Source organism: Anolis carolinensis, chromosome 3 (assembly GCF_035594765.1).
Source record: "Anolis carolinensis isolate JA03-04 chromosome 3, rAnoCar3.1.pri, whole genome shotgun sequence".
Classification (NCBI taxonomy): Eukaryota; Metazoa; Chordata; class Lepidosauria; order Squamata; family Dactyloidae; genus Anolis; species Anolis carolinensis.
The window spans coordinates 278,180,361-278,302,256 of record NC_085843.1 but is presented as its reverse complement, the minus strand read 5'-3'; the positions used below and the strand labels follow the sequence as shown (position 1 = coordinate 278,302,256).

The 121,896-nt window shown below is 43.1% G+C and overlaps 2 protein-coding genes across 3 annotated transcripts in view; one reads left to right on the top strand and one right to left on the bottom strand.

Annotated features, from left to right (window-relative positions):
* Window positions 1–1,900: 1,900 nt before the first annotated feature.
* Window positions 1,901–73,243, bottom strand: chrd (chordin). Of its 2 annotated transcripts, XM_062976824.1 has the most exons (23): window positions 72,576–73,239; window positions 66,599–66,702; window positions 62,017–62,143; window positions 47,678–47,815; window positions 43,728–43,845; window positions 41,423–41,519; window positions 40,689–40,830; window positions 39,374–39,517; window positions 37,847–37,929; window positions 37,574–37,721; window positions 35,241–35,347; window positions 32,852–32,968; window positions 31,874–32,030; window positions 27,891–28,135; window positions 26,333–26,446; window positions 18,611–18,817; window positions 15,228–15,324; window positions 13,775–13,825; window positions 12,764–12,867; window positions 9,788–9,890; window positions 6,110–6,264; window positions 3,866–3,959; window positions 1,901–2,727 (listed from the first exon to the last, which is right to left on the bottom strand). In XM_062976824.1, the coding sequence occupies exons 1-23, from the start codon at window positions 72,781–72,783 to the stop codon at window positions 2,657–2,659; spliced, it is 2,931 nt and encodes a 976-aa protein (XP_062832894.1). In that variant the 5' UTR covers window positions 72,784–73,239; the 3' UTR covers window positions 1,901–2,656. The 2 variants fall into 2 exon arrangements, with proteins under 2 accessions (XP_062832894.1, XP_062832895.1); XM_062976825.1 differs by lacking the exons at window positions 1,901–2,727; window positions 3,866–3,959; window positions 6,110–6,264; window positions 9,788–9,890 and having other exon boundaries at window positions 12,763–12,867; window positions 13,775–13,820; window positions 72,576–73,243.
* A 46,574-nt stretch (window positions 73,244–119,817) lies between these two features.
* The window catches only part of thpo (thrombopoietin), a 9,677-nt gene continuing 7,598 nt past the window's right edge, over window positions 119,818–121,896 (top strand). The window contains exon 1 of the mRNA XM_008120847.3: window positions 119,818–120,382. Coding sequence (XP_008119054.2) covers window positions 120,370–120,382 — 13 coding nt within the window. The 5' untranslated portion in view covers window positions 119,818–120,369. The remainder of the gene's footprint in view (window positions 120,383–121,896) is intronic.

The following is a 121,896-nucleotide window of genomic DNA, read 5'->3' as shown; positions in this document are numbered from 1 at the left end:
AGCTCAGCGGTTTAACACACTGTGCCACCAGTGCTTGGAATAATATTGGCTTCTACGGACATCACTGCTGGACCTGGGAATATGGGCATGGCAGTAACATCAAGGATGCCCAAGGCATGCTGCGACCCGAGGCAAAGGACAAGATGATATTCCCATCCTCCACCCGTTTTATGCACAGAAGCAAATAGCTTGACAATTGACACTAGTGACAGAACCATGGGATAGTCACAACTCTGAACAAAGCCTCATTGCTGGTTCTCACCCTCAAGCATTTGCAGTGTAAGGCAACTGCTTCACTCTGCCTAGTGGTCAGATGTGTTGGGACAAGTTCTAGAATTCCCCTAGTAGCCATACAGGCTGGAGGATTCTATGAGTAGCTTTTCCAAGTTTTGTTTGTGACTAGGAAAGACAATGGGACAGGTCACATATCTGTGAGAGTTATAGGAAATTAGTATATGTACCAGGCATTTGACTAGATATTAATTTCCCGAACACAGGATTCTGTGAAGAACTTCCTTGACTGAGTCTCTCCACCCAGACTGTGCTCTTCCTCTTTTCCCACCACTTGCAAGGTTGTTGGCTTTCTCTACCAAAGAATGCTGGTGCCCCACCAAACTACAAATCCCAAGATTTCATAGCATTGGGCCATGGTAGTTAAAGTGGTGTCAAACTGCAGTAATTCTATGAGGTCAATGCACTCTCTTTAGGATGAACCATAGAACTACCACCATAAAGGATTAAACTGATGCATAGCTTACATTTCTAGTTTAGATTGGGCATCCCTTATCCCAAACAAGAAACCAGAAGTGGTTTGGCATTTGGATTTTGGAATACTATATTAAATTGCACATAGTGAGATATCATGGAGTTGCGACACACAAAATGTATGTATGTTTCATATATACAATATTTTAATAATGTTGCAAATGAAAAAAAAGTGAATGAAAGAAGTGAATGCACATCGGGGTTGTGGCACAGCTGGTTAGTAGCCAGCTGCAATAAATCACTATTGACGAGAGGCCATGAGTTCGAAACCAGTCCAGATCAGGTTGAGTGCCCAACCATTAAATAGCCTAGCTCATTGTTGACCTAAGCAACCGAAAGACAGACATCTGTCGAGTTGAAAATGTAGGTACTGCTTTATGCAGGGAGGCTAATTTAACTAGTTTAAGGTAAAGGTTTCCCCTGACATTAAGTCTAGTTTACGTCACCATAAAAATGTCCAGCAGTGTGCAGAAGAACAAGGAAGTACTCCATCAAGGACTGAGTCACAGTGGATGATGAAGCAGCAGCTCCCCCTGTGGCTGGAATTGAGCATACCCTCGTGAAGCCAGAAGCTGGAAAATGTTAAAATGCCTTTGTGTCTCTGTCTGTATGTCATATGTCTAATTGCATTGAATGTTTGCCATGTATATGTACATTGTGATCTGCCCTGAGTCCCCTTCGGGGTGAGAAGGGCGGAATATAAATACTATAAATAAATACATAAATAATACACTGACCCATGAGAAAACACACGTGTTACTATTTCAGCCATCCAGGTGAATGATTTTGTTAGAGTATTTAGGATTTCAGAATTCCAGATAAAAGATGCTCAATCTGAAATGAAATTCTGGTAATGAACCTAGCCATTATCTTGTATGGATGCAAAACATGTATCCCTACTTACATATAGCAGTCTGAATAGTGAATGCGCTGCATTCATTTTAGCAGACAAATTGAGATTTTTGGGAGAAATTAATTTGAGAGGCCACAACTCCCAGTGGTCACGTTGGCTGGATTTTGGGTTTTGCAGTCCAATAAAGTAAATGTGCAAAGCTCTAAGTGAAGAAACAGGTGGAGATGGGAAGCCTAGGTGGATTGTAAGAAACCACAAAACACTTGCCAAAGCAGCTGCAGATTGTCTTCATTTTTCTTTCTTTTAATAAATACATAATCTCCAATATCAATCCTTAAGCTTTCAGGTGAACAGGGAAGAGGACCTTGCTCTTGGGAATCATAAATTACACAACCAATTGGAACAATAAATGGCCCTCCTCAGCAGTTTTCGTTTTTTTAAAAAAAAAAATCCTGCAAAGAAACGCAACGAAGAAAGATAATTTTACACTATATTACAAGCCAGTCTTGGGGGGAAGGTGCTTACCATTTGGGTCTGTGGGCCGTATAGGCCACATCACATGGTCCTCCTTTCAAGAGGCCAAAGACATGTAAGCCTGACATCTGAGTTCACAGAACTATGCAAGCGCTCCTTCCTCTCAATGGGATAAGCAGTGTCCAAGGTTCAACCTTGCCCTCCAAGAACTGTATTGCTTTGCCTGGTATCCCCATTGCGTACTGTGCATGCCTCATCCTATAGCTTAGCTTTATATACCAACCTGTGGTTGTCCCAGTGCCCCATGGTGCCTGCACCTCTGTCTCCTTTGACAAAAGCTACAAAAATATAGATTGAAGATGGCTTGGCTTCCTGAGGAGAAAAAGGCCACTGAGCACTCTAAAGGTGAGGGCAATGGGTGCCCCAGTTGTCTTTTAAAAGTCAACAAAACATGGATAGGTTACGGGAGTCCCCACAGAGCCCCTCCAGCTGTAAACTGCTTTGCTTTGATCTTCGTCAGCAGTCTCTTTGCAACATCCAGGCTTGCAAGCTCCAGCTGGCCTGCTAGTGGACCCAGGAACCCTTGGGCTGCTCTCGAGGCTTCTCTTGGGTGTCTTCTGGAAGGTCTTCTGGTGCTGCAGCATAAAGAGCAAACAAACAAACAAAACCCCAGGTAAATGGAAGAGCACAACCCAAGGAAGAGAAAGCAGCACCCAAAGATGCTCTTTTGTGTGACAAATTCTGCATTTTCTCCAGGACTTAGCCATGCCAGAAAGGCAGACTGAATCAGAACATAGGAAAATGACTCTTTTGGAATGACAGCTCTCTCCATCAGCTTACGTGGCCAGTACCTTACTTCTCTAATCTCTTGGCTGATTCGATGCTGAATAGAAGAAAACTGGGCACATCCTCCTGGTGGCATCCAAACTGCTTAACAAGAACCGGAGCTCAATGTATAGTAAAGGTAAAAGTTTCCCCTGATGTTAAGTCCAGTCATGTCTGACCCTGGGGATTGGTGCTCATCTCCATTTCTAAGCCGAAGAGCCGGCGTTGTCCGTAGACACCTCCAAGGTCATGTGGCCAGCATGACTGCATGGAACGCTGTTACCTTCCCGCTGGAGCGGTACCTATTGATCTACCCACATTTGTATGTTTTTGAACTGCTAGGTTGGCAGAAGATGGAACTAACAGTGGGCGCTCACTCTGCTCCCCGGGTTTGAACCTGGGACCTTTCGGTCTGCAAGTTCAGCAGCTCAGTGCTTTAACACACTGAGCCACCGGATATTCAATGTATAGAACCATAGAATAGAGTTGGAGAAGACCACATGGGCCACCTAGTCCAACCCCCTGCCATGCAGGAAAAGCACAATCGAAGTACCCCAGTTTGGAGGTCTCTCAACCCCCTAATGCAGTGGTTCTCAACCTGTGGGTCCCCAGGTGTTTTGGCCTACAACTCCCAGAAATCCCAGCTAGTTTACCAGCTGTTAGGATTTCTGGGAGTTGAAGGCCAAAACATCTGGGGACTCCAGGTTGAGCACCACTGCCCTAATGGGTCAGGGTGACCTTGGGTTCTCTCATTTATAGGGTTGTCATAGGACAAAGTCACCTTGATGTCAGTCAATACTACTGTGATTTTGCTTGTTGATTCATTGCACTCTAAGTAGATGTGCCAATATGCCCGGTGTGGGATTGTGTGTGATGGGGACAGAGTGTTTGGCAGCCTTTGGGCAGGGATGTCATGGTGCCCAATGCCAGGTTTGCAGCCCTGCTTACCTTGACAGTGGGAGCAGCAGCTGTCCTCCTTTTTCTCCTCTTTGGAGCAAGATGCATGAGAGCATTCCTGGCGCCGACAGTGTGTCTCACCAGACTGAAAGGTGTGGCAGTGTGCAGGATGTGTGTGTGGAGAGAGAACAAAACAGGCAGTTACACAACAGTGTAGACATGTTGGTGCAAAATCTATAGGAAGTGTGTAGCAACTCTTCTCTCCAGGGCTAATATCCAAACTTTGGAAAACACCAAAACCTCCACACAGTATCCAAGGACTAACAAGGACTGACTCTGATTAGCTTCCATATTCAATTGGGTCTGGCTGTTTTTTGGGTAGTGTCTTGCCTCTGGTTTTCTGTTTCTGCTTATGTATCTAATCCTTAACCTGTCTATGGTCATATTCCTGGAGATGCTAGGTATGGAAGGTGGAATTACCTGCTTACAAAGTATGTGTTTTACCACTGAGGTACATTTTCTCCTTGGAACAGCACCAACTTGTAACGGAAATTGATCCTGCTACAACCTAAGGGCTCATCAAATGATAGATTTATAGCACTGTTATTGAATTTTAATTGCCATGGGTCCATCCTCAGGAAACCAGAGATTGGCAGTTTAAAGAGGAGTACTTACATTTTTCAGCCAGAGCACTCCAGTGCCTCGTGCTGTTATTGCTTTTGTGTGCTTCAAGTCATTTCTGACTTATTGTGACCCATGGCTAGATTGTTCAGAAGGAAGTTGCTATGGCCTTCTTCTGAGAATGGGACTTGCCTAAGGTCACCCAGTGAGTTTCTATGGCTGAGCACATGCTTGAACCCAGCTCTCCAGAGCTGCAATCTAATGATCAAACCACTCCACCCCACTAGCACAACTGCAAACTTTAAGATGCTAACATGGTGGTTGAAGTGGAACAGTATCACTGTCATTCTGTAGTGTATGAGCCCTATGTTCATAGCTGAGCAGCAGACACTTTGTGTGCTGCTCAGGATAAGAGCAGATAGACCCCCAAACTCCATCTTGATCTTGTCAAGGGCATCTCCTGCATGCAACACTCCTCCCTTTGACAACCTGTATCCAGTTGTGTACCTACACCAGGGATCCTCAAACTTTTTAAGTGGACATTCCCTCAGACTGTTGGGGGCTGGACTAGAATGAAATAGTCCAAAATTAGGATTGTTATTGTGTGCCTTCAAGTCGTTTCAGACTTAGGTCAACCCTAAGTCTAAAGTTTAGGACAGAGGCCAGGTCAATGACCTTGGAGGGCCTTAGTTTGGGGACCCCTGATCTAGACGATCTCATAAGACCATAGGTAAGCAAAGAGACCTCCAAAGACCATCTAGATGATCTCATAAGGCCACCAGAAGACCATTGGTAAGGAAAGGGACCTCAAAGACTATCTAGATGGTTTCATAAAACCATAGGTAAGGAAAGGGACCCTCAAAGGCCATCTGGACGGTCTCATAGGACCATAGGTAAGGAAAGTGACCTCCAAAAGCCATACAGATGGTCTCATAAGGCCGCAGCTAAGCAAAGAGACCTTCAGAGGCCATCTAGACAATCTCATAATACCATAGATAAGGAAAGTGACCTCCAAAAGCCATCTAGACGATCTCATAAGGCCATAGGTAAGCAAAGCGACCTCCAAACACCAGGTAGGCTTAGGTCAACCCTAAGTTTGAAGTTGAGGACAGGGGCCAAATGACCTTGGAGGGCCGCATCCGGCCCACGGGCCTTAGTTTGGGGACCCCTGATCTACACTGTAGAATTAATGCAGTTGAATAACACTTAATTGCCATAGCTCAATGCTACAGGATTCTGAGGTTTGATAAGGCACCAGAACACTTTCACAGAGAATTCTAAAGACCTTGTAAAAATACAACTCCCATGGTTCCATAGCACTGAAGGTGATATCAAACTGCATTAAATCTACAGTACAGATTCATCCCAGGACCAGCCCAACCAAAGAAACTGGGATGGTACAGCAATTACAAGTCACCCATTAATGTATAGTATGGCTCAGGATGCAGGCAAGCTGTCTCACTTCAGAATGATAGTCAGATTTTTCAACATCTTTTTATCAAAACAAGAAAGTTACTCCTGGGGACTACAACTTTCATCTAGCCTAGAGACCATGCTGGATGGGAGAATCTGGGAGCTATAATCCTCCAGCCATTTCCTCAGGCAATTTCCAGATCTTGCTCCCTGAAGCTTCCCATTCCTGGGGCTGATCCACCACGATGTTCCATTACTCACCAGACACCAGCAAGTGATGCATTTCATCTCTCCGAAGGGGGGTACTGTGGGGTGCCAACTGTCATTGTGCATGTACCACTGCCGCCCAAACTTGCAGGCTCGGGGCCCGTCTGCTTGCATCATGTCCGAAAGGGATGAGAGGCTCTTCTCTGAGGCTGGAAAGGAAGGCGGAGTCTATGAAATTAGCATATTTTTAAAAATATGCAATATGTTTCTCAACGCTTTTTGGGGAAAACCCCAATGCAATTCTGTTTGGGCTGTATGTACCTTTAAATTACCTGTCAACTTAGGGAAGCTCCATGGATTTCATAGGGTTTAATTAGTCAAGAGGTACTTTTGCCATTTTAGGGGCCGGGCTGTGGCGCAGCTGGTTAGTAGCCAGCTGCAATAAATCACTACTGATCGAGAGGTAATGAGTTTGAAGCCAGCCCGTGTCGGAGTGAGCACACGACCATTAAAAATAGCCCAGCTTGTTGCTGACCTAAGCAACCCAAAAGACAGTTGCATCTGTCAAGTAGGAAATTTAGGTATTGCTTATGCGGGTTAGGAGCCCCGGTGGCGAAGTGGGTAAAAGCACTGAGCTGCTGAACTTGCAGACCGAAAGGTCCCAGGTTCAAACCCCGGGAGCGGCATGAGCGGCCGCTGTTAACTCCAGCTCCTGCCAATCTAGCAGTTCGAAAACATGCCAATGCGAGTAGATCAATAGCTACCACTCCAGCGGGAAGGTAACGGCGCTCCATGCAGTCATGCCGGCCACATGACCTTGGAGGTGTCTACGGACAACGCCGGCTCTTCGGCTGAGAAATGGAGATGAGCACCAACCCCCAGAGTCAGACATGACTGGACTTAACGTCAGGGGAAACCTTTACCTTTACTTATGCAGGAAGGCTAATTTAACTAATTTACAACACCATAAAAATCATCCAGCAGCATGTGTAAAGGAATGAGGAAGTAATCCACCAAGGACTCAGTGTCACAGTGGATGATGAAGCAGCGTCTCTCCCTGTGGCCGGAATCAAGCATACCCTCATGAAAGCTTGGAAGCTGGAACATGTTAAATTGCCTCTGTGTCTCTGTCTCTGTCTGTATGTCATATGGCACTGAATGTTTGCCATGTATATGTACATTGTGATCTGCCCTGAGTCCCCTTCGGGGTGAGAAGGGCGGAATATAAATACTGTAAATAAACAAACAAACAAACAAACAAACAATTCCTTTGAAATAGAGCCCACAGCACCTGATTTTTTTTGTGGTCTTCATCTCACATCCCACCCAAATACTAACCAGTGCTGACCTTACTAGGCCTCCAAAATTTGTAGTATCTGTATGGTATTAGGCAATGCTGACTAGCTCCCCCTTATTGTCCATCGCAAAGCTACTTTCCCCTATCAAGAGCAAGCCCTGATTGGCAGACCTTGGCCTTGACTTCAGCCACAGATTTGTCTTTTCTCCAAATTGTTTGAATTTGTTTGGATAAACACAGCACTCTATGTTTTTGTACTTGTGAGACAGAAGCCAAATAATCTGGACAGTTCTCTTAAATCATGGGTGATAGAAAGGAGGAAAAAGGAAGACGCAATAAGCATGTGAACTGTAGACTGTGCATGTGTATTTACTAATACAATACTAATCCGTAATGCAAAAACATGAACTCAGTTCTGTATGGCGCCACTCGACTAGAAATAGTGCGACACTGGAGAACTTTAAAAGAGCTGTTCTTTAGCCGCATTTTCATTCTGAGAAACCAATGCGTACCAGATGCCACGGGCCCTACTTCAGAAGAAGGAACTGGCAAAACCATCTTTTGAGGATTCCTAGAAAACCCTATGAAATACATGGGGTTGCCATAAGTCGACAAGCAACTTGAAGGAGCATGTAAACACCAGATGAAGTTGGCTAAAGGACAGAGGTGTGTGCACATATGTATATATACATATGCATATGTGTGTATGTGTGTGTCCCAGAGCAGAGCTTGTACAAGAGCCTATCCACTGATAAATCAATATACTGTATATCCTTGAGTATAAGCCTAGTTTTTCAGCCCTTTTTTTAAGACTGAAAAAGCCACCCTTGGCTTATACTCGGGTGAGGGTCCTGGTTGGCTTATATTTGGGTCAGCTTATACTCAAGAATATATGGTACATTTATTATTTTTCTCTATTATTATTGGTATTATTACATTTATTATTTTTCTCTATTATTATTGGTATTACAGTAGAGTTTCACTTATCCAAGCCTCTGGATAATCCAAGCCATTTTTGTCGTCAATGTTTTCAATATATCGTGATATTTTGGTGCTAAATTCGTAAATACAGTAATTACAACATAACATTACTGCGTATTGAACTACCTTTTCTATCAAATTTGTTGTATAACATGATGTTTTGGTGCTTAATTTGTAAAATCATAACCTAATTTGATGTTTAATAGGCTTTTCCTTAATCCCTCCTTATTATCCAAGATATTCGCTTATTCTAGCTTCTGCTGGTCTGTTTAGCTTGGATAAGTGAGACTCTACTGTATTACATTTATTATTTTTCTCTATTATTATTGGTATTATTACATTTATTTTTCTCTATTATTGTTGCTACTATTACATTTATTTTACTCTATTTTTATTATTATTAATACATTTATTATTTTGCTGATCTTATTATTATTGCATTTATTATTTTACTCTATTTATTATTACATGTATTATTTTCCTATTTATTATTATTATTATGTGTATTATTTTACTCTATTATTATTAAAAGGCTACATAAACACATTTACATTGAAGAAGATGAGAATAATGATTCGATCAGAGTTGGACAGCCTTATCTTAAATTTGAGCTTTATGTAAATATTCAAAAACATTAAACCTACCGATGCCTCAATTAATGGAATTTTATTGGTATCTATTTTTATTTCTGTAATTTACCACCCTCAGCTTATACTGGAGTCAATGTTTTCCCAGTTTTTTGTGGTAAAATTAGGTGCCTCGGCTTATATTTGGGTCAGCTTATACTCAAGTATATATGGTATACTCTAGGGATGTACAGGTACTCCCTGAATTACAAACATCTGACTTACAGTTACAAACAGGGATGAGGCAACAGGAAGTGAGAGAAATCTGCTCCTAGGAAGGAACATTCACTCCTGAAAGAGTTGTCATGGGGAAAAAAGGATCTTCACTGAAGCTTTATCACCAAAGCAAACACCACAGGATGTTAGCTCTTCCTTGTGCTACCAAAAGCTAAAAATATGTTTTTTTGGCTATAGTAAAGGTAAAGGTTTCTCCTGATGTTAAGTCCATTCATGTCTGACTCAGGGGGTTGGTGCTCATCTCCATTTCTAAGCTGAAGAGCCGGCATTGTCCATAGACACCTCCAAGGTCATGTGGCCGGCATGATTGCATGGAGTGCCGTTACCTTCCCACCGGAGCGGTACCTATTGATCTACTGACATTGGCATGTTTTCGAACTGCTAGGTTGGCAGAAGCTGGAGCAGCAGTGGGCTCTCACTCTGCTCCCGGGATTTGAACCTGGGACCTTTCAGGCTGCAAGTTCAGCAGCTCAGTGCTTTAACACACTTCGCCACCGGGGCTCCGGTAGCTATAGATAAACTTAAAAAACCAAAGGCTCTGTTTAGCAGCTTCCAAGGAAGGAGCTTCCACCACACGCATGCTGTGCTCACCTGGGCATTGCTTGCAGCAGTCGGATGGCTTGGCACGGATAGGATTCCTGCAGTTCAGGGCCGGACACTGGACCTTCTCACAGTGCACTTCCCCTGTGGCTCCCTGTAGCAAGATAGGCAGGCATAGACCTGTGAGCATTAGCACATGTGGGGCCAAGGAACCATGCAAGTGTGTGCATGGATACATAGAATCACTAGCTGTGCCCGGCCACGCGTTGCTGTGGCGAAGTCTGGTGGTCTGGGAAATAAAGTATTGAGGAATTGGTGGTAGTTAAGGTCAAGGGTAAAGGTTTTCCCCAGACATTAAGTCCAGTCGTGTCTTACTCTGGAGGTTGGTGCTCATCTCCATTTCTAAGCCGAAGAGCCGGCGTTGTCCGTAGACTCCTCCAAGGTCATGTGGGATGACTGCATGGAGCGGCGTTACCTTCCCGCCGGAGCAGTACCTATTGATGCACTCACATTTGCATGTTTTTGAACTTCTGGGTTGGCAGAAGCTGGGGCTAACAGTAAAGGCTCACTCTGGTCCCCCAATTCAAACCTGCGGCCTTTCGGTCCAGAAGTTCAGCAGCTCAGCGCTTTAACACGCTGCGCCATCAGGGGATATTATTTCCCGGCCTAGGGGCCGGGCTGTGGCGCAGCTGTTGAGCAGCTGCCTTAAATCACTCTGACCATGAGGTCATGAGTTCGAGGCCAGCCCGTGGCGGGGTGAGCACCCGTCAATTAAAAATAAAAAATAGCCCCTGCTTGTTGCTGACCTAGCAACCCGAAAGATAGTTGTATCTATCAAGTAGGAGATAAGGTACCACTTATAAGTGGGGAGGCAAGATTAACTAATTTACGACCAGGAATGAGGAAGTGCCGTCAGTGTGGATGATGAAGCAGCTGCTCCCCCCTGTGGCCAGAATCGAACATCCCCTCAGAAGAAGGTTAACTTGCCTCTGCGTGTGTCTCTCAGTCTCTGTTTGATGTGTTTATGGGCATTGAATGTTTGCCCTATGTGTGTTATAATGTGATCCGCCCTGAGTCCCCTTCGGGGTGAGAAGGGCGGAATAGAAATACTGTAAATAATAAATAAAATAAATAAAGGTTGTGAATATATAATATTTCTGATTGGTTTTTTTGTTTGTTGGAGGCAAGTATGAATGCTGCAATTAGGAAAAATGATTAGGATGTAATGGCCTTGCAGCTTTAAAGCCTGGCTGTTTCCTCCCTGAGTGAATTTTTTGTGGGGAGGTGTTAGCTGGCCCTGATTGTTTCCTGTCTGGAATTCCCTTGTTTTCAGAGTGGTGTTGTTTGCGATATTTTATGTGCTTCTACTGTCTGTGGCCCTGAGAAAACAGAGGATTTGCCAGACTTTGATGATGGGAATACTTTGTTGGGAGGTGTTAGCTGGCCCTGATTTTTCTTGTCTGGAATTACCTTGTTTTCAGAGTGGTGTTGTTTGCGATATTTTATGTGCTTCTACTGTCTGTGGCCCTGAGAAAACAGAGGATTTGCCAGACTTTGATGATGGGAATACTTTGTTGGGAGGTGTTAGCTGGCCCTGATTGTTTCCTGTGTGGAATTCCCCTGTTTATTTACTGTCCTGGTTTTAGAGATTATATTGTTCTGCATTATTCTATCCCAGTAATTATTTCATATTAAAGAAGAATCTCACTTATCCAACATTCGCTTATACAATGTTCTGGATTATCCAACGCAGTCTGCCTTTTCATAATCAATGTTTTTGTAGTCAGTGTTTTAAATTCATTGTGATATTTTAGTGGTAAATTTGTAAATACAATACAGTAGAGTGTCACTTATCCAACAAAAAACGGGCCAGCAGAATGTTGGATAAGCGAATATGTTGGATAATAAGGAGGGATTAAGGATAAGCCTATTAAACATCAAATTAAGTTATGATTTCACAAATTAAGGACCAAAACATCATGTTAGACAACAAATTTGGAAGAAAAAGTAGTTCAATACACAGTAATTCTATGTAGAAATTACTGGATTTATGAATTTAGCACCAAAATATCACGATATATTGAAAGCATTGACTACAAAAATGCGTTGGATAATCCAGAACGTTGGATAAGCGAGTGTTGGATAAGTGAGACTCTACTGTAAATACTACATAGCATTACTGCGCATGGAACTACTTTTTCTGTCAAATTTGTTGTATAATATGATGTTTTGGTGCTTAATTTGTATAACGATTACCTAATTTGATGTTTAATTGGCTTTTCCTGAATCCCTTCTTATTATCCAACATATTCACTTATCCTGCCGGCCCGTTTACGTTGGATAAGTGAGACTCTACTGTATATTTCTAATCTTATATTATCTGCTCAGAACTGGATTATCTGAGGCCCCTTCTTCACAGCTGTATAAAATGCACACTGAAGTGGATTATATGGTAGTGTGGAGTCAAGATAATCCAGTGCCAAGCAGATAATATAAGATTATAAATGGGTTATATAGCTGTGTGGAAGGGCCTTGAGTCTACACTGCCATATAATCCAGTGCAAATTAGATAATCTGTGGAAGAAGTCTAAGTGAGGCCTAAATCGGCCTGTCCCCTAACTGAAACCTGGCTGTCCCTTGGCTGGTTGCTAGGCAACCAAGTGGGCAGAGATTAGCCCTCTAAACTGGCAGCAATTGGATAAAAAAAATTATTGCTCTCCCTCTAATTAGGACTTTATTTTTCTTTTCTTTTTGTTGTATCAACCTTGAGGCGTGGATGATGGGTTGTGTTGTCAAATTTTGAGGTTGAGGGGCCTGTACTTTTGTTGTTTTGTGAATTGCCGTGATGCCGTCACTCTTTTATATATATAGATAGAGCTGAAAAGAACTACAAAAGTCATCCAATCCAACCTCATTCTGCAATCAAAGTACTCCCAACAGATTGCCATCTAGCCTGTGTTTAAAAATCACTGCACTCCAAGGCAGCTTTTAAAAGCATTTCTATCAAAAGCAGGCTGAGGACCCCACCTTGCAAGTACAAACAGCACATTTTATGAGACCGAAGGGGGGGACAACAGGGTGCCAATGCGTTCCAGCTTCTCGCCATGTCTTGTCACCTTCAAAGTAACAACCTAAACCAGAAGAAGGAAAGTCAAAGTGATGCCCATAAATTCTATCCAAAACAGGATTACTCCCTCCATATCATTCCATGCATGTGTATGTGATTTTCAAAAGACGTTCTCTATCTACCATCAATGGCAGAAGTACAGGAGGCATTTGCAAAAGAGAGAGCTTTCTCCATGGCAGCAGCACAATTTTGGAATACTTACCTGATGCATATACAACTTCACTTCCTTTTCAATGCAGCAAACACACACCGATGTAGACTGGTGCTTAGAGCATAATACATTTCATAGTTTTTAAACGTGTTGCCTATTTTAAATTATGTCTTTGTTCATTTTTGCTGAACAATTTGATGTCTCTTGTTGTATAATTTTATTTGTCCTTATTAATAGTGTATGGTATTAATCTTTTCATCCTTTGTAGTCGTATGGAATTTAGCCAGCTTTGGCCATATAGATATTGATGGTTTTGCATATGATTTGAAAGAAACCCAAGTTTGAATGGTAGCACATTCAGGACTTTAAATTTATTTCACCTCGCATTTAATGCAAAAAAGATTTTTTAAAAAGTAACGTTTTTTAACAAATGAAGCTTGCTGATTGGTGCTGAATCTGTGCAAACATTTTTAATGTGTCCTCCTAAATCAAATATGATATTTATGCATAAAATTATTTCTAAATATATATATTTCAAGGGGGAGGGAAGCTCCTCCCCCCAAAATCCCAAAACAAATCAGAAGTCTGTGTGGAACATGGCCACACAGCCCGAAAGACATACAACATCCCTGTGATCCCGGCCATGAAAGCCTTTGACAACAAATCAGAAGTCTGTTTGCTTGCAAGGTAATCAAAACAGTATTCGACAGATTGGGTCCAATTTTCTGCTTGTCTCTTTGTTTTGTCCTCTCCATCTTACCTCCACTGTTGTCTTGGGCTTTCTCAGCTCCCTGTCCTTCTTCCTTCTTCTCTGTTCAAAAAGAGATGATGAGGAGACACCACACAAATACACAGAGGATACAGACGGGGGAAATATATTTGAAAGACCATGGACATTTGAGTGATAATGATAGCTCTGACTGGAGAACATGTGCGGTAGAAGGTTCAAAAAGATTTAGTGTTGTAAGTATATTGAGTCAGTACATGTAAGCTCAGCTTGCAACACATTTGTTGAGGTTACCTCGAAATATAGAGGTTTCTTCCTTCGGAGACAAGGCTCCATCCTGGCCATGCTCCCTTCGTCCCAGAGGCTTCTGATTGGCTCCTGGAGCCAGGGCAAGGGAGGGTAGGAGGGAAGGAAGGAGGCTTCAACACCCTTTCCTGCTCCTTCTGCTTCTTAAAGGTACAGGACGCATTGGGATTCTCCTCCCATTCTTATTCCTATCCTGTGCCATGAAACTTATTATTTTATACTATTATTATTACCATATTATTAGCCTCATATTCTGTTATTATATCCCATTATTATATTATCCTATTAATGTATATTATATCATTATATTCTATACTAATATTCTATTATTATTCTATTATATTATCATATTATTATTATATTATTAGCATATTCTGTTATTATTATTATATTCCATTTTATATTATCCTATTAATATATTTTATATAATTATATTATATTCTATTATTCTATTATATTATCCTATTATTATATTATTATTATGCTATTCTGTTATTATATCCCATTATTATATTATCCTATTAATACCATATTATTATCATCATATTCTGTTATTATTATATCCTATTATTATATTATCCCATTAATATATTGTATATCATTATATTATTATTTTATTATTCTATTATATTATCATATTATTATTATATTGTATTATTCATGACTACATTGAAACTAGAATAGAGAGAAATCAGCGTGGAAACCTTGTGAAACCTAAACTGCAAGAGGTACCATAGATTGTTGTACATGTAAATAATGGTAGTAACAATAAATTCTTGATAGGATTTGCAGTTTGTCTGGTTATGCTGGTTTGTGATGACAACTACTTTACAGTATATAATAAATGTTCATTTTGTTGTTCAACAATAAATGTGAGCTCTTCTTCATGGAAAAATAACACATCCTCTGAAAATAAGACCTAGTGCATCTTTGGGAGCAAAAATTAATATAAGACCCTGTCTTATTTTCAGGGAAACGGTACCTCTAGTGATATTACTGTTTGGCTGCACTAGATCTCTAAGCATCTAATGAGTTGTATTGGTTCACAGAATTGGGAAGAATATAAAAGACAAGATCTAAAACAAGTGTCTGATGCCATCTGAATGTCTACAACCCATCAACTCCACACCGTCTCCATCCCCAACCTGATGCTGCTGTGTTTCATCTTGTCTTGTCTTACCTTCATCGCAGACCGGACAACACTGGTCCCTTGGTTGCACTTGCTGGGTGCAATTGAGGGGCTGGCACAGGACAGGGTCACAGATCACAGTGCGCTTCTGTGGAGCAAGATGGGAGAAGAGAAGAAAAAGAAGAGGCGTTCCTTAGAAGCTGGACTTACAAGGTGAAGAAAAAAAATAGATTAGCCCCCACTCTTCAAGTCTTTCAGGTGAGTTTAAAAACATGGCTCTTCAGACAGGCCTTTGACCCTCTGTAATCTATGGTCAGCTCAATGATCCACCGATTATGTCGCTTCATACTTCGATAGTTACTGCAGATAGCCAGCTTTACTCACAGGTTCTACTGCATTTCAGGGAATTTTACATTTCTTTACAGTTTTACAATTTTTTTAAAAAAAATAATATTTTTATTAGTGCTTTCCAAGAAGATTATAATACACAAAAACAATATAGACACACGGTAAGACTTTACAAAAAGAAAAAACAAACAAACAGACAAAAACAAACAAACAAAACCAACAACATAGAAACACCCCCGTGAGTCCCCCAGTGAAAGAAAGAAGGGGGAGAAGAGAAGAAAAGATAGAAGAGGGAGAAGAGGGGAGCAAAACAAAATAAAAATAAAAATTAAATTAAAAAAGGGGGACAATGGAAAAGGATATACATAAAATAAGATAATATCGAATTACCTATAACATTATTCTCCCTCACAGATATGCATACACACATATTTATTAATGCATCTATGCATATATATACACATACGCACACATATATGTTGCATCATTGACAAAAACAAAATCCAAACTTCAGACCAGTTGTGTAAACATAAAAATAAAAACATGTCTTCCATCAAATGTCTGATGTCTTTATAGTTTGTACCTTCCCTAATTGATCATCTTATAATAATAGACCGGACTCATCTTCTCCCTCTATTTGGCATGAGTATCAGGTCAATTAAATCATTATCTTAACATTAGCATTGTTCAAGTACATCTTAATTTGCTCCCAATTTGTTTGTTTTATAATTTTTATAATGTTATTAGCTGGGCTTTTATGTGCATTGTTGTTTTTATACTTATGTCACTGTGTATATACTTATGTATTGTTGTTTATATGCGGCACTTGGAGTGCTTTTGTGTTTGGTGAGGCACCACCAATCTTTGGCACTGAAGGCTAAAACCATGTAAAACTACAGCTCCCATGATTCCATAGCACAGAACCATGGTGGTTCAAGTAAGGTCAACCTGCATTCATTCCACACCAATAGGGAGATGCTCGTTAGTCCCCAAGAACAGCTTGTCATGTTGCCCTCTGCTGGACACAATTGCAACAGTTCCATGCAATGCTCAAAGTGAAGATTTGGCGAGTCCTTCAATCCAGGTGCTCCAGTTAGGATGCTGCCCAGATCTAGCAAATAGTCACCAGATGTTCATGAGTCTGTGCAGAATTGGCGGGAGGGTCATTTAATGGGGTTAAAAAACAGCACTTAGTTTTCTATAGGCATTCCATACACTTTGCTTATATGACTTACTCTCCCATTCACACCAGACACACAGGATGCTTTGATAAACTAAGGGCCTCATCAGACATGCTTTATATCTACATATTTATAAATATTTTGGAGCCCCCAGTGGTTCAGTGGGTTAAACAGCAGAGCTGCTAAACTTGCTGGATGAAAGGTTGGCGGTTCGAATTCGGGGAGCGGGATGTTAGCCCCAGCTTCTGCCAACCTAGCAGTTTGAAGACATGCAAATGTGAGTAGATCAACAGGAATTGCTTCGGCGGGAAGGCAACGGCACTCCATGCAGTCATGACAGCCACATGACCTTGGAGGTGTCTACGGACAACACCGGCTCTTCCTCTTAGAAATGGAGATGAGCACCAACCCCCAGAGCCGGACACGAATAGACTTAATGTCAGGGGAAAACCTTTGCCTTCTATAAATAGTTCAAAAATGGGAGTTCAATGGAGCCCAATATACAACGCAGAACAACTTCCTCCCATTCCCTGTGGGACTACATTTTAAAAAAATATGTTTAAAGTGTGTAGAAATTGAAGTTTTGGGCCTCGGTTAGAAATTGTCTTCAGAGCTCCCCATTTGCACAGAAACAGACATAATTTATTCTTCAGGAATGGCACAATTTCTATAGATCACAACTTTGCTATGGCTATATTTCCCTCCTTCTTAGACCTAGATTTTGGACTTGGGTAATTGCAGTTTCCCTTTTAAAAAAAGAGAGAGAAGAAGAATGTAGAATGGGCAGGGACTACATTTGCCTGTGTGATAGCTCAGAATGTGGAGGATTACAATGTATATGGACAAAAGTACATTGTGCGTGAAGGGAGTGAATATGTTATCCCTTTCCCTTATAAACGGATCAATGCACTATGGTAAGAAGACGATTCCCACCGCTTCTCTGTCTCATGGGATGAGGTCCTAGGGCTGGATCTACACTGCCATATAATGAGGTTTCATAATGCAATTTAACTGCATTGAACTAGACTATATGAGATTACACTGACAATAATGGAGTTCGATGTACTGTATATACTTGAGTATAAACCTAGTTTTTCGGCCCTTTTTTTAAGACTGAAAAAGCCCCCCTTGGATTATACTTGGGTGAGGGTCCTGGTTGGCTTATATTTGGGTCAGCTTATACTCGAGAATATATGGTGCATTTATTATTTTTCTCTATTATTATTGGTATTATTACATTTATTATTTTTCTCTATTATTGTTGCTACTATTACATTTATTTTAGTCTATTTTTATTATTATTAATACATTTGTTATTTCACTCTGATATTATTATTACAGTTATTATTTTATTCTATTTATTATTACATGTATTATTTTACTCTATTAATATTAAAAAGATACATAAGCACATTTACATTGAAGAAGATGAGAATAATTATTTAATCAGAGTTGGACAGTCTTACCTTAAATTTGAGCTTTATGTAAATATTCAAAAACCTACTGATGCCTCAATTAATGTAATTTTATTGTATCTATTTTTATTTCTGAAATTGACCACTCTTGGCTTATACTTGAGTCAATGTTTTCCCACAGTTTCTTTTTGTTGTAAAATTAGGTGCCTCGGCTTATATTCGGGTCGGCTTATATGGTAATTAAACTTCATTGTGCAACTGCATTGTATGGCAGTGTAGATGGAGCCTGGCTTACATTAAGACTCTAAGGCTGGAAGGAGGCTAAGGGAGCAAGCATAAAGTGGCTACTTAGAAACCAGGTGACCAATTAAAACCCCAGTAGGGAGCTTAATGGTTTGGATTTTAAAAAACAGGAAAAAAGAAGGACATGAAAATAGACATTTTAGAGATTTCAGTACAAGAATTGATTGTGGAGACCTAATTTACTTACTTGGCAGCTACATATGGAGCATTTCTTGTCGTAGTTTGGAGCCCAGCGGGAGCCATGCGGTCGGTGCTGTCCCTCAAAGAAGCAGGAGTTGGGGTCTTTCTTCAGCTCTTCAGGCTCCTTTGGGTTCAGATCCTCCAAGACCTCCTCTTGGGGGCTGTTGGGGGATAGCCGGATGCCTCCTGCTTCACAGTGGTTAGGAATGTGCACCTAAGGAAAAGAGGGGCTATTATTTATTTATTTATTTATTTATTTATTTACAGTATTTATATTCCGCCCTTCTCACCCCGAAGGGGACTCAGGGTGGATCACATTACACATATAAGGCAAACATTCAATGCCTTTTTAACATAGAACAAAGACAAGACAAACATAGGCTCTGAGCTGGCCTCGAACTCATGACCTCTTGGTCAGAGTAATTTGTTGCAGCTGGCTGCAGCTGGCTGGCTGCTCACCAGCCTGTGCCACAGCCTGTGAAGTGGAAGGTGGTTCAAACAAATGAAGGGATCTCAGAGCAAAACAAGTCAGAAACCCAAGATAAATAAACTGAGGCTGTCATACTTTGTCCATGTCATGAGAATACATGACTCACTAGAAAAGGCAATGATTCTTGGAAAGGTAGAAGGCAACAAGGAGGAAAAAAGGAAGTACACATTCAGCCAAAAAAGCCATGAATCTCCTAAGTTTGCAAGACCTGGGCAGAGCATTTGAAAGATAGGTATTTGTAATATTTCCAAGTAAGCATCAGGCGAAATGATGCTTCGCCAGCTGGACTACATCTCCCAGTAGTCCTCACCTTTTGCTTTGCTTGCCAGGGCTAATGGAGATTACAGCCTAGCAACATCTGGTGGAGCACAGAATCCTCACCTTGTTATCACACTTCTATGTACTGCCAAGTCGGCATCCTTTTACGGCAACATCTGCCGTAAAATCCCATTTGCCTCTTGATTCAGGGCCAATCCACCTGCCTACCACCCAGAAGTGCCAAGCACCCTGCAAATTCTTTTAGAACAGAATGGCATTTAGTTCCTTTTCAATTCCTGAACAGGCACCGAGGTACAGATGGACGGACGGCACACGTGCCACAGCTTTTGCTTGATGCCAAGGCAGCTGGCAGCCTCCCAGCTGAACCCGGCTTCTGGGAAGCCATTGGTAATGTTGGCCCAAAGCCTGGCTAAGGCACGCGGCGGACGAGGGCCCGTCCTTGCATATTTCCCCTGTTATGCATTTCCCCACTTCAGGCATCAGGGGAGCGAGGACTCCGAAATGCCTGGCAAGGAAACTCCTCTCCGCTCGGCCAAGATCTAACAAGGAGGAAAACGCTGTGGCAAACCCTTCCTGGAAATATAGCTGACTTCATCTTCAAGGACACTATTATGAGCTAAGGAGTTACCTTTTGGACTATAACGCCCAGAATCTAATGGCCATGATAGTTGGGGGATTCTGGGTGTTATAGTCCCCAAAAGGAATTTTTCTCACAAACCCTGGGACATATCACCACCAACATAATCTGCTTGGAGGCGGATTCAAGTTTCCCTGGGTTTTTAGAACAAATTCTATTTAAAGACCTTCAATGAAGAATAATCTACAAACTTCTAAAACCTAATATTCCACTGACAGACAGGTCTTACCATCAGGAAGTTCTCCCTACAAATTCCAGAATCCCCCAAACTCTAAAAACTCTCTGAGCCTCTCTTAGGGAAAAAAGGAGTAAGAACTCTAATGTTAGCAGTTGCTAAGAATATAAAATACAGAAATTAAAATCTTGGCAAGCAGCAGTATCTGGCAGCTAGCCATGCGTCTACATTTTCCTGCTTGCTAAGGAACACAGAATAATTTTGGAAGCTCTCTTTCTCTCTGTGTGACCTCAGTCACTGTCAATTTACAATGGCGTTTTGACACTCCAGGCTTTCAGACCATGCCCAAAATGTCCCTGGGAGGGAGATAATATTTTGGCAAGACTACCCAGAAATCTCAACTCTGTTTCTCTCAGTGGGTCAGTGCAAGATGTTCTTGTAATTTATTTACTGCATTCCAGTTTTAGAGTTTAGATAAGAAAAGATCTGATGGCGCCTTTTTTGACAGGACCTTTCAAACCCACCCAGACAATGGCTCCAAACTGCAATGTCTGCTGCCTGTTCCTTCTGGGATGATTACAGTGATTGCTGTTTGCTCAGAAGCTAAAGAAGCAGGGGACGAGCTGTGATACAGAAGGGAAAAAATTGTTTTTGTATTACAATTTCTGTAACTCAATGACCATCTTGGCTGAGGGACTCTGGGACAGTGGTGTCACAATCAATTGCACTGGGTGACACCATCAGAGTGGAGGACACCAAGCAAGAGATGCTCCAGTCTCGCCTGCTTTTCCATTTTACTAGGCTAAAAGTTTACAAAAGTTTTCATTTCCTGGAGGTGGAAGAGAAAGGTGGTGAGGGCACTTAGAGGGAGTAGGAGAACCATAAGGAGAGTGGATCACTGGATCTTGGCCCAGTCTGAGTTGCCACATCTCTTGCCCATTCTGTTGCTTCACTATTTCTCAGGACAAGGTGCAGTCACTGCCAACTGTGCGCTCACTCTGTCCAGTGCCTCCTAGATGTCCACATAGTATCATACAGCTCGAGGAGACTACAAGGGCCACATACTCCAACCCCATTCTGCCATACAAAAACACACTCTGCTTAAAAGCCTCCGGAGAAGATGACTCCACTACACTCCCAACAACATATTCCAGGACTCACAGCTCTTACCATCAGGATGTTCTTCCAAATGTTTAAGCAGAATATCTTTTCTTGAAGCTTAAACCTATTGCTCCATTGTGCCCTAGTCTCTAGAGCACCAAAGAACAAGCTTGACCCCTTCACAATATTCAGGTATTTATACATGACTATCATGTTCCTTTGACCATTTTGTTTGCCCTGCTCTTGACAAGTTCCAGGTAGTCTGGAAAGTTCCAGGTAGTCTATCTCCTTCTTGAATTGTCCTGCCCAGAACTGGACACACAATCCAGGTGGGGCCTGAACAAAGCAGAATATAGTGCTGTTGTTACTTCCCTCAATCGAATATCATTCTATTCTGCATTGGTCAGACTCTACCTGGATGCCATGTCCAAGCAGTTCCCAAAGAAGGATGAGGCAATGTGACCTGATGTGCTGTTGGTGAGCTTTGGAGCCATTCCTTCTCCTCACCCTGCCAGATCCCTGAAGAAGAGGTACGGACCAAGTTCCCAGATGGCACCTCTTTCCTGAGAACATGGCAGGGTGAAGAGAAGCAAGAGCTCTATTGCTCCCCAACAGCAAAATTGGACTACTTGGCTGCACAAGCATGCTACACCCTTCAAGCTGACGGAGCACACATGTTCCTGGTCTCTGACTTCAAGTCCCCAGTCAGGAAAGTAGAGTTGATGGTGCAGAGCAGTGTATCCACTGCTCTGCACCATCACCTCTACCTTCCTGGCTGGGGACTTGAGGTCAGAGGCTCCTATGCTCTGGTAAGGCAACCAGGCATCTAACCACAACAGGGTTATGCTGTTTCTGGGAGCTGGATAAAATATAAAGATGAATGAACACTGAGGCATTTGGGCAACCTTTGGAGGCACCAGGGAAGGCAGAAGATATGGGTGCCTTAACATATAATTGTTCAAGCACTACTACCTTTTTTTCTTTGCCCCATGCCACCTGATTAGTTGGGTAGAAGGGTATAGGGAAGGTGTTTACCCTTTTTCATTTTCTTTTTTCCAAAGGCTAACCCTTGCTCCCAGTCATTGCTGCCAGAAATGCCATTGCGCCCATTGTGGCTACGATTCTGAATTTAACTTACACCTCAATGTGGGTAATACCATGAGTTAGTGTAGTAGATGAGACACAAAGTCTAGTGATGCCACTGCTCTGGGACTTCATAGAACTTTCCTTAGCTTGGCAAAACACAAACATGGTGTCCGTCTGTTCCTCAGCACTCAGAAAAAGACGGCTGAATTTGGCCAAGTCTGGCTCCCCTGGTCAATTTGAAAATTCCCAGTCAGACCCATCACTTTCAGAGCCAAAGAACATCTTGATAAGGCTCACAAAATGTCCTCCAGGAGGTTCTTCATGGCCGTGTGAATCTTAGCACAGCCAAAAAACACCAGGCAAAATAAGGAGTGTTGGATGATCCACCAAGGATTATTTACGGAGAGCCAAAAGGCCAGGGGAGTTTCTTGAAAAATTGAAGAGCAAGTTGGCCTTCCCTGCTTGCTGATGTTTGAGAGTGAAATTAGAGCTAACAAGAGCAGCCACATTTATGATCCAAACTCCTGTCCCATTCACCTAAAAGGAAGGGAGCTGTACATGAACGGAGCACACCAAGGACCTGCTCCTTGAACTTAGAAAATTACATTTAAGTAACTTTGCCATTTGTATGATTTGTATGATAAAGTAGGATTAACTCCAGGAAAGTTTATACCAAAATAAAACTATCATTTCTTTCAGTTTCAAAAAAGAAGTTAGTTGCCATTGTAGTAACATTATTTCATTGAATTATAAAAGAACAGGTTGAGCAGCCTTTATCCAGAATTTTGAAATCCAAAATAGCCCAAAATCTGTCCAACTGGGTGGTTGAGATAATAACACCTTTGCTTTCTAATGGCCAAAGGTACACAAACTTTGTTTCAAGCACAAAAAATATAAAATGTTGTGTATAATTTTACCTTCAGGCTATGTGTATAAGGTATATATGGAATATAAATGAATTTTATGTTTAGAATTAAGTCATATCTCCAAGACAGCTCATGATGTATGTGTATGCAAATGAAATATGTATTCAAAAATCTTATTTAAAAAAATCCAAAATCCCAAATGCTTCTGGTCTCAAGCAGTTTGGCAAAGAGATATGCAATCGGTACACAGTTCTTTGTTGAAAGAATCACACAAAGCTTTCCCTTTAGAGGGAAAAAGAGCTACTAAAATCCATAAAAATAACTTCCACAGCTGTTGACCATTTTCTCTATGGGCGTCTAGATGTCTTGAGACATTCTTTGCCAGTGAAGATGAGAAAATTTGCATCCCTAACAAATAGTGTTGCCAGGTTTCCAAAATAGTAGCATGAAACAGTCAAAATTCATGACGTTCAGGATCGACAATCAGGAAGCCGCTAATAACAAGCTTGCGTTCTATCTACATATCAAATGAAAGCACAGATTTCCTTGTCATGCATTTCTTTGTAAAATTAACATATTGTCCACATTCATAAATCACATCATGCTCACACTTCTGCCTTTTGAAGGGCTCTTATCACAAAATACAGCGTAATTTGGGATCTTGTTTGGTCTATATAACAGGAAAAGACATTTTGTTTCCCAGGCTTCTGTTTTGTTGGCGGATCTACACAAAATGTGAGCATTGTCTGACAGTGTCATCCAAACATTTGCAAACAAAACACAGGTTCTAATAATATATCAAACCATGATGTGAGCAATAAAGCAAATCATGAACAATTAGCTGACCTGAATTCATTGCCTGAGGTGGCTAGTTCATTCTAACTATATGCACAGATGTCTATAATACACAGCAAAAAAGGAAAAGTATGGTATATAATATAGTACAAGGAAAGTAATGTTCAAATTATATACTTCTATTGTATTGTAATCCTTTATACATGCAAAATGTAAAAAAAAAATTATATATTCAAAACTGTATGGGTAAGAAATTGTGGTTCTACACCCTTTCAGGTCTGAACTGGGTTTAAATAAACTCAGTGATTGACCGTAGCCCCGTCCCTGTTGTTCATCCAACAGGTAATGGTAACCTTATTTAAAGTATCAGTTCAAATAAACAACATACAATATAGTGTAGGTACCCTACTGTTATCCAAATGGATTTATACAACTCTTAACATAAAGATATACAATGTAGCATCACTCACTAATAGAAGGGAGTAATTCTATTTTTGTATCATTTATATAAAGAATTTACACAATACTTTTGATTTCATTTGAATGATTGACTTTGTACAATACTTATACAGTGCTTGAGAATATTATCAAGACGTCGGCAAGACTTTTGTTTAGTATCAACTAATCTTATTTGTTAGAACTGGATTTAAACAAGAGACTGTAACAGTTTTAATTGAATTCAAACTTGAAGTGATGTTACATTGTATATCTTTATGTTAAGAGTTGTATAAATCCATTTGGATTTACCATTTACCATTACCTGTTGGATGAACGACAGGAACGGGGCTATGGTCAATCACCGAGTTTATTTAAACCCAGTTCAGACCTGAAAGGGTGTAGAACCACTAGTTCATTCTGACCCCTAGATGCCTTCTTCCCTAATCCCAAATGGTTTGATCCCAAGAGAGGGAAAGTACTCTTTACATGCTCAAAGGATGGCATGGATTTTAAAAGATTCTATATGAGAGTTGGTGTGTTGTAGAGGATTGACATTGGTCTGTGATTCTGAATCCCTTCTTGGCCATGCAAGCCCAGAGGGTCAAGCTATGGCAACACTGTGATAGGTTGGCCCTATGCTTGCCTTAGAGCAGGGGTCCCCAAACTAAGGCCCGGGGGCCGGATGCGGCCCTCCAAGGCCATTTACCTGGCCCCCGGCCTCAGTTTTAGACTTAGGCTCGCCCAAAGTCTGAAATGACTTGAAGGCACACAACAACAACAATCCTACTTAACTTGACTATCTCATTGGCCAGAAGCAGGCCCACACTTCCCATTGAAATCCTGAAAGATTTACAGTATGTTGGTTAAAACTGTTTTTATTTTTAACTATTGTATTGTTCTTTCATTTACTAATATAGTAGAGTCTCACTTATCCAACATAAACGGGCCAGCAGAATGTTGGATAAGCAAATATGTTGGATAATAAGGAGAGATTAAGGAAAAGCCCATTAAACATCAAATTAGGTTATGATTTTACAAATTAAGCACCAAAACATCATGTTATACAACAAATTTGAGAGAAAAAGTAGTTCAATACGCAGTAATGCTCTGCAGTAATTACTGTATTTACGAATTTAGCACCAAAATATCACGATGTATTGAAAACATTGACTACAAAAGTGTGTTGGATAATCCAGAAGGTTGGATAAGTGAGTGTTGGATAAGTGAGACTTTACTGTATTATTATTATTATTATTGGCACAAAGACAGCATAACACAGCAAACGAGATATATATATGTATGCTGGATTTCGTATCACAAAATCACAAGTTGAACACTTCCCTGGTGTTTAGGACTGTGTGATGTATGATGATGATGATGATGATTAACAACATTGAGACTGGGTGGCCATCTGTCAGAGGTGCTTTGCTTGTGCTTTTGGTGCACAAAGGTAGAAGCGGGTTGGATAAGATGGCCCAAGGTGTCTCTTCCAACCCTCTTTATTATTTTTATTATGATTATGAATAACATTGAGGCTGTATTTCGTCCCGTTTGTTTGTTTTTTTACTTCAAAATAAGAGATGTGCAGTGTGCATAGGAATTTGTTTCTAGGGTTTTTTTTTCAACTATAGTCCGGCCCTCCAACGGTCTGAGGGACCGTGAACTGGCCCCCTGTTTAAAAAGTTTGGGGACCCCTGCCTTAGAGTAATCATAAATTCAAAACAATGTAATGATATTCCACAACAACAACAGATTCTTTGCAGACCCAGATCTAATCAGATCAAAGGTTTCTGTAATTACTTCAAGAATAAGGGAAGCCCCACAGAGATAGAGAGAGGAGTAGACAAGTATCCAGCACCTACCTTTCCCCGCATCTCTCCTCGAGGGTTCGCTTTGGTGCTGACTTGAAGGAAGGCTGTGCCTTGGTCCAGGTGACGGAGCAGCTCCCGGTCAAGGTCTTTCACAACCCCTTGGGCCTAGGGGCAAAAGAAGAGCACATCATTGGGGCTCTAGACAGCTGTGCCAAACATTGTGCTAACAATTTAGACCTTCTAGTAAATTGAGATAAAAGAAATGTTTTAAGCTGCACATACCTCTTCCATGGAAGCCAATTTAGATGAAAGGAAAATGAACGAATCAATGAATAAATGACCACATTCAGAGCAAACATGTTTCACTGTCAAACTGCTAAGGTCATGTATCCAAACACCAATAGTGCATTGACACGATTAAAACAATGCCCTTTAAACCTATGCAAAACCTTTCTAGAAGTATAAATACAAAAGATTTTTTTAAAGGCTTTCCGGAGTCATTTTCTAAATGATAAAAAAGTTGTATCATGTTGAGGGAAGGACAGCAAAGACGGGGTCCTCCTGGCCTCCCTAGGGAGTGGCTTCCAAAGTCTGGGAGCAGCCACTGAGAAGGCCTTGTTTACTTGTGGCACAGAATTCCTTAATTTTAGCATTTCCAAGGAAGAGGTCAGAAATGGGGGGGGGGGAGAGAGATTTTTTTTTTGAAAGATAGCAGTTTTCAGAATTCCCTACTGAGCATATTGTCTGGGTTATTCTAAGAGCTGTGTGTCACACCTAAGGATAGCTTCACCTTGCTAAAGACACCAGGCTGCACTAAGATCATAGTTTTTTGTAGTTTATTAGGAAATAAGGAAAAGATAGTTCATAATAGGTAAAAGTTCAGTTTCAAAAGATAGTTACAAAAACAAGGCTGTAAGAACAAATCCATGGAAACATTAGACATGAAGCAAGGTGCTTAAAATGAAACCAAAGTCCCAAAAACGAGGATACATCCAGGCTATAAGATAATACAGGAAAGCAGAATTGGTTCTTGATTCAGGCGAGGAAATTGCTTTGACGAAGATTTCCCTCTCAGCAGACTGTTTTAATAGCATAACATGAAGGCATTTCTTTTCCCTTTGACCTCCCTCTTATTTGCTATTCTGAGACTTCAGCACAACCCCTGAAATTCCAAACGACTAGCCCGATCTAGAGAAGCAGCCTCATCGCTTTCAAGGCCACAGGGCTCATTAGTGTTATCAGGCTGAGGCTGGGAGCTACTCTCCCTTTCTGCTTCTTGTACCTGAAAACTATCATCAGTAACAACATCATTTCTTCCCGTGGGAAAGCCTCCCTGCTCCTCACCTCCCACAGCAGAAACACTTTGCATTTGAGTCATCTTGAAACTCATCCTGAACCTGAATCCCATCATCCTGAAACTGCATCCCAAAATCCTCATCAGAGTCACACAAAGGCTGAGTCACAACACTGTGTTACAAAAAGGGTGATTTTTCCAAGCTCCAGAAAAGGCCCTGTTAGCATTTTCAATCAAGTGCCCAGAACCTGGAAAGTTACTTTTTTGAGATTCGAACTCACAAGTAGTGTTTCCAAGCTCTTCAACGTGCCTTACCTCGGTGCCATAGAAGCCCCTAAGCAGACGCCGGTGCTCCCGGAGGCTGCTCTCCCGGAGTTCGCCCAGTTCAGCAAATCCGTGCAGGTGAGCGCTGACGGTGCCATCATCTGCCCTGCCGAGGCCGGCCACCACGATCTCATAGTGTAAGTGGCAGTGGTCATCCAAAGACACCCAGGCATGCCCAGCAGACCCAGTGCTTACAGGAGGGGACACAAACTGGCCAGCTAAGGGGATGGGCACTTCTGCAAAGCAAAGGGTCACAAGTCACAAACCCAGGACTCCTCCAAAGGAGAGCGATGTAATGGGAGGTTGCCAACATAACCAAGATCAGGCAAATTGGGAAAATAGGAACTAGAATAAAGACACATCAACACTTTTAGATAGAGCAATGAGGAACAAAGGGAAACCTGTGATGCATTCTTGCTGTCTTAGTTTTCTTTCCACCTGTCTCTTAGCTCTATATAGTACTATTGTTTTGATTTTCTGCCTGCATGTAGGGGTCACTTCTCCCTTCTCCTCAAACATTAGTGTTTTATTGTCCTTTGTTTGCGAAGGTAGCATCATGAGACTTCTCTCTGCCTCAAGATGCCTTATAATCAGGCATGAGAATCAGCATTAGGGACACTTTTTCCAAAGTTAGGCAACTTTTTTTGTCTACCTACCCTTTTATCTGAGATATATTACCTACAACAAAAAAGTAATCCTTACCATAGCATCCCACATAATTTCTCTCCCATTTCCTATCTTAAGCTCATATTTGACAATGGTCACACTGCACACTGCTTTGATACCAAATATTCCTACAAATAAAACCTCATATAGTCTTTAAGAGCTTCTCTGCACTAGTGATAAAAACCCATATTCACCCCAAATCCAGCACTAGTAGTTTTCATGTCACACTGCGACTTCTAGTAAGAGTTTTGCCTTAATCTGACCTTCATCTCCATTAAACAAAGTTGGGGGGGTACTCTGGAGTTTTTCCAGGAGTTGATAGGTATTTAGGCAGCAGGATTAGGCTTAATCAATTGTCAACGGCCATATCCCCATCATCAACCCTTTCCTATATGGGGAAGGGCATTGGTCAATCACGTCTCACTGCTGTAATTCTTCTCCTGTTACTGAGATCCCTGTGGTAGTTGCATCTGTGAAGGTCAGAATGGGGCAAGAACAAGAGGGCCACTCTACCCTAACCTTAGTGATCACACAAATGCCCCTTTATGACCTCAGCAGATGCATCAGGTGACAGCCAGTGATTGCAGGAAGCTCTGTTGCTGGTGAAGAGTGGCGGTGGTGAAACATGGACAAGAAGATGGAGCTGATGCAGTTTTAGCTCATCTGGACCATCTAGACACCATGTGGCATTGATGTGAGTTCAGCCTGGGCATGATGCAGCCAGTGATTTTTCCACCCAATTGGAGCAAGACCATGTATGTATCTAATCTAATTAAAAATATCAAAAGTTCCAGACTTTTTCCTCATTCTTTCCCATTTTGTTTTGGAGAGACATGCATGTTTTGTTTATTACAGAATATTTTCTATCAACTTCTGGTAGCACAGACCATATTTATTTCATTTCTAACTCTGTGACTTGGGAACAAATCTGAGAAATACAAGGTGCCTGGTTCAAGCACCATCACAAAGTGGGCACTCAGGTGACTAGAAAGTGACAAATGCAACCCCAGACAGAAACTAGATTTCATTATGCTGTTTTTGTTTCGTTTTTTAAAAAACCTTTGGAAACATTCTAAGCCAGATCCAATAAACTGCTACAAAGAAGCCTCTCCCAAGGATGTGAATGAATGGATATGGAAGAAATAATAAACAACAAATCCTGCCAAACACCAACATGGTGAGAACTCATTTGTCTTTAGGGCAAATTGACAGAGCCTCCAGGGAGCAATTTACTTCCCAATGCCTGTGTTCAGTGGAACTAAAGCTCAGAACAGTTATTTATTGGTTTTGAATTGCAACTCCCAGAATCCTCCAACCAGCCTAACTACTACTTATGCTGGCTAGGAAAGATTCAAGGTTTCCATTCCATCTCTAAGCTCCAAACAGATTTCAGTTCAACTGTGCAGGAAATAGTTCAAAGTGCTTGTTTTTAATAAGTGGGATTTTTCTCATTACTCTTCCTAGTTATAAATACTCTTGAGATGAAAGTTGTAGCAACAACAATAATACAAAAATAAATATTATTTTAAAACTATGGTACAATATTGAATTTGCCAAGATGATTTATGCATTGTGTGCTTGTCCTAGTGAAGCTGCTGACACTGACTGTCTGGGCCAGACAGACGGCACAGAACGTTATGGCCGGAAAATGACAAAACATGGGCGGGGTGAGAGTAACAGTGTGCTTGCAGTCCAATTTGTGTGAAGAAAGGAGAAATTATCAGTTTTATTGAGATCAACATGTCACACAGCATCCGAGGTGTTGGGGATAAAAATGATATCAGATGGCATGAAGTAACGGGAAGGCCTCGTATCTTCCAACAGTACCAATTTGGCAGGGACACTCCAGATTAATTTTCTTTCATTCCATTATTCAACTTATTTTTAAATATCCCTGGTTTGTCTCATCCACTAACTTTTCACGTTGTCCTTTGACTATTTCAGTTGCTGCAAATTGTGTTCGAAGAGCAAAAGAACAGTACAATCCCTGGATCCATGAAGGATATGTTCCTGGATTTCACTTGTATATGTGAAACCATATATAATAGCAAGCTCTATTCTTTTCAAGGGGATGAACAACAGAGATACCAGGAAGATGGTGTAATTTGTATTATTTGTACAGAAGGCCTTAAGTGAACAAGTGAAATCGTGGACAACTGAAACCACATATATCACTTCTGCAGATATGGAGGTCCTACCAAAGTTAACACTACATTGTCACAGGTGTGGATTGTTATTCTCAGGGCAGGATAAAAATGCATCCATCCATCCATAGATGCACAATTTATTTGAGAATCAATTCGCACTCACCAAAGCACAAGCAGGCTTTCAATGAGTATGATCTCAATGCATTTTGTTTGAAAGTGAAAGTACACTCAGCCCTCCAAATTTGCAGGTTTAATTTTTACAAGTAGGATTACTCATGGATTTGATTAATATGTTGCAGTACAACTCTGTGATGTAGCAACATCTTAACAAATCTTATCTAGGGTTTGTTTGGGTCACTATGATTCTATGGCTAGAATTTGGTGGAAGTTTGACCACAGAATTGTGGTAGAACATTTAAGAGATTCCTACAGCATTGGACAGTAACAGCTTCCCTCTGCATGAGATCTTAGGCAGTACTGATTTATATGGGTGACTCCATATCAGGGTGCATCTACACTGTGGCGCAGGCTGGTTAGTAGCCAGCTGCAATAAATCACTATGACCAAGGTCATGAGTTTGAGGCCAGACCGTGTCGGAGTGAGCACCCAACAGTTAAAATAAAAAATAGCCCCTGCTCGTTGTTGACCTAAGCAACCTGAAAGATAGTTGCATCTATCAAGTAGGAAATTTAGGTACCAGTTATGTGGGGAGGTTAATTTAACTTATTTACGACACCATAAAAATCATCCAGCAGCGTTTGGAATGAGGAAGTAGGCATCACAGTGGATGATGAAGCAGCTGCTCCCCCTGTGGCCGGAATCGAGCATCCCCTCAGGAAGCTGGAAGCTGGAAAAGGTTAAATTGCCTCTTTGTCTCTGTCTCTATGTTCATATGACATTGAATGTTTGCCATGTATGTGTACATTGTGATCCGCCCTGAGTCCCCTTCGGGGTGAGAAGGGCGGAATATAAATACTGTAAAGTAATTAATTAATGGGTCTATCAGATTAAAAATGCGAATGTGAAGGGCCAGATGTACCTTGATAACGTTAAATTCAGGGCTTTATTCGCAGTGGAAACAGTATGAGGGGGATTGAGGAATGAAACAGAGAGCTGCGATCTAGAAATGGGGTTGCCCACCACGGGCCTTTCTGTCAGTACCTTGGTGTCGTGCCAAGAGTCCGTTGTACAACAAAGAGTTGATCTGCCCCCGCAACTCCCCATCTTCAAACTCCTCGGTGGCCACATTTAGGAAGAGCTCATTCTGGAGCAGCATGTGGGCATCCCGGCCGCTCACTTGCCTCCAGGCTCCGCTGGCCTGGACAAAAGAGGGAGAGATTGGATCAGGAATCAAAACACACAAAGGAAAAAAAATCATGAAACCAAACATGCATTGAAAATGTGACCTTTGCTGAAATTGGAATATATTGTCTATGTTTGAAGATCTTCAGTGCTGAACAGCATTAAAGTGGAAGTTAGGCTTCACAGTTAACCAAGGTATGATATCTGTGCTTCCTTTAAGCTTCCTATATCCCAGAGGGAATGTTGATTTAGCTCTTGGGACCCCAACTATAATGTGGTAAAAGATAAAGGTTTTCCCATTTCCAATCATGTCCGACTCTGGGGGTTGCGCTCATCTCAATTTCTAAGGCGAAGAGCCGGCGTTGTCCATAGACGCCTCGAAGGTCATGTGGCCTTGCAGTACCTATTGATCTACTCACATTTGCATGTTTTCAAACTGCTAGGTTGGCAGGAGCTGGAGCTAACAGCGGCCGCTCATGCCGCTCCTGGGATTTGAACCTGGGACCTTTCGGTCTGCAAGTTCAGCAGCTCAGCGCTTTAACACACTTCGCCACCGGGGCTCCTTTGTAATGTGGTACCCCTCAATTATATGTTGGCCCCCCAAAAAAACATTTTCTTAGCAACCACCTTCGTTTCAGGAGGCTACTTCTGAGCCTCCATTACTCCAAAACAGCTACACGTACATTCAGCAATTGGATAAAGTGACTATACATATCTGTTGTTTCCTACAGATACAAAAATTATGGCCAGCAATGACCTTCCATGCCCCATTGAGTGCCCACTCTTGCTTCTGTTTCAAGCTTCTTGTTGCTTCTTGTTTTCCACCACAATACTCACAACTCCATCTCTATAGCTGTGTGTCATGTCATATAGGATATTGTGTTTATTTCGTCTGCGAGGTTTGGTCTCCAGGGTCACACCAAGCACCTCGCTCCCTGTTCCTGCCACCTGGACCTGTGGGAGAAGAGAAAGGCACCAGAGTATTTGATTGTCTGAGCTACAATGAAAGAACACCTTACATCTACACTGTAGAATTAATGCAGTTTGACACCACCTTAATTGCCATGGTTCAATGATATGGAATCATGGGAGTAGTAGTTTTACAAGGTCTTTATCCTTTTCTGCCAAAGAGCACTCACTGGTCTCTCACTTCACAGGATTCAACTATAGCAGCTGAAGTGGTGTCAAATTGCATTAACTCTACAGTCTTGATCAGGAGTCCTCAAACCTTTTAAACAGAGAGCTGGTTCACAGTCCCTCAGACTGTTGAGGAGATGGACTATAGTTTGAAAAAAACACAAATTCCTATGCACACTGCACATATCTTATTTGCAGTGCAAAAAACATGAAAGAACAATAAAATATTTAAAATGAAAACCATTTTTAACTTACCCATATTTCAATGGGAAGTGTGGGCCTGTTTTTGGCTGATGAGATAGTCAAGTTAATCAGGACTGTTGTTGCTGTGTGCCTTCGAGTTGTTTCAGACTTAGGGTGGCCCTCAGTCTAAAGTTAAGGGTGAGGGTCAGATAAATGACCTTGGAGGCCCGCAGGCCTTAGTTTGGGGACCCCTGGTCTAGATGTACCCCTAAATGGAGATCACAGCTACATGGTACTGATGAAAACATGGTGGTTAAAGCATACCTTTGAACATTTCACCATGAAAAATGGGACATGCATGGCAAAACAACATCAGAGAATGGTCAAGATGGGAGTGGTTATTATTGAGGAGAGATACACCGGGCTGTGGCGCAGCTGGTTAGTAGCCAGCTGTGATAAATCATTACTGACCGAGAGGTCATGAGTTAGAAGCCAGCCTGGGTTGCAGTGAACTTTTGATCATTAATAGTCTAGCTTGCTGCCCGAAAGACAGTTGCATCTGTTGAGTAGGAAATCTCAGAAGCGCTTTATGCGGGGAGGCTAATTTAACTAATTTACGACACCATAAAACCTTCCAACAGTACAGAAGAATGAGGAAGTACTCCGTGTTTATTATTTATTTATTTATTTCCAATATTTCTACCCCGCCCTTCTCCCCGAGGGGACTCAGGGCGGCTTACACAACTGGTGTTGTCGAAGGCTTTCATGGATGGCATCACAGGGCTGTTGTATGTCTTTCGGGCTGTGTGGCCATGTTCCAGAAGTATTCTCTCCTGATGTTTTGCCCACATCTATGGCAGGCATCCTCAGAGGTTGTGAGGTATGGCTCTGAGGATGCCTGCCATAGATGTGGGCGAAACGTCAGTAGAGAATACTTCTGGAACATGGCCACACAGTCCGAAAGACATACAACAACCGAGGAAGTACTCCATCAAGTACTCGGTGTCACAAGTGGATGGTGAAGCGGCAGCTCCCCCCATGGACGGAATAGAGCACAACCTCATGAAGTCAGAAGCTGGAATGTTAAATTGCTTCTGTGTCTGTCTATATGTCATATGTCTAATGGCATTGAATGTTTGCCATGTATATGTGCATTGTGATCCGCCCTGAATCCCCTTCGGGGTGAAAAGAGTGCAATATAAATACTGTAAATAAATAAATACACAATCTAGGAGAATGTGAAGTATTTTGCTTTCACCTGATCCACCTGGGAAGGGTAGAACCCCCTCCTATCATCTCCCTCTACTACATTAACTGAGTGCAAAATGCTTTTGCACTCTGAATTCAGTTTGCAGTACCTGAAGCTGAAAGTAAAGGGGAAAAGGTGGAAAGAAGACAATATGGGGCCTTTAAAAAAACTGAAATAGTAGGATGATTGGCTTAACTAGGAGTGTCCATCATGAGAGTTGAAGAATATTGTAAAATGTTGTAGAGATGTGCAGAAGGAGGTATGTGTCACAAGAAGCTTGTACTGCTTACTTCAGGAATGAGACAAGCTTGTTTCTAGATAACCTTGGGAAATTCACACTCACTCCGAGGAAGGCAGTGGCAAACCCATTTTGAACAAATTCTCCAAGAAAGGTTCTCCTTAGGGTGCCTGTAAGTCAGAAATGGCCTGACGGCACACAGCAGCAAGGAATGGTTCTCCCCAAATTGTTGTAAGGTTTATTTTTGTAATCTGAGATGGTAGGGAACTCTCCTTCTACATGTCTTCCCTACAAGATAGTCTAAAAGCCTCCCTTCCCACCTCCTGACCATTCCTAAAACATCACTCTCTTCTTTGGGGAAACCTGTGAGTTGTAGCTGAAAGGTCCCATGTCACATTGCATTGGAAGCTCTTTCCTACCTGATACTCCAAAGTACCATTGGCATGCAGCTTGAACTTGGCAGAACCCACGGCCCCGGTCCGGGTGGGAATCAGGGCATCTCCCCCACACAGGACACTCTGTATGGCTGGAAACAAGAAAGAATAAATTTGCCAGAATCAGTGACAAATCAAATCCATACAGTGAAGTCATCAATTGTCTAGGAAACTACATATATTCAAGCATATGGGTATGGGACAACTTTCCCGCTGGGAAACCTCACCCCATAGCTTGTATCCTGGAAAGGATTGTGTGCCATTTCTGATTTACATTTGGGTCTGTTTTGACCAGATATTACAGTCAGATCTCCATATTTGCTGGAGTTAGGGGCACAGGACCCACACAAAAGCAAAAATCCAGACATTTAAAAATTGCTATATTTTTAAACACTTATCTAAGAAGCTTTAATTCTTGAGCCAGAATTTGGTAATAGAATTAGATTTGAAGACCTATTCATTTCTAGAAATAACATTTCAATAAAATCTGTGAATAATCAAATCTGCAGAAGTCAAACCCACAAATGTGGAATATTATCCGTAGTACTTTGGGATAGCTGGTGGCTTTTCTGAGGAGGAGGAACTAAACTGCCATGTTTGTTTGTTTCTTTGATATCTTGATTTTTCCTATATGGGATGAATTTTGAATTGTCATGAAGTGAAGGACAGCCAGAAAAAATAGCTGATAAAAATAGATTTGATTTGGAAAACTGGTAAGGTGCTTCAATGGCCACAAAACTGGTTAACACCTTCCGTACCTCATCTTTAATGGAGAGCCTCAGTGCAGGCAGATGTTCACTGGCTAAAGCATCCATAATGACATGACAATCACTTTATTAACCTGGGAAAAGACTCATCTAGTCAAGCACTGTACTCACAGGAAAGTTCCTCCTTATAGGTCCCCAGGTTGCTGGCACGCAAAAAGCACTCCCTATTGCTATTGCCGCCACCACCAGTTCAGAAGTAAACTGCTTCTAAACCTTTTGGTATCATGGTTAACAGTCATTGACAGATTTCTCCTCTATGAATTGGTTTGAACCTCTTTTGATACCATCAAAGCCAACAGCCAAGACTTGTGGCACTAAGTTCCAATAAGAAAAGGTGCATTGGAGAAGAATTTCCTTTTGTCCATACCTTGCATGGCCCAGGCTAACTGTGTTGAGAGACAAAGACAAATGCATTCTCAAGTACACAGTTTCTGTATTGCTTCAAGTTCACAGAGAAGAAAGACGTACTTGTTGGATTTTATACTTGATTGATATGGAAGCCCACCCAGGAAAATAAGTGGCAACCTTCCTTCAGTGTCATGGGATACTAGGGGTGCATCTACTCTGTAGAATGAATGCAGTGTGGATTACATAACTGCATTGGCTCAGTGCTATATGGGATTATGGGAGGGTTTACAGCAGGGGTCCCCAAACTAAGGCCCGGGGGTCGGATGCGGCCCTCCAAGGTCATTTACCTGGCCCCCGCCCTCAGTTTTATAATATAATCTTTTTATATCAGTTTTAATAATATAATATATTGTATATACATATAATATTGATAATAATATTATGTTATACAATATAATACTTATAATAATTCCATATAATAATATTAATTATATGTTATATATTACATATTATATAATAGTATAGTGGTATAGTTCAATATAGTAATATATAATGCTAATATTGTGCTATGCTAATAATATAATATATTGTATGTACATACAGCTGCTTTGAGCCCCCTTCTGGGTGAGAAGGGTGGGATATAAATGTAGTAAATAAATGCAGTAAATAAATAATTAATTTTAGACTTAGGCTCGGCCAAAGTCTGAAATGACTTGAAGGCACACAACAACAACAACAATCCTAATTAACTTGACTATCTCATTGGCCAGTAGCAGGCCCACACTTTCCATTGAAATCCTGATAGGTTTATGTTGGTTAAAATTGTTTTCATTTTTAAATATTGTATTGTTCTTTTGTTGTTGTTGTTGTTGCACTACAAATAAGGCATGTGCAATATGCATAGGAATTTGTTTGTATATTTTTTTTCAAATGATAATTCGGCCCCTCAACAGTCTGAAGGATAGTGGACCGGCCCTCTGCTTCAAAAGTTTGAGGACCCCTGGGTTTACAGTGCCTTTAGTCTCTCTCTGCCAAAAAGTGTCAGTGCCTCACCAAACTACACATCTCAGGATCTCATGGTATTTGGTCCATGGATGTTAAAGTGATTCTATGATTCTATGAAAGTGGTGTCAAACTCCCTTAAGTCTACAGTGTAGTTGCATCCTAGATCTCCCTTCACCACCCCAGCTCAACTCTACTCACTGTCACAGCTTCTCTTGATAGTGATGTGTCCCGCAATCTGGTGCCCAAATCTGCCCTCCACGTCTGCCATTATCCTCAGTTGGCCTTGCGCCAGCCACAGCATCTCTTGGTTGGTCAATCCCGTCAGCACTTCTGCAAAGTCAGGGTCCTAGGGAGGGGAAGAAAGAAGGCAGAGGGCAGTGGGACCATTCAGACACTTGTAGATGTGCAAGGAGAAGGAGAGAGAGATCTTAAGACCCAGATTTTAAAGGGAAAATATATATTGTGACTTGCCTGTGAAGTGACATTGGCCATGACCACTCTCAGGACTGTGTCTTCATGAAGAACCTGGACTCTCAAGGGGATCTGGGGGGATCCTGGGGAGGGAGGAGAGGAAGGAAGGAAGGAAGGAAGGAAGGAAGGAAGGAAGGAAAAAGGACATGGTTTGTTGTACTATCCCTTTGCAACCTTGAATGTTTCCATACCAGGGCATATGCAAAATTCTGAATCTGGAAATGAATCTGTTAAACTACAACTCCCGGAATCCTTCAACACACATCAGAGTTATAATCCCCAAAGGAAACTTCTCCAAACTCAGCCAAAACTGTCCTGTTTAGTTTCATAGCAGAACTGGCAAAGGTTACATTCTTGAACTAAAACTCTCAGAGTTCAGCAACTAGCCTGCCTGCAGGAGTTTTGGAGTCTGAATCCAAGGAGAGTATCACACTACCATTTAACACAGGTTACAGCTTCCTTAACTGTGAATAAAAGTGCAAATCACTGCATGACTTCTTTTTAAATTTGTTATTGGCAAAGAATAGGTTAATAGTAGTTTTATAGAACAATTGAGATCCAACTTTTGACTTCAGAACCTGTTTCTAACCAGCTCTAATAATGCATAACAAGACAGAATCACCTCTGACACTTGAGTGGGGAAAGATAGGAAGTATGTGACATTCATTGAGAGCTGATTTCGCCTTCTCAGCCAGATGCAAGGGGAAAATTGCATCTTGGACCCAAGATCAAACTGGATCTTTTCTCAACATTGTAGAAATTAATTTGGTTTTTACACCCTTTCAATTGTCTTGGCTCAATGCAAGGGACTCCTAAGAGTTGTGGTTGGGGAGACAACAGGAATTTTTGGGCAGAAGTCTAAAGACCTTTTGAAACTACAGCATTGAGTCATAGCAGTTAAAGGGATGTCAAACTGCAAACCTCAATGAAATCTGAATGATGTTTTGATTTTAGTTATATCTTTGAGCTGAAGAAAGGAGAAAGAGTTAAAATTTATTTTGTGGCGAGAAGAGGCATCATATCTTTCCTCTGTGTCTTATCAGAATTATTTCTCAACATTCCAGCTGAAAGCACCTTCATAAAGAATTTGTGTGGAAATGAGTGGGGCTAGGCAGGCATCCTCCTATTTCAGACAAGATAGATTTATCACAGGAGAACCCATTTTAGGAGATAATGTCTCTAAAGAGTTTATTATAGCACTGTATGTAATGGGACTGGAGCATCTATGGATTTTGGTATCCATGGGGTCCGGGAAACAAACCCCAGAGGATACCAAGAGCCCACTGTATGTATGTATTTGTGCACAGAGCTCTTCACAGCATTTAACCTATTTGGGGATAGGCCATATTACTCTAGATACCTCCTACATATCTTGTAAAATCCAGAGCGAATTGTCCATGCTGTTGACATGAATGACAGTAGTCACCACTGCTACACACCTAAATTTTATTCAAAAGGCCCAGCTCTCTTAATCTGGAACAAAGACGTTTCTAGCTCTCTGGGTTTCCCCCTCACTTCCCTTCTTACCTCTGTCTGTTCCAGAATCCAGAAGGCCCCTGGTTACCAGGACAAAATGTAGATTGTTCTCTGTATCACTCAAAGTAAGCATAGCGATGCCCCCCATGCCGAGGTGGGTTGGATCAACAGAGGTCAAGATAGCGCTGAATGTTTCTGAAACAAAGAAGAGAGCCCACTGCAGTTCCCTGGGCAAATCACACAAGCTGTTTGTCCAGCCTCTAGCCTCCCGCTCTTGGAGCTATCCATGGTGTTATCCATGACTTGTTTACTGGTATGTTCTCTATGCTTGACCTACCTTGCTTTTGGCATCTGCCCTTTGCTGGCCAATCTTGAGCTTGATTTTTGCTGTGCCAATGGACTTTGTCCACTGGCACTGAAGGGTTGGTCATTGATCATGTCTTTTGGCAAACCAACTCAAGCTTGACTAGACCTGGCTCACCAGACTGTGGAGCTGGACTTCTTGACTACCTCCTTGAGAACCCAGGTGCAGCAGTGTCCCCAGTTAGGCTAAAGCCCACACTCCACAGGACCCATAAGCTAAAATCATGCATCAAATGTTTTTCACAGTATGCATGGAGTCAAGCCCAGCTTTCCGTGGGAAGGCTAATATTCAAACAAATGTGCCAAATAGACTGTTACTCAATTATATTCTGACTGAGCCATTCATATGGATGGCCTTGTTATGAATTTTTTAGCTATGGGACTGATAGCCTGAAAGTAAACACTATATGAAAGTGAGAAAAGGATTTCCCCACCAAACAAGGCTTTGCCTAAAAAAAACCCCAAAACCTTTCTCACACTTCCAATTTTTTCAGACATATTTTCCCCTAAATAATGCCAAATGGCTTCCAGGAGTGGCAGTTTACCATTATTGTTGTTGTCAACTGCCAGCAAGTCAATTAAACTTATGTCCACCCCTTGAATGAGAGACTTCCAAGACATCTTTATCATCAATAGCCCTTCTTAGGTCTTGCAGACTTAGGTCATTCATGGCTGCCTTGATTGAGTCTATCCATCTGTATTGCTGGCTTCCTCTTTTCCTACTGCTTTCTACGTTAACAAGTATTACTGCCTTTTCTAGTGAGTCTTGTCTTCTCGTAATATGGCCAAAGTACAACAGTTTTGTCCTCTTTGTTTCTAGGGAGAGTTCAAGCTTGATTTGCTCTAGAACCCATTTATTTATCTTTTTAGCAGTCTGTGATATCTGCAGAACTCTTCTCCAGCACCAAATGTGTTTTCTTCCTATCTGCTTTCTCCCCTGGGCAGCTTTTGCAACCATACAGAATTAAATGAGTTAGATCTACCCGCTCCCCTTATTGGTTACCTGCAAAGAGAGCCCGGTGTTTGATGATTTTTCCTCGGATTTCGCCTGTTGGATGAGACCTGGTGACAAGGGATACATGCAGTTGGTCCACTTTCAACATCCAGATGGAGGACTTTTGCAGGTTCCGCCACATACCACAGATCTATGGGGAGGACAGCCAGGGAAAGAGGCAAGGAAGATAGTTTTGGTTAGAATTAATTTAGGGATATAATTAGTTGAGGGAATGCTGGGCCACATCAAGGAAAAAAGGGTTGGAATGCTTCTCTGATCTATATAAACAGCTGCATTATTTAGCACCAATAAAGCTTATTTTATAGCAGTAACATATCTCAGAGTCTCCGGCGATGCAGCGGGTTAAACCACTGAGCTGCTGAACTTGCTGACCAAAAGGTTGGTGGTTTGAATCCGGGGAGTGGGGTGAGCTCCCGCTGTTAGCCCCAGCTTCTGGCAACCTAGCAGTTCTAAACATGCAAATGTGAGTAGATCAATAGATACTGCTCTGGCAGGATAGTAACAGCACTCCATGCAGTCATGCCAGCTACATGATCTTGGAGGCATCTACGGACAACACTGGCTCTTCGGCTTGGAAATGGAGATGAGCACCACACCCGAGTGAGACACAACTGGACTTGATGTTGGGGAAAACCCTTACCTTTACTTTAACACACCTCAGTGATTGGCACTATTAGGGAAGCCTGGAGTTATCCAGTTTCTGGACAATAACATCCACTTACCATGCCGTCCTGAAGAGAGATGCCCTTCTGCACAGGGTGCTCAAAGAGGACACTTCCATTGGGAGATGTGAAACGGACCCGGCTTGGCTGATCCAGCCTACAAAAAGAGAAGAAATGGTTTGTGTCTGGAGAACAGAAGACTGAAAAAGTGGTCTAAAACTATCTTGCAGGGATCTCTGGAACCACAATGACCCACACTTGCTTCAGCTGGACTTTTCAGAGACTGAGTCTATGAATCTTTTGAAGACACTACTGAGCTGTGGAGTTATAGATATCTTTGGTTCAGGGAGATGTCTTGGAGGAACAGATTCATATGTGCGACAGGCTTCTGAGCATTTCCAGTTTGGAACTGAGATCAAGAAAAAAAGTTAATTTTAGAACTACAAATCTTGAAATAGATTGCCAGCAAGGTAACACCAAATAAGAATTTTTCTTGGCTTTAATTACGGACCCATTGTTTCATTGAGGAATCCCAAGACCAGCAACAGATGCATAGCAGCTCAGTGCACCATCCTCCCTCACCAGACTTGCAAAATGAAAATGTATACTTGGCCTGGTGGGAGGAATAACAGTCTTTGTGGCTGGTTTTGGGGATGTGCACATGCATGTTGACAATTAGTCACCGCCCGGCTATGCAAAGGCAGGAAGAAAGAGGAGAGCCTGCTGCACACAGTCCTGTCTTTCTCTCCCAGAGAAGGATGATTGGTAAAGACAACTTTAACAATGAGAGGAGATGGATTGACTGTAGCTTTCCGGAGTCAAGCCGGGAGGCAGAAGACCTCCCCAAGGCACCAATCCACAGCAAAGGCAGGCAGTGGGTGGGTGGGTGGGTGGGGGGGGGAGGCCTGGGAACATGAGGATGCAGCAATTGTTTGTTGGATTCATTCCCATTTGCCTCCAAATTTGTTTTTAATAAAAATAATAGTAACCATAACATGAAGAGCACTTCTGCCTGGGATGTACACGGTGCAATGAGAAAACAGGATTCAACAGTCTAATGGTTTCTCAATAATATTTGAGACAAACCAGTGCAAGATGAAGTGATGATGCCCAAGAAGCAGAAAAATCATTGGACAGGGCAGGAAGAAGAGGGGCACCGAAAGTCCTTTTTGCTTTAGGCAACAGTGGGTTATTTGTGTTTGTACAGAGCACAGTACACATTATATATGATACACAACACAGAATCAGCTGGGAGGGAACTCAGAGGTCATTTAGTCTATCTCCATGATCAGATGAAAACATGCTGACACTCCACATACTACACAGCACATAGATAGCACGTGAATTTAATACAGTCTATGGGCCACATGAGATTTGTAGGCCTCATTTTATGGTCACCAAAACTTTCACATCGGTAATGCTACAGCAAGAGTGGGCAACTGAGCAGAAGTGAGGTCATTTCTGTCAGAGTATTTGCAGCGCAGCGGTAGTTGGATGGAAGCAGTGGAGCTCATTACAAAGAGACACTCAGAGACGTTGGTAAAACTATTTACAAAGTTTTACTGTATGCAGCAGTAATCAACACAAACAAGACTTGCAGACGACAGATGAACACAGGAATGTTCTGTTCTTCAACAGAACTTGACTCGAACTCTAGGCAGACAGAACTCAACTGAACTGATGCAGTCGTAATGCACACACACTTGTGTCTGGATACTCCCTAGTTCGAGCCACATATCAAGGTCATCATAGCTTCTTGGCAATTAACTCTTTCCACATTATGGTACATTCTGGATGATGCAATCAGTTGCAATACAAGCATGGCACAAATTGCATTTAATCACTATCAATACACAAATCCCACATTAACAATTTTTTCCCCTCCCATACTTTCATAGGACCACCACATCAGTGGATCTGACAAGATCAGAATTGATGTTATGTCAGCACCAATTCAGTTTTGGATTTATTTGGGTGCAATGCTTTTGGGCAGGGATACTAAGGTTTTTGACCTAACTGGAATTTTGAAGTGCTCTGGGGCCCAAAATGACACATTTTGCTGAAGCATTGAGATATGTTTTTGGCAAATTTGGATTGAAAAATACTTTGTGAATCTGTAAAACAATCAATGGAGGCAGTAGAAATCTGTGTATCAGGTCTAAGAGGGGGACCACCATCTTGTCCTTTGCCCTGGGCATTGCACTGTCTTAAGCCTACCTTGACTCTCTCATTCAAAATCAGATCCATTGCCTGTTTTAGGGCGAATCATGACTGGGATGTAACCAAATTGCAGACAGACACATCCTTGCCTTGGACTGGTCCTATGAAGGCATCTTAGAAGGCTTAAGAAGAGGACTTCACCCACCTTTCATAGTTGATGGAGAACAGCAGATGGGAACGGAGAAGAGTGAGCCTGGCTTTGGCTACAGCGCTGGTTGCAGGCATCCGCGGCTCAAAGCCACTGGTGAGCAAGGCAACAAATTCTGGGAATCAAAATGGTAGTTTTTGTCATCCTTTCAAAGGTATAAGCAATCTACAGACCTTAGGTGAGCAAGATATAGTTTTGTTTTCTCAAAAATGTAAGTTCTTTGGAATGAGACAACGTAATTGTATACACCAGCATCACTCAGCTTTATAGCAACGTTCACCACCAACGCCCACCTTCTCACACTTCCTCTGTCCTAAATAGTTTCACATGACAGCCATCATATAACAGGCATGGGCAAACTTCGGCCCTCCGGGTGTTTTGGACTTCAGCTCCCACAATTCCTAACAGCAAAGTTTGTCCATACCTGATATAGCACAATGGTCATAATTTTTCTGCTAATTAATACATTCCCAAATTTATTACAAAAGTGGTTGGACATATTATCCAAATTTAAGGGTGTGGAAACTGGGCATGTGGGTTTTTTTTTTTTTTGGTAGATCAGGCATCCTCAAACTCCAACCCTCCAACTCCCAGAAGCCTTAGCCACTTGTTCAATGGTCAGGAATTCTGGGAGTTGGAGGCCTAAACAGCTGGAGTTCCAGAGTGTGAAGATGGCTGTTGGATTTTGGAAATGACTAACCTGAAACCTTAGGCGCCACTTTAGCCATTAAATGGAAACTGGGATTGAAATTGGCTTTTGCAAGTGCTTACTCTGCAATTCTAGGCACCACACTTGATTATTGCATGACACTTGTCCTGTACTTTACCCACTCTTTTGATCTTGTTATGGTGTTTATTCTATTAGTCCTACCTGATAGCTATACTGTAGGCCGAAGTGTGGAATTTTGGCCTAGGTTCCTTGCTATCAGTCACACTTTGCCTTGGCTTATGCCATTTTTACCATATGAGCCGGGCTGTGGCGCAGCTGGCTAGTAACCAGCTGCAATAAATCACTACTGACCGGGAGGTCATGAGTTCGAAGCCCGGGTCGGGTTAAGCCCCCGACCATTAAATAGCCCGGCTTGCTGTTGACCTATGCAGCCCCGAAAGACAGTTGCATCTGTCAATTAGGGAAATTTAGGTACGCTTTATGCGGGAGGCTAATTTAACTAATTTACAACATCATAAAACTGCCAGCAAAACACGAGGAATGGAATGAGGAAGTACAGCCACTACTGGACAGTGAAGCAACAGCTCCCCCTGTGGCCGGAATCGTGAAGCTGGAAAAAAATTTTAAATGCCTCTGTCTGTCTATATATGTTGTTTGTCTGTTGGCATTGAATGTTTGCCATATATGTGTTCATTGTAATCCGCCTTGAGTCCCCTTCGGGGTGAGAAGGGCGGAATATAAATACTGTAAATAAATAAATAAATAAATGAGTCCTACTCCGGCCATACTGCCATCTTGCCTGTTTTATATATTTTATATATTACACCCTTTCGTTGTAGAACCACTCAATGGAGTGATTTGTAATTGCTCTTACTAGGTATTATATTGTTTTAAAATGTTGGAATTTTAAACATGTTTGCCCTGGTGGCAAAGTGCGTTAAAGCACTGAGCTGCTGAACTTGCAGACCAAAAGGTCCCAGGTTCAAATCCCGGGAGCGGCGTGAGTGGCCGGTGTTAGCTCCAGCTCCTGCCAACCTAGCAGTTCGAAAACATGCCAATGTGAGTAGATCAATAGGTACAGCTCTGACAGGAAGGTAACGGCGCTCCATGCAGTCATGCTGGCCACATGACCTTGGAGGTGTCTATGGACAACGCCGGCTCTTCGGCTTAGAAATGGAGATGAGCACCAACCTCCAGAGTCAGACATGGCTGGACCTAACGTCAGGGGGAACATTTACCTTTACCTTACCTTGTTAATTACTGTTATATTGGTTTCTTGTATTTTGTATTATATATATGTATTGATTGTTTTTATTATGTGTAAACCGCTCTGAGTCCTTATTGGAGATAGAGCAGTATATAAATAAAGTGTTGTTGTTGTTGTTGTTGTTGTTGTTGTTGTTGTTGCAGGTGGATAGGCATAGATGCACAAGCATCTACAGTAGTGGTTTTCAACCTGTGGGTCCCCAGTTGTTTTGGCCTACAACTCCCAGAAATCCCATCCAATTTACCAGCTGTTAGAATTTCTGGGAGTTGAAGGACAAAACATCTGGGGACCCGCAGGTTGAGAAACCCTAATCTATGGGTTCATCTCCACAGTTTAAGGAATGCAGTTTGGCACCACTTTAACTGCCATGGCTCACTGCTGGGAGTTGTAGTTTAGTGACGTATTAGCACTTTTTTTGCAGAAAAGGCTAATGGCCTGGTAAAACTACAGTAAAACTAATTTGAACATACATGGGGAAAGGGTCTTGTGTCCTCAGGCTGCAAACATGGAAGCATTCTACAATGAAATGCTCAATTTAATGACATTTTAAACAAATAAATCTATTTCAACCCACACTGACCCAGGGTATTCATTTTTAAAAGCCATCCTTTCTAGATCATGCAACTCACAAAGGCATTACTCGAGTCCCTTGTACTCCAATTATTTCTAAAATACTGAACCACAGGTTCCCATCTTCCTCACATCAATGCATATTTGCGGTACTTCGTAATGCTCTTTGCATAACCTTCCCAAACTGATCCCAGATTTTCTTAATCAGTCCTTGTTCTGCTGGGTTTTTGATTACTCATCCATATTTGAATGAATAACATCCTTGCAGTTGTAATTATGTGTAGAACTGGCTCTACGCATAATTACAAAAATAAAAGATTGGGGTGGACAAAGGGAAGGCATCCCCAATCTTTAATTTTTGCAGCATTCAGTCCCTCCAGATTCCTCTTCTTTCCAAGCCAAATAAAAATGTTTACAAATTGCCTGTCCTGCAAGTCCCCAGGAGAGGCAATCTACCTTTAAATAGCTTGCAGGCCTCCTTAAGCTAGATCACATTTTTAAATACCTCTATGTTTCAAAATCAGAAAAGAACTTCCAGTCATTTCCAGGGATTTTGTGTGTGTGTGTGTGTGTAGAGGGGGGGTGGGTTGGGCAGAGTTTTGGCTGCCTATGAGTGAATCTACACTGTGGAGTTACTGCAGTTTGACACCACTTTAACTGCTATGGTTCAATGCTATAGAATCCTGGGATTTGTCATTCAGTGAGACACCAGCACTCTTTGGCAGAATAGGTCAAAGAACTTGTAAATCTACATCTCCCAGTATTCCATAGCATTGAGCTATGGCACTTAAAGTGGTGTCAAACTGCATTAATTCTACAATGTAGATGCATCCTGTATGGCATGTCATGGCATTGTAGGGTAGACAGTTCTGTTTTGGACTAACCACAGTTGCCTAGTCTTGATTTAGAGCACAGATGAGGAGCATGTGTCCAGATTAGGAGTGGAAATCATATTCAAAAATACTTGCTCCTAGGATGAAACGTATGTTTCCTGACTATCAGGAAAGGCTTTTGGGAGGAAACATCAGCCATGGAGAATCCTGAACTATTGTTCTGATATCTGAACATCCCAAATCGTGGATGAAAAAAACAAACAAAAACTTTCCAGCTTGGGCTGCAATGGTGCTGTTGAGAATCTGTGGACATTCTCCTAGGGTGCATCTCCATTATAGAATTAATGCAGTTTAACACCATTTTAGCTGCCATGGTCCCTTGCTATAGAATCATGGGAGTTGTGGTGTTACAATGGCTGAAAGAGAGCTGTTTCACCATATGGCAATTCCCAGGATTTCATAGTATTAACCCATAGCAATTAAACTGATCTCAAACTACTGTACACTAATTCTACAGTGCAGATGCAGTCTAGCTCCTCCAGTGATATTCTATGATGAGATTCAGGTGGAAAATGACCACAAATGGAGTCTCGAGATCTGTCCATACCTATGTGGCTGTCATCTCGGATGAAGTCCTCACTGCTGAGATAAGCACGGTCATTGTAGTTCCTATGCAAGCCTTCTTCTTTCCCCTGGAAATGCTCTGTGTTGTACATCAGCTGAGGTCTCTTCTCTGGAAAGCTGGCTGCATGATGGAAAACAGAAAGCAGATATTTTTGGCATCACAGCATCAAGAAACAACAGAAGAACATACACACTTTGACTATCCTGATGGGACATCCCACTTGTTTAGCTGCTGTACTTAAGTCCTGCTTCTTCTCTCCTACTTCCACATTTGTCCTCAGTTTACTGCAGACTGAATTCAAATTGAAAAAGGAGTTTGCACAAAATGAATCTCAACAGGGAGAAATGGACAGAAATTAGATGGGTGGCACCTGGTGTGAAAGCAATCCATGTGAAAGAGATCTAGGAGTCTTAGTAGATCAAAAGCCAAACATGAGTCAACAGTGTGATGCGGAAGCTAAAAAAAAAGCCGATGCGCTTCTAGGCTGCATTGATAGTAGTGCAGTGATGGCCAACCTATGACACGCGTGTCAGCACTGACACGTCTAGCCATTTTTGCTGACACGCTGCTGCCTGCAGATTGATTGGATGACTATGTCTTTTGTGGCCAAATTTGGTGTGGTTTGGTCCAGTGGTTTTGTTGTTTACTCCATGGAAATTATACACATTGCATTATATATATATATATATATATATATATATATATATATATATATATATATATATATGTAATTTCTATTATTATTCTATTATTATTGTAGTATATTATCATATTATTACTATTATATTATTTTTATGTTATTCATGACTCATGACTACATTGAAACTAGAATAGAGAGAAATCAGCATGGAAACTGCAAGAGGTACCATAGATTGTTGTACATGGAAATAATGATAGTAAATAGTTTTTGATTTATTGAATACAGTTATATATGACAATTATATATTTTTGTTATTTAAACTATACATATTGCGAAATTATGGGTTTTTCTCTCTCGAAGTGACACACCACCCAAGTCATGCTAGGTTTTTTGGTGAATTTTGACACACCAAGTGCAAAAGGTTGCCCATCATTGGAGTAGTGTCTCAACCAAGGGATAGAATAGTCTCTCTCTTTTCTGCTTTGGTCAGACCTTAAATGGAGTAACACTGTGTCCAGTTCTGGGCAACAAAATTCAAGAAGGATATTAACAAGTTAGAATGTATCCAGAGAAGGGTGACTAAAATGGTCAAAGGTCTGGATACCCTATGAGGAGGGGTTTAGGAGGCTGGGCATGTTTAAGGAGAAGAGAAGTTTGAGAAGGGGCATAATAACCATGCTTAAATATTTGGAAAGGTATCATACTGAGGAGGGGATAAACTTGTTTTCTGCTCCTGTAGAGACTAGGGAAATGATGGGCAACCTTTTGCGCTTGGTGTGTCAAAATTCACCAAAAAACCTAGCATGACTTGGGTGGTGTGTCACTTCGAGAAAAAAACCATAATTTCGCAATATGTATAGTTTAAATAACAAAAATATATAATTGTAATATATAACTGTATTCAATAAATCAAAAACTATTTACTACTATTATTTCCATGTACAACAATCTATGGTACCTTTTGCAGTTTCCATGAAGATATATATGTAATGTGCATAATTCCCATGGAGTAAACATCAAAACCACTGGACCAAATCACACCAAATTTGGCCACAAAAAACAGTCATCCAATCTATCTGCATGCAGCAGCATATCAGCAAAAATGGCTAGGTGTGTCAGTGCTGACACGCGTGTCATAGGTTGGCCATCACTGGACTAGGGACACAATGGAGCAATGGATTCAAACTGCAGCAAAAGAAATTCCACCTAAACCTTAGAAAAAAAATTCCTGGTGGTAAAACTGTTTGACAATGGAATATGCTGCTTTGGAGTAACTGTCATATACCTCTTTTTTGTTGCTCCCCTCCAATATCTATCCTCTAGACTGTACCACTATCTTATGACCCTGTTCCCCATGGTTTTTATTCTTATTTCTTTCTCACCCCGAGTTTTAACGTAGTGTTCATGTGGCCCGCCCTAGTTTTTATTGCTTTTCTGATTTTGTGTTGTATTATGTATATTATTATCTATTGTATTGTTTAATTGTGTTATGATGTGTTGTTTTATATTTTGTTATATTGTATTGTTCTGGGCATGGCCCCATGTAAGCCGCCCCGAGTCCCCGTTGGGGAGATGGTGGCGGGGTATAAATAAAGTTATTATTATTATTATTATTATTATTATTATTATTATTATTATTATTCTCTAGAGGGTTTTAAACAGAGGCTATATGGTCATCTGTTGGGAGTGTTTTGTTTGTGTCTTCCTGCATGGCAGAACAGGGTTGGACTGGGAGGCCCTTCCAACTCTCAGATTCTACGATTGTATAGAAGAGGCCGGTGGTGCAGTGGGTTAAACCCTTGTGCCGGCAGGATTGATGACCCGAAGTAACAAAACCCATGAAAATCTCTCTTCACCATAACAGTTAGAAGTATAGGAGCCCTCTCCAGTTTGTGGTCTAGCAAAGAAAAAGCCAAATCCCAAGGCTTTTGCCCAAGGCTGGATGAGGCCTTGAAGGTTCCATCTACACTGCCATTATAATGCAGATTGAACTGGATTATATGGCAGTGTAGATTCCTATAATCCAGTTCAATGCAGCTCAGTCTGCATTATATGAACCTACACTGGCCATATAGTACAGTTCAACTGCATTACATGCCAGTGTAGATTGAACCACAGTTATGCTGACCTTCTCCACCCCAAATGTTGCCAGATGACAAGTAACAATAGATGATAGGTTTGTTAAGACTTGTGTTTCCATCCCAGCTGTTTGATTAAACAACTAAAGAAACCTCTACATGGTAAATGATGGACACTTAAGAAAAAGATTCAGCTGACAACACCCTAGTGTGAACAACTGTAATTCTGGTTTTGTATGGGTTCTGTAAAAAATAAATAAATAAACCATATCCCAAAACGAAAGACGAAATTAAAAAAATATGATTCTGAGGACAAAGGATTTCCTCCAGATTGGTGACATGTGTCAGGAGACTGCAATATGTGTTGCTCTGGTTCTAGGGCTTTTTAGATGATCCAAATGATGTTTCTGTTGTCCCAGTTTCTCTCCTGACAACTATGGGCACCAGCTGCTACATTTTATTTCTGCCACAAGTGGGTTTCTTATTTGTTCCAAGATATATCAGAACAACATGTTCCCCTTTATTTATTTATTAAAAATTGAAAAAGATTTATGACACTACAGAGCACCAGTGAACATGATACGTTGACTCCTCAAACCTAAAACTCTAAAATATTTTTTTAAAATTTAAAACTGAGAAAATATGTCTTTTAAAACACAGGGCCATAGGTATGTAGCTACCACAAGAGGGGAAATGAAGTGCTGCCACATCAACAGAAATGGATGAAAAATGACTTTTCCCCACCTGCTTTTTGGACCCAAAATTTCTAGCATTGCAGTAACCTAAAATGTCACTGGAGTGTTTAGAGACATAGATTTGGTACCAAACACAAAAGGGAAAAGATATCAAGAGAGTGTGATCATAGCTAATAAAATAGTTTTAGATGTGAATGATGTAAATGTCTTGCTCTTTTCAATGTTTTCAGTATTAGGGGACTGAAGGAAAAGTTCAGTTTGAAGGACAGAATTCTTATTGGGTGGAGGAGGAATACTCTCATTCTCCATTGTTGGAACAACTCAACAAATCATGTGTTGTTATGTTCCTTCAAGTAATTTCTGTCTTAAGGTGACCCTATAATGGGGTTTTCCTGGCAAGATATGTTCAGAAGGAATTTACCATTGCATTCCTCTGAGGCCAAGATAGTGTGACTTGGACACAGTAACCTACTGGGTTTCCACAGAAGAATGGGTATTTGAATTTGGTCTCCTAGAATTCTGTCCAACGTATTACACTAGCTTTTACTATGCCCCAGTTTATAAAAAACCTTGAAAATGATATCCAAAAAATTAACCAAATAAAGCTATCAGAATAGAAAACAGAAATGCAATCAATCCCTTCAATGTAAATGGAGAAGATGGGATTTCAGCAGGTGTTGTTCATAACCTAATGGAAAACACCTGCTAAAAATCTCTCTTTCTAGACAATCATCAAAAAAGAGCAGCCATCACCAGTTTTCACATGGACGACTGTATAACCAAAAGGCTACCAAAGGAACACAAGTGGAGGAGGAGGAAACCAGTAAAACCTGGCAAAACCTAAAGAATTATGACCCAAAAATTCACATTTTGTTAGATCAATCTGGAGGAGTCCTAGGACCTCATCACATGAGTTGTGGGAAGCGGGGCGAATTGTCTGAAATTGTAGCATTCCATCTCAAAATGGATTGTCACATTTCAAGGCTTCCAATCATACGGATATGTTCCCCAGCCTTTACCTCGTATATCCAGTAATGGAAAACTTATTTTTAGTGATCATGGCCACAGAAATTCTTTACCTCCTCTTCAGAGTTGAAATTGAAAGACCAAAGAGGAAAAATCATATCCTTCTAATAAATTACAATAAAGAGAAGATTTTTACCAGTCAAGCAAGGAGATACTGTAATTATTAATATTAAACTGCCAGCTACAGAAAACCTTGCTGATGGGAAGGTTGGCAGCTCAAGTCGTGGGTCGGGGTGAGCTCCCACCATCAGCCCTAGCTTCCGCTTACCTAGCAGTCTGAAAACAGTAATGTGAGTAGATAAATAGGTACCACCTTGGCAGGGAGGTAAAAGGCAGAAAAACATGCTGGCAATTCGATCAGGAAGGCGTCCATGGACAACATGCTCCTCAACATGGAAAAATGGAACAACAGCACCTCCCCATGGCCAAGTCAACCATAGCCTCCAGATGCCAGAAATGAAAAAGAGGGAAGCCTTGCCTCTGTCTATGTACTGTCTAAATTTGTTGTTAACTGTATAACGAAATTGAATGTTTGCCATATATGTGTTCTGTAATCCGCTCTGATTCCCCTCGCAAAGATAGAGTGGAATACAAAATTTATTATTATTATTATACATTACATTTCTAATACATGAAAATACATTTTTTGTATTTTCAATAGTTTAAAGCGCCTAAACAAAAAGAGCACTCGTAAGTTCTATGACTAATGCAGGAAAGAAATATAAGATTGTGAGTAGTGATTGCTGAACTTTGAAATGACACCAAGAGGTTTGCATACAAAAATGAATTAGTCTCCTGTTTTTAACATTTTATGCTGCATGTTGATTTTAATGACGATTTTATTGATGCTGATGTTTTTATTGTTGGTATAATTGTGTTATTGTCCTGTTATTGTTATTATACTGTTGTATCGGGCAAGGCCCCATGTAAGCCACCCTGAGTCCCTTCGGGGAGATGGGGCGGGGTATAATAATAAAGTTGTTATTATTATTATTATTATTATGATTATTATTATTAAAAATTACAAGTTTAAAATAGCGGTATTGTGAAAGCACAGCATACCGCAGAGGAAGGAAATAGAGCGATCACAGTAATGATATATTTCTATGGTGCCATTTCTGTCAGTGACAAGACCCTTAAAAAATAAAAAAGCTCAAAACAGAGGTTCTTGGGACAAAAATCAGAACTCACCAGAAGACTGCCCTTAGGAACGCAAACATGTTTTTGTGCACTTTCTCCCATTTTCAATAGCTTCAGGTGCTCAAAAGATTACTTTTCCCTGTCTCCTCTTCTCCCCCATTTCTACACACTTCAACCACATTTCGAGGATGCAGCACTATAGATGACACCCTGGAGTCAAGAACCATTATGTGGTGGGCTCCATGGCACTTCATCCTCAAAATGGATTCAAAGTGTGCAGCAATGGGGAAAGGACTGGATCTGATGAAGTCCCTCTAGTTGACACTGAAGGATGAATCAGTTTGACTCCACTTTAACTGCCATGGCTCAGTGCCATAGAATCCTATGTCCTAAGGTTGAAGCTGGATTTCTAAACTGTCTCTGGCAAAAACACGTGGAAACGCAACCTTCCCATTTGGCTGCTCAATGTGGATTGTTATGCTACGTCTCAGATCAGTGGCGCTAGTTTGGGAGTTCGACGTGACAGAAATGTGAAAAGTTATGGCCCACATATGATTATTAATGTTGTCCAAATGTGCTGTCTTAAAAAAAATGTGCTGTCTTATTTACGATTTCCAAACATATATTTGGATGGGGATTTCGTAAACTGTTTGGTAAGTCCTGCCGCAGGCCACCAACAACTGCTTGTGCAAGGAACCACTGAGGGACAAAGCCTTGCTTTCATTGGAAACCCCTTGCATGCAAATAGGCAACATGAACGCCATGTGAAAATAGACATTTTGGGCCAACTTGTAGCAAGTTTGCTATGTATTTTTTAAAAGGAATGTAGCATCAAGCCACAAGGTCTGTTTTGCTTCCCAATCCCACTGTTGTTCCACATCATGGATTTACTTTTTCCTTCCCTTGTCCAAACCCAGAATGAGCCTGTTTGAAAGCTTGAGAAATTATTTTTAATGAACTTTGTTCTGTACTTATGAAAGCATTTAAAAAGCTGTTTGCTATTTGAGAAACAATAGCATTAATAACAAATGAAATTGCAGTGTTAAAAAAGTAATTTGATGTTTCATTTGCTGATTAATTTCTTGTTGCTTGCTGTTGTTGCTGAAAACAACACCTTTGGTATAAAACTTGAAATAATGCTCTTTTAAAAAGTAATTGGCCTGCGTATTCCCTAATGGTCTCCCCTCCAAGTACGAACCAGATTTGGCCCAGCTCAGCTTCCAAGATCATACAGCATCCAGTACCTTTAGGGGTATTTAAGCACTGGAAGTTGTCAGCACAAGTTGATCATCCCTTAACTGGAATTCCAAAATACTCCAGAATCCAGAACTGTGCATATGGCTGGCTGAGATAGCGACAGCTTTGTGTTCTGAAGGTTCACTGTGTACAAACTTTGTTTTATGCACAAAAGTATTTAAAATATAGTCTGAAATGACCTTTGGGCTGTATGTATAAGGTGTATATGAAACATTCATAAATTTTGTGTTAAAACCTGCATCCCTTTAGGTAAGGTAAAGATAAAGGTTTCCCCTGACGTTAAGTCCAGTTGTGACCGACTCTGGGGGTTGGTGCTCATCTCCATCTCTAAGCCGAAGAGCCGGCATTGTCCATAGACACCTCCAAGGTCATGTGGCCGGCATGACTGCATGGAGCACCGTTACCTTCCCGCCAGAGTGGTACCTATTGATCTACTCACATTTGCATGTTTTCGAACTGCTAGGTTGGCAGGAGCTGGGGCTAACAGCGGGTGCTCATTCCGCTCCCGGGATTTGAACCTGGCACCTTTCGGTCTGCAAGTTCAGCAGCTCAGTGCTTTAACACACTTTGCCACCAGGGATAGTGTGTTAGGTACATGTATGCAAATACAGATATGCATGCCAAAGTCTACAATCCAGGATACTTCTGACTCCAAACACTTCAGATAAGAAATACTCAACCTGTTCAAGCAGGGAATTCTGTGACTTGTGCTAAATAAACTAACTTCTCCAAATTGTGACATAAATGTCAAATCGTATCCAACAGTGATGACACATGTATGTAAATCAGACTTATGGTTTGTTACAGAAATGGTGGCAGCTACACATGTGGAAGTGATGCAGGTATATTATTCATGCATGACAAAGAACGAGGAAAATTCATGCAAGACTGTGATATAAAATATACCGTTGTGTGAGGATGCACAAATGGAAGCGTGTGTGGTTTCAGACTTTGTCTCTCTTCTTGTTCCAGCTGATCTGAAACCTAATACTCTCTTTTCTCCTTTCGCTGCATTGTTTCAAGGACTGATGGAGGGCCATGTGGCTGTTCACCCAGCAATGGCCCCTGACCCACAAGGAGGCAGGTGGGTCCCAGTTTCCCAAAGCACAGATGGGTCTTTCAAGATCAAGTCCTCCGCTGCCTTCTTCCGTGTCCAACCTGATCGACACAACAGCTAATCTAAACATTCCTTGATGGGAGCCAGAGTAGTCCCATTGAAATTAGTGGACAGCCCTTGGCCGGCCTCCAAGCGTTCCACCTTTGCGCATCAGCCAGCCCAGCTGGAAACTTTTTTTTGGCAGGGAACTTGTCTGCTTGCTACTCGGGAAAGGTTCACTACCAAAAGCTGTTATTATGTCATTCTTATTGGGACAACGTGTATTGTGTTTGTGTGGAATCACTTAGGAACGAAACAACAACAGGACAACGCCATCACCGCGGGAAGCCAAGGGTCGTGCCTGGCCCTTGGCTGCTTATGGAATGACCACTCGGTCACTTAGGCAAACTATGAGTGAATCCCAAATTCCTGAGCAAAGTATTATGCGATGCTAGTTTGCAAATCTTTGCTGCCTAACTTAGTCTATGGTGGCTGAAAAGAAACAGTGAGCTGGCTCTCAATACGAGCCAGGATTTCTGGCTCGTGATCCATTGTACTAGCCAACACAAGGAACAGATTTTCCAAGCCCATTTCCAGATCTTTCATGCCAACTTTGATGGCCCAGCCATTCCTTTGAGCAGAAAAGTTAAACATCCATCTGGATATGTTTTGATTTATATCCCACTGATGTAACAAAAAAAAGTCATCCCTTTCCATGCTATTCTGCTTTTAAAACCAGCATGACTAGATCTACTGAATCAAGTAACTGGGTTTCAACTGTAGTGTTGAGAAGTGATTTTTTTTACTAAACTTCCCAGAATATGAGATTACCTATACCAATGGGAAGCCGGCTTTGTTCTGATTTGGAAGTGACAGTTCTGATCAATAAAATGACTCAGTTTTTTTCTTCCTCCCACTCTCTCCCTTTCTTCTTATTGCTATGAACTGAATGCAAAGTGCAAAAGCAGTTTGCACTCAGCTAAGCTGAAGGGAAAAGAGAAAAATCTTGTCCTTACCAGTAGATGCAGGCAAAAGCAAACAGCTGAACATTCTCCTATCTTGTTTGTTTTTCCCCATCAATAACTTTTGCCAACTTGACCACATGTTGCTTGGCCACACATGCTCAAGTTGTTATCTATGAAATCTTGAAATTCTATATTTGCACAAAAGTGAGTGACCAAACTGAAAATAGGAGTGGGGATTACTAGAGGGAAAAGAATGATGAACTACGACTGCATCGTAGACATTCAAACCACATATTTGGGCAGGATATCGGTGTCCAGACAACATATTTGCCCCTGGATGGATCTCAAAATCAAACGCAAGTGGAACAAACTATCTTTAGAAAGTGATGGAAAACTGCCTCCTTATGGGAAGTACAGTGGTCTGTGGAATTGGTATACATGGTTTCATTTATACACTTCTGATAATATACATCTTCTATAACAACACTTAAAAGTCCAAGGCTCAAACCACAGGCTTTTGGGCGGCTGACATACTCCACTTTTTAAAGAAGCTATCCAAGATACTGAGCATTGTCTCCAAATACGGTCATTTCAGAGCCTTACATAGTTCCTTTAAAGTTCAGACTAAAAGCCAATGGCGATTCATTCCATTCCATTGGCATTGGAAGCCATCAATGGTCAGATCTTCTCACATCCAAATCATCCATCGCATTCATACATGTTGAGCATCCCTTATCCAAAATACTTGGAACCAGATGTGTTTTGGATTTTTTAGATTTTGGAATACAGTAGAGTCCACTTATCCAAGCTAAACGGGCCAGCAGAAGCTTGGATAAGCGAATATCTTGGATAATAAGGAGGGATTAAGGAAAAGCCTATTAAATATCAAATTAGGTTATGATTTTACAAATTAAGCACCAAAACATCATGTTATACAACAAATTTGACATAAAAAGTAGTTCAATATGTAGAAATGTTATGTTGTAATTACTGTATTTACGAATTTAGCACCAAAATATCACGATATATTGAAAACATTGACTACAAAAATGGCTTGGATTATCCAGAAGCTTGGATAAGCGAGGCTTGGATAAGTGAGACTCTACTGTACTTGTATCTTCATATATGTACGTAATGAGATATTTTGGAGATTAAGCCCAAGTCTAAACAAGAAATAAGGGATGCTCAACTTGTATATCACTGAGCCTCTGGTGAAACCTGGGATTTGCAGCCATCTCCCATGTAAGCATAGCTATTCAAACAAGGGCAGGCATATTCCAGCTGGGTGGCGTGATCCCAGACAAACTCCCTTCATTGCAAGTGACCCAAACAAATGGAGAAATAGACTATACAGGGGAAGCTGACACTCTCCAATGCATAAAATCAACATGTCAAATAAACAAGGCAGCACCACATGGCTGCATCCTCAGATATCCCATCCTTGTGCTTCCCATCTGAAAGCCATGAGGCACACTGCATCTTCTGAGCCCAGTAAACCTCAAATGGAAATAGCTGCAGCAGGCATAGAGGCAGGACCCACACAAAGCGGCCAACAAATGCTGGAAAAAGATGCGTTTTGTATACAAATCTGGCAGAAGGGACGCTGTGGAAAGTCAAATCTATGGGATTGGAGAAGTTCCCTGGCACCATTACTATGCTCTTAGGGGTCAAAGATATATCATTTTGCTCTAAATGGTGCCCAGAGGACACGGGGAACATTTCACAAGTTTTTTTGTCCTCCCCAGAAAATGTCCCAAGGTATAACTAACGAAATAATGCAATTGTGTGTGTGTGTGGTTTGGTGGTAAGGGTGTTTGGACAAGGACATTGGAAATCGAGGGTCTAGTCTGTGCAGAACAACAAACCCAATCAATTGTATACCAATGGTTCATATTCAGTTATGTCTATTTCATAGGGTTGTTGCAAGGATAAACTGGGGAGGGTGAGAACCAAGTGTGCTGTTTTGAGGTCAGTGGAAGAATAGGCAAAAAGGTAAATCCACAGATTTTTTTCGTGTCAGGAGCAACCCGAGTTGCTTCTGGAGTGAGAGAATTGGCCGTCTGCAAGGACGTTGCCCAGGGGATGCCTGGATGTTTTGATGTTTTACCATCCTTGTGGGAGGCTTCTCTCATGTCGGGCTGTGGCGCAGGCTGGAGAGCAGCTGCAATGAATCACTGCAATTTATTTATTTATTTCCAATATTTCTACCCCGCCCTTCTCCCCAAGGGGACTCAGGGCGGCTTACACAACTGGTAGGATCACTGAATGAATGAATCACTCTGACCAGGAGGTCATGAGTTCGAGGCCCACTCGGAGCCTATGTTTGTTTGTCTTTGTTCTATGTTAAAAGGCATTGAATGTTTGCCTATATGTGTAATATGATCCGCACTGAGTCCCCTTCGGGGTGAGAAGGGCGGAATATAAATGCTGTAAATAAATAAATAAATAAAATGTCCCCGCATGGAGCTGGAGCTGATAGAGGGAGCTCATCCATGCTCTCCCCGGGTGGGATTCGAACCTGGCAGCCTTCAGGTCAGCAACCCAACCTTCAAGTCACAAGGTTTTTATCCCCTAGGCCACCGAGGGCTCCACAATCCACAGATGTGAAGGGTTGATGGTAATGCAAAATCCACAAGTCTTAAGAAACATAGGAACTGTATTGGCTAATTTATCACAAGTTTAATCCTGATTTTCCTCAACAGCTTTCTTATTTTATGAGGAAGGTTAGAATGCGGCATGGTGACAGATCACTAATTGAGCGATCTGTCCATGGAGGAATTGAATATAGATGCCTTGCTGTGTTTCTGTCCATTACCATGCTATGGGCAGTTTACACAACACAGTGCAACTCTTACCAAGGTATTCTGTGTGAACAAGCAGATGAAGTAGAAAAGTAGACTTATGACCTCATCATACGGGCTAATTTGCCTGTCATACGTTGCTTGCTCTACTCTTTTGCCTTGGAGAGCCCATTACACGGCATACATCTACTTCTGGCAAGGCTCTGTTGCAAAAGAGGAGAGCAAGTGGCATATGTATGTTGTTGGTGTGGCCTTTGCAACTATGGGGGGAAGCCGGGCGGCGAATGCTTCTTCCTATGGGATAGGGCCAGTGGTAAGTTGGGGTATGCGGGGTGTGGGGAATGGGTTCTCCACACCCCCTGCTAGGACCCCATGGATCTGTCACAATGCATGGCGAATCCCAGCCTTAATGTGAGGAGTCTTCCTCTATTTCTACCCATTTCTACACACTTCAGAGATGGACTCCCATGGAGCCCATCAAACGATGCAGGAACATTTCTGATGGTTGCTCCTGGGACTTCTTCTCCAGAGTGTGTAGAAATGGGTGGATTTCAAAGAGGGCAGAAATCAACTCCATTCCATTCCTAGTGCATAGAAATGCTTAAAAACTGGTATCTTTCCTTGTGATAGGAAGTGGTGGATTTGTCTGATAACTTTGTGACATTTCAGTGTGGGCATTCACGTGGGATATCTGCTACTGCTACTTTTGCTTCCATTAGTGTTTTAAAGACTGTGTGGGTCCCACAGAAAAGAATTGTTTTACAAAATGTGCCTGTCTCCTTGAGTGTAAGGGCTTAATTTATTTATTTGCTACATTTATATGCCGCCCTTCTCACCCCAAAGGGAACTCAGAGCGGCTTACAAATTAAATTTCAGAAAGAAACTGAAGACCTGGCTATGTGAGCAAGTGTTTAAAGAAAAAGTTTTTGTTGCTTCAACACGGTCTGGATTAAGGTTTTTGTACAAGGTCTGGCGGATGAATGGCACAAGCATTTTGCACGGTTTTAATTTTGTTTATTGTATATTATAATACTACAGTAGAGTCTCACTTATCCAACACTCGCTTATCCAATGTTCTGGATTATCCAACGCATTTTGTAGTCAATGTTTTCAATACATCGTGATATTTTGGTGCTAAATTGGTAAATACAGTAATTACTACATAGCATTACTGCGTATTGAACTACTTTTTCTGTCAAATTTGTTGTATAACATGATGTTTTCGTGCTTAATTTGTAAGATCATAACCTAATTTGATGTTTAATAGGTTTTTCCTTAATCCCTCCTTATTATCCAACATATTCGCTTATCCAACGTTCTGCCGGCCCGTTTATGTTGGATAAGTGAGACTCTACTGTATTTAAATGTTTTAACTGTTATTTTATTGTGTATTGGCATTAATTGCCATTTTTGTAAGCCGCCCTGAGTTCCCTCGGGTGAGAAGGGTGGGGTAGAAATGACAGAAATAAATAAATGAATGAATTCACATAAAATATTATATTATTAGCATAGTACAATACTCGTAATAAATTGCTATATTGTACTGTATTGATATATTGTAATATTATTCGTAATATTACATGTAAAATATAATATATAATTAATATTCTATTGTATTATTAGTATTATATCGTATTACAATATAATATTATGAATATTATATGTATATACAATATGTTATAATTATTATATATTATTGTAAATTATATTGTGTATGTGTGTGTGTGTGTATATATATATATATATGTATATGTATATGTATATGTATATGTATATGTATATGTATATATAGTGGAGCCCCGGTGGCAAAGTGCGTTAAAGCACTGAGCTGCAGACCGAAAGGTCCCACGTTCAAGCCCTGGGAGCAGCGTGAGCAGCTGCTGTTAGCTCCAGCTCCTGCCAACCTAGCAGTTCGAAAACATGCCAATGTGAGTAAATCAATAGGTACCGCTCTGGCGGGAAGGTAACGGTGCTCCATGCAGTCATGCCGGCCACATGACCTTGGAGGTGTCTATGGACAGCGCCGGCTCTTCAGCTTAGAAATGGAGATGAGCACCAACCCCCAGAGTCAGACATGACTGGACTTGACGTCAGGGGAAAACCTTTACCTTTATGTGTGTGTGTGTACACACACACACACACACACACACACACACACACACACACACATATATATATATATATATATATATATATATATATATATATATATATATATATATGGGGCATGATCCCATGGAAAGTGGCATCTCAAAATAGAAATATCCCTATCTCCTTGATGTAAGGGACTTAAGGGGAAATGAACAATCTCAGGGAAAGTGGTGTCTCAAATCCGGCTTATTTAAAGACAGAACCCCATGAAATGCCAAGCAAAGAAGACCATTTGCCCCACTCTCCCCTTCCTTTGGGATGAAGTCACTAGAATCTTTCCTCCTGGCACACAAGCTTTCTAAACGCAGGGATTTCCCGCAGGCAGAGACTGAGCATCTCTGAGAAAATAAATTCATGATGTAAATGAAAGGCTGAACATTTCCCCATCACATCTTTCTAGGAAGGCTTGGCTCACATTTTTCAAACCACAGCCCTAGACAACCACAGGATCCCCAGCTCCGCCGGTCCTTACCCTTGGGGCAGGTTTTGCAACAGTGTCCTTGCAAGAGGATGGCGTCACTGCAAGGCGGGGTGGGACAGTCACGCTTGATGTTCTTGCAGCTGACTTTGCCCAGCGGCTTCCCATGACGGTTCTTGTGCTGCAGAAGGGAGGAAAGAAAGAACACTTGAAAGGGTTATTAGACCTCATAGTGTCATATTGTGGGCTGTTCAAAAGTCTGCACACGATGAAGTCTTTGCAGCTAACTACTCTTCTAAAGCAATGTGTGATTTTATGAACTATGGAAGAAGCAATGCTGTGCTTGTGTGAGAAATCAGAGCAAAGCATGGCTAGTATGTATGCTTCTCTGGAGGTTCTTAAGCAGAGGTTTGATGGCTATGCACAAAATACTCAAAGCCCTGGAATAAAACTATCAATTTTGCTTTCAGTTTTCTTTTAAAAAATGATTTGCAGTTATTTCAGTTCTGAATACAAAGATATTTCCATTAAAAATATATACAAGGGTTGAATGAAAAGTAATGCCTCCACCTTCATAACTCCTCAACAGATGGCAGTACTTGTATGTGGCAGGTACTGGCTTGTTCGGTAGACTCTCCTCTACAGTTCCATTTGGCGGAAAGCCTTAGCATTGAACGGTTGTGTTGTTAAGGTGTGAAGTATGTAACCCTGCACAGACAGTCAGTCAATGTGACTTAAGCAATGTGCAGTCACTGAATTCTTGACAGCAGAAGGTATCACCCCAAAGGAGATTAATCAGAGAATGCAAGCTGTTTATGGTGATTGTGTTGATGTGAATACTGTGCATCATTGGGCGAGTAAATGCATGATGGGTACTGTGAGACGCTGGTTGCAGAAGTGTTGACTTCCTCCGTGATGGCTTCAGAAAACTTGTTCATCATTGTCAGAAATGTATCCAATTGTCTGGTGATTATGTGGAAAAGTGAATAGTGGTAGTTAAAGAGCACATACTAAGGATTATTTCTGCGTTTGATTTATTCAAAATGTTCCCATCCAAACCGAAGTAACGAAGGTGGAGGCATTACATTTCATTCAACCCTCATATATTCTAAAAAAAATGGATTCGAACCAAAGTCTTGCCCTTATCTACTGCAAAGACATTGTGGTGCTTTCTTCTTGTAACCAAGACAAACAGCAATGGCAGATTTACTGCAGGAAATTGTGTTGGGACTGTATCATGCAGAGAAGTGTGTGCCAGAGCATTTTAAAATATTACAGACAGGAAAACATGTGAAGAAGTCCAAAGTACAGACATTTCCTGCAATCCAATGCAATGGCAAATGCAGGATTTATTAGACATGTATTTGAGGTCTCTCAGTCACTGTACTATTTAAAACTATTCTAACACCAGAAAAGACAGCTCACTCAAGGATCGTTATAAATCAACATGGTCAGATGCATCCATGTTCAGACATTTTCATAGTATGGACTCAATGAGACTGAAGTTAGTTGGGAACCATTAGGTTTCCCCCAATGATTTCTATGCTCTGTTCTAAGTGAGAATTCAAGCCTGTAGGCAACCAAATACTGTACAGAGAAACTAATATAACTCAGACAAAGTAAATCATTTTGAATGGTGGCTGCAATGTCATTGGAGTAGTGAATCTACTCTTTGTTATAATCCAGGGTTCAACTGCCATGGTTCAATGTTATGAAATCATGGGAGTTGTAGTTTTTGAAGGTCTTGAATTTTCTTGGCCAAAGCATGCTGGTTTTTTCTGCTTCTGAAACTAACGTATGGACGTTTGGGTTCAAATTGCAAGGAAAAGATATTCCACCTAAACATTAGGAGATGGCAGGCGATGTCAGCAGAACACTACCTCAAAAGAAAGTAGACTGTCCTTTAAAACAAAAGATTGGATGGTCACCTGTCAGGGATACATTAGCTACATGTTAGCAGGTTACATATTAGACAGTCCTAGAGCTACCTGCCATCCCTAAAATTTTGTGCTTCTGAAGGGGGATAAGGCTTCTTTCTACAAGGCATAAACTGAAGGAAAAAAGTGTAAGCTCTATATGGGGTGGGAAAGTAAGAGACAGTGCAAAACCACATTTGGATGCATCACACTACATGGACTTTTGAGCGTCTCTTGGGGAGCAACTGCGCAAGAGAGTGGGTGGTCTATGGTCAGATTTCCAGCACTTTCTTAAATTTCTGATTGCTGAAACAGACTCTCCTCTTCCCCCTTAAAGACGGAAAATGGGAGGCAAATGTTTGTCTTTCCAAAAAGATTTGTATGGAAGTATGTATGCTTCTATCTTCATGGCATCTATCAACTTAAGGTGACCCCATGAACTTCATTGGGTTTGCTTAAAGGTAAAGGTTTCCCCTGACATTAAGTCCAGTCATGTCTGACTCTGGGGGTTGGTGCTCATCTCCATTTCTAAGCCGAAAAGCCGGCGTTGTCCATAGACACCTCCAAGGCCATGTGGCTGGCATGACTGCATGGAGCGCTGTTATCTTCCCGTTGGAGAGGTACTTATTGATCTACTCACATTTGCAAGTTTTCAAACTGCTAGGTTGGCAGAAGCTGGGGCTAACAGCGGAAGCTCATACCGCTCCCTGAATTTGAACTGCTGACCTTTTGGTGCTTTTACAGTGCTTTTACACACTTCGCCACCGGGGTCTGCTTAAGCAAGGAATATTCAGAGACAATTTTGTCAGCAACTTTATCTGAAATAGGACCCATGGCACCTGGGATTCATTTATGGTCTCTCATCCAAGTAGTAATCAAGCCCAACACTGCTTCGTTTCCAAAAAGATGAGATTTGATGCCTTTAGGCAGTGTTTGGAAAATTTAAAGTCATGGCTTCTTTGACTGAGTCAACCCATCTATAATGCTGTCTTCCTTTTTCCCTGCTGTCTTCCACTTTGCAGAGTATTACTATCTTCTCCTGTAAGTCCCATCATCTACATCACCCTGTAAGTCCCATCATCTCATGAATGTCTGAAGTATGATAGCCTCAACTTAATCCCCTTGACTTCTAATGAGAATTGCTTTTAGGTATATTCATTTGTTCTATGAGCAGCTTTTACTGTTTGGTGTTAAATCAGACACTGAACAGAAATCAGACATCCTACAGCATGGGTGAGTCTGATGTTGGCATTTGATGAGGCACTTTTGCACTTGAGGGTCTCATCCAGTTCTTTCTTAACTGCCCTAGCCATCTTCCGACTTCCTGGCTCCAGTCTACAGTTTTATTAGTGACTGAATCAAAGCACAGAACATCTTGGATTGTTCTGATGACTTTGTTGCCACTTTAAGGTTACATATATCTCATAATCTCTCTACTGGGCTGCATTTCCCATTATTGTTGGCATTGTCCATGCTGGCTGGAACTAATGGGTTATGCGGCCCAGACAAAATGTCACAGGATGGCTTGTTCCTCACCCCTGTCATCCTTATCTACAGAAAACCATGGCATCCCACTTTTGCCCAGCAGAGTTCTGTCCTCTGCCAAAGTTTTCAGACAGTTCTTCATGTTCCATTTGAAACAAGATGTTTATTTCCCTCCCTGACCTGTACCCTGTTAACTCCGGTTTCACCTCCTCTTGCTCCTTCAAGTCCGAGCTTAATTCCTTTAAGCATAGATCTAAACATCAGGAAGGAGGACCTGCCAAACTTGCAATTAAGGGGCTGGAGAGAGGAAAACAGTACACATCCTGCAGCCCACCATTAGAATCAGGATCCGCATGTGTGGTTGTGCATATTGGACACACTTATGAACCATTATTTGGAGGGTAAATGTATATTTGGGCCCTGTTTGGCATGGGAAAGAAGAGAGGTCATTTTTGCAACTAAAAGATTAATTGTTTAGTCTGTGTGGTTCACTTCTATTGTAGAAGGGATCGTGCTTGACGTCTAGTTAATTTTTTGGACAGGAACTGCCCCAATGCCCTAGTTACATGAAAACCCCAAAAGTAAATTTTCCATGTCCTTGCAGGGGGCATTCTTTGTTTGTTTGTTTGTTTAGAATATGTATACTCTGCTCTTCAGCCACAAAGGCTCTCAGAGCAGTTTACAAAAAGTTAATTTGCCCTCAGGCTTACAATTCTTTGGCTTCATGGAATACATGAAAGATGTGAATTTAAATTGGACACAAAAAGAATCTCCAAAACTTTGATACTAGCGATGACCAGTTACTCCTATGTCATTGGATGTATGAGTCCGTTTTGGGTTTTAGTGTGAACTTAAAAGGGGCTATGTAAAATGTCAAACCTATTTTGGGGATAAGGTTCAGCATTTGGCCAACTTCTGTATAGTTCAGGCTAAGGTTCCACCTACACTGCCATATAATACAATTTGCTCATTTAGGACTCATATAATGCAGTTCAATGCAGTTAAACTTCATTATATGAGTATACACTGACCATAATGCAGTTTCAAATTGCATCATATGGCAGTGTAGGTCAGGCCTAAAATTCAGAGCCAATTCACCACATCAGAGAACCAACCCAGAAGATTAAAGATACTAGTCTACTGTTCCATATCAAGCTCCTTCCAGCACTTAGAAAATGAGAAGAGGGAAGAAAAAGAGGTGGAGGAAGATCAGGGATACTTAACGTGATACTTACTGGTTCGCAGGAACACACCACACAGTGCATGATGCCAAAGGGCTCCCCCAAATCAGGGTGCCAGGTGTCCTCCAAGGCGTAGAGCCTGCCTCCAAAAGAGCAGCCTGAAAGGGCAAAATGAACACTCCTGTAAACTGTCCACCACAACAAGCCCATCTGGCATAGATCTTTCCCCATTCTCCTTCCTGATATCCTTTTCAACGGAGATCAGGTATGGGCAAACTTCATCCCTCCAGGTGTTTTGGACTTCAACTCCCACAATTGTGGGAGTTGAAGTCCAAAACACCTGGAGGGCTGAAGTTTGCCCGTGCCTGATATAGATGCTATATACTAAACACAGGACCTTCTACATTGCAACCTTGACAATCTTCTAGCATCATATAATTTTGTGATGATACACAGGAAGCTGTCTTATGTTAAGTCAGACAGCACTGATCAGCAGCAGCTCTCCAGGATCTTCACAGCTGCCAGCTACCTGATCATTAAACTTGCAATTTAAAAATCCTTGGGTTTAACTAGTCAATCATCTTCATGCAGCATTTACAATTTCTTACTAGAGTTTGGCTTAGTACCATCCCCAGTCCTCTACAACCTTGTGGCATGATGTGGATAAGGTGGACCCTATGGCTTGACCACCTCATCCGCCTGCATCCCCTTCACCATATAAAACCTATTGTGAAGCAACAGCTATAACAAGAGTGTCTTTGGTCAAGTGCAGAGTGCATTCCCCCTAATGATTAAATGCATCAAGAAGTAAAATTGATTTTCTCATAAGGGACAGATTGCGCAGAGGGATCTCCCACATCTTTGTTCAGAAATAAGTATTTATTTATTTATTTATTAGCAACATTTATATCCTGCTCTTCTCACCCCGAAGGGGATTCAGGGCAGCTTACAAGTCATATGTACATACAATATATTATATTATTCGTATAGTACAGTATAAGCATTATATATTACTATATTGTACTATAACACTATATCATAATATTATTAGTAATATTACATGTAATATAAATATACCCTTATAATAGTGTATTATTATTATTACTATTATATTGCATTACATTATAATATATTATAATATTATATATTATAATATTATATATAATATATTATAATATTATAGTATTATAATACTATTACATTATAATATTATATATTATAATATATAATATTATAGTCTTGTTCAAATTACAAGAAAAGAGTCTAGCTAAACATGAAGAACTTATTGACTGTAAGAACTGCTCCACAGTGGAATAGACTTTCCAGAGAGTGGATTTAAATGCCAAGAATAACACATCAGGAATAGTTTAAAGTAAGAGCTGTTTAAGAGTGGAATAGACTGCTTTTGAGAGTGGTAGATTATCTTTCTCTGGAATTTTAAAAACCAAGTTGGATGTGCATCACTAGTATGCTAATTATGTATTCTTACATGGCAAGGGCTGGACTAGATAGCCCTTGCGGTCTCCAATCTAAGATTCTATTTTTTTTAACTAGAGTTAAAGTATACAAAACAGTTAAAGGTACCCAGGATGGTAGCCATACCCCAGCACTTCATGTTTTTTTTAAGAATAATGGTAACATAACATTGAATAAATGAATCTATGCTTGTTAGAAAGCTCAATGGGATCCAGGTCCCCATGTCATGTCAGCAGGCTCCTATATTTATGGTTATTTCCAGGGCCAACAAAGCATAGACAGAAGAAGGATGAGGCAGGTTTCTGCCTTCATCTAAAAGCGCAAGGAAAGAAAAGAAGGAGTGTGAAATGAACAGAACAAGAGAATCAAATAAAGAGAATGGGTTGCTCAGTTTTCATATCCTTCCCAACCTTTCACTTCTAAATTCATCATTAGAATATGATTTTAAAAATATGATTAAATACCTCTATATTCCCAGAGTCTTTCCCCCTAACTACTGATCCATTAGAAGCCATTATTTGGCTGTAAAGAAAGGATCATCAGGTGCTCAAAGAAGCATGCATTCCATCATTTATTCACCAGTTTCCAAAGTTAACCTAAGCTCTACATGCTTCTTGAAATGTTGCTTGTGTGGTAGTTGTCCATATGTTACTTTTCTCACTGCTTTACATTCATTTAAAAATCAACCTCTGGTACTATGGACCAGATACACAAATGCTGTCGAGGAAAGCTCACACTGTTATAAACATGTTTGTTTTTAAGGTGGCAAAGAACTCTTTTGAAATGCAACTGTGTGTCTTTGGGAAGGCAACTAAAATGAAATAATTATAAATGGCATGGGAAGAAAGTGAAGGAGAGGGCTATGCTCCTAATGCATCTCAGCAAGACATCATTTCAGTTAAGGGTCCCATAGTAGTCCAGAGTTTGGGAACACTATTTTTTGGGGGGCAACAGCTCCCAGATCTGCTGGCTGGGAAGTCTTGGAGCTAGACCAAAATAAAAGTACCTTTCCCAAACTTGCACAACTTCAAAGGTCTAGATATTTCTTTTAAAAGATAGACGAGAGACCAAAGAAATAGCTGTGGCAAACTGGGCAGGTAGGACTCTTTGCTATCAACAAATGTCCTTTGGTGTATGATTTGTCTTGGATGTCATCTGTCGCCCTCCTGCTGCAGGCTGCCATTTTTCTCTCCATTTCTCTTTTTCTCTCCATTGTATATATTTGAATTCTGTCCACAGACCATGCATGCTGTAATTTCCTTAACCTCTCCCCTGTTACATGCTGCCACTGTTGTTATATGCCTTCAAGTCAATTCTGAGCTAGCATTATTGGCAAGAAGTTTGCTATTTCCTTCTTCTAAAGCAATGGATTTCCATCGCTAAGCAGGGATTTGAACCTTGTCCAATGCTCAGACTATGACACTACACTGGCACCCTTTTCTCCTTTTCTTCTCTTTCTCATACAGATACACAAACACACATGTGAATTCCATTGATATACACCAGGCATCCCTCTGTAAGTTCCTTTCTCCTTCTCCACTTTGCATGTCCATGTCTGGCACCAAAGCAGGCAACATAAATGTGTCCCATTCATACAGCAGTCAAGAGGCTTTCCTGAGTGCTCAACATCATTCATCTTCCTGCTTCCCAAACTGACTCAGAATGGGCCAGATGTACCCAGTTAACCTATGGAACTATGCTTACATTTTATTGGTATGAATGATTTCTGCCTTTTATTATGTGTTTCAAATGTGTTATGTTTTATCTCTGTATTTTAACTATGTTGTACCTTGAGGAGAGGCAAGCAAGAAAGAAAATATGTTGTTGTTTCAAATGGAGGTGCCAAATCCACAACTATGGACCTCAGAACATGGGACAAGAATGGGATTCAAATCCACACAAAACAGGCAAGGGGGCTAAGCTATAATCTGGCAAATGGGACAGCCAAACTTCTTTGTAAATTCTGTCAATCAGAAATGTACTAAATGACTGAGCATTATAAAAAAAATCACCTTAGGACAGTGATAGGAGCTGAACCCTCTCAGGAAGAATGGAAACTGTTTGCAATGTTACTTAGGAATAAACGACATTGAATTCACTTTTTATCTATATGGTACTGCCAGGAGTCTTAAAGATGCTTAAGCAAAGTTAAGAGTAAGCTGCCTGCCAGTTGTTGAACCATCCCATTGGAGATGGCAGTGGACAGATGCAGTTGGATGTCTTCACGTCATTTTTAATTTATGATGAAGATTTTATCATAAGATTTTGTCTTTGCCTTCCTCTGAGTCTGAGAGAATGTGTCTTGGTGGAATCCTTTGTTGGGAGGTGCTAGCTAGCCCTGATTGATTCATGTCTGGAATTCTTCTGTTTTCTCAGTGGTGTCCTTTATTTACTGCCCTGATTTTAGAGTTTTTAAAATACCGATTTTAGAGTTTTTTTAATACTCCCAACAAAGGATTCCCCCAGGCAGGAAGCAGCCAGACCTTGAAACTGAAAGGCTATTCAATGCTAAACAAGCTGGCCAAATGAAACATTCACATCTGCCTCTAAAAGACAAGAGTTCTTTCTCCCACCCTGAACATTATTCCACAGATATATAAACCCCACTTGCTTAGTTTTCAACATAACTCACAAGGCAAACTGTCAGGAGAAAATGCTTCTGGAACATAGCCATACAGCCTGGAAAACTCAGAGCAACCCAGTGATTCCAGCTATGAAAGCCTTCAACCACACAATTTGGGGACTGGGTGAAAATGGTGTAGGAAGGGATCTGAATTCTTCTCTAATTGGCGCGGCCCCTACTTCTTGGGAGAGTCACACTCTCTCAGCCTCAGAGGAAGACAAAGGGAAAACCACTCTGGTCCTTCTTGTGTGAAGACTATTCAATCCCTCTGTGTGTGTGTCTTGTTGAAGTATTTTATGTGTTTTTATGACACTATTATGTGTTGTTTTGTAAGCCGCACTAAGTCCTTTTTGGAGATGGTGGCGGGATATAAATAAAGTAATAGTAGTAGTAGTAGTAGTAGTTGTTGTTCTTGTTATCATTATTATTATTATATTATTATTATTATTATTATTATTATTATTATTATTATTATTATTATTATTATTATGTAAGGGATTGGGATAATGGATAAAAATGGTACAGGAAGGGATCTGAATTCTTCTCTAATTGGCGTGACCCCTATTTCTTGGGCCACACACTCTCAGCCTCAGAGGAAGACAAAGGCAAACCCACTCTAGTTCTTCTTGTGTGAAGAATATTCAATCCCTCTCTGTGTGTCTTGTTGATGTCTTTTATGGGTTTTAGGGCACTGTTATGTGCTGTTCTGTAAACCGCCCTGAGTCCCTTTTGGGAGATGGTGGCGGGATATTAATAGTTTATTATTGTTGTCTCTCAGCCTCAGAAGAAGACAAAGGTCAACTCAATCTGATCCTTCTTTTGTGAAGAATATTCAATCTCTCTCTGTGTGTTGCACTACACAAAGAATTTGGAGACTGGGTAAAATGGTATAGGAAGGGATCTGAATTCTTCTCTAATTGGCGTAACCCATACTTCTTGGAGCAGTCACACTCTCTCAGCCTCAGAGGAAGACAAAAGCCAACCCACTCTGGTCCTTCTTTGATAATACAGTAGAGTCTCACTTATCCAACATAAACGGCCAGCAGAACGTTGGATAAGCAAATATGTTGGATAATAAAGAGAGATTAAGAAAAAGCCTATTAAACATCAAAATAGGTTATGATTTTACAAATTAAGCACCAAAACATCATGTTATACAACAAATTTGACAGAAAAAGTAGTTCATTACACATTAATGCTATGTAGTAATTACTGTATTTATGAATTTAGCACCAAAATATCATAATGCATTGAAAACATTGACTACAAAAATGCGTTGGATAATCCAGAACGTTGGATAAGTGAGACTCTATTGTACTTTATAACTTTATTATAATTCTGTTTTTGTGAAGAATATTCAGTCTCTTTCTCTCTCTGTTGTGCTAGACGAGGAATTTGGAGACTGGGTCAAAACGGTATAGGAACGGATCTGAATTCTTCTCTAATTGGCACGACCCCTATTTCTTGGGCTAGTCACACTCTCTCAACCTCAGAGGAAGACAAAGACAAACCCACTCTAGTTCTTCTTTTGTGAAGAATATTCAATCGCTCTCTGTGTTGTATTACACAAGGAAAATCATATGACAAGGGATCTGAATTCTCTAATTGGCGTGACCCCTCCTTCTTGGGCCAGTCACACTCTCTCAGCCTCAGAGGAAGACAAAGGCAAACCCACTCTGGTCCTTCTTGTGTGATGAATATTCAAACTCTCTCTCTGCATGTCCTGTAGCACTAGGAATGTGGGGACTGGGTGAACATGGCATAGGAGGGGATCTGAATTCTTCTCTAATTGGTGCGACTCTCCTTCTTGGGCAAGTCACACTCTCTCAGCCTCAGAGGAAGGCAAGGGAGAAGCTATTCTGCTCCTTCTTTTGCCCCTTCTTCCCTCCCTCCCTCCTTCCCTCGCATCTTAGGGCAGGTCCCTTTTCCTACCTGGCGCGCCTCTGGCATTGAGCAGCGGGTCCGTCGACTCGGGCTGGATGGGCAGGAGGGTCTTGGGGGCTCTGGCGAAGGACAGGCAGGGCAAGCAGAACAGCAGCAGCAGAGGAAGAGGAAGAGGAGGAAGAGGAGGAGGAGGAGGAGGTGCCCTGTGCGCCCTGGCCGTGCCCTGCAGCCGCATCAGGAGCAGCAGGAGGGTCATCTCGGCGGCGCTGGCGTCGGGAGCGGTCCTGGGAGGAGTGGTCAGTCACCGCGGCTCCCTCTGCCCCAGCCCCGCGCCCACGAGGGTTTTATAGCAGCAGGAGGAAGAGGAGGAGGTGACGGGGGCCGGAGGGGGCATCTTGGGGGGCAGGGGGGGGGGAGAAGGAGAAGAAGGAGATGAGGAGGCGGCGGCAGAGGACGGACCCAGCGGGGGGCAGGAAAGGAAGGAAGGAAGGAAAGAAGGGAAGGAGGGAAGGAGGGAGAAAGAGGTGGATCGGGTCCCCTCCGCTTGAGCTTCCAGTCCCCAGCCTTTGCCTTTGCCTTTGCCAAGGGAGCGAGCAAGCAAGCCCAAGCGGACCAGGAGCGGACCCAGGCGGACCAGGAGGAAAGCTCCGCCCTTGCATCTCCCCTTTCCTGCCTCCTGAATAACTGGGAGGGAGGAAGAGAGAGAGAGAGGCGCTTCGGGGCAACAACCCCCATCATCCCCGCACTTCTTTTTCGGGATGGTCGTCCCTCCAAAAATTGGAGACCTTTGGCTCTCCTCCTTTCGCATCCCAATCCCAGCCCGACACACGCCCGTTTCGGAAGTCTCCCGTGGGATTGCGGCGCAGAGGCGACTTGCTCTCTTGTCCCACCTCCGTCTTGATTCACCTTGCTCTAGCACACAAACTCCACAGCAGGTTTGAGTCTTTATAGTTTATTAAAGATAGATGGTAAAAAGTTCTTCAAAAAGCAAAAGTAAAGCACCAAAAGTCAGTTACAAATATAGTCTTGAGATACAAGTCCAGAGCTTACAAACCATAAACAACTTCCAAAGAGAGCATGACAAATTCCAAGGAACATGGATACATGGGCTGCAATATAATCCAGCTTTGGAAGATGAAGAACAGAGAGTGCACCTCAGCCTTGATTCACCTTGCTCTAGCACACAAACTCCACAGCAGGTTTGAGTCTTTATAGTTTATTAAAGATAGATGGTAAAAAGTTCTTCAAAAAGCAAAAGTAAAACACCAAAAGTCAATTACAAATATAGTCTTGAGATACAAGTCCAGAGCTTACAAACCATAAACAACTTCCAAAGAGAGCATGACAAATTCCAAGGAACATGGATACATGGGCTGCAATATAATCCAGCTTTGGAAGATGAAGAACAGAGAGTGCACCTCAGCCTTGATTCACCTTGCTCTAGCACACAAACTCCACAGCAGGTTTGAGTCTTTTTAGTTTATTAAAGATAGATGGTAAAAAGTTCTTCAAAAAGCAAAAGTAAATCACCAAAAGTCAGTTACAAATATAGTCTTGAGATATAAGTCCAGAGCTTACAAGCCATAAACAACATCCAAGGAGAGCATGACAAATTCCAAGAAACATGGATACAAGGGCTGCAATATAATCCAAAGCACAGCAGGAAAACTGGAGCTTGCTTCTCCGGTAGCGAGAAAGTTGCTTTGACAACAGCTTTTCTCGAACGCACCCCTTTTAACACTCTTTGCAAAACATGAAAGCATTTCTCTGCCCTCTCACCTCCCCTGCCTGTTTGCAGTTCTTACACTATGCCGTACCCTCAATTCCAAATGCTCAGCTCTATCTAAGGAGTCCATCCCATCAAGGTCAGCTTGCTCGTTATTTTGCTGAGACTCATTATTAAGCTGGGCGCCTTCTATCCTCCCTTTCTCCATTCCCACATCAGTGTGCACCTGGCTGGCTTCAGTAGTTTCAGGGTCATCAACTCCAACCCTCCCTGTGGGAAACTGAACCTGCATTCTCTGTTCCTAATCTTCCAAAGCTACAGACCTTTCGGGGAGATTCTGAACCTGAATCCCTCTTTCCTCATCAAAATCAATCCTAGATTCAAGCTGAGTCACAACATCTCTGTTCAATTCTTCCATTTGGTTTTCCCAAAGCCCTGACGTGCACGAAGGGCTTCCAATGCAGACACGCACACCAGTTTCCATGCAGGACTCGCTCCAGGTTCTGGTAGCAACGAACCAGCGCATAGAGTCATAGAATCCTAGAGTTGGAAGAGACCTGGAAGGACAGTTCACACGTATTGACAACAGGAGAAACCTGGCCAAAGGGTGTGGAGTGGAGGGGAAAGCTGAAGTGTGGAAGACTGCCCATCTAGAAGAGGAGAACAGCTCAAGTTGGTCTTTCAGGGCGCATCTATAATGTAGACTTCATGCAGTTTGACATCACTTTAACTGCCATGGCTCAATGACATGGAGTCCTGGGAGCTGTAGTCTTACAAGGCCTTTAGGTTCCTCTGCCAAAGAATGCTGGTGCATCACAAAACTACAAATCTCATGATCCCATGGCATTGAGCTATGTCAGATGAAGGTGTAGTTGTGTAGTAATTTGAGCTGTGACTTCTGAGAACGAAGTTGGATTCCACAGGCAGCTATAAAAGCCACTCTCAGAATTCACACACTCTCAGCCTCAGAGGACAGCCAACAAAACCCTGTGATAGGGTTTCTTTGGCTTTTGGGTGGCCAGAAATCAGAAATCAGTTCAAGGCACGCAACAACCAATCTAGTCTCAAAGGTGTGATTGGATACCTTCATATCTATTACAATTAACCTCACAACCTCTGAGGATGCCTGCCATAGATGTGGGCGAAACGTCAGGAGAGAAAGCTTCTGGAACATGGCCATACAGCCTGGAAAACTCACAACAACTCAGTGATTCCAACCATGAAAGCCTTCAACAACACATATTACAATTAATATTGACTTGTTGGTCTGGATGGGTGGGTGGGTGGGGGAACTAATTTCCAAGGTCTAAATTCCACTAAGAGTCCCAAATAGAAAAATCTCATCAACAGATGGGATTTACATGGAGTATCATTAGTACCCGGTGGTTAAAGCGCTGAGCTGCTGAACTTGCAGACCAAAAGGTCCCAGGTTCAAATCCCGGGAGCGGAATGAGCGCTTGCTGTTAGCCCCAGCTCCTGCCAACCTAGCAGTTCGAAAACATGGCAATGTGAGTAGATCAATAGGTACCGCTCCGGTGGGAAGGTAACGGTGCTCCATGCAGTCATGTCGGCCACATGACCTGGAGATGCCTATGGACAACGCCGGCTCTTTGGCTTAGAAATGGAGATGAGCACCAACCCCCAGAGTCAGTCACGACTGGACTTAACGTCAGGGGAAACCTTTACCTTTACCTTTTTACCATTAGGCAATGGGTTGAGTGAGTCTTTCAGCCCAAAGACATGTTACACTTCTTCCGCCTCTTATGCCCTAAGATCCACACCGCTTTTCTTTCCAATCCATCATCTCCTCTAATGGCTACTTCTGCTTCCTGAACTTTGTGTGCCTTCCATGAATTGCCACTCTTGGGAGCTAACGTTTGCCATGTGACCCACCTGTAGTTGTATACCCCACAAACTCAAAAAAGATTTTGTGGTGTTTAAAAGATTCAGTTAGAAGGATACACTTGCTGGCGAGGAAGTGCTATTGATATCTGGAAGGTCCAATAGCACCCTCAAAGTTCTAGCAAGAGAAGACTTCGGGATGGCAACACTGTCCAGAACATCCTAACAAGAGAAGAGGTTTGGATGGGAAAGCTGTCTGGAATGTCCTCTTAATGAGATAAGTCCTTATCATGGATACGTTGTCCAGAAGTTCCTAGTGGTGACCTTCAGCAGAAATGTGGAGAGAGATCATCCATTCTCCAACAACTGGATTTCCTGTTGATTCCAACATCTGCAAACAAGGCATTAATGGGAGACAACCAGTGGTTTGCCTTAAAATGAGATAGATCTCTTTGAGGAGTGGGAAATGGGTAAAGGAAGAAACGGTCCATTGCTCAGTGGCCGAGGACCTCTTTTGCAAGCAGAAGAAGCTTTGCAGCTCAAGATAGGGCTATCTAAAACTTTAGATGAGTGATTTCCAAACTTTGGTCATCCAATTGTTTTGAACTTCAACTCCCAGAAACCTTAACCAGCTTTCTCAATGGTCAAAAATTCTGGGAAATGAAGTCTGAAATACCCGAAGGACCAAAGTGTGGGAAATATTGCTCTAGAGTACAGTTGATAATCAAAAGTTAGAGACACTCAAATATAGTAGGATCATGGATAACCTGATATGTATTTCTGCACCCATATCAGCTGTTTTATTTACCCAGTCTTGACAAAATTTATCCTTTTGTAATTTTTAGATCCTCCAGCATAGTATGCTTGGACCAGAAGTCTTCTACTTTATTAAGGTTTGGTATTGTCCACAGTTTTATGTATCCATGTGACAACCAGCAATATGTCTTCCATGGATACAGGGCGTATACTATCTAAACTGGATGCCTTTCTTACCATGGACATGGGCTATAATAAGAAAGAAAAAGAAGGTCCGTGTTCCAGTCTTTGGTAACTCAAGAAAAAGACCATGGCCATCTGTCTGGGGTTCTTTGTGCTTTTCCTGTGTAGCAAGGGGTTGGACTAGATGCCCCATGTGGTCTTTTCCAATTCTATTATTCTATGATTCTGTGACCTCATCTGAACCATGGAGACCAAGCACTTGGCCAGTATAGATCAGTGATGGAGAGGAATGTAACTCTCTAGTTACTGATGGCAACTCAGGAAAGCTAATGAGGAAGATAAATGGGAGTTGCAGTCCAAATTCTTGATGTTGTCCAAAATGCACTACTTTTCCAAAGCTTTGGTTCCGTAGAAGGATATTTCATGTGTTCCTGAAATAAAGGACAGAGAGGAATGTAACAGGAGATTATATGACCACTGTGGCAATGGGACGCTGCTTCTCACTTTCTCACAAAACCAGCACCTGATGGAACCGATAACAGACTCAGCTCTGGCAGAAAGCACGGCTTTATGCAATTACCATAAGATGCAGCCAGGCTACAATTTGTGATGGATTTGGTTTCTGTTTATTTTAAGGCTTGGTTTAATTCACGGAGGTGGAAAGGCACATGTTAATAACTTCTAGCCATGACAGCTAAATGGAACTGTGAATTTGCAAAGCTGTGGACAAACAAAAGGAGCGGGCCAAGAGACCTCTGGGCTCTTGCTTGTAAATTTTCCAGAAGCCTTATCCGGAACATTGGATGGGCTGGTCTTTGGCTTGATCCCGGCTGAGATGCTGGAAAGAGTTCATTTCAGACGACAGCACCCAGAACCCCCATCTGAAGGGACCATTTCCAAGCATTCACTGGCATTATGTCTTCAAGATATTTTCTTTTGCTGGTATATGACTTTATTTTTTTTCTCTCATTGAAATTTTTCCTGCTAAACAAACTGTTGAATCATAAGAAGTGAAGTCATTATGAAATCACTCTCCCAAACAATAAAAGGCATAACAGGAAGCCAGAGCGCAAGGGCACTCAACTGTGTCTTGGCACCTGGCCAAAGGCATTGAGAAACCTGGAACCCACCAGATGTTGGTGGAGTTTAATATATATCATTCATCAGCTAGGGAAAATGGGAATTAGAGTCCAACAGTGTCCTATATGCCCCTGATGGCACAGTGGGTTAAAATGCTGAGCTGCTGAATTGGCTGTCTGAAAGGTTGGTGGTTCAAATTGGGGGAGTGTGGTGAGCTCCCGCTGTCAGCCCCAGCTTCTGCTAACCTAGCAGTTCGAAAACATGCAAATGTGAGTAGATTAATAGGTACCACTCCTGAGGGAAAGTAACAGCGCTCCATGCAGTAATGCCAGCCACATGACCTTGGAGGTGTCTACGGACAACACTGGCTCTTCGGCTTAGAAATGGAGATAAGCACCAACCCCCAGAGCCGGACATGACTAGACATAATGTCAAGGGGGAAAACCTTTTCCTTTACCTAAAACAACAACAACAACAACAACAACAAAACATCCAGGTGTCACCTGGGCAACGTCCTTGCAGATGGCCAATTCTCTAACTCCAGAAGCAACTCAGGTTGCTCCTGACATAAAAAAAAACCTAAAAAAGAGAAAACACATCAATAGGCACAGGTTTCCCATGGGAGATGCAGCATGTACATTGCATCCAAAGCAAAAGAGTTCTTTTTCTAGACTCAGAGCCACCCACAAGAAGAGTTCAAACAAAAAAAGAAGTTCAGAAGCTTTGGAACCAGGGGATGTTTGAAGCGGTGGCCCAAATGAGTCACCAGAGGGGAAAAAATCGGAGCTGTCTTCCTCTCTTCCAAATCCCCGTGGCAAAGATTCAAGCCCGCTGCTGCTCTGGAAAGAACCAGGCCACACATTGGCGGCTTGATCTCGCCGAGGCCTGCTCTTCAGAGACGCTTTCTGGAAAACGGAGAGAGCCGCAAGCAGGGAGGGATGGAAAAGGGGGGGATAAAGCAAATAACTCACATCAGGCATGGGAATTTGGGGTTTTGTGGCCATGCCTGCAGATCTGAAGCCCGGCCGCAAGGTAACAGAGGTGAGGCGAGGAGGGGAGGGGGCTGGGGGGGGGGCAGTGGAGGAGTTGGCTTGGCCAGGATGATGGGGCAGGAGGGAACCAGCTGTGTTTTGTCTGCAACACATGGACTTTATTATTTTCCTCATATTCAGCATGAAGCCGCTCCAGCATGATTGAGCTATGCCCTGGGATCGCCTGTAGAAACTTCCTGTGAAGTAACTTGGTGGGCCAAGGGGAGGGGGCTTTGAAGGGGGCAGGCACTCGCCAGGTGTTTTGCAGCAAAAGAACGGTTCTGGGGGGGAATAAATGGCTGTTTATTTTATTTCTTTGCAGTTTAAAAAAAAAAGCCTAGTCCCTACTTTGATATTTATTTCTTCAAAACAACACTTACGGATTGTGTTTCCTTTCTAACCATGCGTTGTTACGGTCGTTGTGTGCCTTTTTGACTTCTGACAAGGCTAAGAGTGGAGGCCAATTTGGTGGAAATGGTTTGAGCACTGGACAATGATCCTGGAGACCAGGTCCAAGTCACCGTCGACACTCCACTTAAGCAGTCCCAAAACAGGGAACTTCGGGATATTTGTTCTATTTGTTGTTTCATCTTTGTTCTATATTTTTGATGCAGGTAGTTCCCAAGTTACAAACATCTGACAACCACTCATAGTTAAGAACGGAAGTGATAGAGAAGGAAGTGAGAGATCGGAAAGGAAATCAACTCCTGAAAGAGTTATAATCCTGGAGAAAAGGTTTATCCACTGAAGCTTTATCACTAATCCTTATTTCTACAACAAGCTGCATTTTTCAAAATACAATTTTCACGGGGACAGAAAGTGAGGTGAAATCTTCTGAATGGGGGCACAGACAGCAAAACAAATACAGTAGAGTCTCACTTATCCAAGACTCGCTTATCCAAGGTTCTGTATTATCCAAGGCATTTTTAAAGTCAATGTTTTCAATATATCATGATATTTTGGTGCTAAATTAGTAAATACAGTAATTACAACATAACATTACTGCGTATTGAACTACTTTTTCTGTCAAATTTGTTGTATAACATGATGTTTTGGTGCTTAATTTGTAAAATCATAACCTAATTTGATGTTTAATAGGCTTTTCCTTAATCCCTCCTTATTATCCAAGATATTCACTTATTCAAGGTTCTGCCACCCCATTTAGCTTGGATAAGTGAGACTCTACTATACCACAGGAGTGTTAAACTTTCCCTATTCTGGGTTGCTGTGAGTTTTCCAGGCTGTATGGCCAAGTTCCATTTCAGTGGCTTCTCTGTGTTATATACATGAGTGGATCCTCTCACCACTGCAGGAGTTTACTATGTACTATGCAGCTGTGGACAAATCTACATAGGGACAACCGAACACAGCAGCATTGCCCAAACATGAATCAAGGAACATGAAAAGCACTGCAGAATAACTCAACCAAAGAAGTCAGCCATAGCAGAACACTTGATGGACAAACCTGGACACAGCATATTATTTGAAAACACAGAAGTGCAGGACCGCTCTAACAACTACCATGTCAAGGCTACTCAGAGAAGCCATTAACATCCAAAAGCATGTGGACAATTTCAACAGAAAGGAGGAAACCATGAAAATAATAATAATTATTATTATTATTATTTTATTTTTGTACCCTGCCACCATCTCCCCAGAGGGACTCGGGGCGGCTTACGGATATAAAACCAGCATACAGTAATATCAAATACAAAAACACACAAATAAATTTAAAAGGCATTAAAAATCACAATCATTATAAAACACATGAAAAACACAGCAATAAAAACATAAAATGAGCTGGGCAAAGTGCACTGAGTGGAACTTGTAAACAAAAATGAACACAATCTGACTCCCGGTATTTTTTTTTTTTTAAAAAACCCTCTAAAATCAGGACAGTAAATAAAGAACAACACTCTGAAAATACAATCAGGGCCAGGTAACACCTCCCAACAAAGAATCCCCCCAGGCAGGAAGCAGCCAGGCCATGAAGCTGCAAGACTTTTCAGTGCTAATCAAGGTGGCCAATTGCAACATTCACACTTGCCTCCAACAGACAAGAGTTCTTTTCCCACCCTGCACCTTCCACAAATATATAAACCCCACTGGCCTAGTTTCTAATATACCTCACAACCTCTGAGGCTCCCTGCCATAGATGTGGGAGAAACGTCATGAGAGGATGCTTCTGGAACATGGCCGTATAGCCTGGAAAACTCATAGCAATCCAGTGATTCCAGCCATGAAAGTCTTTGACAACATATCTTTCCTATGCTCTCCAAAGCTCTTTCTCTGTGTGTGTATATGTATGTGTAGATAGAGAGCTACACTCTGTCTTGAGCCATGAAGAGAGGTGGATAACAAATAAAATTTATTATTGGTAGTATTAGTAGTAGTAGTAATAGTAATTAGCTACCATCATTTATGGATTTATCACAAGTATTTGTTAAACCATGTCTCGGCACACCAGAACCTTCTCGAGTGTTGCACAAGAAGAGAAATAAAACATTATTTTAAAGCATATTAAAATCTTATGAAAAGTCAGTTCTTAAAGAAACCAAAGAAAAGACCAGATGCAGTAATACCGTTTCAATCTCCCATCCAAGAAACACCATGATGAAGGTGCTGCTACAGTAAAGGCCCTGCTTCATGAACCTATGGTCCAATCTCTTGGCAAATCCTGTACTGAAGATCTCAAATACCATGGTGATTTTTATATAAGAGCAGTGAATATTTCAGATATCTTGGTCCTGTGCTCTTTTGGGCTTGGCAGGTCAAGCATTCTGAATTGTTAGTAATAACAAAGGAGTTGTGGATTTGATCCAATTTTTAAAAAATCAGTTTTGAACTTTGAAAGAACTCTCTAATCTAATCTAATGGGGGAAAAAGATTCAGGACCTCGGACAGTGCCTTTAATATTTGGGTAAAAGCCAGGAAGACTTCACTATCTCACCCACCAGCTTCAGCTGTTACTAGGACTGTAGCATTGATACACATTCATACACAGCAGAGGCATCCAGTTTTGCACAGACCACGTTCCACTTTAAGATAGTTAGAAGTGAAAAGTCTTCCATCTGCTCCATGGAAAGGTTTTTTTTTTTTGTTTCCACCAAATGCTGTATTTGGAGCAGGGAAGGGAGAAATGGCGAGGCAGCAATTTGGCAAAGGCTGTCCTGAGGATTTGTGTGGCTATTAGGCCACCTAGACATATTCACAGACAAGATTCTGTAGTCACTTTCATTGGAAATCATTCATTTTAGCAGAGTTTGCTATTATCAAGACTTTCCTATTTCTATGGCAATTTCAGGAACATTTCCTCCATGGATGTAGGGTCATCCTGCACATCAATTCATGATGGGATAAAGCATGGAATCTCATCTCTGTGTTTTGGGAAATTGTGCATAGTTTATTCTGGGCTAGGTTTCCTTGGTAGAGTTTGCAAAGATGAATCATGGAAGGAAGCTTTCTCTCAGGGCCATGTCTGCCACACTGTAGAATTAATGCAATTTGATGTCATTTTAACTGTCAGGGCTCAGTTCTATGGAGCTTTAGGAGATACAGTTTGGAGAGGCACCAGCACTTTTTGGCTGAGAAATCAAAAAACTGTAAAACTACAGCTTCTGTGACTTCATAGCATTAAGACATGGCATATCAATTCTGCATTACCCTTTCAGCTTTTAAGCAAATGTCACTGCTTGTAAAATCCAGGACCTGGAAATATTTTTTTTGGGGGGGGGGGACTACAATGGCTGGGGATTCTGGGACCTGTAGTCCAAAGAAAGGCAATTATTCCGAGCTCTGTTTAAATTAAGTAGACAGAATCAAAACTTCTGACTCAACAAATAAACGCAGCGCACTCCCATTCTGCAGATGATGTATTCAGCACAAAGGGAAACAGAATGAAGTCAGCACAGCCAGCAGGGGAGCTGGAAATTCCTTCCCCTTTGCATCACCCCACTATAGGTTGCTAAAAACAGCTGTGCCGTCCCACCCCAGTGCCAGCAGAATGTAATTTCTGGATCCGGGGACTGCTGCAAAGCTAATCATGCACGAGCTGAGAAGGAGAGAGCGAAACTGAAGGTGATGTTTTGGTCACATATTCCCAATATTTGCAAAATCAGACAGTTCAGATTCAACCACATTGCAGTGTTTTCAAACAATCTATATACCTTCCATCCATCCATGAATTCATTCAACTATCTGAGAGTGCCAACACTGTAGGATTAATGTGATTTCACATCACTTTCAGTGCCATGAGTCAATCCTATAAATTCCTAGGAGTTCTAGTTTGATTCCACTGTCAAAGACAGCACACTTTGGCAGAGAAGGATAAACACCTTGTAAAACTGCAACTCCCAGGATTCCATAGCATTGAGACATGGCAGCAAAAGTGGAATCACACTGCATTAACCCTACAGTGAAATGTGTATTTCACCTTTCTTTCTAGTATCCATCCTATCTAGTAAAGGTAAAGGTTTCCCTTGACGTTAAGTCCAGTCGTGTCTGACTCTGGGGGTTGGTGCTCATCTCCATTTGTAAGAAGAAGAGCCAGCATTGTCCATAGACACCTCTAAGGTCATGTGGCTGGCATGACTGGATGGAACACCGTTTCCTTCCTGCTGGAGCGGTACCTATTGATCTACTCATATTTGCATGCTTTCGAACAGCTAGGTTGGCAGAAGCTGGAGCTAACAGCGGCGCTCACTCTGTTCCCCGGATTTGAACCTGGGATCTTTCGGTCTGCAAGTTCAGCAGCTCAGAGCTTTAACACACTGAGCAATCGGAGGCTCCCCATCCTATCTACAGAAATGCAATTGAACCAATGGCATTTACCCATGGTTTGAATTTACCATTCAACAGTTGGTTCAAAAGGCCTCTTCTAGTTATAAGAGGAGTGGGCAAAGTGTGGTCCTTTGACCCCCCCCCCCCATTAATCATGATTCCCAGACTCTCAATTGCTCCCACCAATTATGGCTGTGATCATTTGCCAAAAACCTAAACCCAATTGCACAGACTATTTAAAAATATAGTTGTCTGGGTCGTTCTGTGGCCTTGACTCCCACCAACTTCACAAACTTTTCTGAGTAAAAGAGAATTACTTCGCCTTTAAGGACTTGTTTCAGCTCAGTGTTGAATTTAACCTTAGGAACTGTTTATTTTCTATGACGACAACAATTAGCTGCTATGTCAGAGATCAGAAAAAAACACTTCCTTGCGCGTTTTCAGTTTATTAACTGCCTCCAAGTTGACTTTGACTTATGGCAGTCCCATGAAAGAGAGGCCTTCAAGTCACACTGTCCTCAAGAGCCCTGCTCAGGTCTTGCAGACTCAGGGCATTCAAGACTTTCTTAACTGAGCCTCTTCCATCTGTAATGCCCTGTTCCTCTTTTCCGATTGCCTATCACCTTAACAAGCATTGTTAATTTTTTTTTAGTGAGTTATCTTCTCATGAGTGCCCAAAGTTTAGTCTTCTTGGTCTCTAGAAAGAGCTGCATCTGCCATCTGATTTATTCCATGGTATGCACTGAACTTTTTTTCCCAGCATCACATTTCAGATAGGCTGATTTTCTTTCCTATCAGCTTTCTTCACTGTCCGTCTTTCACAGGCATACATTGAAAAAAGGAAAATGATGGCACGGACCATCCTAATTGGAATATTGTCGTTTCTTCATAGGTGACCTTCCAAGTCCCAATCTTCTTCTGATTCTGATTAATGACTGAGCCAAGATAGGGAAAATCTTGAACTATTTCAATGTATTCCTTGTTTGCTTTCATCAAACCATAGAGCTGGAAGAGAGGATACACACCATACAGTCTAACCTATTCTGCCAGATAGGAATGCACACTGAAAGCACTCCTAGCAGATGGTCATCCAGCCTCTGATTAAAACCTCTCAAAGACAGAGACTTCATTACACTTTGAAGAAGTGTATTCCACTGTCAAAGAGCACTTATTTTCAGGAAATTTCTCCTAATGTTTAAGTAGAATCTCTTTTTTCTGTAATTTGAATTTGTTGTTCCAAGCAGCAGAAAACAAGTTGGCTCTCTACTCAATATGTCATCCTCGGAGATATTTACATATGCTATGATGTCCCCTCTTAACCTTCTCTAAGCTCATCATACTCAGCTCCCTAAGATGCTCCTCATAGGGCTTGCCTTCCAGACTTAAATTCATTATTTTTGTATTTTTGATTTTCTTGCTAAATCTTTCTTTGCACTTTCTGCCTTGACTTTACTGAGAAATAATTCCAGGTCTTCTGCTAATAGTATGGTGTCATCTGCATATCTTATATTGTTGATGTTCAGTCCTCCAATTCTCATTTGTCCTTCTGAATCTCATCCTGCTTTATGTATGTATTTTCAGCATGCACTACACTCACACTGCAAAGTTCCAGTATGGAACTAGTATGGAAAACTATAGTACAAAAAGTCACTTATCTAAGCTCTGTCAAGGAAATGATCCTGGATGAACCTGAAGTTGTTGGGTAGGATTGACATATCAGCACCATAGTATCCTTCCAGGTGGGACATGAAGCCAGGATGAGCCCTGAAATTGAGCAGGAAAGGAAATAGACAGCGAATGATAGCTTTGACCAAAGGATCCACCAACGTTCTGGTACATGCTTTCAGTCCCTGAAGGTTTATTCCAAATTATCAGAAGTTTGCAGGACTTCAAAGATATACATACACCAACAAAGTGGACATCTAATGCATACTTGGTAATTCTTGTCCAAGGTCTATGTGACTAGCACAGAATGTAGTCAGGAACTGTATGTTGTTTACAAGGATATTCTCAGGATCTGGCACTGTATGTAGCCATAATATTGTGGTTATAGGACTACTTGCACAGCACAAATGGCAAAGCTCAGCAAAATAACACAGCTGAGATATCAGCTATTATCATAATGGAGTTGTTCAAGTTCACTAAAACAGGTCAGCATACAGCAGAATCTTTCATTTTTATTTTATGCCAAGAGTTGGCCTTGCAAAATGGAAGTGCCATGTTGCCTGTTCTAACTGAAGTGGTTCTAACTGAGTTTGGCCCATTTGGTGAATGGGTCAAGTCACAAGCCAGGGTCCGTGGCCATCCTCTGCTGCTTCCCAGCCTCTCTCTGGTCCTTGATGCAGCAAACCCAGGCTTAACCCATAAGATGAGCAGAGATCAAAGGGGTGCAGCTGTTCCCCCTTTTCCTGTATGTCTTTGCAACTGCCGATGGGGTTCCCTGCTCCTTCTGTCTGTAATGGGGAGGGTTAGGAGGAGGTTGTTTGGCATGGGGATTATTGGATGCATTAGAAAGGGGAGATTTAATGACACCGGTTATGCCCGGGGAATTGTGTTTGCCAGGCAATGGGTTCCCAGCTGCACCTCCCTGGGAGGGGGGTCCTGCCACACAAGGAGGCCCAGGGGGTGGACAGAGGCAAATATTTGTGCCTGGGCTTCACAGGAAAGTGAGAAGGAATTCAATTTCTGGGCAGCAAAACCTCCCCCTCCCATATAGACCCCCTCTCAGCTACCATATGCTTCACCAGTCCCTAATTAAAAGGGACCGTTCCTGTTCTGTGCTATTGTCCCTAAAAGGTTTCTCTATCTGCTTTTTACACATGTTGTATTTCACATTTAGCCTGAGGTTGCTAATATCCCTTCAGGTTTTAGCCCCATATCTGGACCCAGAGATATATCCTGAAGGCATCAAATAGTATACTGTATGGTTTTGGAAGCTGAGCAGGGCCAGCCCTGGTTAGTACTTGGATGGGAGACCAACAATGAATGTCAGGTACTATAGGCTCTGTTTCAGAGGAAGGAACTCGTGACACCGCCTCTGAGTATTCCCTGCCAAAGAAATGCCTATAATATTTATGGTGTTCCTATAAGTTGACAGAGGAGCCCCGGTGGCGAAGTGTGTTAAAGCACTGAGCTGCTGAACTTGCAGACCGAAAGGTCCCAGGTTCAAATCCCGGGAGCGGAATGAGCGCCTGCTGTTAGCTCCAGCTCCTGCCAACCTAGTAGTTTGAAAACATGCCAATGTGAGTAGATCAATAGGTACCACTCTGGCGGGAAGGTAACGGCGCTCCATGCAGTCATGCCGGCGACATGACCTTGGAGGTGTCTACGGACAATGCCGGCTCTTCGGCTTGGAAATGGAGATGAGCACCAACTCCCAGAGTCAGACATGACTGGACTTAACGTCAGGCCTTTACCTTTACCTATAAGTTGACAGAGGAATTAAACACACAAGTACAAGCCCGGATTCTCCTCATTCTTGTTTCTTTCTTGAGGATATTCCTGGCTGATAACAGCTTGGAAAATTAATTTTTCACTCACATATATACAGGCAATTCCTGAGTTATAAACATCCGACTTAGAAAGGTCTCATAGTTAAGAATGGGGGTGAGACAACAAGAAGTGAGAAAAATCCATCCAATCCAATAATAATAAGTTATTATTATTATTATTATTATTATTATTATTATTATTATTATTATCCCTCAGAAGGGAAATTCAGTCCTGAAAGAGTTACTGTCATAGGGAAAAGGTGTCTCAATAGAAGCTTTATCACCGATTCTTGTTTCCACAACAAGCAACATTTTTCAAAATCCAATTATCACAGGGACAGAAAGTAAGGTGTAATCTTCTGAACAGACAGCAAAACAGACACCACTGGCTGTTAACCCTTCCCTAGGCTATCCGAAGATAGATAGATAGATAGATAGATAGATAGATAGATAGGGCTGTAGCTACACTTTAAAATGTATCTGTTCAAACCTACATACAAAATCAACATAAGAACAAACCTACAGAACTTATCTTGTTCATAACTTGCTGACTGTCTGTACTGGGGTTCTTTGGATGCAACTTTAAGAAAGTCTCCACTTCTATATGTTGTTTAGGAATGAAAGGTTGGAAAGGTTACTTTTTTAGTTTGCAACTACCAAAATTCCTGATTATGGCTGAGAGTTCTGGCATATTTTGATTTTTTTCCCCCAACTCATGTGAGGAAGGTTAGCATTCCTCCTTCACCTGCAAGGAAGCCTTTGCCATTACGGCATTCACATTTGTCTTCTCCAAGAAAATCATACACACAAATACATGTTGCTTCTTTTCCAAGTTCACTACAAGGTAAAAGATCCCTGCATTATTGCTCAAATGAGGTGGAGTTCCTTTTCATGGGATAGCGAGCCTATAGGATTGTCTTCTGAACTGTGAAGAAGTTGTAAACGACTCCATCTTTTCCTCCACTTTTCATGCCATGCAAACACCATTTAGCTTTCTGCTCCCATCCATGCCTTCCATGAATTGTATGCTTTGTTTGACAAGATCTCACACCTTTGCCAGTATACTTAAGACCAACTTCTTATATACCATATGTTTGTCTGGGAAGCAACATTTCACTTAGTGCCCAAAAGAAATTTCTGGCCCTGCTTAACTTCCAAGATCAGATGGGACCTGTAAGATATTACCCAGTAAGAATTACATCAGTTTAATGAAACAATTGGATGCTGCCCGTTGCTCACTCAGTGGAGCAGTGGCCAAAAGGATTTGGCACTGACCAGGAATATTTAATGCTGCAACATTTTGTTGCAGGGTCCACTTAACACAGTGGTTCTCAACCTGTGGGTCCCCAGATGTTTTGGCCTTCAACTTGCAGAAATCCGAACAGTTGGTAAACTGGCTGGGATTTCTGGGAGTTGTAGGCTAAAACACCTGGGGACCCACAGGTTGAGAACCACTGACTTAACATATATCCAAGGTGCCATGTAGTGGGTGAAGTGCATGGGTTTAATATTGCATTTATGAATATTGTATTTTTCCTTTAAATTACCCAGGAAGGCATACTTCAAGCTAGCTTAATCTTATATTCCAAACATTTTTCTAGGGGAGGCTCTCACCAGAGTAATATCAACAAACAGGCACATATAATGCAGCCATGGAGAAACCAAAGGACCATTGCTTCTCTCCTCCTGATAGCGTGGATGATAGGCGTTATGATCCCATTCCCCCCACAATGGTCTTCCTGCAAGCCTGCCTTGTTTGTTTAGCCAAAAGATTAGCCTCCCAAGTTCTCTTTTGTTTGCCCCACTTTGTCCAGTTTTAATTGCAGGCTCCCTATATGTGGCTTCAAAAGAAATTCACGCCAGCTCCCCCCTTCCCATGCTGCACTTTATCCTGAACCCCTGCAGACATGCTAACAGGGTAGATTTCATGCTGGGATGAGAAGCCAGCTTTATGGCAGGAGGTAGAAGAACAAGGCAGATTTGGACTTGAGTGTAGATCTAACGCCTGGGGGAGATTCTGCAAACATTTATCCCCTTCTTTATATCGACATATACATAGTAATATGTAAGAACAGACCACGGAACAACAGACTGGTTCAAGATTGGGAAAGGAGTATGGCAGGGCTGTATACTATTGCCCTCCCTATTCAACTTGTATGCAGAACACATCACGCGACATGCGGGGCTTGAGGAATCCAAGGCTGGAGTTAAAATTTCTGGAAGAAACATTAACAACCTTAGGTATGCAGATGATACCACTCTGATGGCCGAAAGTGAGGAAGAACTGAGGAGCCTTATCACCAAGGTGAAAGAAGAAAATGCAAAAGTTGGGTTGCAGTTAAACGTCAAGAAAACCAAGATCATGGCAACGACACCGATTGATAACTGGCAAATAGAGGGAGAAAACGTGGAGGCAGTGACAGACTTTGTATTTCTAGGCGCGAAGATTACTGACGCAGACTGCAGCCAGGAAATCAGTAGACGTTTCCTTCTTGGGAGGAGAGCAATGGCCAACCTTGACAAAATAGTGAAGAGCAGAGACCTCACACTGGCAACGAAGGTCCGCATAGTCAAAGCAATGGTATTCCCCATAGTAACCTATGGATGCGAGAGCTGGAACATAAGGAAGGCTGAGCGAAGGAAGAGAGACACTTTTGAACTTTGGTGCTGGAGGAAAATCCTGAGAGTGCCTTGGACCACAAAAAGTTCCAACCAGTCCATCCTCCAGGAAATAATGCCTGGCTGCTCACTGGAGGGAAGGATATTAGAGGCAAAGTTGAAGTATTTTGGCCACATCATGAGAAGACAGGAAAGCTTGGAAAAGATCACGATGCTGGGGAAAATGGAAGGAAAAAGGAAGAGAGGCCGACCAAGGGCGAGATGGATGGACGGTATCCTTGAAGTGACTGGCTCGACCTTGAAGGAACTGGGGGCAGCGACGGCCGACAGGGAGCTCTGGCGTGGACTGGTCCATGAGGTCACCAAGAGTCAAAAACGACTGAACGAGTGAGACGATGACGATACATCTAATATCTGTATGTTAGCTTTCTTAGTGAATTTACAGTGGGCCCTTGGTATCCAATAGGATTAGGTTTCAGGATTCCTGCAGATAACAAAAAACCATGGATGCTCAAGTCCCAGAGGTGTAGTAAAATGCTGTCATTTAAATAAAATGTCAAAATCTAGGTTTGCTTTTTTCAAGCAGTGGATGGTGGAATCCGTGGATATGGAAATCCAACTGCATACATTGAACTTGTCCATGTGCTGGGAAAGGTGCACCCTCACTGTAGAATTAAAGCAGTTTGACACTAGTTTAACCGCCATAGCTCATGGAAGTTGAGGGGCAGAAAATGCCATCTTTTCTCAACAAAGAAGATATGAAACAGACTCTCAATACACTCAACAGAAATGCCTTGTGTCCAGACAAGAAGGAGACTGGTGCTAGCAGACTGTGGTGGGTGGGTCAAGTTTATTGGAAGGGGAAGCAGACTGTCCCAGTGGTTTCCTTATTCATTTGCCCTTGGATAGCCCTATTTCTGGGGAAATGGGTCTCTTCCCTTCCTCCCTCTTCTCCCCACTTTCAGCCTCACTGGCTTTTCACCTGCCAGATTGGCTTCAGCCTCTGCCAATGGACTGCAAATTGCTTCCAGCCGGGTGCAGAAGGATCCCATCAGGAGCTATTACCAGCCTCTCAGGCCCCGGGTGCGAAAGGCAGGCGGCGGATGCTTCTCCCTGGGAAAACAAACACAGAAAGGAACAAAAGAGATTTATATAACATTTGCATATTTTGCAGGTCTAGAAGCTAGATGCTCATTCGGAAGCAATTGTGTGTGTCTGTGCCTTCAAAGTCACCTGTTGACTTACAGCAACCCCATAAATGCCATAAGGTTTGTTTGTTTTTTAAGGTAAGGAAGACAGAGTTTTGCCAGTTTGTTCCTACAGCATCCTGTATTCATTGGTGGTCTCTCATCCAAATACTAACCAGGGTTGACTTGCTTGGATTTTAAAATCAGACAGCATCTGGAGAGTATTTAAACCCTCTTTATTATTCTCAGTAAAAATGCAAAATATCACACCAGACTGGAGAAGACTTTATAGTGTGTGCTTGCTCTGTCTGCTAACAGTGAGAGGGCATCTTCAAGAACCTTTTAAGGAATTTACTAAGATTTGGACAGGGCAACTCATCCAGCACAGAATGCTACACAATTCCAACCCTGGGTTGTTGTATGTTTTCCGGGCTGTATGGCCATGTTCTAGAAGTATTCTCTCCTGATGTTTAGCCCACATCTATGGCAGGCATCCTCAGAGGTTGTGAGGTATGGAGAAACTCAGTAAGGAAGGTTTATTCCAACCATACAGCCCGGAAAACATACAACAACCCTGTGATCCTGGCCATGAAAGCCTTCAGCAACACATATTCCAACCCTATTATTGTTATTGTTGAAATGAGCCGTCAAGTCATGGCAGACCCATCATGACATTTTCTTGCAAGGTCTGTTCAGTGGAATTTGCCTTTGCTTTCTTCGAAGTTTGAGAGAATGGGACTTGCCTATGGTCATCCAATGGTTTCCATGACTCAGGGTGAATTCAAACCTGGGGCCAACCTTCAAACCATTATACAACATTGGTTCTCAAAGAAGTCAGCATTGTAGACCATGGAAGAGGACCTACTGCTGTGGATAAATGTGTGATCTCCACATGGTGGATTGCCATTGCCATATTGATGGGAATTGTAGTCCTAAAACAGGATCTGTATGGTAAATTGTTGGATGAGAGACTGCCAATGAATACTAGTGCTAGCAGCTCTATTTCAGAGGAAGGAACTGACAAAACCATCTCTCAGAAAACTCTATGAAATCCATGGGGTTGCCATAAGTCAACAGCCACTTTGATGGCATACTTACACACACCTATATGATGGCCCAATTCAGTGGGAGAAACCAATAGATTCTGGATAATAACCAATAGGCCAAACTGCTATGGAAGTGGAAGCATTGGGAACCATACTTGGTTACCAAACAGATGGATAATTTTCAATAATTTCACACACCCACCCCAAATTAGAGAGGGAATTTTATTGTTTAATTGTTTTATTTATTGTTTTTCAATGTGATGACCCATGGGCCTTGTAGTCCTGCTCATGACATTGTGATGCCTGATGAAGAAGAAAACTTGGGTTTTTTACCTTCCCAGTCAGAACTGGATTCTTCCCAGACAGATTCTTCCCAGCCAGATCTGGGAACCTTGCACCTGCAAGAGGGTTATGTTCCAGAAGTATGTCAAACAAACACTGAGGCTACATCTCCTGTGTTTTCTCGCCATGAGTTTTGTAAACAACAGAGAGGTTTGGAAGCGGCCTCGCGCAGGAGTGCTAGAATAATTGCTAAGAATTTAGCCAATTAAGCCTGCTTTCCATGAGAATCTTTAAGGAGTCAAACATCTGGTCTCAGAGATTAGCTTTCGTTTCTGGTTCCCAGAGAACTGCTCTCGGCGGGAAAGTTAGACTCTATATAGGTGTTTTACCCGCGGAGTAACTTTGCGGAGTCAATTCGTCAGCCTCCGGAGCGAGTTGTGTCTGGACAGCGCGCTCCGATCCAAGCCTCGTTCCTGTTCAAGCCTTGTTCTTGTTTTCAAGCCTTCGTTCCTGTTTCCCAGCCTTGTTTACCTACGGACCTTGCCTCGCCTTTCAGGACTAAGCCTTGCCTTGTTTCACGGATTTTACCAAGTAATTCCACGGATCTTGTTCTTGTTCCTTGTTACCTTGTGCCACGATTCAAGCCTTGTTTTCAAGTATCAAGTTAATTCCTAGCCTTGCTCAAGTTTATGGACTAAAGGACCTTGTCATCTCCCCTCACTTTGCCTGGCAAAGTGAGTGTTTCGGTTATTGGATTACAACTTTGGACCTTAATATTTCATATTGGACATTGTTTCTTTGGACTAATTTTGACCTTTCCTGAAAGGTCTGCTTCTGGACTAACTTTTACATTTGCTTTTATTAACTTTATATATTTCCTTAATAAAGATATTAGATAGAATCTGGCCTCTGCGTATGGTTATTGGTGCTCTGTAGCCTGGGTCGTGACAGTTTGACTCCGCCACCCTAAGCACCAATTAACCTCGGCCAGAATGTCTACCGGAGCCGGACCTGGACCGGGCGGCCAGCCGATTACCTACACCATCGACAAGGATGAGGTGGACCGAATCCGTGATAAGCTCAATGCACAGGATGGGGAAATAAAGGGTTTGAAGGAACGCGGAATCCGTCTTCCGGCCATGGCGTTGCCAACCAAGTTTACTGGAGAAGCTTCTAAGGTTCATGTTTTCCGTCGCCAATGCCAAGCTTATCTAGAGGCCCGTGATGCCGAGTTTCCCCAGGAAGACATCAAGGTGGCGTGGATTTACAGTCTCCTAGACGGGCCAGCGGCTAACTGGGCGACGGCTCTGTTCGACCAAGCCTCCCCACATCTAAGGTCAGCGCAACATTTCTTGGACCACCTTAAGGCGACCTGGGGAATCGAGGACAATTTGGAGGCAGCCGGACACAAACTCCGCCGCCTCTTCCAAGGAGACAGACCCATGTCTCAGTACATAGCCGAGTTCCGAGTGCTGGCCCACAACACCGGCTGGAACGATGTTGCCCTCAGAGGACAATTTCGGGAGGGTCTCAACATTGAAATGCTGGAGGAAATCTCCAAGGTGGATCCTCCCCAAACGCTTGAAGCACTCATCGATCAATGTTTACGGGCTGAAGTCATGATTGCCAACAGGAAACAGTGGGTACGAGGCCAGAGCGGTAGAGCTGGGGCAAAACCCCCCGCTCCCGCCAGCGTTCAGCCGCGTCCAGTGTGGAGACCCCCACCACCATCCCCATACCCCAGAGGGAGCGAGGAGGTGCCGATGCAGTTGGGCAATGTGCGTCCCAGATTAGATGCCGCCGAGAAGGCCCGCCGCCAACGCCTAAATCTCTGTTGGTATTGCGGGAATGGGGGCCACTTCGCCAGAGAGTGCCCAGCCAAAGGGAAGCCCGCCGCCCGTCTTGCGGCGGCGTCCTCCACGGAGACGAAGGCGTCTGAGGCGGCTGGCACACAGCCGGCGGGGGAAGCCAACGACCGGGCGTAGAGAGGCTCGCCAACCCGGTCAAGAAACCCATTCAAGAGCCGCCAACCGGGGTCCTGTTCCTTCTAGTGGTCACCTTATGGTCAGCAAAAAAGGGACCCGTCATGATCCACGCCATGATAGACTCAGGAGCTACCAACAATTTCATTGATAGAGAGTATGCCGACTCTCTGGGATTACAATATCATGACTTCAAGAATGCCCGTGTGGTGCAAGCCATCGATGGCCGCCCTCTCAAGACGGGCCCCGTAAGCCAGTGGTCGGAACCCACCAGGATGTGGATAAGGGAACATATGGAAGAGATTTCCTTCTTTGTTACTGAGGTTCCCCATTTCCCTGTGATTTTGGGGATTCCATGGCTGACACTTCACGACCCAAGCATCTCCTGGTCCAACAGAGAACTGCAGTTTGCTTCAAAGTACTGCCAAAACCATTGCCTCGTAGCCAAGGTCTGCCATTGTCACGACCCAGGCTACAGAGCACCAATAACCATACGCAGAGGCCAGATTCTATCTAATATCTTTATTAAGGAAATATATAAAGTTAGTAAAAGCAAATGTAAAAGATAGTCCAGAAGCAGACCTTTCAGGAAAGGTCAAAATTAGTCCAAAGAAATAATGTCCAATATGAAATATTAAGGTCCAAAGTTGTAATCCAATAACCGAAACACTCACTTTGCCAAGCAAAGTGAGGGGAGATGACAAGGTCCTTTAGTCCATAAACTTGAGCAAGGCTAGGAAATAACTTGATACTTGAAACAAGGCTTAAAACGTGGAACAAGGTAACTAGGAACAAGAACAAGGTCCGTGGAATAACTTGGTAAAATCCGTGGAACAAGGCAAGGATTGGTCCTGGGAAACAAGGCAAAGTCCGTAGATAAACAAAGGCTGGGAAGCAAGGCGAAGGCTGGATAGCAAGGCAAGGCTTGAGCGGGAGCGAGGCTTGAATCGGAGCGCGCTGTCCAGACACAACTCGCTCCGTAGGCTGACGAATTGACTCCGCGAAGTTACTACGCGGGTAAAACACCTATATAGAGTCTAACTTTCCCACCGAAGCAGTTCTCTGGGAATCAGAAACGAAAGCTAAACTCTGAGACCAGATGTTAAACTCCTTAAAGATTCTCACGAGAAGCAGTCTTAATTGGCTACATTCTTAGCTGCAATCCTCGCACTCCTGCGCGAAGCTGATTCCAAACTTCTCTGTTGTTTACAAAACTCCCGGCGCAAGAACACGGGAGAAGTAGGCTCTGGGCTTGTTTGACATACTTCTGGGAGACAACTTTCTTGCAGGTGCAAGGTTCCCAGATCTGCCTGGGAAAGATCTGGCTGAGAGGAATCCAGTTCAGACTGGGAAGGTAAAAAACCCAAGTTTTCATCTTCATCAGGAATTACAATGTCCTGAGCAGGACTACAAGGCCCATGGGTCATCACACTATCCCCCTCCTCAAGGCCCCTCCCAAACTGGGGCCCTCTCCCCGAGGCGCGAGGTCGCGGCTTGGCGGGATAGGTCTGATGAAAGCGACGGGTTAGCTCAGGAGCATGGACTGTGGAGGCGTCTTCCCAAGAGTGTTCCTCAGGGCCAAAACCCACCCAGTCAATGAGATATTGTAGGCGGCGGCGGTGAAAGCGAGAATCCAAAATGTCCTCAACCTCGAACTCCTCCTCCCCATTCATCAAAACAGGAGGGGGGGCCGGTTGGTCTGTATCAGGACGCACACCATCCGCCGGAAGGAGCAGGGAACGGTGAAACACTGGGTGAATGCGCATTGAACGCGGAAGTTGGAGTTTGAAAGTCACGGGGTTTAATTGCGCCACCACTGGATAGGGGCCAATGAAACGGGCATCTAACTTCCGGCAAGGGCGGTGGGAGGGCAGAAAGCGAGTGGACAGAAAAACCCGATCTCCTACCTTGATTTCGGGGCCCGGCTGGCGGTGTTTGTCAGCGTGGTGTTTATAGTCCTCCTTGGCTTGGTCCAGTTGCTGGAGCAAAAGTTGTTGCACCGCTGTGAGTTCCTGCAGCCAATCCTCTGCTGCGGGAACTTCTGAAGTTTCAATGACAGGGGGAAAGAACCGTGGATGGAAGCCGTAGTTTGCAAAGAACGGCGTTTCTTTTGTAGAAGCTTGAACTCCATTGTTGTAGGCAAACTCAGACAGTGGTAACAGAGAAGCCCAATTGTCCTGTTGGTAGTTTACATAACAGCGAAGATACTGCTCCAAAGTGGCATTGGTGCGCTCCGTTTGCCCATCTGTTTGGGGATGATGAGCTGAAGATAAGCGAGAGTCTATGCCCAATAGTTTTTGTAGCGCCTTCCAAAAACGAGAGGTGAATTGAGATCCACGGTCTGTGACTAAACTCTTGGGCAATCCATGTAGTCTGAAAACATGTTGAAGGAATAGATCCGCAGTCTCTTTGGCCGTGGGGAGGCCTTCGCAGGGAATGAAATGGGCTAACTTGGTGAAAAGGTCCACCACCACTAAGATCGTGGTGAATCCACAGGAAGGTGGTAGGTCAGTGATGAATCCGCAGAAATTATTTCCCATGGGCGAGATGGGGTAGGAAGGGGGTGTAAAAGCCCTGAGGGCTTCTCCCTTCTTATCTTGGAGCGCTGGCATACTGGGCAGGTGTTGACATATTTTTCCACATCCTTGCGGATCTTGGGCCACCAAAAATCCCTTAGGATCAGATGCATGGTTTTAAATAGTCCGAAGTGTCCTGCTGGTTTGCAATCATGACACAGACGAAGCGCTTTTTCCCTGCCCGGTCCGGGTGGGATATAAACATGATTTCTATAGCAAAGCAGCCCATCCTTAAGCGAAAAGGGAAAATGCAGACCTTGGCGAAGTTGGTCCTGCGCCCAGGCATCTGCTTGCTGACTAGCCCTGATTTCTTGAGCACAGAGGGGTCCTGGAGTAGAGGAAGTTGAACCAATGGGAATGGATTTGGTGTTCCCCACTGTGAGCGTGGCAAAGTTCCTGTGATGAACCATGGGCCTTGTAGTCCTGCTCAGGACATTGTAATCCCTGATGAAGATGAAAACTTGGGTTTTTTACCTTCCCAGTCTGAACTGGATTCCTCTCAGCCAGATCCTTCCCAGGCAGATCTGGAAACCTTGCACCTGCAAGAAAGTTGTGCCCCAGAAGTATGTCAAACAACCCCAGAGCCTACTTCTCCCGTGTTCTTGCGCCGGGAGTTTTGTAAACAACAGAGAAGTTTGGATTCAGCTTCGCGCAGGAGTGCGAGGATAGCAGCTAAGAATGTTGCCAATTAACATTGGTTCTCGTGAGAATCTTTAAGGAGTTTAACATCTGGTCTCAGAGTTTAGCTTTCGTTTCTGATTCCCAGAGAACCGCTTTGGTGAGAAAGTTGGACTCTATATAGGTGTTTTGCCCGCGTAGCAACTTCGCGGAGTCAATTCGTCAGCCTACGGAGCGAGTTGTGTCTGGACAGCGCGCTCCGATTCAAGCCTCGCTTCAGCTCAAGCCTTGCCTTGCTATCCAGCCTTCGCCTTGCTTCCCAGCCTTTGTTTACCTACGGACTTTGCCTTGTTTCCCAGGACTAATCCTTGCCTTGTTTCACGGATTTTACCAAGTTATTCCACGGACCTTGTTCTTGTTCTTAGTTACCTTGTTCCACGTTCAAGCCTTGTTTCAAGTATCAAGTTATTTCCTAGCCACGCTCAAGTTTTATGGACTAAGGACCTTGTCATCTCCCCTCACTTTGCTTGGCAAAGTGAGTGTTTCGGTTATTGGATTACAACTTTGGACCTTAATATTTCTTATTGGACATTGCTTTTTTGGACTAATTCTGACCTTTCCTGAAGGGTCTAATTCTGGACTATTTTCTATACTTGTTTTTATTAACTTTATATATTCCTTCAATAAAGATATTAGTTAGATTCTGGCCTCTGTGTATGGTTATTGGTGCCTCTGCCGCCTGGGTCTTGACAGTTTGACTCCGCCACCCATAAGCACCAACTAACCGAGGCCAGGATGTCTACCGGAGCCGCGCCGGCTGGACAGCCGCTCAGCTACACCATCAGCAAGGACGAAGTGGACCGCATCCGTGACAGACTCAACGCGCAGGATGGAGAAATAAAAGGGTTGAGGGAGCGCGGAGTTCGCCTCCCGGCCATGGCGTTGCCTACCAAGTTTTCTGGAGAAGCTGCTAAGGTTCATGTTTTCCGCCGCCAATGTCAAGCTTATCTAGAGGCCCGTGATGCCGAGTTTCCCCAAGAAGACATCAAGGTGGCGTGGGTCTACAGTCTTCTAGACGGACCAGCGGCTAGCTGGGCGACGGCCCTGTTTGATCAAGCCTCCCCCCACCTAAGTTCAGCACAACGCTTCTTGGAACACCTTAAGGAGACCTGGGGAATCGAGGACAATTTGGAGGCAGCCGGTCACAAACTCCGGCGCCTCCTTCAAGGAGACAGACCCATGTCTCAGTACATAGCCGAGTTCCGCGTGCTGGCCCACAACACCGGCTGGAACGATGTAGCCCTCAGAGGACAATTTCGGGAGGGTCTCAACATTGAAATGCTGGAAGAAATCTCCAAGGTGGATCCTCCCCAGACCCTCGAGGCACTCATTGATCAATGTTTACGGGCTGAAGTCATGATTGCCAACAGGAAACAATGGGTTCGAGGCCAGGGCGGTAGAGCCGGGGCAAAACCCCCCGCTCCCGCCAGTGTTCAGCCACGTCCGGTGTGGAGACCCCCGCCGCCAACCCCATACCCCAGAGGAGGCGAGGAGGTGCCGATGCAGTTGGGCAATGTGCGTCCCAGACTAGATGCCGCCGAGAAGGCCCGTCGTCAACGCTTGAACCTCTGCTGGTACTGCGGGAACGGGGGCCACTTCGCCAGAGAGTGCCCAGCCAAAGGGAAGCCTGCCGCCCGTCTTGCGGCGGCGTCCTCCACGGAGTCGAAGGCGTCTGAGCCGACTGGCACACAGCCGGCGGGGGAAGCCAACGACCGGGTGTAGAGAGGCTCGCCAACCCGGTCAAAAAATCCATCCAAGAGCCGCCAACCGGGGTCCTGTTCCTTCTCGTGGTCACATTATGGTCAGCAAAAAGGGGACCCGTCATGATCCACGCCATGATAGACTCTGGAGCTACCAACAATTTCATCGATAGAGAGTATGCCGACTCTCTGGGATTACAATATCATGATTTCAAGAATGCCCGTGTGGTGCAAGCCATAGACGGCCGTCCCCTCAAGACGGGCCCCGTAAGCCAGTGGTCGGAACCCACCAGGATGTGGATAAGGGAACATATGGAAGAGATTTCCTTCTTTGTTACCGAGGTTCCCCATTTCCCTGTGATTTTGGGAATTCCATGGCTGACACTCCACGACCCTAACATCTCCTGGTCCAACAGAGAACTGCAGTTTGCTTCACCGTACTGCCAAAACCATTGCCTCGTAGCCAAGGTATGCCATGCCACAGACTCCGAGCCCATCATCACCTTGCCAAAGAAGTACTCCGAGTATTGGGATGTATTCAATGAGAAAGAAGCCGAAAAATTACCCCCACATAGACCTTATGACTGTGCCATTGACTTGGTGGAGGGGGCCCCGATCCCGCGAGGGCATCTCTACTCCCTGACTGAACCAGAGCAAGAAGCTCTCAGGGAATTCTTAGAGACAAACCTTCGCAAGGGGTTCATCAGACCCTCTCAATCCCCAGCCGCCTCCCCAGTGATGTTTGTGAAGAAGAAGTCAGGGGAATTACGCTTGGTGGTGGACTACAGAGCATTGAACAATATCACCAAGCGGAACAGCTATCCCCTGCCCTTAATCTCGGATCTACTGGACCGACTTCGAGGAGCCAAGGTCTACACCAAGCTGGATCTTCGGGGGGCTTATAATCTAGTTCGCATCAGAGAAGGGGACGAGTGGAAGACCGCCTTCCAGACTAAATTCGGATTATTCGAGTCCCGAGTTATGAATTTCGGTTTATGCGGAGCTCCCGCAACGTTCCAGCATTTTGTCAACGATATTTTTCAGGACTATCTAGACAGATTCTTGATAATCTACCTGGACGATTTTTTGGTGTTTTCCAGATCACAATCAGAACATGAGAACCACGTCAAAATGGTGTTGCAACGACTGCGGGATCATGGACTTTATGCCAAGCTAGAAAAATGCGCTTTTGATCTACAAGAGGTAGATTTCCTTGGCTACCGCATCTCGCCTCTAGGGCTTTCCATGGATCCAGCCAAAGTTTCAGCAGTATTGGAATGGCGGGCGCCAACTAACAAGAAAGAGGTGCAGCGTTTCTTGGGGTTCGCGAACTACTACCGCAAGTTCATTCCAGATTTTGCCCGCTGGTCCGACCCCATCACTAGCTGCATCCGTGGAAAGCAGCCTTTCCGCTGGACTGATCAAGCAGAGAAAGGGTTCCAGCAACTGAAGAAACTATTCACCTCCCAGCCAATTCTACAGCACCCAAATCCTGGAACCCCTTTTGTGGTGCAAGCGGACGCCTCTGATGTGGCAATTGGGGCTGTACTCTTACAACCGGTGGGAGATCACCTCCACCCCTGTGCCTTTTATTCTCGTCAACTAACCACACCAGAGAGGAATTACACCATTTGGGAAAAAGAACTACTGGCCATAAAGGCAGCCTTTGAAACTTGGAGACATTGGCTAGAAGGGGCCAAATTCCCCATTGAAGTCCACACTGATCATCGTAATCTAGAACATCTAAGAACTGCCCGCAAACTAAATCAGAGGCAGCAACGTTGGGCTTTATTCTTTGAACGTTTCAACTTCCAGATCCATTATGTGACCCCAGCTCAAACCAAGCAAGCAGACGCCCTGTCACGTAAACCGGAATACGCTGCAGGACGCAAGGAGACCTTTGAATCCCAACTGCTACAACCTGAGAACTTTGCCACGCTCACAGTGGGGAACACCAAATCCAGTCCCATTGGTTCAACTTCCCCTACTCCAGGACCCATCTGTGCTCAAGAAATCAGGGCTAGTCAGCAAGCAGATGCCTGGGCGCAGGACCAACTTCGCCAAGGTCTGCATTTTCCCTTTTCGCTTAAAGATGGGCTGCTCTGCTATAGAAATCATGTTTATATCCCACCCGGACCGGGCAGGGAAAAAGCGCTTCGTCTGTGTCATGACTGCAAACCAGCAGGACACTTCGGACTATTTAAAACCATGCATTTGATCCTAAGAGATTTTTGGTGGCCCAAGATCCGCAAGGATGTGGAAAAATATGTCAACACCTGCCCAGTATGCCAGCGCTCCAAGATACGAAGGGAGAAGCCCTCAGGGCTTTTGCACCCCCTTCCTACCCCATCTCGCCCATGGGAAATAATTTCCGCGGATTTCATCACTGACCTACCACCTTCCTGTGGATTCACCACGATCTTAGTGGTGGTGGACCTATTCACCAAGTTAGCCCATTTCATTCCCTGCGAAGGCCTCCCCACGGCCAAAGAAACTGCGGATCTATTTCTTCAGCATGTTTTCAGACTACATGGATTGCCCAAGAGTTTAGTCACAGACCGTGGATCTCAATTCACCTCTCGTTTTTGGAAGGCACTACAAAAACTACTGGGCATAGACTCTCGCTTATCTTCAGCTCATCATCCCCAAACAGATGGGCAAACGGAGCGCACCAATGCCACTTTGGAGCAGTATCTTCGCTGTTATGTAAACTACCAACAGGACAATTGGGCTTCTCTGTTACCACTGTCTGAGTTTGCCTACAATAATGGAGTTCAAGCTTCTACAAAAGAAACGCCGTTCTTTGCAAACTACGGTTTCCATCCACGTTTCTTTCCCCCTGTCATTGAAACTTCAGAAGTTCCCGCAGCAGAGGATTGGCTGCAGGAACTCACAGCGGTGCAACAACTTTTGCTCCAGCAACTGGACCAAGCCAAGGAGGACTATAAACGCCACGCTGACAAACACCGCCAGCCGGGCCCCGAAATCAAGGTAGGAGATCGGGTTTTTCTGTCCACTCGCTTTCTGCCCTCCCACCGCCCATGCCGGAAGTTAGATGCCCGCTTCATTGGCCCCTATCCAGTGGTGGCGCAATTAAACCCCGTGACTTTCAAACTCCAACTTCCGCGTTCAATGCGCATTCACCCAGTGTTTCACCGTTCCCTGCTCCTTCCGGCGGATGGTGTGCGTCCTGATACAGACCAACCGGCCCCCCCTCCTGTTTTGATGAATGGGGAGGAGGAGTTCGAGGTTGAGGACATTTTGGATTCTCGCTTTCATCGCCGCCGCCTACAATATCTCATTGACTGGGTGGGTTTTGGGCCTGAGGAACGCTCTTGGGAAGACGCCTCCACAGTCCATGCTCCTGATCTAACCCGTCGCTTCCATCTGACCTATCCCACCAAACCGCGACCTCGCGCCTCGGGGAGAGGACCCCAGTTTGGGAGGGGCCCTGAGGAGGGGGATAGTGTGATGAACCATGGGCCTTGTAGTCCTGCTCAGGACATTGTAATCCCTGATGAAGATGAAAACTTGGGTTTTTTACCTTCCCAGTCTGAACTGGATTCCTCTCAGCCAGATCCTTCCCAGGCAGATCTGGAAACCTTGCACCTGCAAGAAAGTTGTGCCCCAGAAGTATGTCAAACAACCCCAGAGCCTACTTCTCCCGTGTTCTTGCGCCGGGAGTTTTGTAAACAACAGAGAAGTTTGGATTCAGCTTCGCGCAGGAGTGCGAGGATAGCAGCTAAGAATGTTGCCAATTAACATTGGTTCTCGTGAGAATCTTTAAGGAGTTTAACATCTGGTCTCAGAGTTTAGCTTTCGTTTCTGATTCCCAGAGAACCGCTTTGGTGAGAAAGTTGGACTCTATATAGGTGTTTTGCCCGCGTAGCAACTTCGCGGAGTCAATTCGTCAGCCTACGGAGCGAGTTGTGTCTGGACAGCGCGCTCCGATTCAAGCCTCGCTTCAGCTCAAGCCTTGCCTTGCTATCCAGCCTTCGCCTTGCTTCCCAGCCTTTGTTTACCTACGGACTTTGCCTTGTTTCCCAGGACTAATCCTTGCCTTGTTTCACGGATTTTACCAAGTTATTCCACGGACCTTGTTCTTGTTCTTAGTTACCTTGTTCCACGTTCAAGCCTTGTTTCAAGTATCAAGTTATTTCCTAGCCACGCTCAAGTTTTATGGACTAAGGACCTTGTCATCTCCCCTCACTTTGCTTGGCAAAGTGAGTGTTTCGGTTATTGGATTACAACTTTGGACCTTAATATTTCTTATTGGACATTGCTTTTTTGGACTAATTCTGACCTTTCCTGAAGGGTCTAATTCTGGACTATTTTCTATACTTGTTTTTATTAACTTTATATATTCCTTCAATAAAGATATTAGTTAGATTCTGGCCTCTGTGTATGGTTATTGGTGCCTCTGCCGCCTGGGTCTTGACAGTTCCCGGGTTGTAATAGTTGGGATTCAAAGGTCTCCTTGCGTCCTGCAGCGTATTCCGGTTTACGTGACAGGGCGTCTGCTTGCTTGGTCTGGGCTGGGGTCACATAATGAATCTGGAAGTCGAAACGTTCGAAGAATAAAGCCCAACGTTGCTGCCTCTGATTTAGTTTGCGGGCAGTTCTTAGATGTTCTAGATTACGATGATCAGTGTGGACTTCAATGGGAAATTTGGCCCCTTCTAGCCAATGTCTCCAAGTTTCAAAGGCTGCCTTTATGGCCAGTAGTTCTTTTTCCCAAATGGTGTAATTCCTCTCTGGTGTGGTTAGTTGACGAGAGTAAAAGGCACAGGGATGGAGGTGATCTCCCACCGGTTGTAAGAGTACAGCCCCAATTGCCACATCAGAGGCGTCCGCTTGCACAACAAAAGGGGTTCCAGGATTTGGGTGTTGCAGAATTGGCTGGGAGGTGAATAGTTTCTTTAGTTGCTGGAACCCTTTCTCTGCTTGATCAGTCCAGCGGAAAGGCTGCTTTCCACGGATGCAGCTAGTGATGGGGTCGGACCAGCGGGCAAAATCTGGAATGAACTTGCGGTAATAGTTCGCGAACCCCAAGAAACGCTGCACCTCTTTCTTGTTAGTTGGCGCCCGCCATTCCAATACTGCTGAAACCTTGGCTGGATCCATGGAAAGCCCTAGAGGCGAGATGCGGTAACCAAGGAAGTCTACCTCTTGTAGATCAAAGGCGCATTTTTCCAGCTTGGCATAAAGTCCATGATCCCGCAATCGTTGTAACACCATTTTGACGTGGTTCTCATGTTCTGATTGTGATCTAGAAAACACCAAAAAATCGTCCAGGTAGATTATCAAGAACCTGTCTAGATAGTCCTGAAAAATGTCATTGACAAAATGCTGGAACGTTGCGGGAGCTCCGCATAAACCGAAATTCATAACTCGGGACTCGAATAATCCGAATTTGGTCTGGAAGGCGGTCTTCCACTCGTCCCCTTCCCTGATGCGAACTAAGTTGTAAGCCCCCCGAAGATCCAGCTTGGTGTAGACCTTGGCTCCTCGAAGTCGGTCTAGTAGATCCGAGATTAAGGGCAGGGGATAGCTGTTCCGCTTAGTGATATTGTTCAATGCTCTGTAGTCCACCACCAAGCGTAGTTCCCCTGACTTCTTCTTCACAAACATCACTGGGGAGGCGGCTGGGGATTGAGAGGGTCTGATGAATCCCTTGCGAAGGTTTGTCTCTATGAATTCCCTGAGAGCTTCTTGCTCTGGTTCAGTCAGGGAGTAGAGATGCCCTCGCGGGATCGGGGCCCCCTCCACCAAGTCAATGGCACAGTCATAAGGTCTATGTGGGGGTAATTTTTCGGCTTCTTTCTCATTGAATACATCCCAATACTCGGAGTACTTCTTTGGCAAGGTGATGATGGGCTCGGTGTCTGTGGCATGGCAGACCTTGGCTACGAGGCAATGGTTTTGGCAGTACGGTGAAGCAAACTGCAGTTCTCTGTTGGACCAGGAGATGTTAGGGTCGTGGAGAGTCAGCCATGGAATTCCCAAAATCACAGGGAAATGGGGAACCTCGGTAACAAAGAAGGAAATCTCTTCCATATGTTCCCTTATCCACATCCTGGTGGGTTCCGACCACTGACTTACGGGGCCCGTCTTGAGGGGGCGGCCGTCTATGGCTTGCACCACACGGGCATTCTTGAAATCATGATATTGTAATCCCAGAGAGTCGGCATACTCTCTATCAATGAAATTGTTGGTAGCTCCAGAGTCTATCATGGCGTGGATCATGACGGGTCCCCTTTTTGCTGACCATAATGTGACCACGAGAAGGAACAGGACCCCGGTTGGCGGCTCTTGAATGGATTTTTTGACCGGGTTGGCGAGCCTCTCTACACCCGGTCGTTGGCTTCCCCCGCCGGCTGTGTGCCAGTCGGCTCAGACGCCTTCGTCTCCGTGGAGGACGCCGCCGCAAGACGGGCGGCAGGCTTCCCTTTGGCTGGGCACTCTCTGGCGAAGTGGCCCCCGTTCCCGCAGTACCAACAGAGGTTTAAGCGTTGACGACGGGCCTTCTCGGCGGCATCTAGTCTGGGACGCACATTGCCCAACTGCATCGGCACCTCCTCGCCTCCTCTGGGGTATGGGGTTGGCGGTGGGGGTCTCCACACTGGACGTGGCTGAACGCTGGCGGGAGCGGGGGGTTTTGCCCCGGCTCTACTGCCCTGGCCTCGAACCCACTGTTTCCTGTTGGCAATCATGACTTCAGCCCGTAAACATTGATCAATGAGTGCCTCGAGGGTCTGGGGAGGATCCACCTTGGAGATTTCTTCCAGCATTTCAATGTTGAGACCCTCCCGGAATTGTCCTCTGAGGGCTACATCGTTCCAGCCGGTGTTGTGGGCCAGTACTCGGAACTCGGCTATATACTGCGACATAGGTCTGTCTCCTTGGAAAAGGCGACGGAGTTTGTGACCGGCTGCCTCCAAATTGTCCTCGATTCCCCAAGTCTCCTTGAGGTGGTCCAAGAAGTGTTGCGCTGATCTTAGGTGTGGAGAGGCTTGGTCGAACAGTGCCGTCGCCCAATTGGCCGCTGGCCCGTCTAGAAGACTGTAAACCCACGCCACTTTGATGTCTTCTTGGGGAAACTCGGCATCACGGGCCTCTAGATAAGCTTGACATTGGCGACGGAAAACATGAACCTTAGAAGCTTCTCCAGTAAACTTGGTAGGCAATGCCATGGCCGGGAGGCGGATTCCGCGCTCCCGCAAGCCCTTTATTTCTCCATCCTGGGCGTTGAGTCTGTCGCGGATGCGATCCACTTCGTCCTTGCTGATGGTGTAGCTCAGTGGCTGCCCACCGGGCACGGTTCCGGTAGACATTCTGGCCGAGGTTAATTGGTGCTTAGGGCGGCGGAGTCAAACTGTCACGACCCAGGCTACAGAGCACCAATAACCATACGCAGAGGCCAGATTCTATCTAATATCTTTATTAAGGAAATATATAAAGTTAGTAAAAGCAAATGTAAAAGATAGTCCAGAAGCAGACCTTTCAGGAAAGGTCAAAATTAGTCCAAAGAAATAATGTCCAATATGAAATATTAAGGTCCAAAGTTGTAATCCAATAACCGAAACACTCACTTTGCCAAGCAAAGTGAGGGGAGATGACAAGGTCCTTTAGTCCATAAACTTGAGCAAGGCTAGGAAATAACTTGATACTTGAAACAAGGCTTAAAACGTGGAACAAGGTAACTAGGAACAAGAACAAGGTCCGTGGAATAACTTGGTAAAATCCGTGGAACAAGGCAAGGATTGGTCCTGGGAAACAAGGCAAAGTCCGTAGATAAACAAAGGCTGGGAAGCAAGGCGAAGGCTGGATAGCAAGGCAAGGCTTGAGCGGGAGCGAGGCTTGAATCGGAGCGCGCTGTCCAGACACAACTCGCTCCGTAGGCTGACGAATTGACTCCGCGAAGTTACTACGCGGGTAAAACACCTATATAGAGTCTAACTTTCCCACCGAAGCAGTTCTCTGGGAATCAGAAACGAAAGCTAAACTCTGAGACCAGATGTTAAACTCCTTAAAGATTCTCACGAGAAGCAGTCTTAATTGGCTACATTCTTAGCTGCAATCCTCGCACTCCTGCGCGAAGCTGATTCCAAACTTCTCTGTTGTTTACAAAACTCCCGGCGCAAGAACACGGGAGAAGTAGGCTCTGGGCTTGTTTGACATACTTCTGGGAGACAACTTTCTTGCAGGTGCAAGGTTCCCAGATCTGCCTGGGAAAGATCTGGCTGAGAGGAATCCAGTTCAGACTGGGAAGGTAAAAAACCCAAGTTTTCATCTTCATCAGGAATTACAATGTCCTGAGCAGGACTACAAGGCCCATGGGTCATCACAGCCATGCCACAGACACCGAGCCCATTATCACCTTGCCAAAGAAGTACTCCGAGTATTGGGATGTATTCAATGAAAAAGAAGCCGAAAAATTACCCCCACATAGACCTTATGACTGTGCCATTGACTTGGTGGAGGGGGCCCCGATCCCGCGAGGGCATCTCTACTCCCTGACTGAACCAGAGCAAGAAGCTCTCAGGGAATTCATAGAGACAAACCTTCGCAAGGGATTCATCAGACCCTCTCAATCCCCAGCTGCCTCCCCAGTGATGTTTGTGAAGAAGAAGTCAGGGGAATTACGCTTGGTGGTGGACTACAGAGCATTGAACAATATCACTAAGCGGAACAGCTATCCCCTGCCCTTAATCTCGGATCTACTAGACCGACTTCGAGGAGCCAAGGTCTACACCAAGCTGGACCTACGGGGGGCTTATAATCTAGTTCGCATCAGAGAAGGGGACGAGTGGAAGACCGCCTTCCAGACTAAATTCGGATTATTCGAGTCCCGAGTTATGAATTATGGTTTATGCGGAGCTCCCGCAACGTTCCAGCATTTTGTCAATGACATTTTTCAGGACTATCTAGATCGGTTCTTGATCATCTACCTGGACGATTTTTTGGTGTTTTCTAGATCACAATCAGAACATGAGAACCACGTTAAAATGGTGTTACAACGATTGCGGGATCATGGACTTTATGCCAAGCTGGAAAAATGCGCTTTTGATCTACAAGAGGTAGATTTCCTGGGGTACCGCATCTCGCCTCTAGGGCTCTCCATGGACCCGGCAAAAGTTTCAGCAGTATTGGAATGGCGGGCGCCAACCAACAAGAAAGAGGTGCAGCGATTCTTGGGGTTCGCGAACTATTACCGCAAGTTCATTCCAGATTTTGCCCGCTGGTCTGACCCAATCACCAGCTGCATCCGTGGGAAACAGCCCTTCCGCTGGACTGATCAAGCAGAGAAAGGGTTCCAGCAACTAAAGAAATTATTCACATCCCAGCCAATTCTTCAGCATCCAGATCCTGAAACCCTTTTTGTGGTGCAAGCGGACGCCTCTGATGTGGCAATTGGGGCTGTGCTCCTACAACCGGTGGGAGATCACCTTCATCCTTGTGCCTATTATTCTCGTCAACTAACCGCACCAGAGAGGAACTATACCATTTGGGAAAAAGAACTATTAGCCATAAAGGCAGCTTTTGAAACTTGGAGACATTGGCTAGAAGGGGCCAAATTTCCCATTGAAGTCCACACTGATCATCGGAATCTAGAACATCTAAGAACTGCCCGCAAGCTAAATCAGAGGCAGCAACGTTGGGCTTTATTCTTTGAACGTTTCAACTTCCAGATTCATTATGTGACCCCAGCCCAAACCAAGCAAGCAGACGCCCTGTCACGTAAACCGGAATACGCTGCAGGACGCAAGGAGACCTTTGAATCCCAACTACTACAACCCGAGAACTTTGCCACGCTCACAGTGGGGAACACCAAATCCACTCCCATTGATTCAACTCCCTCTACTCCAGGACCCATCTGTGCTCAAGAAATCAGGGCTAGTCAGCAAGCAGATGCCTGGGCGCAGGACCAACTTCGTCAAGGTCTGCTTTTTCCCTTTTCGCTTAAAGATGGACTGCTTTGCTATAGAAATCATGTTTATATCCCACCCGGACCGGGCAGGGAAAAAGCACTTCGTCTGTGTCATGACTGCAAACCAGCAGGGCATTTCGGACTATTTAAAACCATGCATTTGATCCTAAGAGATTTCTGGTGGCCCAAGATCCGCAAAGATGTGGAAAAATATGTCAACACCTGCCCAGTATGCCAGCGCTCCAAGATAAGAAGGGAGAAGCCCTCAGGGCTTCTACACCCCCTTCCTACCCCATCTCGCCCATGGGAAATAATTTCTGCGGATTTTATCACTGACTTACCACCTTCCTGTGGATTCACCACGATCCTAGTGGTGGTGGACCTTTTCACCAAGTTAGCCCATTTCATTCCCTGTGAAGGCCTTCCCACGGCCCAAGAGACTGCAGATTTATTCCTCCAACATGTTTTCAGACTACATGGATTGCCCAAGAGTTTGGTCACAGACCGTGGATCCCAATTCACCTCTCGTTTCTGGAAGGCACTACAAAAACTATTGGGCATAGACTCTCGTTTATCTTCAGCTCATCATCCCCAAACGGATGGGCAAACGGAGCGCACCAATGCCACTTTGGAACAGTACCTTCGCTGTTATGTAAACTACCAACAGGACAATTGGGCTTCTCTGTTACCACTGTCGGAGTTTGCCTACAACAATGGAGTCCAGGCTTCTACAAAAGAAACGCCGTTCTTTGCAAACTACGGCTTCCATCCACGTTTCTTTCCCCCTGTCATTGAAACTTCAGAAGTTCCCGCAGCAGAAGATTGGCTGCAGGAACTCACAGCGGTGCAACAACTTTTGCTCCAGCAACTGGAACAAGCCAAGGAGGACTATAAACGTCACGCGGACAAACATCGCCAGCCGGGCCCCGAAATCAAGGTAGGAGATCGGGTTTTTCTGTCCACTCGCTTTTTGCCCTCCCATCGCCCTTGCCGGAAGTTAGATGCCCGTTTCATTGGTCCCTATCCAGTGGTGGCGCAATTAAACCCCGTGACTTTCAAACTCCAACTTCCGCGTTCAATGCGCATTCACCCAGTGTTTCACCGCTCCCTGCTCCTTCCGGCGGATGGTGTGCGGCCAGATGTAGACCGGCCGGCCCCCGCCCCTATTTTGGTGGATGGGGAGGACGAGTTCGAGGTTCAGGACATTTTGGATTCTCGCTTTCACCGCCGCCGCCTGCAATATCTCATTGACTGGGTGGGTTTTGGCCCTGAGGAACGCTCTTGGGAAGACGCCTCCACAGTCCATGCTCCTGATCTAACCCGTCGCTTTCATCAGACCTATCCCGCCAAGCCACGACCTCGCGCCTCGGGGAGAGAGTCCCAGTTTGGGAGGGGGCTTGAGGAGGGGGATAGTGTGATGACCCATGGGCCTTGTAGTCCTGCTCATGACATTGTGATGCCTGATGAAGAAGAAAACTTGGGTTTTTTACCTTCCCAGTCAGAACTGGATTCTTCCCAGACAGATTCTTCCCAGCCAGATCTGGGAACCTTGCACCTGCAAGAGGGTTATGTTCCAGAAGTATGTCAAACAAACACTGAGGCTACATCTCCTGTGTTTTCTCGCCATGAGTTTTGTAAACAACAGAGAGGTTTGGAAGCGGCCTCGCGCAGGAGTGCTAGAATAATTGCTAAGAATTTAGCCAATTAAGCCTGCTTTCCATGAGAATCTTTAAGGAGTCAAACATCTGGTCTCAGAGATTAGCTTTCGTTTCTGGTTCCCAGAGAACTGCTCTCGGCGGGAAAGTTAGACTCTATATAGGTGTTTTACCCGCGGAGTAACTTTGCGGAGTCAATTCGTCAGCCTCCGGAGCGAGTTGTGTCTGGACAGCGCGCTCCGATCCAAGCCTCGTTCCTGTTCAAGCCTTGTTCTTGTTTTCAAGCCTTCGTTCCTGTTTCCCAGCCTTGTTTACCTACGGACCTTGCCTCGCCTTTCAGGACTAAGCCTTGCCTTGTTTCACGGATTTTACCAAGTAATTCCACGGATCTTGTTCTTGTTCCTTGTTACCTTGTGCCACGATTCAAGCCTTGTTTTCAAGTATCAAGTTAATTCCTAGCCTTGCTCAAGTTTATGGACTAAAGGACCTTGTCATCTCCCCTCACTTTGCCTGGCAAAGTGAGTGTTTCGGTTATTGGATTACAACTTTGGACCTTAATATTTCATATTGGACATTGTTTCTTTGGACTAATTTTGACCTTTCCTGAAAGGTCTGCTTCTGGACTAACTTTTACATTTGCTTTTATTAACTTTATATATTTCCTTAATAAAGATATTAGATAGAATCTGGCCTCTGCGTATGGTTATTGGTGCTCTGTAGCCTGGGTCGTGACATTCAACTACACAAATACTCCTAATAGGTCCGAGGATGCCAGATACAAACACAGGCATCAGTGTCATGTGCTTCCTAGGCGCCAATTGTTATATCTACTATACAGGGACGACTGATTTATGAACTTTATACTTTGTCTTGCTATGCAACATCAGAGTATGGTCAAGATGGCAAACGTTATGATTAGGAAAGAACAGAGAAGCTTGGAGAGGCTGCAGCAGTTTGCTTTTGCCTGAGTCTGCTGGAAGGACATGACCTTTTTTCCCTGGGTCAGTTCAGGTCATACTGCTTTTGATTTCTGAGCTCAGTCTAGACCAATGGAAACCAGGATAGGACAAAGAGGGAAATCAGAAGGAAGAGAGGGAAACAGAGACATTTTTAAAAGAGCTGAACAAGTGGGATGACAGATGATTATCTGGGTTCCTCCTTGACGAATTGTGATAGTTGGGAGGGATTTGGAGCCTTAATTCGGGAATACAATGTATCTGTTTCTTCCACTTCATCAGATAGACTTGGGCTGCCACAATTTCCTTTTTCCACAAGAGAAGCAAATGATGGAAGAGAAAATAAGGGTGCATCTACACTGTAGAATTAATGCAGTTTGACATAACTTTTCATGTCACGGCTGAGTGCTGTGGAGAAAGATTAATTTATTTATTATTTCTCACTTTGTCTCACTTAAAAGGGAACCCCGGTGGCAAAGTGTGTTAAAGCACTGAGCTGCTGAACTGCAGACCGAAAGGTTGCAGGTTCAAATCTTGGGAGCGGAGTGAGCACCCGCTGTTAGCTCCAGCTTCTGCCAACCTAGCAGTTTGAAAACATGCCAATGTGAGTAGATCAATAGGTACTGCTCCGGCGGGAAGGTAATGGCGCTCCATGCAGTCAAGCCAGCTACATTACCTTGGAGGTGCCTACGGACAACGCAGGCTCTTTGGCTTAGAAATGGAGATGAGCACCAACCCCCAGAGTCAGACATGACTGGACTTAATGTCAGGGGAAACCTTTACCTTTCGCTTAAAAGACTCAAAGGCTGGAGCTACACTGCCATATAATCCAGTTCAATGTTGTCAATCTGCATTCAGAACCTGGATTATATGGCAGTGTAGATCCAGCCAAAGTAGCTAACAATGTTAAACATAAAATAAAAATAAAATGTACAATTAACAAAATTACAAGGTCTTTACCCTTCTCCATCAAAGAGAGCTGGTTCCTTACCAAACTACAACTCCGTAGCATTCTGTAGTATTGAGCGATGACAATTAAAGTGGTGTGAAACTGCATTCATTCTACAGTGTAGATGCATCCCCAGGGTCTTTGGATTGGTTGCACTAAACGGTATCTGCCTGGCATGCAATTCCTTTTGGACTTAGGGTATTTATTTATTACCTGTCTTTCCTCTGATCAATTTGGTGTAGTTTATGTGGCTTTCTACGTTTTCGATTTATCTTCACAGCAACCTTGTCAGGTTGCTCAGGCCTAATTTAGACAGAGAGAGAGATTGAGTTTGGCTCCAATTGAGTTTCATGGCACAAACTTACGTTCCAAATCCAACTCCAACTTTGCCAAAGTTTATTGTTTGCCAAAGAGAAAGAGAAATGCAGACTGCAGGTATTTGGGGGCTAAAAGTCTTTGCTGAAGTAGAGTGAGGCAGCCAAAGAATCACTTCCCAGGTGCCTATCACATGATTTTCACTAAATAGATGTTAAATAATGGGAATAATGACAGCAATGTGATGCAAACGGTTTCCATGTGTATTTACACTGCTGCCTTGATTTACTGATTTAGACCCCTAAGAGCCCCCCCCCAGCCTCATTTTGGAGGCTCCGATTATAATTGATTATCTGTAGCAAATTATAAATAATTAGCATAGGTCTTTGTCTTTCCCATCAGGCTCTTTGTCTTTCCAATAGGGCTCCCATTAGTCCCAAATAGGGTTGCCAACTTTTCTATAGGGCACAGGAGTTGAACCTTAATGGGTGCTGAATGTGCCAACATTAGCTGATGATAAAGCTTTTCCTGTCCTGTAAATTTTTCTGAAATTTTAAATCCACTTTTGGCAATATAAGTACTTTTAGGGGATATTCATATTTATGATAAAATGATAAAATTGTAAAGATAATACGTACTGATCAAAAGTGACTTTTGTTTATAGTTAACGTGATATAAGACATGTATGAAGAATGACAATACATGGAAGACGATGGCATTTTCAAAGTACTTAACTTGGTATTCAAATGTGCTCTTTCTATGTGTTTTCTAATTGCAACTTTAATGTCTCCCTACTTCCCATCTGGCAAGAAACCAAAAACAAAAGTTAACCTGGGGCGCTGTGAGTTTTCCAGGCTGTATGGTGATGTTCCAGAAGCATTCTCTCCTGATGTTTCGCCCACATCTATGGCAGGCATCCTCAGAGGTTGAGAGGTACAGTAGAGTCTCACTTATCCAACATAAATGGGCCGGCAGAACGTTGGATAAGCAAATATGTTGGATAATGAGGAGAGATTAAGGAGAAGCAGTTAATCTTTCTCTCATCTTCCCAATACATACAAATATTGGGTATCTTTGAAATTTGCTTGCGTAAAATTAAACATTTGATTGAAAATCATCAGATCTTCCAAATGTTGTTGGACTACAACTCCCATTAGTCAACATAGCCAATGGTGATTGATGAAAGGAACTGGAGTCCACAAGTTTCCTAATTTATCCATTGCACCCTGCAAACATATGTGCATTTCTTGGGAGTAAGGTCTACCAAGCATCTTTGTGTTGTGTACATCCAAGTTTTTTCAACTTTTAATGACCCTAGAGAGCAACTGTGTTGTAGTAATGTGAACATTGGACTATGGCGACATCTACACTGCCATATAATACAGTTTCAAAGTGCATTATATGGTCAGTGCAGACTCATATAAGGCTGCATTACATGGGTCTACATGAGGCATGGGCAAACTTCGGCCCTCCCCGTGTTTTGGACTTCAACTCCCACAAATTGTGGGAGCTGAAGTCCAAAACATTTGGAGGGCCAATGTTTGCCCATACCTTGTCTACACTGACCATATAATGCAATTTAGATGGGGCCTATAATTCTGGAAGCCAGGATTTAATTTCCCACTGGGCTATGGAAACTAACTAGTTTTTTAAAAATCATGTCAATCAAAAATCATGTCAATTTAAAAAATCAAATTGAGACAATTTGCTTCTGGTGTGAGAGAATTGGCTGTATACAGAGAAGTTGCCCAGGGGATGCCTGGATGTGTTACCATCCTGCTGGGAGGCTTCTCTCATGTCCCTGCATGGGAAGCTGGGGCTGACAGATGGGAGCTCACCTTGTCTCATGGATTCGAACCTACAATCTTCAGGTCAACAGTTCACCCGACACAAGGGTTTAACCCATTGCACCACCACTAACTGCGTGACATACTCTCAGTCTCAGAAAACTCCATAATAGGGTTGTAATAACTCAGAAACTACTTAAAAGCACAGCACAACAATAACACAATAAAGGGAATAAGAAACAGATGCAAGGCTCCTCATGCATCTAAACACACAAACACAAAACGACTACCTTTAGTGATAATTATACTTTCTTGGTTCATTTTCAGCACACATTTCATGGCTTTAGATGTAGCTCTCTGCTGCTTCCTGCTGGTCAGGTCTTTGCACTTCTGGATCTAAAAATTTGCAAACTGTGTTAATAGTCAGGGGACATGAACAAGGCTGGTGATTCCTATTCTTATCAGCCCAATTTAACATTTCATCCTGTTCCCTTTTCACATCAGATCAGTAGACTTTTTCTTCCCTTGTAGAAATCTATGTGCATTTTGGCATGCGTTACAATCAATAGATGCACTTTTTCCATGCAATGTTTTTAACATAGTGAACATAGGAGTCCCTGGTGGCACAGTGGGTTAAACCCTTGTGCCTTCAGGACTGATGACTTGAAGGTTGGGTTGCTGAATTTGAAGGTTAGCGGTTTAAATCCAACCTGGGGAGAGTGCGGATGAGCTCCCTCTGTCAGCTCCAGCTCCATGCAGGGACATGAGAGAAGCCTCCCACAAGGATGGTAAAAACATCAAAACATGTCTGGGTCTCTCCTAGGCAACGTCCTTGCAGATGGTCAATTCTCTCACATCAGAAGCAACTTGCAGTTTCTCAAGTCGCTCCTGTGCATTTCCCCCCAAAAAACACTTCAGTTGTGCAGATGCTTTTCCACCTTCACCATCTTTTTTCATATTTATTTAAATTAACCTAGGACCATATCAAAGTCATTTGCTTCTAGAGGCCCCCATGGATACTAAAATCTATGTATTCTCAAGTCCCATTATGTGCAATGGCATAGTAAAATGGGGCCTCTTATATAAAGTAGGAACAGCTGAAATGAATGCTGGAGAAGCCTGAGGATCTATGAAACAGCAGGAAGTTATAGCAGGTTGTGCTCACATATCCTTGAATTGATCAGTGCTTCTCATTGTCATCCGGTTACACTCCTTATCTTAAACAGCCTCCCTATTCTATCTTATTGTCTCAATGTTTTACTTAATCTTCCAAACTTGTGAGCATTTTCACATTTTCTTTTTTCTGCATGAATGATATACGTAAATGGTTCTCATACTTAAAAAAAAGTTGCCAGTAGACTTCTTTGCCAGACAAGGGCTGGGCTGTGGTGCAGCTGCAATAAATCACCACTGACCAAGAGGTCATGAGTTCGAAGCCAGCCCATGTCGGATTGAGCACCCGAATATTAAAAGTAGCCCAGCCCATTGTTGACCTAAGCAACCCGAAAGATAGTTGCATCTATCAAGTAGGAAATTAAGGTAATGCTTGTGTGGGGAGACTAACTGATTTACAACACCATAAAAATCATCCAGCAGTGCGCAGAAAGGAATGAGGAAGTAATCCATCAAGGACTCGGTGTCACACTCGATGATGAAGCAGCAGCTCCCCTTGTGGCCGGAATCAAGCATACCCTCATGAAGCCTGGAAGCTGGAAAATGTGAAATGTGCCTCTGTGTCTTCATCTCTGTCTCTGTCAGCATGTCGCATGACATTGAATGTTTGCCATGTATATGTACATTGTAATCCGCCCTGAGTCCCCTTCAGGATGAGAAGGGCGGAATATAAATATTGCAAATAAATAAATAAATAAACTTGTCAATTTCTGCCAGTTTGGGAACTTTTATAATTTAGGGGGTTTTTTAGGGTCCTTCCCTCTTTTCATACATAAAATATTCTTGAAAATAGAACTTGTTTGTTACTTGAAGTCACAGGTTTCATCTACATTGTAGAACAAATACAATCTGAGAACTCATTAACTACCGTGACCATGAAATCATAGGAGTTGTAGTTATATGTACAGGGTCCTTAGCCTTCTCTCGCAAAGAGGGTAGTGTAGAAGGGGCCTCAGCTGCCATATGATGCAGTTTGAACTGCACTGTATGGTCCATGTAAACTCACATAATGGAGACTGAACTGCATTGAATTGGATTATGTGAGTCAACACAGCCCATGCCATCCTGCCTATACTTCTGTGTTTGTGGGACGTGAGGCTTGTCACATCCTAGTCTGAGTTTGGCAAAAGTATTATACCACTGTGTGTGTTTGTATGTGTATGTATGTGAGAGAGGACTTTGAGGCAACATTGGCTCAGGAAGCAGAAAGGTGGTTGACCGCCCTTATCTTCCGGCTCTATTCCTGATGGGACTGTGAAAGTAGTAGATCTCCTCTCCCTGCCAAGCAAATGCCAGGCTTCCTCTCGGTACAATATTCAAGGCATTGGATCCCCTGCAGCATTCAAGGTGGGAGCTTGTCAAGGCACAATTCTTGCATGGAGAAAGTTCCATTTTGATTGCCATGTCCATAACATTGCAAGAAGCAGCAGGGGGAAAGGATTTGTTTGCTTGGTTCATTAAACAGACAAAAGTTACCGAAAGGGGCCAGTCGCTGCCAGGAAACAGTGGCCGTGTTTTGTCATTGAATGTTTCCAGAGAAAAGTCAGTTTGCCTTAGCAATTAAAGGGCAGTCCTTTTCTTTTTTGCTTTAATTTTCCACAGGGAGGAAAAGCATGGGAGCAGCAGTGGGGTTTACATGTGTAGGAAGCCGACAAAATATTGTCCGAAGTTCCCTTTCAAAATTCAGTGAATGAAGTATGGCCAGTATGAAAGATTCCTCTGAAATTATCTGCCAGAGAGTAAGGTGGCTATAAGAAAATGATAACATGGACCTAGATCTTAAATAATTTCAACAGATTGCTGCCCTGAACACCTTTTGCATGTAAATGGTACTGGCCTGACCCAGGCCCCTTCTACACTGCCATATAAAATCCAGATTATTTGTTTTAAACTGGATTATATGGCAGAGTAGACTTATATAATCAAGTTCAAAGAAGATAATGTGTCTTATCTGCTTTTATAATCTGGATTATATGGCAGTGTATGAGGGGCCCCAGAGACATATATGGGCAGGGGGGTCTTAATGGGGTGACAAGTGCAAAGAAGGGAGGTTAGATCTAATTTAGGGAGAAAATGCTCCACTGAATACAAGCAGGTTGTAGAAATGGACCTTAAAGAGTTAGTTTATATTTTGTTCACTCTCCACAATAATAGCTTGTTGATGTACCTTTAACCACCATGGTTGTATCCTATAATATATTGGGATTTGTAGTTTGGTGAAGTTTTTCGAATTCTCAGACAGTGCTGGTCAGGTTATCTGATGTTATCATTGGCAATATTTTCCGCTAATGTGCCAAGGACCAATAACTATTTCTGACCATCACAAAACTACAAGTGCCAGGTTTCTGTAGGATGCAGCCATGGCAGTTAAAGGGGTATCAAATTGCTTTAGTTGTACAGTAGAGTCTCACTTATCCAACATAAATGGGCCGGCAGAATGTTGGATAAGCGAATATGTTGGATAATAAGGAGGCATTAAGGAAAAGCCTATTAAACATCAAATTAGGTTATGATTTTACGAATTAAGCACCAAAACATCATGTTATACAACAAATTTCATAGAAAAAGTAGTTCAATGCGCAGTAATGCTATGTAGTAATTACTGTATTTATGAATTTAGCACCAAAATATCACAATGTATTGAAAACATTGATTACAAAAATGCGTTGGATAATCCAGAACGTTGGATAAGTGAGACTCTACTGTACTTGTATTTAATTTAATTAGTGCAGTTTGTCACCGCTTTCACATCCAAGGCCTTAATGCTATGGAATTTTGGGAGCTGTAGTTTTACAAGGTCTTTAGACTTTACCTGAAATACTATGTCCAGTTCTGGACATCCCAATTCAAGAAGGATATTGACAAGTTGGAACATGTCCAGAGGATGGTGGCCAAATTCATAAAGGATCTGGAGGCCAAGACCTCTAAAGAACACTTTAGGGATTTGGGTATGTTTAGCTTGTAAAAGAGAAGGCTAAGAGAGGACATGATATCCATGTTTAAACATCTGAAAGGATGTCATCTTGAAGATGGAGCAAGCTTGTTTTCCGAAGCTGCAGAGGCTGGGACAGCAATGGATTCAAACTGCAGGAAAATAAATTCCATCTAAACATTAGAAAATAATTCCCGATTGACAGAGAAATATACTGCCTTGAAGTCTAGTGTGGTCTCCTTTTTTTCCAGAGGTCCTTAACTTCCTCTGCCAAAGGAAGCTTTGGTCCACACAGCTTAATGGTATCTGCGCTGACAGGGGATTGACGAGGAGGCATCTTTGACGGCTCTCTCTGGAGAGAGCAGGGATTGAAGCTGGATTGAAGTAAGCTCTGCTGTTGAGCCCTATCTCCTTCCCTGGTCCCTTTGAGAACAAGCATCAGCTTAGATCAGTTCCCCCAGCAAGAACTTAACAAACATTATCGTAGGGTAGCTGGCGATGGGGCAGAGATGTGTGCCGTGCAAGCATATTGTCAATGAATGTCCCAATTTGTTACAGATACGTCTCAGAGTCTGTGGAAATTCCTATTCAAAAAACCCTCCTCTCTTTCCAGGCCAATGCTTGGTGTGTGTGTGCAATCCAGGCAGAAAGTGGTATGCGCAAATTGGGTAAAATAAGCAAGTGACGCTCTATCCAAAGCTTGAGTTCCCAGCCAAGTCCTTGGGATGCCCAAGAGCAAGCGTAGTGGATAGGACCAAGGACAAAAATCCATTGGCGTAAGATGCTTCTGGAAGTCAGCAAGCTAAGCGGCTGAGTCACAGCCACTGCTGGGATTCCAACACAGCCCTTTCAGCCCCTTGCCTCATCCTTCACTTGAGGAAGTGCCAAGGAGGAAATGCCTGGAAGCAGAAAGCTTTCCTGAAGGTCTGCACTCCATGCTCCAGGCCCTTGGCCCAAAGGTCAGTAACAGCACAACAGGAAGCCGAGCCGGGCTGCCTCCAAGGGCTAGGAAACTACGCAGCAAGTGCTTCAGAGCACTTCCAACAGGACGGAGTCCTCTGGCCAGCAGCCGCCACCCTTGCGTGTCCCAGCGTGGAAAGTCGCCTTCAATGGAAGCCCGACAGGATCCGGAGATCTGCTACTGTCCCCGGGCAGGAAGATGCTGTGACCACGAGGCCACCTTGGCATGGAGTTGAACCGTGAGTGCTAGCCAAATGGCCTTCCCTCCCTCTTTCCCTCTCCCTGCTAAAAAGGCCTAATTGTCTTAGGAAGCATGATTAGGAGGCTTGACAGGGAGCAATGCTTAGTAGCATAGTTCTTTTTCAACTATAATTTCCAAATCCCCTGTACTTGGGAAGGTTGTATTCTGTGTACGAATCTGCCTGAAGCATCTATGCTGTGGAGCAGGGGTCCCCAAACTAAGGCCCGGGGGCCGGATGCGGCCCTCCAAGGTCATGTACCTGGTCCCTGTCCTAAACTTTAGACTCAGGGTTGACCTAAGTCTATTTGGTCTTTGGAGGTCTCTTTGCTTACCTATGGCCTTATGAGATTGTCAAGATGGTCTTTGAAGGTCTCTTTGCTTAGCTACGGCCTTATGAGACCATCTAGATGGCTTTTGGAGGTCAATTTCCTTACCTATGGTCCTATGAGACCATCTAGATGGCCTTTGAGGGTCCCTTTCATTACCTATTGTTTTATGAGATTGTCTAGATGGCCTTTGGGGGCCTCTTTCCTTATCTATGGTCTTATGAAACCATCTAGATGGTCTTTGAGGGTCCCTTTTCTTACCGATGGTCTTATGAAACCATCTAGATGGTTTCTGGAGTTCTCTTTACTTACCTATGGTCTTATGAGATCGTCTAGATCAGGGGTCCTCAAACTAAGGTCATTGACCTGGCCCCTGTTCTAAACTTTAGACTTAGGGCTGACCTAAGTCTGAAATGACTTGAAGGCACACAACAACAACAACCTTAATTTTGGACTATTTCATCATATTCCGGGCCCCCAGCAGTCTGAGGGACTGTGAATCGGTCCTCCAGTTAAAAGGTTTGAGGACCCTTGCTGTGGAGTTAATGCTGTTTGACACCACTTCCATGGCTCCATGCTATGAAATCATGGGAGTTCCAGTTTTACATGGTTTTCAGCCTTGTCTGCCAAAGGATGCTAGTGCCTCACCAAACCACAACTCCCCGGATTCCACAGCATTGAACCAAACTGCATTAGTTCTCATCTCCAGTATATATGCACCCTGTATGAAAACCTCTCAGAACTGGTTATCCTGGTTGGGGGATTTTGGGTACTGTGGCTTACTTTTCCAAGCAGTGATTGCTTAGGGAAGTCATTAACATAAATCACTTTGGAAGTTCTTCTTCCTAATTCCCAAAAAATATGGATTGTGTTGTTGAAGGCTTTCATGGCAAGAATGACTAGGTTGCTGTGAGTTTTTTGGGCTGTATGACCATTTTCCAGTAGACAGAGGAGTTTGTTGTTGATATCCCATTGAAGTGCCAACTATGTATAACTGTAGTTCAAGGTGGTTCTGGATTCTTACTTCACTCCTGAACAGTGAAAACTTTAATATTACAGACAAATTTGGGGATCAAACTGAGAGTCATCACTCATCCATTTTAGGCAGGATGCTATGACTATTACAAATAGTTTGAAACCAGTTTCGGTTTTGAACATTGGCGTGCTTGACTCAAAAACAAGCACG

Bases quoted from the DNA above. Each gene is read 5' to 3' on its own strand.
- chrd (XM_062976824.1), bottom strand. From the start codon at position 72,783: ATGACCCTCCTGCTGCTCCTGATGCGGCTGCAGGGCACGGCCAGGGCG. The intron at 15,325-18,610 runs GTAAGTAAATTA...CTTGCTCCACAG, and splicing joins GCTCCATATGTAGCTGCCAA to AAGCGCACTGTGATCTGTGA. The intron at 6,265-9,787 runs GTGAGCACAGCA...CTTCCTTTCCAG, and splicing joins CTGCTGCAAGCAATGCCCAG to CCTCAGAGAAGAGCCTCTCA.